General features: G+C 45.7%; 1 protein-coding gene across 2 annotated transcripts; it reads right to left on the minus strand.

Annotated features, from left to right (window-relative positions):
- Nucleotides 1–11162: 11162 nt before the first annotated feature.
- Nucleotides 11163–105192, minus strand: LOC144753097 (P2Y purinoceptor 2-like). 2 transcript variants are annotated; one of them, XM_078640883.1, is made up of 2 exons: nucleotides 105132–105192; nucleotides 11163–13179 (listed from the first exon to the last, which is right to left on the minus strand). In XM_078640883.1, the coding sequence occupies exon 2, from the start codon at nucleotides 13137–13139 to the stop codon at nucleotides 12045–12047; it is 1095 nt and encodes a 364-aa protein (XP_078497009.1). In that variant the 5' UTR covers nucleotides 13140–13179; nucleotides 105132–105192; the 3' UTR covers nucleotides 11163–12044. The 2 variants fall into 2 exon arrangements, with proteins under 2 accessions (XP_078497009.1, XP_078497010.1); XM_078640884.1 differs by lacking the exon at nucleotides 105132–105192 and adding an exon at nucleotides 104030–104080.
- Between the last annotated feature and the right edge of the window lie 38987 nt (nucleotides 105193–144179).

Below are 144179 nucleotides of genomic sequence, written 5' to 3' on the forward strand. Positions count from 1 at the left end.
TTACGTACATGTCACTTTGCATACACAACAGGCATTTGCTATGCAATACATTATGATTGATCTGAGCGCCGTGGTTCGGCGCTTAGCCAGAGAATGGGAGCCTGGTCATGTTCTCCACCCAGGAGAACAGCGGGAACAGATAGGGCCTTGAAACGCGTTAACCCATGCCCTTGGGGAAAAGAACAGTAGCAGGGATAGTGTCTGAGCAATATCTAGAATTGTAGCCACTCTTTCCTTGATAACATTCAAATCCAGCGACCCCAGGGCAATACACAATGGCAGGATACATCATATATTATAAAAGTGAACTATCCACCAAGTGTTAACATGTCAATGAATGTCTGGCCAAAAACAGACCAAGAGAGGCCACACACTTTTTTTTTTTAAACACATTTTATTGGGTTTTGTTTCACACAACATACATCATTGATTACATTTCCTGTGCCATCCATGCTGCTGAAAGTGGCCCTTCTTCCTATATTCTTAGGTGGTGGACCCAGATATGAACAGGATCGTATACAGGAAACCCCAGTAAAGGGTACTCCTAGTTTGTCTTGCCCAATTACTTAACAAACGCTATTAGTAACCCTCCTCCCTCCCCAGATCCCACCATCAGTGCGCGGAATAGGTTACAGTCGTGGCGGTCAGCATGCACAGGAGTTGTCAGACAATAGTGAGAGAGGCCACACACTTGATGTTGTTTATGTATACGAATATGTCAGTAGGTCAATATATGTTGTTTGGTAATGTATGTATATACAATTGTGGTTTAATGTATGTTTGTACTATGTGTTTTCACAATTAGGTGTTGCCCTTTAAGAAGACATGCCTTAATGTAAAAAACATTTTTCTGAAAAAGAAAAAGAAAAGTGAAATAAATCACCGGGGCAAATCAAATGAGAACATTGGTACCTTTATTCTTGAACAACTGATAAATAAGGCAACTAGATAATTGGTTAGTTTACACTTTTAGAAAGTGGGCATTTTCTTGTTTAACTATCTTGGGCCTCTGTCTGCCTGTGGAATCAACGTCTGGTTTAGAGTGACAGGGGCCTGTTTGTGCATTCACTCTAGACAGTCATACAAAGGGAGTTGAGGTGTGCCCTGCATATCCTGATTGCCCATCTCCAGGCTCATGGGCATTCCTGAACTTGTATGGTGGGAGGAGTTGTCACAGACACCTGAACAGGGCAATGCCTGGCCTCTCTTAATGCTGTGTCAACCCCCCTGGCGTGTGTCTGGACCCAAGACCAGGCAAGGCAAGAACTTGTGCACTACAAACAAACATTTGAAGAAGGCCTACTTCAAAGGCCAAAAACCCCAGACTTTTAGAACAGTTTTTGAACGAGGAGACTCACCATCGCAGCACCTGTTTTTCCGACACAGCACCGCAGTGCAGGAAAAGTATCCACTCACTGCCACCATGTGGCCAAAGAAATTGATGCAGGGCCTGCCTGCGGCCCGAGTTCAGTGCACTAGATCTCCGAAGTCTGAGACCCCTGCACTGACTCCTAAGCAGGCCCTGCTGTGCGGCTGAAAGAATGGACGCATCATGAGACCGCAACTCAATAAATTGAAGCAGCACCTGTTTGCCATGCCGCATCGACCTCCAGCGTGTCCGGATTTCCACGCTTTGTACCTGTGCACCCATTATTCCACTGCATCACCCGTTGAATAGAACTGTCTGGGATTTCAACACATCGCTCCCTCTTGTAGCCCAGATTCGATGCAACACTTTTCCTGCATGAAGCAGAACTGACACATCACCTCCCCAGGGACTCAGGAATCAAAGCATCGCTGTGTTTTCCGATGCTTCATTCCTCTGCAGCTGTTTTTCTTTGTGGATTTTGACTCATCTAAGGATCTTTGTGTAAAATCTCAGCATCCGTAAAGTACTCTGGACAGAATGGCTTAAAACCTTTAAAAAGTCATATTTTGAGTCCTGTATGTTGGATTTTTGTCGTGTTGGTCTTGTTTGGTTTTGATAAAGATTGCTTATTTTTCTAAACTGTTATGGTGTCCATTTGCAGTGTTTTCATTGTGTTGCTGTGTGTGTTATGTACAAAAACGTTATACATTGCCTCACAGATTAGCCTGACTGCTCATGCCAAACTACCAAGGGGATGAGCAGGGGTTATCTTGTGTGTGTAACTCTCTTACCCTGACTAGAAGGAAGAGTCCCTACTTAGACAGGGTGTATACTACTGCCAACTAGAGACCCCCATTTCTAACAGTCAGCATAAGGTGTTGTGCCAAGTGTGAGGGAAAAAAAGCACTGTGCAGGCAGTCAGTAGGGATGAGTGAGGTGGAAACACAGTGCAGCAGGTGTGTGAGGTGAGAGAGGAAGAAGCACATAGAGAGACAGACAGTAAAGATGAAGCACTGAAGGCAATGAGTGAAAGAGCTGCACTGAAGGCAATGAGTGAAAGAACAGCACTGTGAAGACCATAAATGAGTGAGCACGAGGAGAGAGACTCACAGTGCACACAGTAGAAGCCCTCTGCTGTCGGTGAGTAGGGATGTGCCAGAATAAAGCACTGTGCAGCAGGTGTGTTGGGTGAAAGGAGAAGAATCACACAGTGGATATTAAAGAGAAGCACTGTGAAAGCAGTGAGAGTGGGATCAGCACCGTGAAGACAATAAATGAGTGGGCGTGAGTGAGAGAGACTCAGTACAGACGATAGAAGGACTCTGATGGCTGTGAGTAGGGATGAGCGAGGATGCGGCCCTGTGCAGGAGGTCTGTCAGGAGACTGAGTACAAAGCATTCAGAATAGGGCAAAAGAAGCACTATGCAAGAAGTGAGTGAGGTGAGTGTTGTGAAAAGATTGTGGATAGTGAGTGAAAGAGAGGAACTCTACAGTCAGTGACTTCACTGAGGGTGTAGTAGAGTGCAGACAGAGAAAAGTGCAGTGAAGGCAAAGAGTGCGGGTGAGTGAATGCAAAGTACTGTTTGAATAGTAACTGAGGCAAATACATTTTTAGAGTGTGAGAGGTGGCGAACATGACAGAAGCACTACGCAGATATTGAATAGGAGTGAACGAAGGACTGGAATTGTGCAGACCGGGAGTGGAAGTAGGAGTGGAAACAAGGAGAACAGCCATGTACACACTGTCAGGCCTGGTAAGGGAGGGATTAACCCCAGGTAGACAGCAAGTGGAGAGAGTAAGAAGCAAATGACAGAGTAGGTGGAGTGATAGGGACAATCACTGTAGATAGCAGGTTCATAAAGAATGTTGTGAAGGTAGCGAGTTTTGATTAGGTTTTGGGTATTGTGTTTTTATACAGAGCCCACCCACGGGTTGCCTATGGTGCTTACTCTTGGGGACACCACATGCACCACCAACATGTGAACATACAGTGGTGTGCAGCATGTCTGGAGTGAAACCACTGCCAACTCTTAAAAAATGAAAAGAAAACTTTTCATTTTTGTTTTAGAAATGCATCCTTCATTCCTTTGAGGAAAACGGGCTGCATTTCGAAATGAAAATTGCTTTAGTTAAAAACAATCACAGACATGGTGGCCTTTTGACCCCAGCAGGCCACAATCCGTGTTTTTGCGATTCCTAGGGGGTAGCAAATTTTGACTTACCTCATTAATATTCATGAGGTAGCTAATTTGCAATCCCCTAGGAATCGCAATAAGTGTTCAACACACTTTCATGCATGCCATTTGCGATTTTGGATTGTTGGTTGAATGTTGGCGACCCCATTAAAGCAACAGCCACAATCCCTGTCAAGGTTAACCATAAAGTCACTAAATTAACCTGTGCCTAATCCTCTCGTTTATGACACAAAAGCAGTCAGGATTAACTTAGAGGCAGTGTGTAAAGTATTTTCTCAGCACACAAACAGTAACAAAGTGAAAAAACAACACAATTATTGGACACCAAAATGACAGAAATCCGATCAGTAGAATTGAAGTTAATCATTTTTTACGTTTTTAGCAAAACCTAGTGTCTAAAGACCAAAGGGCCAACAGTGGACTTCTAGTCGCACGAGACTGGGTCAAAGTAAAAGAATATGGACAACCGAAATGTAGCGCGTGTTTGGATAAAAGAAGTGGATTGGGCCCGGTCACCGCTTACCTTTGAACTTGGATGACATTTTGGAAAACTTGTTCTGAGAAGGTAAAGTTAAGCTGGTTAAGTCTGCAGCAGTGTCCAAGGAGGGAGCGTCACCTTCAGAGAGCAGCTTGACGAAGCTGTGGTGAAGAATTCTATGTTTGGACTTAGTCACTTTTTTGGAAGTCGAAAATCTCCAGCGGGACGAGGCAGGAGCCGATGAGAGTTCCAGGAGGCCAATATCCTTTAGTGACGGACAACTGAACAAGATTTGCTGCTACAGAAAGAACATAGTGGAGCTTCTGCATAGTTAGGCCAACCAGCAATGCACTTTGGGAAGGTAAATGAGTAGGTTGATACTGGTCTTTTCTTAGGCCTCACATCCCAAGTTTTGGATTTTGGCTATCTGGGCACATTTAGCACCAGAACCAAGGGACCAGGACTGGAGGACCACAACTTGGTGGAGGAGCGGTAGGACTCACTCAGGATAGGCCCAGAAGTGGGTTCAGGATGGTGAGATTCTTTTCTGTCTATGAGGCTCTGAACAGAAGGCGAGAAAATTAGCCCTTGGATTCACTGTGGTAGTCCTGCGTTCAGAAGCTGAAGCAGGGCTTAAGCAGCAGGACAGGCCTCTGAGAGTTCAAGTCAGGCTCCCGGCAGCAAATCAGTACTTTCCGGTGCAGCAAAGCAGTCTAGTGGAGTACACAGCAGGCCATAGCTGCAGCCAGTCCTCTAAGAGTCCTTCCATGGGTCCTGAGAGTGGGTCTGGGGCCCTATTTTTATACCTGGTGCATTATTTTAAGTGGAGCAGTTTTTAGAGGTGTCTCTTTAAAGTGCTTAAAATGTCCTGACTCTCCAGCCCTGGCTGGAAGATGGGCTATAAAGACAATGCAGTGGTGTCGAGCCCTTTGAGTGAAGGCAGAGAACTTATACATAGTGTCAAGTGGGGCTGTTCCCAGCTCCATGCCAGCAGATGGCCCAATGAGGCACACTCATTCCTTCTGTTGTGTGACTCTCTGTCAGGCGTTCACAAGGTCTAACTGCCAGCTTCACCCAGTCATGTGACCCAGGGTGCAGGCACCTACACCCAGTCATGTCACCCAGGGTGCACACACCAAATGGCAGAGGATAGGAAAATGCCAACTTGCTAAAAGTTGCATTTTCAAAATTGTAATATAAAATCAGACTTTACCAATAAAGAGGATGTTTTATTTCAATTTCATAAACACCAACTATGAAATGCTTATCTGTTTCCAATCAAAAGTTATCTATTATTAAATGTAATATTGTGACCCAATGGTTCCCTATGGGACAGGTAGGCTTCACAGTAGTGAAAAATGAGTTAAGAAGTTTTTCACTACTAGGACATGTTAAACTCAATAGTACATATACAATCTTTTAACTACAATGCACCCTGCTCTATGGGCTCCCTACACCCTACCTTAGGGATAACGTATATGTGATAAAAGTGGAGTTTTAGGCTTGACAAGGGAGTTTTATTGCCAAGTCAAATCATCATTTTAAAACTGCATTCAGGATGCAATGGCAATCCTGGGACATGTTTTAAGGGGCTACTTAAGTGGGTGGCACAATAAGTTATGCAGGCCCACTAGTAGCTTTTAATTTGCAGGCCCTGAGTATATGATATACTCTACAAGGGTCTTATAAGTAAATTAAATATGCCAGTTTAACCATAATTAGGGGAGTGAGCACAAGTACTTTAGCACTGGTTTGCATAGGTAAAGTACACAGAGTCCTAAGGCCAACAAAAACGAGTTCCAGCAAAAACGGAGGGGGACAGGGGCAAACGGTTTGGGAGAAAACACCTTAAGGCTGACAAGTCTAACACACATGTGCCTGGAAGAATGAACACTCAGGACTATTATCCTAAGTGAATAACAGGGAAACGGTTTAAGACCGCAGTTTTCTGTCTATTTTCCACTATTTTGACTAACAAAACTATCACAAACACTGTTTCTGCAACTTGCCACCTGGATGGACCACCAGTGGAAACACAGGCCTAAATCTGAGAGACAGACCAGTTCTAAAACATACTTCATAGGGTAAATAATTCTCTACAACAGTGGTTCCCAACCTGTGGTCCAGAGATCCCTGGGGGTCCGCCAAGCCTCCTCAGGGGGTCCGTGACTATGCAGGAAATTAAATAATATTAACAGATTAATAAAGTGTAGATAAATAAAGAAACTAAATGTACAATTGAAAATGTTTAAAAATACTTTAAATATGAGGAATTTGAAATGTGAGACTAAAAATTAAATTAGTATCCTTCGATTGATTTGTGGGAGCAGTACAGGTGTATTAAACAGAATATAGTATGGGCGATGAGTGCCATCTATTGAATTTAGAAAAGCTCTAACCTTTCTATTAAAATATTTATAGTTTTTATTTATACGTATTTACGAATTAAATAAAATGTTTCATCATTTGTGCATTTGTTTGATGAATGCTGTTTTCTGCATTTAGGGGCCGATTAGGATGGCGGTTTTTCCGCATCCTCCGGGCCGGCGGAAGTGTCCGCCGGCCTGGAGGATGCGGAAAAACCGTGGCGGAGACTCCAAAGACCCACCGCCAAATTAGGATGGCTGGTGGGTCTGGAATTCCGTCCGCCGCTTTTCCGCCGCGGTCGGCTTCCGACCGCGGCGGAAAAGCTATAACATGGCAGGCGGTGTCTATGAGACACCGTCCGCCATATTATGATGTTTGTGTAAATATGCTTTTCCACGGCGGCTTTTCCGCCATGGAAAAGCATACGGACATTCACTTTGGGGGCCCGTTGCGGGCCCCCTAGGTGAATGGGGGGTGGGGGGTGCACATGGGGGGTACCTATGGTACCCCCCTGCATTTGCGTACACAAAGCAGGAGGCACCGTGCGGTGCCTGCCGCTTTATGCATGTAAATGCAACACATGCATTTTTAACATTGCGGCGGGTGCAGCTTGAAGCTGCACCCGCCGCAATGTAAAAAATAGAGGATGTGACCGCCACCCTGGCGGTCACATCCTAATTGCCATGGAGGGACCGCCGCTGCCCATGCGGACGGTCCCTCCTACTCAGGGGTGGCGGACGGACGCAAGTCCGTCCGCCATCCTAATCGGCCCCATAATGTGTATTGTTTTGCAGTTCAAATCATTTGCAATGCTTAAGCCGGGATCCCCGGCTTCCAGTAATGACTTAGTGGGGGTCCCTGGATGCCAATAATGATTCAGTGGGGGTCCCCGGGTTCAAGTAATAAGTATGTGAGGTCCCCAGAAGTCAAAAGATTGAGAACCATTTCTCTACAGTATGTACAAAACATGCAATGGGGCTTGACCCAATAATGCTGAAACAGGGCATGGCCATGTAAATACTGCATACAAAAAGGAAAATGCTCTGCTCAATAATTTCAAAAACTATTTTTTCAGTAAAGGCTCAGAAATTCAGCCCTACCCTCTAAATAAACTACCCAATGACATTCAGTTTGACATTTATTTTGTCACTTAGTATTTTTTGTTTGGCAACCGTAGAACAGAACACAAAAGTGTACCATTGTTACACTATTTAGGAAAATGCCAGAAGGCAACAAAACAGTTTACATACGTGAAGAATAATACTGACTAATGCGGAACAAGATGTGCCCACATCAAACAAGCGACGCACAGTGTTGGTATCAAAGTAAATTGTCCTTACATGCTCCCCAACACTGATGGTGACAAAACACTCTAGTCATTAAAACACCCCAAGAGGACAATGGTGCAGATTATTTTATTCGTATACGGTGCAAAAACTTTTTAATATGAAATCCCACTCTCATAGTACACTGGGGCAAGGCCTTAAGACAAACACATGGGAGGGCTTGATCAGTCAGTTCCTTTGCTCTTCCATTAAATGCTTGAGAAAGAAGTAGCCCCCTTAAGTTGACCCCAATGTCGTCGACGTGTTTCATCCTCCAACTGTTTAGGACCTAAACTGGTTTAAATATCCTACAGAGTAATATGAAATATCTATTAGATTGTGAGAAAAAGGGGCACATATTTTGAATCATAACAGCGTGCTGTATTACTTACTCACTCGTATTGTAGCGGACCATATATCTTACACATGTTTATGACACTGTACATGATATGTAACAGGGAAAAAAGATTAGTATGGTATGGTATGGATAGTCCCAAATCTGCTAATATGCACTAGTGTATACCCATAGAATAGTCTCCTTATAGCACAGATAGATGACCTTGCTGAAAAGGAGGTTCAAATATTCAAACAGTAATATTAGTTTTTCAATGGTACAAAGAGGCTCAAAAGCAGCCTCAACACAGTGTCACATATCTTTTGATAATGTATTCAATGTTTATGTGAGATAACAAAAACTCTTCTTTAGGGGGCTCAATATACAAGAATAGTAAAGAACATAAAAGGAACTGACAGTTCAGTCTCACACATGCATTTGTTCCAAAGCATTGTCCCAGTGTACTTTGAGAATGGGATTACAAATGAAAAACATATGAACAAAATATTCTGGATTGTTGTCCTTCTAGGGTGTTTTATTTACAAGAGTGTTTTAGGAGAATATTGTAGTGGTAGTTTTTATAATTTCTGGTTATTTGTTTTTACAGTCACCATTGGTGTTGGGGCATGTAAGGAGTATTCACTTTGATACCAGCACAGTGCTTTGCTTGATTAATGGAAGGCACATCTTGTTCAATTGGTTTTTAGGTTTCGGCTAGACAGCGCTTGTGCTGTCTCTTTGAGACATGTTGTATATACTTTGTGGGCTTCAGCCCGCCCAGAGGCTTCCCATTTGCTGGCTCCATCGTCGCTCTTCTATTCTTTCTCCCCGTTTGTTCATGGCATGCATGCCTCTTCTTGTGCTTAGCCCTTCCCGAGAGCATGGACCAATTACTATGTCAATCCACTGGTTTCATTTTAGTATCTATTTTAGGAACTACTTTTTTCTTTGTTGAAAAGCATTTCAGATGATCATTCCTGTTTTCACTCTCTCTGAGCTCCGCCCCCTTTCTGTAAACAGGCTTGTAAATATTGTTCTTATCTCGTAACAGTTGTTGAGCATTCAAACACCAAGGTCAAATGTCAGATGTTGTTTCCAGAGGGCGCCGGTTCCTTGCCTCCACCCCTCCCTCGTCGCAGCTTGATTTTTAGGAAGGGCTGCATGGCTGCTTCCGGTGATGAGAGTTTACATAAAAACATTTACGTCCAAGTACTTAATCTGCCCACTGGCATTGGCATAGCGTGGGGGGGTCCCCAGTGGCAGTTGTCTTGGGCACAAAATTCTTAGTGCCTCAAACTTTTGTAAAGACAGTATTATTCCCCCTAACCCGTAGACTGTTAGCACTTACTATGCTAATGGTCTTCTTGTTAGGGGTGCAATGCTTTCTTTTAAAATGTTGCCCGAGGCACTGGCAACCCGCCCTTTGCCACTGCCACCTCCCTGTGGCATGTGGCTTTTAATAAATAAGGCTATGTGCTCTCTGTGAAATGGGGAAAACCTACATTTAAGGAGCTGTTTCCATTTTAGTGTGTTATTTTCATGGTACACATTTTAGTTTCATCTCAAGTTCAGATATTCCAAAATCAACTTTGGTAATTGGAAATTTGTTTCCTTTGCATGCTTCAATGTACTGTAAATCAGTTGAGTGAAATCGTTGGTTCCCCATATTAGCACACTTAAGATATCGCAGACCCCTCAAATGTTTTCCTTCAAGACTGCAGTCTTTTTTCCGGCATCTCTGCAAGCAGGTCAAGAGGAAGGAAGCACATAGAAAAAAACCACCATGCCACAGTGAGTAAATAAAAGCATTAGAAAAGGCAATAGGTTTCGCCCAAGTGAGATCTCTTGCTTTTTCAATGTTTTTTTACAGGTTGCACATATGCTGCTGTGCAACATAGCTTAAAGTAAACAAAAAAAGCAATATGACACAGTCAGCACAGGCTTGAGCTGCTGTGTCACATGTAAACAACATTGACAAAGCCAATAGATCACGCATAGGGTGAAATCTATTGGCTTTCCCAATGCTTGTTTCATGTATATTAACTGCTTCGTTTCTGTATGGCATTTTCCTAAACAGTGTAACAATGGTATACTTTGTATGCTTTGTGCAGCCCACATAGAAGTTGCAACTCATAATTTTTAAAAATGATTGTTTATGTGCAAGAAGGGATACCTTCCTGCACATAAACAATCATACATGGCGTTTTCCAGCACACATAAAAACAGCAAAAACGAGGAGGAATAATGCATTTCTCCTCATCGCGCCCTGTTAAGACCAGGTTTTCCCTGGTCTTAATGTTGGTGCTGCCTCATATTTATTCAACCCCTGTAAATATGGGGCAACGTCAAAATCAATGGGTGTTGCGGCAAAATGACCCCCGCAAACCATTGCCTACCCCTTTCACGCTAAGTATAGCGTGAAAGGAGGCCTTATTTACAAGGCCGTGTTAAGCCATGGTAAGTGGCTTAACGCTGCCTGTAAATAAGGAGAAGCCTGTATCGCCACCACAACATCAAAAAAAGTGACGCTATGGTGGCGATAGGGGCTTGTAAATATGCACCTTAATTTGGAATTTTCTCTGCCAAATAGTATGGAAACTATATAAATATCTTGAAAGTAATGTGTTATTGTCACATTTATTTTACACCATATGAAATACACCATTTACACCCACCCTTGTATTTTCGATCACTGATCTACCTTCACGTGTGCTGAGGCTGCTAACTGCGTTAGTGCCCAGATATGTTATGTAACTATTCTCACATATAAATGGAAATTTCTTTAAAGCCATTTTGTATGTGTTAAACTATAATAGTATCATATATGGTTTATACCACGATTTACAGCATTGAATCCTTTCAATCAAAAGTTAGCCATATATATGTATATTAGATGGTTTTGTAATGAACAGTGAAAGTGGCATCAACATGAATGTTGTGCTCACTAATGCCAAATTGGATAACTGCAAATGTCAGCTGTGATGAATGCAATTGGAGACAGAGGACAATCTTGTTTTGTTACCTTTTTAATCCAAACAATTGAGACCCCAAACAGTGATATTATCTGTTTCCATGTTGCTTGGTTATAGAGCTGAAAGCTTCTTGTAGAATGAATGTCTGAAGTTCATTCAATGTGTTACCTCAAACTTGGCAATCACCTATAACATGATCAAAAGCTTTGTCTTCACCAAGAGGTATATTATGTGCACTTAAAAGTGCTTATTCAAAAGCTTTCAAGACGTGATGCCACAATATGCTCACATAAGAAACAGTGATTCACTATATAGAAGATACATTAATAGGCTTTCAAATTGACTTGAGTTTATCATGCACTGTTCTTTTCTGGTTACTGCTGTTGGTCCTTCATTCCTGTGCTGCTTCTGTATTGTCCACTCCTGGAGCAAATTGTCTATTGAACTTGTTGGCCCTTGGCTTGCTACCAGAATGGTTATGAGTACCAGTTTCATGGAGGAGATTGACCGATGTATTTAAATGAGTACTCTATAAACTCAAAGGGTCTGATCTAGCTTCTTGTTGTATTACTGCTAATCATGGTTGAACGGGAACAAAAGAGGCCATTTGAGACTTAGGGGGTCAATAACGGTCCGGCGGGTCTAGGTAGTGGACCCCTCCTCTCCTCCAGCCCAGCTGCAGAAGCGAGCACCAAATTCTGTGCTGTGTTGGCAGAGCCTGTTTGTTTGAAGTGATTCCCCTGACAGGGCTTGAGCATGGTTGGTGAAAAAGGGGAAGTGTGCAGCTTAGGAAAGAGTCAAAAGGTCTTAGATTCAGGGAAGCTCTGGATACTTGTCTATTTCCTTCAATAGCTAGATACTACTGTCAGCACCAAGATATCCGAATATCAGTAACAGTTTGTGTATTATAAGTTACATAAACATGTTTTTATTTTTCCGAAACAACCCACAAAGAAGAGGGTTGTTTCCGAGAAAAAGGAAATTTCACTGCTTGCAGCTTTGCTTAGTTCATGGAAGGAAAGTTTGTCACAGCAGATGGTGGTGATGTAAGTTCTAAAGCATTCATCCCTCTTGTAATGGGGTTGAGGTGGCCTTCTCTTGAGGTCAATCCTGAACCTGTATCTTCTGACTGTGTGGGAACCTCTGGGCCATTGGAGCAGATTTTTCCATGACAAGAGAAGAATTTGAAAGAATCTCTAAAAAGGTAATAAAACTTTTCTGAAGCAAAGCAGTACAAAATGGGATCAAGACTGCAATTGGTCCCTGTTAACATCCAGGTGATGTAGTATATAATTTCAACGGTCTCTAATAATCTGCAATGCATTGGAAAAAACAACTTCACCGTGACCGCAATGGTTCTTGTAATATGCACCGGCACATAGCAAATAATAAATATAGCTAAAGACACACTTATGGTGTGGATAGATTTGGATTTCATAACTTTGCTTGTTGTATTCACTGGGTTCACTTTTAAGATAAATCGGCTTAGCAACGCGTAAGAAATGATGGTGATCCCAAAAGGAGCAAGCAACCCAGAAAAGAGGATCACTGTGTTCCACACAAAGTAGAGCAGGGCCATCTCAGTTTGATGAATATTTAAACACTTGGTGGTTCCTTGTATTTCAGAGGTCTTCAGTAGGAAGAAGAATGGAATTCCTTGGAGGACGAGGCAGCCCCATACTATCAGGCAAATCTTTTTTATGAACGAAATCTGTGTCAAAAGTATTCTTTTTGCATTGTAAACCACTGAGAAATATCTATGTAGGCTGATGAGGGTGAGGAAATATATACTTCCATACATATTAGTGCTCAGCAAGAAAACTGTGAGCTGGCAGAGGAATGTCCCATAGGTCCAGTCGTCGGTCACAGAATAAATCAGGATGAACGCTGCGGCTGGGGTTACGATAGCATCGGAGATAGCCAGGTTGAATTGGAGGAAGGTTGTTGAGTTCCACCGCTTTATACGAAACCAAAATATCCACAGACTGATGGCATTCAGTACAAAACCAAGTGCAAAAGATACACCCAATACACATGGGATGAAAATATGCATCTTCTGAGGCTGGCAACCGGTATTATTGTTTGAAGCGTTGAGCATCCTGCCGTATAGTGAATGAGCTCCCGATTCTGGGCGACACCTATTAAAAGGAAGAAATTACTATTTTTGAGAACTATTTTTCAAGAAATTAGCTTAAACAATTTTAATATAATAATTAACTAAATGTCATCTTTTTCTAGAAGTCATTCTGGATTACAAATTCTCATCCATGAATACTAAATAGCTGTGTTTGTGATTTTAGTTCTGAATTCTGCATCTGTTCCCCACCTTGAGTTTAGACAGAATACACTAAGAGGTCGTTAATAGATGCCCAAATGATACAACATTGACAGAACACATGAGGATCTTATATCCTTTGAATATAAATGGCGAAAAAGAATGTAACAAGCCACTGATGCTGAAAAGCAGTGGGCATAGGTCCATTCAGACACATTGTAACCTCCATTACAAGTGTACCGTAATTTCCAGGCTGATCAGAAACAGTGTCGCGGGACAATTCAGGAATTACAAGATATGGAGAAACTGCACTCATATCCCACCCCCCTTTCCACCCGCCCACCCCTCGCCAGACCGGGGAAATCTGTGGTTGGGGAAAGGACAGCGAAATAGGGAACTAAAGAAGGAATTGAGTATAGTAACTGATTCTTTCAGCAATTCCCCATTTCTTTGGGGACCCTTGGAGTAAATGTCAGCAGGATGGGAATGGATCTTGTTGGTTATGTGTTTTCAATTATTTGGTACTGTTTAGAGAAAGTCTCTGACTCTGCCTGGGGCTACCATATAACAACAGAGGTGAAGGACTCCTGGAGTAAAACACAAGATGCATGTAATAAAACGCTGCTATGTTCACACAGGGCATAAAAACTTACCAATAATATCAACAGTGTGTGAGAAATTTGGTTTGGAGGTACCAGGCCAATTGAAAGGTGTGATTCCTGAATACTGAATATAGAATATCGTGGGACATTAATATCTTAGACAAAATATCAAGGGAAAAAATATCATAAAAAGGTAAGTAGTATAGTTTGTTTTTTCTTTTCATATTTATATCGTCAAGTTACCTAGAAGAGGAATTAAGAATAGCAAATCTATTCTTCCCTATATGAACTTCTCTTCACTATTATGTCCCTGTGCAATGATATTCTTTTGCTCACTAATCCAGAATACAATACAATTCGAAGAAACTGGGCCCAACTGTGTCACCTGGAGTCTTTCAGCTCCTGGTGTCTCCATTCCACTCAAAATGGTGGCAAAGTACCCTTTTAACACTTGACTCTCAGGCAGTGTTGTGCTCTTCTGTCTTATCTGTGGTAGCCGCTTCTCTGCAAGGTACACACAGGACACGGTACTGGCAGAGGCTCTCCAGAAAAGGGTAAATGTGAAAGCTCACTTCAAACATGTTATTCTGGTGCTGCAATGCTTACACCAACACAGACTGTACCCCAAATTGGAAAAATGTATTTTTCATACTAACACTGTAGAATAGCTGGGTTATATCGTTACCCACAGAAAGTTCAAATGGAACCTTTAACATAATATCACACTTGCTCACTTGATGTTAACTACTGTGTAAAATTACATGTAAATGTAAAGGGGAACGGAGTTCATATTGTGCTTCCAGAACACAATTTGTGAATTGTTAGGAATAGCTGTTTATCTGTGCTTGGCTGACCACCCGCAAACAGATGGGCAAACAGAAAAAACAAATCAAAGTACAGTAAAGCTCATCATACATCCTCAGGATGTTTACCATTCTTTAGTCACATGAATTTCATCTCTGTATCATTCCTGATCTAGTTATTTCAACACAGCCGATATGGGTGGTGCAAGAATGGCTCTGTCAGATACAGTAAAATCAAAAAGAACGAAGATAGTTCTGCTTTCCTTTTGAATAGAAGCTGATGGTTTCTTCTCAATTCCTATCTGGCCTTTGGGTGAGATTGGAATGTTCTCACTTGGTCACACACTTATCTTTGCCCTGGTCTCATTTCACATTTGCCGTTGAACCAGTTCTCTCACCCGACTGCCTTCCTTGAAGCGAATCACCAATTCTCAATGATTTCATTTTTTTGTAAGCCATCACCATGTGTTCCCTGTTCCACCAGCACCCATAATTATTGGTGATGGTGTTCCTGGAGAAAACAGCTGTAAGTTTGAGCTCTTCTGTCTCCCAGCCAAACGCCTTCTGGATTGATAACTGATGCACCTGTTCTGCATCTAGCTGTTGACAGGTAGTTGAGGTACAGCAGCTGAAGGCTGATTCAAGGAGATGTGATAGGAGATAAACTCAGAAACCCACAAAATAAGACTCAATAACTCATTGCCAGTCAGTGTTGTTTTCTTTAAAAAAGGAAAGCACTTTAACCCACACAACTGAACACTACACATATAGTACACATATTTACAAAATAGTAAATGGCAATGCCAAGTGAAGTCCTTTCTAACTTATTGTGGAGCTAATCATATACACTAAAGAAAATGACTGTATGCAACTAATACCCCAAATCTAGATGGGACCCCAAAGTTCTGAGGGATCTTAAACCATTAGTGCACCAGTAGTCGTTGACCTATAAAAATATCAATACCCGCTGTATGTGCCTACAGATAAACATATACTGACTAGTATAGAGTCAGTCCTACTGGCTATGTCAGGGTGTTCACAATGCTGACATCAGGCCTACAGCCTTTGGAAATCAGTTTTATATTTAGTACAAACAATCTGCTGCCTTTAGCAAAAGTATTACGCATTTTCCATTCATAATTAATAAGCCAAACATATTGGAAGGAACATTGCTTTTCAACATAAAAAATCCCAGAATGCATATTTCAATTGTTTACTCTAGATTGCCCACAAACCACTCAAGACCAGGATCCACCACAGTTAGGGTCCTCTGCTCCCAGAGCGTTCACAAAAGCTCACGACCCAGCAGGGACTTGAACACGAGTTCAGCTTCCCGCTGCTCTATGGAACTCCCAGAACCAATTCAAAATACTTTGTGGGTGCCCTAATCCCTCCTATACACATACCGAAAAATATGCAAATGTTGGTGCCGCAAAGGTGTATTGGAGCCTCTTTCTTCTATGATCTCTTTGATGCAGCCTCTGTCAGCAGGTTAATTATTCCTTATCTTTTGTTTGTTTATGCAGTGGATGCCCTAGCTTCCCTTAGAGGACCAGCCACCTCTGTTGCAGAGACCAAGCAGTGGGACCAGTTGCTATATTGACCCGGTACCAGTTGCTATATTGGCTTTCCCACCGGCTCAGCGTGCCACTCTTGGAGCGATCTTCCCTGAGCGGTTTCCCAGATGCTGCTCTTCTTTGCATGGTGAGTGGGACCACCATTGGTGCTCAGGCTGGCTAGGGTGGGAGGCACTCATCATGAATTTTGGCTGGTTGTGGGCTGGTGTATCCAAAGAGAAGCTGACTCTAGGAGGGAAATTGCGGGTTCGGCTTGGAATCAGCTTGAATCTTGTTGAAACTGAGGTTGTTCCCTGCTTATAGGCACATGCTGCAGCAAAATAAATTACATGCATCTTTTTGAGAAATTTTGGACCTTGTTGAGACAATTGTATTGAGGGTTGTTGCATTTTGCTCCTGGTGGCGTACTTCCACAACTAGGGGCAATTTTCTGGTGCCTCCTGACCCACAGAACATTCAAGGATTCTTTCGTCTTCTACTGCCTCTTGCTTTGCTTTTTAATCCTCCTCATCACAAGCTCAGAGGGTCTGCGCACAGCCTCTAACCCCAGCTACTCTTATTTTAAAAGGAGGGAGCTGGAGTTTACAGCTCATACACTTTTAACTGTAATACTTATAGTGGGTGAGTCTTCATTAGGAGCTCCATTTTAGAAGGTACTGCAGAGATCCAACATCCTGGGGGTCAAATGCAAAAACCTGGTGATTTCACAGGTTTTAACCTGATTTCTTGTACAGTGACTGTCTGTTAGTTCTACAATTAAGCAATAGCATTTCATGACTATATTCAAATTTACAAAGATTAAATGTAAAATGCAGTTGAGTCTTAATTGATCACTTGCCTTAACACTGAACCTTACAAAAATGCGAGGGTGTTCAGGCATTTTAAAATACTAAGGGGCAAATTTACAATAACTGGCGCATCCCTGCATGTCAGCAGGGATGCACCAGTTATTGTGCGTCACAGCTCCGCCACCATGGATGCTCCCCATTTAAAATGCGGCGCACCATGGGGAAAAACTGACAAATGCGTGACGCATCTGTGCCGTAAAAGCGGCGCATTGCTGGAGTTGCGACGCAGCTCCAGCAAGGCACTTGGGTGCCCTATCTTCACAATGCTGCGTCAATCCTTATGCCTGCTTCAAGCAGGCGCAGGGTTTTGACGCAGCATGGGCTCAAAAGTGACTGAGTAAAATCTTGTAGATTTCACTCAGCCACTTTTGGGAGGCGTTCCTGTGCAGGAACGCCTACTTCTGGCGCAGGGCTTTAAAACGTGACGCATCTCCCAGATGCGTCATGTTGTAAATACCCCGCAGCATGGCGATGGTTTTGTGCTGCCGCTGCGTCACAAAAGTGACGCAATGGTGGCGTAAAAGAGGCGCAAGGGGCTTGTAAATCTGCCCCTAAATAAAAACGAATTGTCCTGCTTTCTTTGCTTCACTGAATGCCATTCACATACGGGGATGTGGCTCTATTAAAAACATTCTAGACGTGAGTACTTGCAAATTATCTGACATCAATAGGTTGTCTTGTATATGCCAGCTAGACCCCAATGAAGGCACCAAAGCCTACACTGGGTGTTAAAGGGTGCTGAAATATGTAGGTTGCTATGTAGACGAGTGAATGCAAACTTTCTGTTTTTATCTCGTGAATAGGAGTTCTGGATTTAAGTTTTATGCCCACGCTAGCACAATATTAACTGCCCTGATCAATAGTAACATTTTTCTAATCTTGGAACAATTGCAGCTTTGGTGAAATAAACAGGTTACGTCCAATTGCTAAGAAGCAACATCAGCAATTGTGAGGGTTCGAAAAGGAACCTATAGATTCGATGTCAAAGTTTCCTTTGGTCTCCACTAGGAGTCCATTGCTTCAAAAACATTTATTATTACAAAATGTCCCTCCCAGCATTAGAATTGACCCAAAAATGGCAATGATTGTATAAGGATACACTGGCTATTTTTCTCTCCTCATAGTGAGGATCATCGAAATGCAGTTATAATGATTGTCATCTTAAACATTAAAATGAGGTACAATAGGTGCAACTTGTTCGCCAAGTACTTATTTACCTGGAACATTGAATCGAATCAATCTTTATTCTGTCGAAGCCATAAAAGAAACACATATAAAAGGTAATGAAAGAAGAAATTACATCCGTTTAAAATTATCACAACAAACACAGAATTCATTTTAGACAATATATACAGCATGCCAATAGCATAAACATATACATACATAGCTTTTTCTGAAATTATGAAGTTTAACATAGCAATATGTATCTCTAATGAACCCAGGCGCTGAAAAAAAGCAAGCACCTCCTTGTTCTGTCTTAGATTGATGTTACGCAAAAAAGGGACCAAGAAAAAGAACCAGGTTGCTGAGTACAAAGTGCAAAAAAGGATAAGGCGACTTGTGTTTTGCTTGGCGGCGTTATCTCAGTGGCAAGGAAGTCAATTTTGCTGCCAATGACCTTGCAAAGGAAAAGCCAACTTAAAGTGCAATGTGCCTAGTCTGAAAGAGTAAGATAACAAGCATTTAAAATGCAAAAGGTCTCGCAATTACGAGATTTTGAGCTATTGGCATTGTAAATGGCAATGCCTTTTATAATATTAAAAGATATTGTCATGTACAATACCAATAGGTCAAACTTCAGCAAAAACGAGACCTATTGTATTGCAGAGTGCGGTGTCCGTGAAGCGGGCGCCGTGCTCACCATTTAAGTTAAAAAGAAAAAGTTAAAATTGAAACTGAGCGCGGTGTCCCTAAAGCGGGTGCCACGGTCAACATGCAAGTTTATTAAAAAAAAATAAAGCTGAAAGAAAACGCGGTGTCCCTGAAGCAGACGTCGTGTTCTTCTTAAAGGTAATTTGTTTTAGAAAAGCGTTGCTATTGTACTGTGAGTGCTGTGGGGGTAGGGAGCAGCCACTTTTAAAATTAGAGCGACATGGTACTCCGTGTTGTGAATCTAAAAATAACTATAGGAAATCACAGAGCAGTATTTTAAAGTATGGAGCACTTGGTTATACTAAAAGCAGGTATAGACCAAAGGTGGATATAATGGTCTAAATTGGCTCTAAATACAGGTGAAGGTCAACATGTTTCTTGACATTTATGTGTCAAAAATTATCACGGCAATTTGTCAGGACCGTGAAAGGTCCAAACTAAATTACTCAACGGTAGGTCAGTCAGCAGTACATACATATTTTTAAAGCCGTACTTTATCCCAGCTCATTAACAGTAAATAGCAGGCACGGCCCGTGCCGGGCGTTATACTGGGGCGGTGACGTCAGACAGGGGAGGGTCAGGGTGGTGGGTTGTAAAATGCGGGATATGGACCATTAAAGTTAAATACCGATAAAAATAAATAAAACGAATTTCGTTGCCCACGCTGCATCGCCAAATGTGATGCAGCGTGGGCAACGAAATTAGTTTTATTTATTTTTATCGGTACTTACCTCTAATGGTCCATATCCCGCATTTTACAACCCCCCACCCTGACCCTCCCCTGCCTGACGTCACCGCCCCAGTATAACGCCCGGCACAGGCCGTGCCTGGTAAATAGTCTACCTTCAGAGAATCGATATAAGAACTGACCTAGAGGGGACAAAAAGGGGGAAAAAATAGATAACATTAAGCGACAACTCTTAGTGAATTTTCCCGCTCCCCATGTTTCTTGCCTCTCAGCTGTCCAGCCCACCCGCACACTGCTTAATGTCGGCCACTGCGTGGTGAAGGTGCAATCCACTGATGGACTGGACTGCTCTCTTCCTTGTACAGCTCTGCTTGGTAGCTGCTGCCCCCAAGCTCCTTGCTGCTGACCGTCTGACCCTCTGGTCAGTGGTCCGAGGCCCTCCTCTACCCACAGGCTCCTGCCTGCGCCTCACCCCTTGTGGTCTAGTGGTAGACTGTCTCTGCTCTGTTGCTGGGCTTCCCTTTGTCTCTCCTTTCTGCCTTTCTCTGATTCTTTTCTGTCTTTTCACCTCTTTACTTTTTTTGCACTTTTTTCTATTTTACCCCTTTTTTGCTGCTTTTGCCCCTGTGATACCATGCAGCCCTGCCCCCCTCCAGTGCCACCTTCCCGCTCCCTGCGTTTCCTGCCTCCTATTTGTCCAGCCCCTGTCGCAGGGATTCTGCTCTTACACAGAACTGGGCATAGAGACTTGGAACCTCAGTGAATTAGGGTGTGCCAAAACTCACCTTAGTATCCAAAATCCCCTACCAGACTAGCAATCAGTGTCTCATTGGTTCTTCCCTACCCCCAATGATTAGACAACCCAGAACATGGACTTACAACACCTCAGGTAACGTGTAACACATGAACACTCTTTCGTTATACTATCATACCAGTCCAAAACGAGGAGTAAATGAAGACACGTGCAAACATATTATAAGCAACAAGGTTATCAGCATAGTTACTATTCCATAAAATACAAAGGGAGAAAGCATGTTAAAATGCTAAAGGGTACCTCAGTCTTACCCTCCCTTGCTAGTATATTATATTATATCTACAGAAGGTCTCTTTGGGTTTACAAGGGCGGCCCCACACCTCTGGTCCTAGTAGAAAGGGATCACATAATTTTCTACGCCAGGTCTATGCATGCAAATGTTCTCCAACTGTGTGTGCATGCTCTGCGCAGTGCATTATTAAACACACCAAAATCAGAGGTGGCTACATCTGCATATGTGTTATGTCTAGGAAGTGCGCTGATCAGACCGAACAACAACCACTGTGTTGAAATAACCTTGAAGGCCTCAGCACTCACTGTTCAGACATAGCTTACCAAGCAGGGCTGATACTATAGGAAAACATATTATTCTCGTGTGAAGCAAAATATTCTGCTAGACTCTAAACATTTATAATATTGTGCTGTGTGCAGAAGCAGCAGAGAGGAAAAATGGCATTTAAACTTCTAATAAGCTCATGCTAACTTAACACAGTGTAAAGTCAAAGCCCATCTCCATGACACCCCCCTGCACAATACTTGCTGCTGGCCCGCCAATGGCAAACCTGTCTGTGCCCGTCCGTTGCGGGACATTGCCAAGTGACACAGACCCTGGTTCTCAGACCATCCTCCGCTACGATGCCAGCACCCTCCACTCCCTCAACACTGGAAGCCATTCCGCATGCAGCCGGACATTGCCAATGGATACCCAAGGCCAGTTTTCCTGCCGGGACTGCAACTGCACCTTCGCTTGCTGCCACACAGCAGCCCAGCCCACCGCACGTCTGACATACTCTGGACCCGGCTGCCTCAACTGCATCTTGCTAAACACTCGCTCCCTCTACAAACACGCTATAAAGATCTGAGACCTGCTCGACTCCATCGACCTCAACATCGCCTTCCTCACGGAAACCTGGATGAACTCCACCTCCGCCACGGACATCACCACCACCATCCCAGACGGCTACAAGATCATCCACAATGACCACGTCAACCAACCGGGGAAGGCATTGCCATCATCAGTCAGTCAATAAATCTTTATTCGGCTCAAGCAGCCATGAAAGAATACACATAAAAAAACATTCAATACATTAAAAACATCACATAAGAGATCCATCGCCATCATACACAAAAGCCCCCTTCGCCTCACTACCCTTGTGGATGACCTATGGCCAAAATGGAGCACCTCCACTTCCGGGTCCAGACCAAACTGAGCACCACCCTTCGCGGCACCCTCATTGACAGACCACCCTGGATCCTGCCCGGATCCCGCCCACCCTTCGGCAATTCCATCATTGACTTGATCGCACCCCCCTCCCCAACCTCCTCGATGACCTCAACTTTCACCTGGACGACTCCAACAACAAAAACACCTCGCCCCTGCTTGAGAACCTCACCACTGTCGGACTCAAACAACTGGTCACCTGCCCAACCCACTTAGCAGAACACATGCTCAACCCCATCTTTTCCGCAAGCGACAACATCACAGTCAGCCACACCACCGTGCCCCAGTGGACTGACCACCGCTGCACCACTTTGCCTTCACCAAAGCCACCGTACAGTACCACACCCACTGCTACCCTCGCTGAAGCTGGAACAAGGCCATCAAAGAACAGCTCACCACCTCCCTCAGCAAAACCCCTCCACTGACATCCACAGACGCCAGCACAGCAGGACGCAATCTCCGACTGTGCCGACACCCTGCTCCCCTGAAGAAAGCCCCAAGCAAGCAAACACTCCAAGAAATCCAGCTGGTTCTCACCTGCCCTTTATGAGTCATGACACACCTGTAGACAGTTCTAGAAGAGATGGAGGAGCAGCAAGACCTCCGGAAAAAAACTCAGCCATCAAAACTACCATCACCACACACCACCGCCTGAGCAGAACAACAAAGAAAGTGGCAATACAAGAAAGGATTAACGCCAATGCACTCAACAGCAAGGACCTCTATGCCGTGGTCAAATAATTCACCAGACCCAGCACAGTGACAGCAAACATCCCCCCTCCCAAGACCTCTGCAACAACCCGGCACCTACTTCCATCGCAAGATCAAGGAGATATATGACAGCTTTGGCAGCCCCGATACCCTAGACCCTCCCACCCCACCCGCAACCACCACACCCTACGACACCAGACCCCAATAGACCCTATGCAGGTCACCCTCACCTCAAATGACACTCTTAAGATCATGAAGAGCATCCATTCAGGAGCACCAGTTGAACCCTGCCAGTACAATATCTTCAACAGAGCAGACACCACCATCGCCCCTGAACTGTGCTGCGCCTTTACTGCTCCATCAACTCTGCCACCGTCCTGGAAGACTTGAAACATGCAGAAATCAACCCCCAGCTGATGAAGCCCGCTGCAGACCTGATGGACCTCAAGAACTTCAGACCCATCCAACTCTGCTTCCCTTCCCAGCCAAGATCATCGAGAAGACCATCAACGGCCGCCCAACTCTCCATGTTCATGGCAGTGAACCACATCTTGGACCTCTCCCAACCAGGCTTCCGAAGCTACCACAGCGCCGAGACTGCCCTCCTCACCACCACAGACGACATCCACGCCCTCCTTGACTGAGGCGAAACTGCAGCCCTCATCCTTCTGGACCTCTCGGCCGCCTTCGATACCGTCTCTCACAGTACCCTATGCACAAGACTCCACAATGCTGGCATCCACAACAAAGCCCTGGAATGGATCAGCTCCTTCCACCCGCCGAACACAGAGAATCAGACTACCTCTGTTCCTCTTGGAACCCACCGAGATCAGCTACGGAGTGCCTCAGGGCTCCTCTCTGAGCCACACACTTTTTATCATTTACATGGCCCCACTCGTAGCCATTGTCAGAAACCACTTACTCAACATTGTCTCCTATGGTGACAACACCCAGCTGGTTCTCTCCCTCACCAACTAACCCAAAGTCGCCAAGAATAACTTTCACGACGGGATGAAGGCTGTCGCTGCCTGGATGTGGAACAGCTGCGTCATGCTCAACTCAAAGAAGACAGAGGTCCTCATCATGGACTCCACCCCCTCCACCTGGGACTACTCCTGGTGGCCCGCAGCACTTGGAACTTCCCCCACACCGACAGACCACGCTCGGAACCTCTGCATTATCCTGGACTCCACGCTCACAAGGAACCACCAGATCAATGCCGTCTCATCATCCTGCTTTCACACGCTATGCCTGCTCCGAAAGATCTTCAAATGGATCCCCACCAAGTCCATAAAGATGGTCACCTATGCACTTGTCACCAGCAGAATCGACAACGGCAACGCACTCTACTCTGGCAGAACTCAAACCATTCTCAATAAACTGCAGAACATCTAGAACACCTCCGCCAGACTCATCCTCAACATCCCCAACCGCAGCCACATCTCTAGCCACCCAAGAGACCTCCTCTGACTCCCAGTCTACAAATGAATCCCCTTCTAGCTCCTCACACACACCTACAAAGCCCTACATGACACAGGACCTGCATATCTCATTCACCGGCCCACATTCCACATGCCCACCAGTTTTATTTATTTATTTAAAAAGTTTTATATAGCGCTGGCTAGACCCGGAGGTATCAGAGCGCTTTACATGAGCATCAGATCATAGTTACAGGTTACATCGTTACAAAGGTTACACAGTTCTTAGAGCATGGCAACATAGTTACTTGTAAGGTCGAGATAAACAATAAGCACAAATATGTAAGGGGAAAAGAAGGCAAGGGGAGAGATTCAGGGGAGGGGGTTGGAGTAGGGGAAGTATATAGATAATGAAGGTGGAAAGAGGAGGGGAGGGTGAGAGACACAGCATGGGGAGAGGAGGGGAAAGGTGACGGGGACACAAACCGGTAGACGAGTCAAGGCAACGTCCAAAGTCCAGTAAGCTGTGATCCCAGGGCAAGTGGTATCCCTTACCTATATCTATTGCGAGAGGTTCCCTTTACGCAGTGGACTCTCTCAGAGGGGTCTCTGAGACTCCAAGGCCTATATACTGGGAGTGCTTTGGCAAGGGGCGCCATACCATACCTCAAGTGTGAGTGGCTCCCTTGGCGCAGTGGACTCCAGAGTATAAATGTTGGATCTTTCCCCAACAAGGGGAGAAGGAGTGCTTAGTCAAAGAGCACAAAGGATAGGGGGTAGGCAGAGTAGCAGGCAAGGGCAGAGATTCACGGGAGAGAGGATAGGAGCTAGGGAAGAGACAATAAGGAGAGACGAAAAGAAGTCTGTCTAAAGACCGACTGGGTAGGTGACGACCAAGGAGGGAATCCACGGCCCATCTCCCCTATAGCTAAACCAGGTAGCTCCATCGGGCATCAGACAAAATAGTTCAGTCTCAAAACAATTGAGAGAGGAGGGAGGGAGAGACATAAATAGAGGTAGGATGCAGTAGGAGATGACAGGAAGTGCAACAATGTGGTTAAACAATATACTAGATGAAGATCAACAAGTAAACATTAAATCAAAATCAGCAATACAATTGTAATGCACGCACCTGGTTGTCTCTGGAGTATTCTGGAGTCACGATGCTTACCACCCTGTCTCCCCCTCGTCACCCCCCAGGCGTCAGGAAGAGACACTAACGCCCAACAAGTGACCAAGGGGAACACAGGGGAACAAAACAAGGGTAAGAAAAGAATAGGGGAATAAAGACTCTCCACTCTCCTCGTCTGCTTCTGATGAGGGTCTTTCGGGCACTGACTCTGTAGTAATACAAACAAACAATTAATGCAGGCTATCCCCTCCCTTGTGGTCCCCGATGTAATATGGATGTAGGAAAGTGTTAGTACCTTGAGAGATGTGGAGAATGCCTGATAACTGGAATCTTTAGGGATAACCTTGGAATGCTGAAGGTATGCCTGTTGTACCAACATTCATTGTATCTGTAAGTTAAATAACCTCATAAATGGTGTACCTCATTAATATAATACTGAATATCAGTATGAATGCCACTCACCAGTTTACAAGGTAACCACGCTCAAACAAATAACTCCCGCACCTAATAAGGCTTAGATGTCGGGATCTTCAATGTGAATCACAGCGCTATGGGAATTCACAACAACACCAGCGCCAATTACTTCCTCCGATACTAACATTACCGTTACAGAATCACGGCAAGATATATACTTGGACGGAGGTTAGAAACCAAACTCCAGATACAACAGCTCTACCGTTTTATTCACGGTAAGCATTCAAATCTAGACGGAGGTTAGATATAACCACCCGACTACCGCTAAACAAAATAAACAAGTCGCTCGTAAAAACTTACGACTTCCAGAAGCGAGGAATCACAGCCTAACGGACATCGGACGCCAAGATCAACCTCTAACTCCTCGGACGCCACACAATAACCCGGAACGAGTAGGGGACTTCTCACTGGCTAAACGCGAAGCGTTTCCTGTGAGTTTAGGGCGGGCTTAAGACTACTCCACTTCTCTCTCGCGCATGCGCCTACTCCGAAGCCTGTATTTTCCTTGTTTTCGGCCCCTTTCAACCTCGTACATCCCCGCGGATTTTGCAAGCATGACAGAATACCCCTCCCACAACGCCCCCCACCGGTTTAGGTTTGCGAGGGTAACGCCTGTGAAACGCTCGCAATAGTCGGGGTGCATGTATGTGGCTGGCAGGTTCCCAAGACCTCTCCTCCACACCAAAGCCCTTCCAGTGTATCAGATACTGTAGTCTGCGACGAACACGCCTGGAATCAATTATGGCCCCCACCTCGTATTCATCACCATCTCCCACTACTGAAGGTATAGGGAGTGGTATGGACAACAACCGAGTATCAGGTAACACAGGTTTCAAGAAGGAAACATGAAATACAGGGTGGATTTTCATAGAGGGCGGCAATTGCAATTTCAAGGCAACCGGATTGATGACTTGGAGAACAGAAAAAGGACCAATATATTTAGGTTTAAATTTACATGCACCTTTCAATGCCAAATGTTTGGTAGACAACCATACCTTATCATTCCTTCGGTATTTGGGCTCTGTATGTCTGTGTGTATCCGCTGCCTTCTTATAATCCATCTTTGCTTTATCCAAATTGTCATGGATTGTGGAATGTACATATTGCAAGTGGGAAACTACATCCTGTACAGCAGGGATAGCACAGGGTCTCAAAGGAGAAAAGGGCAAAACCTTGGGATGGAAGCCATAAGATGCATAAAAAGGAGTAAACAGGGTAGAAAAGTGATGACTGTTATTGTAGGACATTTCAGCCAACCAAAGCAGCTCATCCCATTCCCTCTGATCCTGCATGAGTTGACACCTCAAGAACTGTTCCAGACATTGATTTACCCGCTCTGTCTGACCATCCGTCTGGGGATGATGACTAGATGAGAGACGAACTTCCATCTGCAAAGAGGAACACAATTGCCTCCAGAATTTGGATATGAACTGCGAGCCTCTATCTGTTATCAAAACAGAGGGCAAACCATGGAGTCTGACTATGTTCTGCATGAACACACCAGCAAGTACAGAAGAGGTGGGTAGACCTTTTAAAGGGATGAAATGAGCTGTCTTGGTGAACATGTCCACCACAACAAGAAGAGTGTTATTGCCTCTCTGTGTCTTAGGTAACTCCACTATAAAGTCCATCGAGACCGAGTGCCAGGGAGCTACAGGTGTGGGAAGTGGACGTAGTAACCCCACTAATCCTTCATGTGACGGCTTTCCTTGTGCACAGATAGGACAGGTTTGTACGAAATGTTGTACATCTTTAGCAATGTGTGGCCACCAGCAATATCGTCTTATCAATTCTAGGGTCCTTTTGTGTCCTGGATGTCCTGCCACCCCATGTGTATGACACCATTCCATGACCTGATTCTGAAGTGATGCTGTGGGAATGAACAACATTCCTTGTACATAATGGAGATTAGTCTTAACTACGGAATGGTGTTGCCGTAATATGGCTTGTGCTGCGGGTTCTTGTTGTGCCTTTTGCACCTGTCTCATGAAATCGTCTTCAGCAGTAAGTGTGCCTACAATCTTCTGAGGTGCAATGATAGCAGGAGGCTGGTCATCATGTGGTAATGGCTCAAACCCCAAGCGAGATAAAGCATCTGCGTTACCATTTTGTTTTCCTGCTCTGAAATGGATCGTAAAATCATATTCATTGAAGAACTGTGTCCATCTCATTTGTCTCATAGACAAGGCTCTAGCTGATTTTAAGTACTGCAAATTACGATGGTCTGTAAGAACAGTAACTGTATGATTCGTACCCAATAGATATTGTCTCCATTCCCCCAATACCTTCTTTATGGCTAGAAGCTCTTTTTCCCCCACAGCATAGTTTGCTTCAGCTGGAGTCAACTTATGTGAATAATAAGCTACAGGATGTAGGTCGCCCGTGTCTCTATCTGCCTGCGAAAGGATACCCCCTACAGCTACCTGCGAGGCGTCCACCTCCACCACATACGGACTAGCAGGATCAGGGTGCCTGAGTATAGGGGCTTGAGTGAAGGAATTCTTCAGAATGTTAAAGGCGTTGTCTGCTTCATCGGACCAACAAAAGGGGACCCCTTTCCTTAACAAGCGAGTAATAGGCGCTACGAGCTCTGAAAACTGATGTATGAAGCGTCTGTAGAAGTTAGAGAATCCTAGGAATTGCTGGATGTCTTTCACAGTTTTGGGAGGTGGCCAGTCTAACACAGCTTTCACCTTTTGAGGATCCATGCTCAGACCCGTGGCTGATACGATAAACCCCAAAAGGCGACCTTTTGGCGATGGAAGAAACATTTGTCCAGTTTGCAAAAGAGATCGTTAGATTGCAATTGCAGTAATACAGCTTTCACATGATCTATGTGTTCTTCCAGGGTCTTGGAGTAGATTAGAAGGTCATCGATATATGCAATGACAGTCCTGTCCAGATACTCCTTCAGCACTTGATTGATCAAATACTGAAATGCTGAAGGAGCATTGCAAAGCCCAAAGGGCATTACTATGTATTCGTAAAGGCCGAATTTGGTGCAGAAGGCCGTCTTCCACTCATCTCCGTCAGCTACTCGAACCAAGTGATAGGCCCCACGTAGGTCCAATTTCGTGAACCATTTGGCATCTTTAATCTGGTCGAGCAGTGAGGAGATGAGTGGTAAAGGATATTTATTTTTTATTGTGATACTGTTCAACGATCTATAATCAATACAGCATCTCAATCCCCCCTCCCTTTTAGGGATAAAAAACAAGGCTGAAGAAACGGGAGACCTAGAGGGTCTGATGAAACCAAGTTCCAGCATAGTATTGAGGTATTCCCTCAAATAAATTTTTTTTTCTTTCTCCGTAAGGGAGTAAACTCTACTGGTCGGTATACGAGCACCTGGCTGCAGCTCAATCCGACAGTCATATGCCCTATGAGGAGGTAAACAGGTGGCTCTTTCTTTATCAAACACTGTCTGGTACGCTTGATACATAGAGGGTAAAATAGACTCAGGTTGATTCCATTTGTCTGAATCCACAGAGGTAAGGGAAGCCACAGGCTCTCTATCCTGTGTGGATATAGAGCTAACCTGTGCTGGAGAACCGTGAAGGTAGGACTTTTCCTGGGATGAGTTAACATTGGCTCTCCCATCAAAGGTGAGACTGTTTTTCTTCCAATCAATAAGGGGGTTATGGATCCGTAACCACGGAAGACCCAACACTACCGGAAATTGCGGGGAGTCAATCATGTCAAAAGCAATTGTTTCCCAGTGTGTAGGTTCAATGTGTAAATTCAGGAGAATACTAGAATGTGTGATAGGCCCGGACTTCAAAGGACTCCCATCAATAGTGTATACCTCCTCGATAACTTTTTTCTGCATCTTCGGGATATTCTGAGCCATAGCCCAACTGATATCTATAAAATTACCGGAAGCACCAGAATCTATCATAACAGGTTGTGTGATAGCCTCAGAGAACCAGGACAATCTAGCTGTGACAACAAAAATTCCTTCATTCGTCATCAATGAGGAGACCATATGTGTTACAGGACCCGGCGGTAAGGTCTCAACTACCCTCGGGTCATCTAGTTTTCCGACTTTTTGAATTGTTTGGGTTTAATGGGACAGTCTCTTAAATAGTGTCCCGCCTTGCCACAGTACAAACATAATCTGTTCACTCTACGTCTTTGTTTTTCTGCCTCGGTTAAAGGCCCTTTTACACTGCCTATCTGCATAGGTTCAGGTTCATCTGTCTTAACTTCTGGTTCGTTTTTCTTTTCCTTCCCTACCATTTTTGAATATTCATACCTGTTTCTATCTTTTCTTCTTTCTCCCAACCTATGATCTAATTTGACCACTAGATCTATTAATTCAGGGCATGTATCAGGAGGGTCTACTATGTGGGCCAATGCGTCTTTTAATTCGTCACGTAATCCTCTATAAAAAAGGGCGCTGCGTTTATTGACGGGCCAATCTGCCTCCACCACCAGTCTATTGAAGGTGGATATATAAGTGATAAGATCTCTAGACCCCTGTTTCAAGTTTAAGAGCTCTGTATCTGCTGCATGAGTGAACGAATGTTTATCAAACATTTTACGTAACTCTCTACGAAATGCCTCATAGTCCAATAATAAAGGGTCATCCTTATCTATCAAGGGTATAGTCCAGTTGGCTGCAGACCCCCCTAAATAAGATAGAACAAAAGCCACTTTAGCCTGATCGTTTGGGAAACATGCAGCCTTACATAAAAAATGCAATTGACACTGGGTCAAAAAAGCTGCGCGTTTCGCAGGATCCCCATAGAATCTCTCAGGGGGGGCCAAAGGTATAGAATGGGGAGTAACCACTTGGACTACCTGCGACTGATTACTTGCACTAGCTCCTTCTCCTCTCTGTTGGCTTAAAGCCGTTAGTCTATCTGCGATGGCTTGGGTTTCTTGTTGGAGATTCCCTACCATGCTATCCACGTCCTGTAACGTGAGATCCATTATACTCAGGAGACAAATATATTAGGCTTCGCGTTCTGTAATGCACGCACCTGGTTGTCTCGGGAGTATTCTGGAGTCACGATGCTTACCACCCTGTCTCCCCCTCGTCACCCCCCAGGCGTCAGGAAGAGACACTAATGCCCAACAAGTGACCAAGGGGAACATAGGGGAACAAAACAAGGGTAAGAAAAGAATAGGGGAATAAAGACTCTCCACTCTCCTCGTCTGCTTCTGATGAGGGTCTTTCGGGCACTGACTCTGTAGTAATACAAACGAACAATTAATGCAGGCTATCTCCTCCCTTGTGGTCCCCGATGTAATATGGATGTAGGAAAGTGTTAGTACCTTGAGAGATGTGGAGAATGCCTGATAACTGAAATCTTTAGGGATAACCTTGGAATGCTGAAGGTATGCCTGTTGTACCAACATTCATTGTATCTGTAAGTTAAATAACCTCATAAATGGTGTACCTCATTTATATAATACTGAATATCAGTATGAATGCCACTCACCAGTTTACAAGGTAACCACGCTCAAACAAATAACTCCTGCACCTAATAAGGCTTAGATGTCGGGATCTTCAATGTGAATCACAGCGCTATGGGAATTCACAACAACACCAGCGCCAATTACTTCCTCCGATACTAACATTACCGTTACAGAATCACGGCAAGATATATACTTGGACGGAGGTTAGAAACCAAACTCCAGATACAACAGCTCTACCGTTTTATTCACGGTAAGCATTCAAATCTAGACGGAGGTTAGATATAACCACCCGACTACCGCTAAACAAAATAAACAAGCCGCTCGTAAAAACTTACGACTTCCAGAAGCGAGGAATCACAGCCTAACGGACATCGGACGCCAAGACGAACCTCTAACTCCTCGGACGCCACACAATAACCCGGAACGAGTAGGAGACTTCTCACTGGCTAAACGCGAAGCGTTTCCTGTGAGTTTAGGGCGGGCTTAAGACTACTCCACTTCTCTCTCGCGCATGCGCCTACTCCGAAGCCTGTATTTTCCTCCTTTTCGGCCCCTTTCAACCTCGTACAATCCCCGCGGATTTTGCAAGCATGACAACAATTAGGGGAGAAGAGAAAAAAGAGAGAAAGTAGTGGGGCGTAGGGGAGGAGGGAAAGTGAGGATAAGGGAAGAGAAAACCGTAGAGACGAAAGGAAGTCTGTCTAAAGACCGACTGGGTAGGTGACGACCAAGGAGGGAATCCACGGCCCATCTCCCCTATAGCTAAACCAGGTAGCTCCATCGGGCAACAGACAAAATAGTTCGGTCTCAATACATTAGGAGAGGAGGGATGGAGAGAAGTAAATAGAGGGAGGATGCGGGAGGAGACGACAGGAGAGACGGAAGGAAGTGCAACAATGTGGTTCAACAATATACTAGAAAAAGAACAACAAGTAAACATTAAATAAAACAGTCAGCAATACATTAGAGCAGGAGAGAAAAAAAGAGAGAAAGTAGTGGGAGGTAGGGGAGGAGAGGAGAAAGAGTGAGGATAAGGAAAGAGACAACCGTAGAGACGAAAGGAAGTCTGTCTAAAGACCGACTGGGTAGGTGACGACCAAGGAGGGAATCCACGGCCCATCTCCCCTATAGCTAAACCAGGTAGCTCCATCGGGCATCAGACAAAATAGATCAGTCTCAAGTGGCATATAGGCCAGAATAAATCTTTATGGTCATAGATCATGGTTGCCCAGTTTTGTAGCAATATCAACAATGCTTTTGTGGTTTATATAGTCGTAGGATGAAATCAGGTGCATGGTATGTTGAAAATAGCTGATAAATAAGCCACTCAAAGATTGCTGCTACCTTATCCAGCGATAGTATGGCTGAGGGGCGCTCAGGGGAGTAGTCCTATTACTCTTTCCATGAATCATACCTCTCGGAGTGTAGTCCTATGTCGCTGTAAATTGATGTAGGTTCCAGTGTTTTGTCTCAGGGGAGTAGTCCTATTGTTCTTTCCATGAGTCATACGACCCTGGGTATAGTCCTATGTCGCTGTCCATAGATGTAGATTGCAGTGGTTTGTCATTTGTATCTGTTTAGTGGCCTGTTGTGATACGAATCCTAGGTCTTGTCTCTGCAGTTGGTTTGGGGTAGGTAGTCCTTTCTCTAGTTAGTTAATTGTGCGGGCCATTTTGGAGATGTTGTGCAGTTTTCAGCAGGGACACAAACAGGGGCTTCGCACTGAACACCGGACAGTCAATGATGTCAATTGCACAAGCACCGAGTAGCGCAGTCAGCGAACAAAACACATTATACACGCTATAGGAGTAGGATGTAGAATGTCCCCTTAACTGCCCAGCAGAGAGTAGAGTCAAGGGGCTGGGGGCATCTTCATAAGGTCAGCAGTAATGGGGCTTCGTGGTGGCTAATGAGTGGGGGGGTCGTGAAAACAAAAACAGAAAGGCTTTGTGTTCCTCGATGGCAGCAGAGTGGGCAGAGCTGGCCGTCTAGAGCTCCCAAGGCGATCGAATTCTAGCTTGTCCGCCTCAGCATCGATTGGTTTGCCTGTCCAGCGCAGCCGCCATTTTGTGCCTGGCCAGTCGGGTTCAAATGATTGGAAGAATTTGGCAATACCCTCAGGCCCCAATTGCGCGGATTGTGCATCGCCCGGGCAGAGCCTCCCTTTAGCTCACCTCTCCATGCCGATCTGCACCGCAAGTATCCGAATTTAGGGTGAAGATTCTCGGCCCGAGTCGCGTCCAGCCGCCATTTTAGAGTCAGGCGGTAATCGTTGCTCGGCTCGCAAAAAATGCGAGAAAACCACTGCCACATACACCGGGTGCTCACTCCTGATGTTACGCTGGGGGCTCGTTCCAGGAGGGACAAGCTCCGACCAGTAGACCGCTCCGAGGAAAACAGAAGAGAGGAGCAGCGATGGAGTCCGATCTGTGTCGGGACTGGACTCAGGGCGTCCACATCGGTCGTTCCGTAGTGACCTCTGCTCCACCCAACCGGCCCTGGTTACCAGTCCACGTAGCAGCAAGACGACAGCCGGAAAAAAGATCCTTCTCCTACCTCGCATCAAAGATCCTTCTCCTACCTCGCATCAAAGACCTGGAATGCCCTGCCCCCTCCACCTCAGGGCAGGCAACTCTTCAACTGAACCACAGACTGAACCACAACGCCCTCGAAGGACCAGCACATCCCCCCAAGCTCCTCGAGACACTAACAGGTGAGTAGTCGTGCTATACATGCTATTGAATATTTGATAAGGCAGAGTAGCACTAACCAAGGTTTTATACATTGAGCTCATTCTAATAAAAAAACAACATTAATGATGCCATTAGATGTTTAAATGCTGTAATAAGTATTATAGTAGTACTAACATGTTATTCAAAAATACAGTAATCTTACAGGGGTACTATTGTCCAAAGTTGGGTTATTCATTTGGGTGGTGGTAACCCTTCAAACGCAATAAATAATTAAGGGCCAGACGTATAAAAGGGTTGCACGTATCAAACCTATTTTGCGAGTCTGTAATCTGTTATGACTTGCAAAATAGATTTTGCTAGACGCTATTAGAAAGGGCCATGCAAAGGGTTCTTCCTAATAGCAAGTCACAGGGGGATTTGAGATCGCAAAACAATCACATTTACCACAAATTTTAAATTGGTGGTTAGCAGGTCGCAATAGGGAAGGGGTCCCCAGGGCCCCCCCTTACTCTGTGTAATTGGCAGCGAAAATGTTTTTTAAGAGCAGGCCGTGGTCCCACAGACCTGCTCTTAAAAAATGAAACTGAAACTCATTTTTATTTTTAAATACATTCCATTGTCTTTAAGGAAAGCGGGCTGCATAAAAAAACTGATTTATCTTCATGGGTCAATCTTTACCTCTGTGTCTAAAGAAATCCTTTTCATCAACCAGCCAATATTATGAGTAGCCCTAGATTGTAACTGTAGGCCAATTTATACAATAGTTCTCCTCTGGCACTTTCCCTTGGCTAGAGAATGCATGCCATGACTCAGGAGGTGCCCACGTCGTCAAGTGAATGGCTGAATGTACTGTAGGATTCCTCCCTGTGGGCTAGTCAATGCCAGGATGAACAACTGTATATTTGCTGTTGGTCATTCATTGCCACAAAGTACTCATTCACTCCCTCTTAAGCAAGTGAATGGCATGCTTTAGATATCAAGCTGCATGCCTTTCAATGTCATAATGTGTTACAGGGCCACCCGTAGGAGAGTCAGTACAAATATGTGCACCAGCCATCCTTCCTGGGCCTGTTAGGTCCCTGGCAAAGTACAATAATCTCTGCTGTTCTGTGGGACTTACTTCTTTGCACAGGTCCAAACCCACTCTGGCCAAACCACTTATTCTGTGTATTGGCGATAAACGTTGCATTCATACATTCACACCTCTTCTTCCTGTCACATTGTCATTCCGTTGTTATATCATAATGTCACTTCAGTCTCCTCTATTTATTAGCCTTTCCATATCAAACTCTGATGATATTGTCTCCAATCTTTCTACAAATATGCCTACATTCATAAACACACCTTGTACCTTCTTCAATTTGATCATTGCTTTCAACCGCTCTATTGGGTAGCTCGGGAGCTACGGGTAGATCGCTAGTACACTGGAAGTACTACCCTAAAGTGCAGTCCAGCAGTGTGTTATTCACAGTGTCTATCCACATGGAAGAAGGCAGCCCTGCGCTTCTCCAGACCCTGAGAGTGCTTTCCAGCCAAACCAATAATATGACAATATGCTTACACACACACAAATACTGTAGCAGTATGTGAGATGTGTAACATGATCCCTTGTCTCCACTTCCAATTCAGCAAAATCACATGAAGATGTCTCACTTTTCAGGCCCCACTCTATCACTCAAACAGGGTGTGTGAAAAAAACATGATATTCTTGGAGTTTTGTTCTATCCAAAATAAAAAGGGAATATTTGATTAAAAAGTGTGTATTTTTTTGAGAATGTGATATAATGTTTGAAAACAAAATAATTGAAAACCCAAAACATATTTAAAACTGCTGTTTGAATAATAGTGTGTTTGGGAGATTTACAGCTATTAGTATTTCCTTGCTGTTGTGGTTGTTTTTTCATTAGTCATATGGATACATTTTATATTGATGAAGCTTTTCCGGCATTGGTGTTGGTGTCGGCTTCTCCATTTTTTTATCTTTCATAGATGCACATGTTTGGATCTTACCCGTCGTCAAGTTGGGAGTCCCACAGTAATAATAACAAGCAGTTCCATAGAGAAACATTGAGATCCATAGAGAACTTAAGTTGCATTGATAACTAATTCACAGTGTTTTATGAGAACCATAATTCAACCAATCAGAGCACAGCCCCTGAAGCCCTCTTCCTATGCAGATTTCTAACCACAAGTCGTGTTTGTGGGAGTCTCCCTGAGTTCTGCTCCGTCTACAGTGCGCCAGTCAACTTTTGGCCTTTTTTCTCTTGGACACTTGAGTGATTTGACCCTCCAAAAAATGTAGAGGTAATACCTGACATGTTGATTCCTGACTATCATCATGTCATCTAATAAAGGCTTTTCAGACCCCCCCATAAAGAATGTCTTCATTGCTTATATCCTCATCATAAGCCAAAAGTATGTAAGCATTGCAGAACCATTTCTGCTAAAACTCCACAAGACAGTGGAGCCAGGCTACTTCTATCCTACTTCTGAAGATAAGGGGCAGAGACAATCTTCACCAGTGAGTTCATATAAAAATGAGAGCTAGGCCTCATATGAAGGGGCATCAAAGAAAATAAAGTCTGATGGCAAAGAATCTGAGATGGAAAAGTCAGTGAGTACGGACGTTTTGTGATCAACTTCCTCTCATAAAATGACTTCCAAATCTACTTCAGTGCATGTAACTCCTTTTAAGGAATCATCATCTGTAAAAATTTGATTGTCGACAGATCTGGCATCAAGAACCCATTGTCTACGGGTGACATGTCAACGAGGAAATCATCGACGATATCGTCCACCACCACAGCAGTGACGGCTACAGTTTTGATGACACTGATAATGAGAATGACGACAACATCTTCATCAATGTTGGAAAAGCTGACAATGACGCCTTTGTACACAAAGCCATTGACTATGATTGTGTCAACAGGCACTTTGCTGTTGATGACGACAAAAGCAACATCACAGTCACTGGCAGTTCCAAAAAAACAATTATCTCGTCTTCGCCATCCTCGGCGAGCCGTCAAAGGCACATAAAGAGACAGTTTTAATTACTGCAGAAGGGTATCTAGTGACGCTATGCCCGTATCAGACATCTCCAAGTGAGGTGTCAGCAGTGCCTCCCGTACCTCTCCTGGAAGTGGAAGACTCTGGTGATGGAGTACCATTTGGGTCAGCTTATAGTCCTATGCAACGTCACTTCAAATGTCAGGGTACTATCCCTATATGCAGATGATTCCTTACTTTACATAACAGACCCCGAGAATAGCTTGGACAGAATAATGCAAATCCTCACTATCTTTGGCCGCTATTCGGGATACACCCGAATCAACTGGCAGAAATCCCAAGTATACAATCTGCCGGGCTGCCTGCCAAAACTACCCTGCCACTGTGCAGCGTAAATAGTCACTGAAGGATTCCACTATCTTGGACTCTATGTGACAACTGACCATGACTCATTCTTATGCAAATACTCGTGCTTCCCCTGGAGATGCTTAAGAGTGATGTTCGTTTTATCAAAGAGAACTAGCTCTAAAGTGGGTGCTTCTAGCGTATGTTTGTTTTGGGAAGAAAACACATTATGTTTATATTAAAGCCCTCACTTACCAACCTAGTTGGTGACCTGCTTCATCATCGGGCCCCACCCAAGGCACCGAGTGCACCTTGTGTGTGCTACAACGCCTGGATACAGCAGAGCTGGTATTGTGCCGTGAGAGTGCAGTGAGAAGGAATGAGTGAATGTTAAAAAAGCTGTCCTAAGGGTGCCTGGGATGAAAAAGACTATTTTAATCAATGGGCCCTTGGCAGTTAATAAAAACGAGAGGCGGATATTTAAGGAGATGTTAGGTAACTCCAATATCCTAGTCGGTCAACATGTTTCAGCCATGATCTCTTAGTGGTATGGCTTTCTTCAGGACCTATGTGTAGTGCAGAGTGAATGGCCTAAAAACGTATTATTGGAAGACCATAAATGTGACATACGCGCTAAGGTGTGGTATGTGGTAGAGGAGGATTTCCTCTAATGGCGCTTCCTCAGACAATATCCAGAAAATGCCCCATTGTATTGTATTGTATCTTAGATTTATATAGCGCATACTGTCACCCTATGGGTATCCTGGCGCTGCGACTTGCCTAGATGACATTGTATGTGAAGATGGCTTGTTTATCAATATGGGTTTCTCGAATATCCAGTTGTTGGGAAAGAGTCGTCTTCAGGTTCTTCCTAAATGAAAGCCGAGATTTAATTTGTCTGATGTTCAGGGGAAGATCATTCCAGAGTCGTGAGGCTGCTACCCCAAAGGCTGTGCCACCTGTCCTGGTCTTCTTAAATCTGGTGGTGGTTACCAGATTTGCGCTTGATGAGTGTAGATTTCTCCCTGGGGTGAATCTCCTGCATAGATATTGGACCTAGTCCATGTACTGCTCGGAACACCATACAGAGAGATTTAAAGTGAATTCTCTCATTTTTGGGCAACCAATGAAGTTCTTTCAGAGCTAAAGATGTTGAAGATCTACGCTGCCTATTTAGCACCAGTTTGGCCGCTATGGACTGGGTCTGGAGGTGGCGGGCAGGAGCGAGAGGATCTGGCGTAGTGCTCTTAGCAAGGAAAAGCAGGTACCAACTGTTTTGTTGACTTGTGACTCAAGTTGTAGATTGTCATCCATTAGGACCCCAAGGTTGCACACTGTTCTGACTGGAGTCAGTGGTTTCTCCATTGGGTTAAGTCTAAACTCGGCGGGGGCCCGACCTGTAGTCACACTTTTTAGGTCGAACTCTGCCAATGCGCTTGGGCATTGCAGATGGTCGATCTATAGTGGCCAAAACAGGAGCTGAACCAGGCGGCCGGATGTCGGCAAGTGCACGTGCTCATGCACGAGCTTGCCATTTGCTCCCCAGCCGCATTTCAAAGGAGCTCTCCCCCACCTCCCCTCCCCGCCCCCCCTCTGCGCAATGCCTTCAAAGGGATCACCTCCCCAGCCCCCTGTCGCCAGGATTCCCTCCCACTTGCTCACTCCCCTGCTCCTTTTGGCTCCCATGCAAAGACCAGCTCACTGAAAGTCTTTACTAAAAGAAATGCTGCTTGCGGAGTGCTCTTTTAAAAGAGTTTTTTACAAAAGATGGCAACATTTGGAAAGGTCAAGCTCCAAAATCACACAAACTTTGGCATGGTGACAGTCAGCATTTGAGTATGAACACACATTTAAGATAATGTTACACTGTCACAGTTTTCAGGAAATATGTTTTGTCTTTGAATTGCAATATAATTCCTTTCTTAGGACATCTCCTTAACAGTCCTTCCAACGCAAGTTGCGCCTTTTTACATGAGTGAAAGGATGGTGAAGGGATACAGCCCTGATAGGGAAACATCCTTTACAACGCAACGTTTACCACGCAGTGCTTTTACATCGCAACTTTTACAACACAAACCATTACAACGCATTGCGCTGGGGGGCGCTCTAGGATAGGGAATAGATTTAATTTACTATCCAACACCTTCCCTAGTGTCCACGGGGACTGGAGTTGGAATAGTAAATTAAACTATTCACTATCCAGCACCCCAAAGCGCTATGCGTTGCAATGGTATGCGTTGTAAAAACTGCGATGTAAAAGCATGCGTGGTAAAAGCATGCGTTGTAATGTCATACATCCGCTCTGATAACCTTTATCGTTCAATGCACGGCATTCCCTGTATGCTATGCTTTTGTCGGGGTGAGTGTGTTTATTGAAACTGCAGACTGCAGTTCACTTGGAGACACCTAGGCGAGGGGCTGGAAGTGACTCGGCTGGAGCTGGGAGTGTCAAGGTCTAGGCCCGTTTTCATGCAGAATTGCCTGGGCAATCGCCAATTCACACCTGTTCCTCGTAGACCTGCAAGACAAAAGAAGCCCTGCCTTGCATATCTGCGGGAGGGGGCCACGGAGGATGGGGCACCTTCTGAAAAGTGCTCAGGTTTGCAGCCACGGGGAAAGGGGGCTTCGACTCTCAGACGAAATAAAAGCATTTCAGCACACTACATGCTCATTCTAAAAATAGACACTATTATTTTGTTGGAAATAATACCGAGCCCATCCATAGAAAAAATGCAAAATGTAACATTTGAAATCTGTGAAAGGTAAATAATACCATCTCTGCACCTGCATTAGCCACTGGGTATTTATGAAAAAGTTGATATTTAAGCTTTCAGCATGTGCTTTACATTTATTTACTTACAATACTTTTTTTTAAAATTTGAAACGTATGCGCCCAAACTCGTTTCTACTTTTTTATGTAAACATGCTCACATTCTCATTCACATTTTACAAATCACTTTATAGACAAACATCACTCTAGGGCAACACTCATGGCCAACACCGCATTACTTAGGAACACCCTAACCTCACTCATGGACACCGGCACACTACTTACGGACACCCCCACGCATCAATAAGGGACATCACCGCATCACTCAGGGACACCACCACATCACTAAGGGACACCACCACATCACTAAGGGACACCACCACATCACCCATGGACACCAACACATCACTCAGGGACACCACCACTCATCACTCGGGGACACCACCACTCATCACTCGGGGACACCACCACATCACTCAGGGTCACCACCACAATACACTGAACATAACATTCACAAAAGTTTTTTAGTAAAGTTTAAGATATTGCCATTATAAATTAAAATTACTTTTATTTAAGTATTAAATATTATTTTAGAAAAAACAATTGTTATTTGTTATATAAATACATCTAAGTCATGTTAATACTAAACATGTTGCATTACAAATGCGATAACAATCTACCCTCTCAACACTCTTCCCCTCTACACTATCACTACTCTCTCCATTCACTACTCTCCCCTTTCACCACTCTCCCCTTTCACCACTCTCCCCTCTCACCACTCTCCCCTCTCACCACTCTCCCCTCTCACCACTCTCCCCTCTCACCACCCTCCCCTCGCCCCTCTCACCCCTCGCCCCTCTCACCCCTCGCGATGCCTTTTAATATTATAAAAGGAATTGCCATTAACAATGCCAATAGCTCAAAATCTCGCTATTGGGAGACCTATTGCATTGTAAATGCTTGTTGTGATTTGTCAAGGTCTAGGACCCTCCTCGACACCTGCTTCAGCCGCCATGGAGCTCTGTGGTAGAGTGATGTTCAACAATGGAGATCTTTCCCACTGTCGCTCTTGGGCAGAGCGGCTATGTTTAAAATGACGTCCTTGCCCCATTTGCTTTATGTCATACAAATTCCCCATACCCAATCCATACTTCGTAATATAAGAAAATCAAGAGCGAGATCAGTGATTCTCTCTAGGGTGGAGGCCCTGCGTGAAGTACGCAACACAAATTAATGAGGGGATGGTATGATGGGGGATTGGTATTACCAGACATCCAGAAGTATTATTGGGCAGCGCACCTGACCACCATTAATGGGTGGGTTTTTCGCTCTGCAGAAGAACCAGCCTTCTGGATGGATAGGCTGGTAATAAAATCTGCTAGACACCTTAGGGATCTCTATGGTTTGCCTCAACATCCCAAACGTCATGGCCCCACTGCAACAGTGGTGAACCTTTGGCACACAGCCTCTCGGGTCCTGGGCTGGAAGAGGAAGATCACAAAGGCAACCCCCCTATGGGACACCGCAGCACTGGGTACACTAGGATGTTTGCCAGGCTTTGATAAATGGGATATGATTGAACTCCTCTGGGTGGGCTACTTGTGGATTCAGAGTGGTGTTCTAACCCTTGCCGAACCTACAATGTGATTACCAACTAGCAAAACCCAAAACAAACAGCTAAATACAGGTCAACAATGCATCGGACGCACTCACACTGCTGAGGGAGCATTGGTCTGCAGACTTGGGTGACTTAGATGATGATGATTGGGCGGAGGTCCTGGCATCCCCTAGGGAGTGGCCATACAGTCAGGGTTTGGATTAGTCCAATTGATGATCCTCCACCGAACCTACTACGCTCAAACCACGCTAGTTCAAATGGGCAGGGCACTGACTGCTGAGTGCTGAAAAGGCTGTTGCCATACCAGTACCTTCTTTCATATGATTTGGGGCTGCCCAATGTTACAGGGCTTCTGGGTTAGCAAGGTGTGTGGGCCCCCACTCAAAGCCTTGGCAAAATGGTGTCTCTTGAATGTCTGGCAGGAAAAAGACTTGCTCCGTATGGAGTGGATATGCATTACTCTGGGGCTGGCGGTGCCAAAGAGAATTGTGGCTAGGATGTGGGGTACGGTCAGCTACCGCAGTTGGGGAAGTGGAAGCGTGACATGGACTAGTATATGCAAGCTGAGGGAGTGGTGTATGAAGGCTGAGGATGCTCCCACAAATGGGAATACAGAAGCACCATCTGTGAAGGAACAGCTCCCAACTCCCAGGGGGATCAGTAGTCTAAAGCAATTTCTTTGGGCCACGATGCAGGTGCTGGGGAGGGGTCGGGCCGGGACCCGGAAACGGGGTGGTCTGAAGTGTCACAGTGTAGAACAGATAAATGAAACAACTCAGTTAATTGCTTAGATGTAAACCTTCAATATACAAGACAGTGTTAAAACACCCCAATCAGCCCTAAAGTCCCCCTATTCTCATCTCAAAACACTTAACTAAATCCAATCGTCCCTCCTTTTTCCCCTTATACTAAATTCAAATCTATGACCCACTCCTTCCTCAAACCCCCTCACCCCAACATTCTTTTACTAAATAACAGACACCGAAACATAAAAATGCACCAATCACTCCTCCCCAAACAAGTCCTCCCTAATTCACAATGATTCTAAATGATACTAAAACTAGTGCCAACTCATAAGTACTCCCCACTTTTTCCGTTCCCCTTGCAATCTCCCTGCACTGAATTACCTTGAAAAACCGCAACCGACTGCTTGACCTCCTCATGTTGTTTCCCATGTTCGTACAACCGGTAGTTCAACCTGGTATTAAACGAAGTTCACCCTCACACGTGAATTCTCGTAATTAACAACTCACCCCGTGACCTATTCAACCAATGATTATGCTGCATTTATCAAAAACGTAATCTCCCACAATGCACTGACCAGTACTTAAGCTAAAACTACCAAACAACCAAAATCATTCTCTCACTTACCACCCACCAACAAAAAAAACATATATCATTGACAAAAAACGACGTTATCTCTGAAAATAAACTGACATAGAATTTTTAAACAGAATCCATGCTAATGAAAAGAACCAAAACAGAGTACAACTGTCTCGTAAATCAACTGTTGTCCTTCACGCTGTATGATTGCTCGATTATGATTTCATGAAATCTGCTCCACTGTTTCACTTTCTCCAAAGTGATGAAATTAGAAAATTGGCATTTTCTTACTTTAACTATTCTGTGCCTCTGCTTGTCCCTAGAATACACGTCTGGGTGAGATGACGGCAGGGCTTTGTGCATTTCCTCTAGACAGTAATACACAGGGAGCTGAGGTGTGCCCTGCATATCATGATGGCCCATCACCAGGCTAATGGGTCTTCCTGGGCTAGAGTGAGAGCGAGGAGCTGACACTTGAATCGTGCTGTGCTTGGTCCCACACAAAGAGTTGCATACTCCCCTGTAGTGTGTCTGGAGCCAGGCAGGAAAGGGCAGGGTCTTGCGCACTACAAAGACCCGTTCTTTGAAGTCTCCCTTCTTCAAAGGCTGAAATGGATATAAGTACTAGACCTCTGACACCATATACTCAGAACACTTCTGGACTGAGGAAATTCTGCCTGGAAGAAGAGCTTTTGTGCTGCCAGGAGGGGCTGCCACTTTGCTGCTTGCTTTGCTGTGTTGGCCTCCTACCTGCTGCAACTTACCTGGGAGGGGGAGGACTGAGATTTACTCACTACATCTTGCATCTAAAGGTTCTCCAAGGGCTTGTTTGGGATGTCCTCCTGTTTCTGAAGTTTTAGGGATATCAGAGACTTCACCTGCATCTTGCTACTAGCACCTGGGCTCCTCTGCAGTGAGTCCTGCTCTGCCAAGTGGTGCCAAATTCAGTCCTGAGCGTTTAGTGCTGCAACCCAAGAAACCAATGTATCAACCCCAAAGCGGTGTTCGGTATCAGCGCATTCCCTGCGAAACGGAGTCATTGCCACTGCCTGCACCGAATCCGTGAACACCACTCGCTGAGTGCAGGAACGCAATGACCTTAACTTACAATACAGCTCTGACTTTACCAACACAGCGCCTCTGAATCACCGCTGCTGCCTGAGTCTCAGACAACCCATCTCTGACGTCTGCGACGCCCTGTACCCAACTCCGACGCATCCCCAGCCTGGCATGGCTTCTAACCTAAGCATCGCCTTCAGCCCAGCCGTTCGACATTGACACCTCAGAATAGACGTACAGCGTTCTTGGCATCAATGTATCAATGACTTTGCCCAACTTCGGAACCGACGCATCGCCTACGACAGCGACGCATCACCTCCGGATTTCAATGCTTCATCCCCAAGCATCGACGTATCCAAGGTTCTGTATCTAGCCCATGCTCCATCGCGGATGGACTGAACTTTCGGATTTGCCCCGGTCAAGTGTGACCAGATGGCTCCAGTTGGAGCTATTGACTTCTAAGCACTGCATTTTGATTTAACCTTGCAAAATTCATATCTTGACTTGTGTATGTTGTATTTTTGTCGTTTTGGTCTTGTTTTACTCAGATAAATATTGGCTATTTTTCTAAACTGGTGAGGAGTACTTTTTTGGTGTTTTCATTGTGTTACTGTGTGTGTTGAAAAATACTTTAAACATTGCCTCTTTAGTTTAGCCTGACTGCTCCGTGCCAAGCTACCAGAGGGTGGGCACAGGTAATACTTTAGTGTGTGTTATACTTATCCTGACTAGGGTTATGGTACCTGCTTGGACAGGGTGCATACCTCTGCCAACCAGAAACCCAAATTCTAACACTATCCATATGATTAACCATATGAGGAACAACATGACTTGCAAGAGGATACAGTTCCTGTGCCCATTACACTGGTAACGGATTTGCAACATATGTTAAACAACTATTACAGGAAGGGGAACCATTGCACACCTTAATCAGTGAGAAGGATGAAGCAGGATGGGGTGTCCCTCTATTTGCTAACTTTGATTTTAGGGGGACTAAGGTCGGTAAGCAAATTATTTTCACACAGGCTTAGCGAATTGAATGGCCACGCTACCTCTGACATCCCGTCCAATCCCACCTTTAAAAGAAGACCTTACACAAGCAACATAAATTATATATTTTTTTATATTAAGCTTTGGCCTTTTGCGGTGCAGGTGGAGTTGGTGCCAACAATGGACAGTGATCATGAAGCCCTCAGCGCACAGATTAAATATACACCTTTTGGAAACACACACCCAAAACAAAACATCTCCACAAACCCTATAATCACTACTAATAACCGCAGGAATGTTGAATGGGTCACACTTCTAAAAAAGACATAACCTTGAGTCGTATCTATCAAACTTTTGTGGAATTACTGGGTCCATACGAACTAATTGATAAAAACGTGATCAATTTTGTCTGCCTTCACGGCGAATTATCGGACTTACTAAAACAATATTTCATCAAGGAGGGGGACGGGGTGGAGTCATTTGCCTGGTAGTCACTCTAGTTAGTTCACCACAAATGTAGAAAAGCCTAAGAAGCATTATTGAAAGCACTCAAGGAGGGAGACCGAAGGGAGATAACTGAGGCAAGAAAATTCTACAAGTTAACCTTGTCTACTTGTAGAATATAATGGGAAGAAGCTCAGTGGGATGATCCTACACAAACCATCCAAAACGAAAATATGAAAGCATTTTGGAAAATCGTAGCCAAGGGGAGCCGGTCTATAGATATCAACCTTATTTGGTTATTCAGCCTGAAAGGAGGGTATCACATTTCTCCGAGCTATACGGGGAGTGTGGTGTTATTGCTTGTCCATGGTGAGGCCAAAGGCGAAACAGATAGATCCTCAAATTGATAAAAATGAAGAGAAACTTATAAGCACTAGGCCGAGACTGCATCCCGCAGGACTGGTATTTGTCTGAACCCGGAATCTGGGTCCCATGTGTACATACTTTTAGTAGTGCCATCATAAGAGACGAAGATATTTCCCACTCTTGGTGAAGAGCAACCATCGTCCCCATCTTTCAGAAGGGTAGGTGGGATGTCCCTGCCAGTTACAGACCAATCAGCTTGATCGCTAATAGACAGACCAATCAGCTTGATTAATAAAAGTCAAACAAATTTCTATAGACAGGTTCTCTCAAGACTTCTGGTATGGATCCCAGACAACCACATCCTTTCAGACTTTCAAGCGCTGCTTAGAGGCAAGGTCAGCACAATGGATCAGGTGTTCCGCTTCAAGACAATATGCATTGACTTGAGGCAGCACCACTTATTCGTGGCCTTCATGGACATGAGCGCCACCTTTGACCTTGTCCCCAGGTCTCCCTCTCTAGAGGGTCCTAAGGATCTATGGCATTTCATGTGACTTACTTAGAATTGTATTAACCCTACAGAAGCGTATGCACAAGTTAGGGGGCATATGGATGGAGACCTTACCCCTAGAATCCTTATTTTAGCGTGGTGTAAGACAGGGGTGTGTTATTGGCGCCCAACACTGTTCACCTTATAAGTTAATGGTGTGGTGGAATAGCTGGATAATTGTAATCATGATGCCCTGAAATCCGTGGGCATCAGTACTCCGGTACTCATGTTTACTGATGACATGCTGCTGTTCTTTTCTGGGACCGTTTGCTATCCAGGCTATGGAATGATCAAAAAGAGAAGGGTCTCACTGCAAAATTTCCACATCACAAGTGCCTAGCTTTGAGCCCTACCTGAATAGGATCAGGCCAAGTTATGCTAAAAATGTATACATTAGAGTCAGGCTTGACAATTTACCCCTCAAAACATTTACAGTAATCTGAGCTAAGGACAGTATCTCATCTGCTCATTGTCCTTTTTGTCTGCTGATACAAGCGTCAGAAGAACGTTTTTTTATTTTTTTGCCCAAGTTATCTGAATCCATGAAAGAGGTGGATTGCCTTTATTTGTAGACTGTTAGGCACTTCCCACTTTTGGGAGGCTGGCATACTCATTAGATTTGACATAATGGAGCAAATTGTCCTTGTTACCTCCAGGTACTTATACTTGTTTGTAGAATTAGATCTGGGAAACTCAATAAGATGCTTGATAATTCCAAATAGAGATCTACGCTGAATTGAACATTTCCTTCTTGTTAAATAAATTAATTGTTTTCTTAGATGGCTGCATGTGCACTTTAAGATCTCAACTGTATGCAACTTACACCAACATGAGTATTTATGATGTTTTTTTTTACTTTGAATCTTTCTGGTTTTAGCATTGTTAATGCAGATAGATGTTTTTACTGCACATTTTGATATATTCAACTGTGTTTTACTTTTATGGTTTTTGATAACCAAAATAAAGTAATTATTGATTGATTAACTATTATAAGAGGTTCCCTGAGCGTAATGCACCAGCACAACATACTCCGGTGCATTCTGATACACCCGGTGTTTCATCACTTTCTAAAAGCCCATTGGGCTTTCAAGCACAATAGGAGGGAAGAGTTTGGCCTCTGATTACTATTTGCGATGATTATATTGAAAGTGATGCAGATGACCAGTCAGAAGATGAAGAGATACCTCAGGATCAACCAGGTTTCAGCCAGGAGTGAGATGATTATGTCGTGCTTCTGTCTGTGTCTCCCACAATGCCTACAACTAACTCTCTTCCAGAGGAGAGAGTAGGCTTTGATGAACTCTTAGAATGGGCTTCCGTGCATTTTGACTTGCTTTGCCAGTGAAGCAAACAGAGGGTTTTCTGTATGACTTCAAGGATTCGGCTAGAAAATCTGTTAGATCAATTCCCATAATTGATCACATATAGGAGGAAGGATTAAAACTTATGAAAAATCCTGCTTCTGTCGCAGCAGTCATTCCTCGGCTGGATAACAAATATAAAACAGCAGAATATTTGCCTACATGTTTGATAGGCCAACCATGTCCATATTCAGTAGTGATGCAGGTGGCCCAAAGAAGGTACAGAAATCCTTCTACCCTGTGTTTGGTGCCGCTGTACAAAGAAAGCCGGTACAAAAAGGGGGTGGTGATGGACAGTTTGGGCTGGACTGTTCCCATGAGGCACTGGGTCAGACTAATTTGCATATAGCCATGTCTGAACTGGGGTGGCAGAGTGGGCTAAAGAACGGTGATGGATTAAACCCAGATCTTTTGACTGGGTGTGAGTGTTTGATTGATTCAGATGCTCCGTCCATCACCACCCCCTTTTGTACCGCTTTTGGCCGCCATAGGTGTGGCAGGGTATGCTCAGACGTGAGTCCCTTGCTCACTTTGCCACTGGATTCAAGCAAGCCGGGCTGAAGACGGCTGGAATGCCAGAAACCGGTCCTCGGAAGCTTGTTTCCGGTCCAGGGAAGGCATGGCTTGGCAGTTCGGGCTGGACTGTTCCCATGAGGAACAGGGTCAGACTGATTTGCATATAGCCATGTCTGAACTGGGGTGGCAGAGTGGGCTAAAGAACGGTGATGGATCAAACCCAGATCTTTTGACTGGGTGTGAGTGTTTGTTTGGTTCAGATGCTCCGTCCATCACCACCCCCTTTTGTACCGGTACAAAGAAAGCCGGCATCTGGATAATGTTGGTAAGCAGTTTTCTTCAATGGCAGCGACATTCCTCAGAGCATCTAGCATGTTGGCTATTTTCCGGAAGGTATGATAGGCAAATGTGGTCAGACATGGCAGCTGTAGGAAAGTGCCCATGGTCACCCACCCTTTTTGCCTGGTATTTGATGTGATTTTACTGGAAGTGCACTGTGTTCCTGCTAACCAGGTCCCCAGTGCCAGATCTCTTTCCCAAAAACTGTTCAATTGTTTCCACATTTGGCAATACCTTTGGTACTCCCTGTAAGTCCCTAGTAAGTGGTACCTGGGTACCTAGAGCAAGGAGGCTAAAAAGAGTCCTTAATGGCTGCTGCATGAATTGTGTCACCCAAACAGACCCCTCACCAAACACTTACAGTCTGCCACTGCAGGCTGCGTGTCTTGGTGCAAACAAAAATAAAAACACAACACGTTTCTGACCCCTAAGGGTGAGGGCCTTTGCTCTCAGGAGGCCAGAAACCAAGACTGCTCAGGCAGCAGGAGCTTACACCCCCACCCACAGGATGATCTGCAGATTAGCTTTCCAAGGCAGGGCATCTTCAAAGAGCCCACCGCCTTTGGTATGTGAATTTGGATTCTCTCACAGGAGAGGAAGCCAACCCCCTTTGTCCATAGCCAGTGGTGGCTGGTGACATTTGAAAGTGGTGAGGCGTAAAATGATAATCATACTGCACCGTAGCGAGCGAGCGAGCCATCCCGAACCCCCTAAGGAGAAAGAGTGGACAAATGGTGCATTTTCATGCAAATTTGAAAAAGCAGGAAGGTTAATAAAGCAATTGTGAAAGTGCAGTTATTACATTAATAAAGTGGTGTCATATAACATAGGTAGCTGCTTATTCAGCATAACCACAGAGCTTCATAACAGACTTTGAAACACAATGCATTGCTGAGTACCTCACAGATGTATTTTAATAACAAACAAATAAAGAGGACGCAAACTAGCAGCATTTAAATAGAGTGTTCACTTTTTGTAATTAAAATCAGCACGTCTGTTTTTAATGGAAGCAAACTTCTCAATGACTTGAACATTGAAGTCTGAGTGTGTCCTTAAGAAACCGTCTACAGCATGCAATGTTCCAACCAAAAAACAAATTGGCTTTAGATAAAAATGGAAGCAGCAGGATGACACCAGGGGTAAATATTAAAAAAACACATGAGCTTGAAAAACTAGTTTTCACTTACATCTGTTAACTAAACATGGGTTTAGTTACAAATTACAAGCGGTATACTTACGAACACCTTAGTGAGACATTTAACCCATGCTAAGGTTGCTGACTTTGTCCCATCATAATTCCTGAAGCATAATACACCACAGTGAACAGCCAGGTGGCCTATAATTGCTTACACTTTTTTATGAGACTAACTACAGATATGACATGTACCTCGGAGACCTCAACAATAAATGTAAAAATCTATGATTTGAGAGTTGCTTGTGCCTCACTTGGCAAATCTGCTGTCCCATAAGTGCCAACCGTGATGTCACCTTGACTCTGGCTGGGACATCAGGGAATAAATGCCACGATGGTTCAAGAAGCAAAATGCTCTTTCAAGGCAGCAGAATGTCAATGTTTGACTACAGGCAGAGCACACTCTACCTTTCATACCCCGTAGGTTGGTAAAATGAATATAAAAAAGTGTGTGTTCGTAACGTTTTAATTATAGTGCTTAGATACAGTAGAAGAGACGGATCAAGCACTGTACAATATCAAGTCATTATTCTTATTGTTAATATAGGTCTTAGGCATAGGTTTCATACACCAGACCCAAACAAATTCCTACATACAGGCCTCGTGAGGACCATGTATGCTATGGTCAGTTTCTGTAACCATGCACACATGCTGGTCTCAGCCTTCACTTGATATGGGGCCGCAATAGTGGTAAAAACGGAATTCATCTTGTGCTGTGTTCAAGCCAAAACACCAGTCGACATTGCCAAGTATAAAAATAATGTCTCTAAATATTTATCTTAACTGTTCGCGGTCTTAGATGTACTGAATTATAGTACAGAGTCATTTTCATCTACGCTGCAACAGCACATGGATATTATATTTTCCATGCTCGTACGGTGTACTTTTGTCTGATCTGCAAACACTTTTGTTTAAATTAATAATCACTTTACTTCAAATCATGCATGAAATCGAAAGCAATCAGTAATAAATATCCCGACAGTGAACGATGGAGAGAGACACCCATCAATCAAAATCCCCAAATGTAATTTGGACCCTGGTATACCCGCAGCTTTGTAATTACATTAACTATTGTGCATCTCAGAATGCTCGATGGGCCTACGTGCCTAGAATACCAGTCTGTTCCTCGGATGCCCACTCAAGGCGCCTCAGTAAGCGAGGTTTGAGTAACATGTTCAACTGCCCATTATGGGATGAGTGTGTTATTATTGTGTTCTCTTGTTGTGGGATACTGTCTAATACACACATCAGAACAGTGCTAGTTATTCAGGGTTTCTTAGACTCTGCCTTGTCGTGTACCGTGTGCATGATCCGCCTTGGAATGAGGCCCACAAGTGAAGCGGCGTGCAGCCTTGAAGAGACATTCTCACGTTGGCTCTTCTTTTAACAGTGCAGAGGGCGGGATGTGAAGCTGGCCGCAGGGTGTACAGTTCCCCTCATCCTGAGTATCGCAACCAAAAATCACGGGGCCCTTGCAGAATGTGACGACGGGCCCTCGGCCTTTACAAACGGATCGGTTACAGGCCGAGGGACGCCTTTATATTGAGTCTGTCCGGAGTCTCCTAACTCTCACAGATATTCACTGGCATTGGGCATAACGGGAGCCCCATGATGACGGATTACCTCCATGTCACGCCCAGCCCACCCGCGGAAAGGCAGGTAGCGCTCAATTCGCTCGAAGGTTTGCCTGCAACTAAACAGACTCAATATAAAGGCGTCCCTCGGCCTGTAACCGATCCGTTTGTAAAGGCGAACAACAATAACCGGCACGTCCGTTTTCATTTTCGTTGTGTCTGTCACTGTACCACCACCCACACCAACACTATAGATCTGACTAAAAAGCACCTGCTTTACTAAGAGAAATGCAGTTGTGCTACGTCATATTTCGCATTTTTTTGGGACTCCTGAGTTTTGGCTTATTTAACACAGATAACGTGGGTACAGATGTTTGAATATTGCGCATTTCAATAATCATTGCCACTCGGACACAAGTTTCCAATTTTAAGTGACTATAATAAGAAGAAAGAAGTCCTGGCGCCGCACTGTAGCAAATATCACGCGGAGCTAGGCCCAGACAGCGAACGTATGTCAACGGGGGATTTATTATTGAAATAATTTATATATATGCACACACCTTGCGTCGCTCGTAGAGGTCAGTAGTCAGTGTGTGTCACACACAGTCACTCACTGTCTGTCACAGTCTCGATGATTCTCGAACCACGATCTCACTTGAGTCGACTCCTCGGACTGCACGTGCTCTCCTGCAGAGAGGAGGATTGAATGTCCAGTCCATTCAATCACTGAATGGCTTAACACACACTAAGCCTACAGTCGTCACAGTGATTGGGCATTGACGCTCGCTCCCACCCCCAGGGTGCAAGACTAGACTGGCAACCGCACACCACTACATGCTGCAGCACTGCAGCAGCCAATCCTGACGCTGCTCTCTTCAGAGGAGAGCTGCTCTCTGAAGAGAGCAGCGTCAGGATTGGAGTGAGCAAGAAAAAAACGACGCTCATTTTCGAACCACTGGGGTCTGTGGCTTCGGACATACCCCTTACTCAGACATGCTTGCTTTTGGAAGGCCATAGGGTTAGTAGCTACAGGAAAGGCAGCCGGTCAAACCCCACATGCGCAGTGCGCACTCACTGTGCCAGGCCAGCCCCGCGCAGCCCATAGTAACGACGGTGAGAGTGAGTCATTGCAAGCCAAGCTGATTGTCACGTCACGTGATGTGATGACGTGGCGATCGAGCACAGCTTTTTTAAATTAATGAACAGGATTACTTGTATTTTAATTTGCAGCGGCGCGCTCAATTAATTGCCCAATTTTATTAGTGGGGCAACGCCTCACCTCCCAAATGGTGAAACCGCCACTGTCCATAGCCCTTTGGTACAAGGACGGACAGCATAATTAGCTAGTCAGATAGGCGTGTTCACCCTCAGACAGTACCACCCCTAAGTGGGCTACCTGAAGTGGAAGCGACTTTTCAGAGTTAGCCATTTTGGTGATGACAAACCTAGGATCCCATGGAGGGAGTTATGTCCACTCCCCACAGGAAGTGGCCATACAGGGGACATAGTGACTCCAGGGGCAGGTAGCCCATGGGCTACTACCGTGCACTCAGTGTGTGAGTGGCTGTATGCGTGTATGAGTGGATATGTCAGTGGCTGTATTAGTGAGTGAGTGGGTGTATGAGTGGCTATATTGTTGAGTAACTGGATATGTGTTTAGGTCTATGAATCAGTGAGTGGGTATGTAAATTCTGGTATGGATCTGTGAATGGGTTTGTGAATGGTTGTTTGGGAATTGGTGTATGGAAGGTTCTATGGGGGTTTGAGTGGATGCGTCAGTGATTCTGTGGATGATGTCATTGGTGATGTCATCAGTAATGTTATTTGAGATGTTTTCTTCAGTGAATGTGTATGTTTTTTGTATTAGTAGTCACGTTTGCAGTGTGGAGGAGAAAGGCGGCAGGCCTCTGACCAGCTCTCATCAAACCCGCTGTCTGGGACTTACTCGAGGTATTAGAAGAGGTTCCAGCCCCCCCCAAGGGCCTCTGCATCCAAGGGGACTTGACCCCCAACAAGCAGTGCGCCAGGAGGTGCGTTTGCAGAGTGGTGAGGAAAGGGGGCCTCCGACAATCTCTCAGCAATCTCGCTTTTTGGGACTTACTGGAGGTAGCAGGAGGTAAGTAAGTTAGGTAAGTAACTTTTTATTGTTTAGGTTAATTAAAACCATTACAAAAAATACATTAAAACAATCTCCACAAGTAGAATTAAAAGAGAAAATGTAAAAACAAGAAATTTTAGTTCAAAAGTAACATTACTAAAATCAATAAACGTGAGTGGCAAATTGTTCATAGCAGCTGGTCACAGCCCAAAATTTCCTCTATAGCCGACTGCCTGGCATGGTAGTTTCCGTTCTGCTAGTATCAGAAATTTCACCAGCTTCCCATTTAGCGGTGGAAGACCAGGATCAAAACAAGCAAGGACTGCTTGTCTGCGAGAGCAGATACTTAGTTAGTTAAAGGCTGTTTTTAACAGAGCTGCTCTCTCCTCGTTCAGCCTCGAGCAAGTGCATAGTAAATGTTCTAAGTCTTCGACTCCTATTCCGCACAGCCGGCATCTAGTCCCATAGTTCGTTCTCAGCCACGGTGGTAGATATGGAATGGCAAGTAGGATCCCCAACCTATGTTTTAAAAAGGCTTCTTTTGTTTTCCAGCCATATCCCAGACCAAAATATCTTGGAGCCCCGGTGTTTTGTATGTCCACAGAGTCATCCAGGCATGACGCCTGTGAGAAAAGGTGGCTTTGTCCTCCACATGAGAATGTCTTTTAAGCTCTTGTTCACTGCGTGCTTAAATTGTGCATGCGATAGAGGAATCTCCCATAGCTCCTTTAGACCTGTAATACTCAGAGACTCCTCTAAGTACTTTTTCGCCGGTGTTCCAGAGGAGTTGGTCAGGTATTGCCAGAGCTGTTGATTCAAGGAGTTTTCCGGTGAATTCTTTATTTTGTGCCAACACTTTATATATGACCCCCTACGTGCAAGCATTTGGCTTGTCAGACCAAATTCTAAACAAATCTGAGCTTGTGAGGTTTAGGATGGCAAATGGAAGAGAAGTCTGTAGGCCTTTGATATAGTTATATCTAGAAGTTTTGCATCAGTACCTCTTAGGGCCTCACTGCCATACGTGATTGATGACTCTATTTTAGTTTTCGCCACTCGAAGCAATGGCAATAGAGTCTCACCACTCAAGTTGGACTTTAGCTGTTTCAGTGTCATGGTTATTAACATCCCTTTCCTCTTAACGGCTACTAATTGATTTTGGTAGCGGCCACCTTTATCAACTATGATCCCAAGGTATTTATATTCTGAGCAGTTAGAAATTACTTTTGTGCCAAGGGACCAAGTGTGCAACGTTTTGTTCCTGGTTATGGACAACACTTTGGTTTTGTTGATGTTGACTTCTAATAGATTGTCGTAGGCGTACCCATGGAGCGTGTTAATCAGATTTTGAAGGCCCACTTTTGTGTGGCTGACCAGGACCACGTCATCAGCATAAGATATGCTGCACAATGCTTTTCTCCCTAACCGGGGGGCGTGGGAATTGCAAGCCTCTAGTGCGGGTGGCAGGTCAGCTGTAAATAGATTGAAGAGGGTAGGAGCTATCACACACCCCTGCTTTAGGCCTTTTGTAGTTGGAATACGCCTAGAGAGGTGCGAGCCATTTTCAAGCTTTACCTGGACCCACGTGTTCGTGTGCAATTCAATCAGGAGACTTAATAATGACGAGGGAATCCCCCAGGAGGCCAATTTTCGCCAAAGGATTCCTCTGTTAACATTATCGAAGGCCGCCTTAAAGTCCACAAAGCAGAGATGGAGAGCCTGTTTGGTCGCTCTTGCCTTATTGATGAGTAATGAAATGGCCACCAAATTTGTTGTTGTTCCGGTGTCTCTGCAGAATCTCGTTTGGCTAGATGGTATTAGGCTATGGGTTGTTGCCCATTCTCGCAGCTGGGTCAATAGAAGGCCAGCAAAATATTTAGCCTCAATGTCTTGAAGTGCAATCAGGCGGTAGTTTTTTGGGAGTATTCTATCCCCTGCCTTGTAAATCGGTGAAATGATTGAGCCCCTCCATGAGGCAGGCAAGCGCCCCGAATTATTGACAGACATAAAGAGGGGGGTCAGCGTGTCAGTCCAATATCCCGGTTCGAGTTTAAAGAGGGCCGGCGGAATTCCATTAGGCCCGGCTGCGCCGTCTTTCCTGCCTTTGGAGATTAATTTCCTGATTAGGACCGCAGAAGGTTCAGGTTTGACATCTTCACATGGTGAGACTGTTTGAAGTGGTCGGCTCTCTAGCTGAACCTGGGGCTTGCTTGTTTTTGCGACCTGTAGATTGAAATGTTCATCAAGAAACGATTCCCAAGACGATTTAGTTATATAAGATGTTATACCATTACTTCTCGGATTTAACATTTTGTTTATAGTAGACCAAAATTGGGCGATGTTATTATCCTTGGAAGCATAATGGAGTTTTGCCCAGAAATCTTCATCATTGGTTCTTTTGATTACCCATTTCAGCTTTTTGAGCTCAGCGCGATGCTTACGAAGCTGCGCTAGAAGTATTCCGTCACCCGGGCTTTTCTTCAACAGTCTTAAAGATTTGTTAATCATTTTTTTGTGGGATTTCATGGCCAGTTTCTGGGTGCCTGAGATCTTCCTTGCAATACCAGATGCAGATGGTGGAAAGTGCCGTACAGTTGTTGAATAATTGTTTGCAAACTCAGTCGTGAATTTTTCCCAACCTGCTACTGTATTGCCCGAAGGGTAGTTTGAGTTGTTCAATTGCCTTTTTGCAGCTTGAAGTACCTCCACAGTATTTGCTACCGAAGTTTTGATTCGTTTATGATTTATGGTGTGACTGTCCTGCAGTCCTGTTGGGTTTGAGAGTATGGCCTCAGGAAGGGCTCCTAGGATGACTTCTTGAGGGCGATGATCGCTATCACCCTTGTCCCCTAAGTTGAAGCCCAATATATGATGGAACAATGAAAGGGAGACTAAAGTGTAGTCAATAGTAGAGGTTGTTTTGCCTGATGTGAATGAGGCCACAGATGGTGAATCATCAGGAAATCTACCATTTAGAGCCCTTAGGCCCATATGTTTCAGATCTTCCAATAGTGATTTTCAAGCTTTGATGTTTTACATTGGCTACTAAATGATTGAGTTGGTATATTCCAATGGTACGACTGGGCTTGAATATCACTGTTTGCGGAAGACCCTAAGATGCATTGATTAAGGTCTCCAGACAGAATTAGGTTTGTTGATGTTTGAGTAGTGATAACGTGATGTAAGTGGTCCATTAGAAGTTTCCCCTCATGACTCTTATTTTTTGGGTTAATATAAGTGTTGGTCAGCTGGATATATTTCTTTATGCCCCCAAGGTTAAGTGATATCTCTACTGTATTTATGGCCGAGGAATTATTGCTTAAAGCCCGTGCGCTACCAATGGTTGATATTTTGAGGTAGGTTGCTAGGCCTCCTGACAACCGACCAAACTTGCTTTTCCTTGTTGCTGCAGAATGGTAACAGGTATAACCCTCTAGTTGAACCGGCTCTTCCAGCCATGTTTCCTGGTAGCAGGAGGGGTAGTTGGCCTCCAAGGACCCTCAGCAGCCAAGTGGACTTCATCCCCAACCAGCAGTGCACCAGAGGCGGGTTTGCAGAGTGATGGGAAAAGAGGGTGTGGCCACAGAAAACCTCTCCGCAATCCCATAGTGTGGGACTTACTGGAGGTAACAGGAGGGGTTTCTGGACCCTAGGGACCCTCAGCAGGCAAGGAGACTTCATCCCCCAACAAGTAGTGCACCAGAAGCCATATTTCAGAAAGTATCCCAGGGGTGTAACAGGCATTTGTGCTTGCTATGCCCACCCCGGGGCACTTTGGTATTACAGAAGAGGCTGCATATGCTTGAGCGGCCCCTCTGTAATATCAATAATGCTGGCGCACATAAAGCATCAGCGCTATCTTCAGGGCGCGTTCCCTCATTTGCATGGGGGCATGCCCCATGTAAATGAGGGAATCCCTTTGTCTCTGCACCGTATTACAGAGACGGCCGAGGACGCAAAGAAGCTCTCAGGAGGCGCACTGACAGTGCGCCACCTAGAAGATGACGTACTGTTAGTGTGCCCCCTGAGAGCAGCCGTCTGGAAGGTAGAAACAGGGGTCCTATGGACCCCCCAGACATTCCTTGCAGGCGGGTGCAGTCACTGACTGCACCCGCCTGCTAGCGGATCCCTAATCCCCTTTAAAAGTGAGGCGGGTTGCCGTCTGCACTGTGAAAACACGGAGCAGCTTTAAGCAGCGGCTCAGTTTTTCACCTGAATGCGCTGCCCTGGGGTCAGCGTGACTTCGTTGCTGCCCTGGGGGCAGCGCATTCATCATAATATTGCACATTTTCTTTGTTTGTGCTGGGCTCACCTTTTAAAAGGTGCGCCCCATGCAAACAATGCAAATGCACTATATCAGTAATGCAGCCCATAGAGGCGCATTTGCAGAGTGGTGGAGAAAGGGGGCGTAGCATATCCTTCAAAGACCTCTCAGCAATCCCACTGTGTGAGACTTACTAGACGTAACAGGAGGTCTTGTTGGCCCCAAGGACTCTCAGCAGCCAAGGGAATTTCATCCCCCTACCAGCAGTGCACCCGGAGGCATGTTTGCATAGTAGTGGAGAAAGGGAGTGGGGCCTCTGGCTACATGCCATCCCACAGGTTTTAAAAAAATGTGTTGTTTTACGAGAAGACGGTGGCGTGGCCCCACCTTCCCTCAGCTGATTTTGGCCCCCGGGGACCCCAACCCAATAGGGCACGGCTTTGTTTAATAGAGGCAGCAAGGCCCCTCTCACCAGGCCGATTTCTGTCCCGGGGACCCCATCACCCCGGGTTCGGCCTGTAGTGTGGGTGCCCTGGTCCCACTGAGGGCAACCACTTTCTACCGTTGGGGACTGCAGGGGAGGCTCATGTTCCCCGCAGTCCCTGCCGGCTCCCTGCATCCTGCGCGAATCGGCGTTGCTTTTGGACTGAGGGAGCTGCCCAACATGCATGCAGCTCCCTCTGTCCAAAACAATTCTGCTACACTTTTTTTTTGTTTCAGATCTATTTTATTTTTCAGGCGTAAACACATAATACAGGTCCGGTTATACACAGCGTTAAGCCCACAACCCTATGTAGGGCCGGCCGCGTAAGTGGATGTTTCACTGGTGACATAAGGATCCACCACAAGAAGCAAGTTTGAACACAGAATCGTGCTCGTGGCCTCAGGCAGAGGGAACCCCAATACCCCTTTAATGTGACTAAGGACCTCTTTCCAGAACAGGGTCAATGATGAACACGCCCACCAAACATGAATGAAGTCCCCAGATGCAGTCAGACACCTCCAACACAGGGGAGAAGACGCAGGAAACATCTTATGCAAACGCAGGGGCGTATAATACCATTGAGTCATAATTTTATATGCATTCTCCCGCTGCTGGATACTGCGATAGATTTTGGGAATATCCTGCCATAACCGGCTCCACTGCGAGGGCGCAATTTCCACATTGGACGTCGACTGCTATTGCCAATGGTACGGGTGGGAGGTCGTTGCAGGTGGGTGCTGCAGAATCTTATAGATCGGAGATATCAGCCCCTTGGATTTATGAAAAGAACGAGCCAGCCGCTCGAAGGGGGTGAAGGAGCGAGTAAACGCCCTACACTTTTTTTAACCTTTTCGCTGCGGCATGAATTCGGCTGTGGCGTGGGTGGGGCTAGGGAGTGGGCGTGACGCTCCGTTACTCATGATAGCTCCACGCCGTCATGAGTCACGGGCAGCATGTGCTCATGACGGCATGGAGCCATCATGACCCCGCCCACTCACTAATTCACCCGCACAGGCGGGGAATTAGTGCCGCGTAGGCGGAGCGCGGGCGAGCAGCAGTTGCATGACGGCTCCACGCTGCCATGAGCACACGCCGCCCGTGGCTCATGACGGTGTGGAGCCATCGTGATCATGGAAAGGGATAACGCTCTTGCTTGCTGAAAGTGGAGCAGCGTTTGCTGTGGGTTGGCGGGAGCAGTAAGGCTCCCACCAATCCATATCAAACTGCAATGTCCCCGGGGTGGGCACCCCGGGAAATTGCAGGAGCCGGTCGGTGGCGGTAGATGCCCTCAGGGCCATTATTGGCTCTAGGAGGGCGTTGCACGGCCCCCTCTTTTTTTGTCATTTGCCCCGGGAAGTTGATGGTCCTTGGAGCTGCGGGGTTTGGCTGCGCGGGCCCCCTGCATTTATATAACTTATTAGCCTGGGGAGGTAGCGGTCCCCGGTTCTGTGGGGTGGAGGGCATGCGGGCCCTTTCACATTTCTATAACTTCATTGCCCTGAGGAGGTAGTGGTCCCCGGGGCTGTGGGGTTGCACAGGCCCTCTCCCATTTCAATAACTTAATTGCCTTGTGGAGGTGGCGGTCTCTGGGGCTGCAGGGGGCCACGTTGGTCCCCCATGCATTTCTATAACTTAATTGCCCCAGGGAGGTGGCGGTCTCTGGGGTAGCAGGGAAGACTGTACAGGCCTTGCCCGCATATTTTAGAAAGAAGCCCTGGGAAGGTGGTTGTCCCCGGGTGTTAATAAGCCCCAGGAGGGGGGCCCCTTCCTATATTTGCATAATGCCCCCAGAACCTGGCCCACCTGGAGGCAGATATTGAATGAAGCACGGGAGCCTGCGTATCGTTTTTTTAAAAACAATGCAGCCAGATCCAAGCATCCCACAGATTTATTTATTTTTAAATGCTTTTTTTGGCCCTGCGGGCTCCCCGAGGGACTCCCCCAAGGGGGTCAGGGTGTTTCTACCATTTCCCTTTTCTTTTTTTAACATTTCAAGCCAAGTTCCAATATGACTGACAACACTACCTGGTTGAAGTGTTGGTAGCCAATCAAATTGAAGTAGGATTTCAGTAGGACTTTGGTCTCCCAGATATCTTTATTTTTAAAACAAATATCTCAGAAATTACTGAAGGGATTTACACCAAATCACAAAAAGCATTCTTTCTAGACCAACATCTAGCCTTCTGCCACATTTGGTGTCATTCTGTTCAACTGTTTGGGCTGTAGTCGTGTTCAAAAATGAAAATTCCTCATAGACATAACATGGAAAAAACTTGTTTTGGGACCCCCCTTTTTCTTGGCTCCCGCTTGACAGCTCACCCCAAAACGTTCAACACAGCAGTTGAACCAAAAAGGGGAGGTTTTGTAAAAATTCCATGAAAATTCGTCAAGCGGCACCAAAGTTGTTGGCAAAACCAAAACCGCTTTTCCTATGGAAACTTTGGACCTAACTATTGCTACCTACCTGCTATCGCCAGTACAGGGGCTTAGCTAGACCTACTGTCACCTGGGGCAGACATATTGCTTGTTCTAAATTGGTGGATGATGCAAAGTTTTGTGGAAATTCATTGAGGGGTGCAAAGAAAAAAAGGGGGGTCCCAAAACATGTTTTTCCACCAATGCATTTTCCTTAGACTTTGTGCTCGGCCGTCGCGAGAAATCAGGCAGTTGGATGAAAATGAAATTTAGCAGGTATAAAGTTTATGGTGTGTGGATGACCCTTTGGTCAGGCATATTTGACTGAAGTGACTAGAACCTCCCACCGTTTTGTATTGACACGCCTAAGGTTAGGGATCGTTCACCATCTCGTGGCTTTCCCGACTATGAAAAAATTTTCTACCTCTGCATGCCCATATGATAATATATCCAACCAAAGTTGTTGTCACTTTTTAATGTTTTGTAAATTTTATTCTTTTCTAAGGAAGTTTTTATTTGAAACCTATCTTTTTAAAACATAATGTAAGATCAACTAAAAATGCTATGAAGTTATTGTTTTCTTTGGAAGGTCCTGACATATGTTTTTATGTCGCATCTTATATTTTAAAATGTATAGCTGCTAGGAAATCTATTACCTTTTGAGTATGCATAGTTATATGTTACGATTTAAACAACCAAGAAAGCACGCAAGCACTTTATGGAATTTTTTTGAAGACAGGTTTAGAACACGCGATTTATATACAATATTTTATGTGATTAATTTGGTTTTTTATGTACTGATAGTAATACTTGTTTTAGTATCAGTGGCACATTGCACTTTTTGCAAAATTTGCACGAAATCTAAAATGATCGTACATGGTATTTTATTGCGATATTTGCACAAAATGTAAAACTGACTGCACTTGTCACTTTTTTTGCGATTTTGCACGAAAAACAAAAATGCACATGTTGTCTCTAAGTTACCTATGCTGCTAAGCAAAATTTGAGAGCCTAAAGTTGGCTGCTAATGATAGTTTCTGTATTTTAACAAGATGCTTATATGGTTGTTATTGACAAACCGAATAAAGCTTTTGAAACTGAAACTGACCCTTTGTGGTAGTAGAGGTAAGAAGGGTAAGTATTTTTATAAGGCTCTGAAACGTATTGATAGCTCAGGTCCCTGTATACCACTGTAATTTTGTGGTAGTTGACGATGACAAGGCATGATTGGCTAAAGGCCACCTTTACAAAAGTAAAAGGCAGCCATGTAGTTTTTAACAAACTGTGCCTGTGGTCTGGGTTTGGGTTTGGGCCTCAAATAAAGGTAAAGATTAGGTTTTATATTTTAACCCTACCTATTAAAATGTTAATCGGTAGGAACAATTAAATTCAAAAGAAATTTAAAAATGAAATATGTAAAAAAAAATGCACTGTACTACACTTTACTTTCACAAATACTGTGTATTTAATTTTTTTATAAATTTACTTTTTTTTTAAATCCAAGTACAGCAGTACTTCCTAGAAAGTACAGCACTACTTACAAGTTTTAAAAAAATGAATTTGTAAAAAAAACAATTACACTGTATTACGGTAAATTTCACATGTACTACAGTGCACTATTTATTTTTTACATGTTTATTTTTTTTGTTATTCCTGTAACTACCACTGTACTCTGTAGGTACTAGTGCGGTACACCGTAAACTTTAAAAAAAAAATATTAAAAATAATTTCATTTCCCTACCTATTACCACTTTTAAAAAATGGAAATATGTAGGCAAACAATGATAAAACCTACTACTTTCCTACAGCGAACCCAGACAAAGCTTAGTGAAAACTACATTGCTGTATTTTACTTTTGTAAAGCAATCTATTAGCTAATTATATGATTAGCCAATGATATACAATGATATGTGATCGGCATGTACCACGGTATACCTTGAAGTTACTGCGGTATACTGCAGCCAATATATAACTAAGTGTTTTGTCACTTATAACTTCAACACTACTTCACAAATTTAGAGCTAATACTAAAAATTACCCTTTCCATGCCATAATCTATATTGCTGCCAAATTTCATCTACATTTGTTCAGCCACTCTCATGCTAAGTCTGGTTAAACTAGACTCTACTAAACCACACACCACTCCACTCTACGCCACTCCATTCTATGCCACTTGCCTCTACGCTAGTTCACTCTGCAACCCGACACTATGCCACTCCATCCCCTTCTATGCTATTCTACTCTACGCTATTCCACTCTACGCCCCTCCACTCAATGTCCCTCCACTCCACTCTATGCCATTTGGCTGTATGCCACTCCACTCTATGCATTCCACTGAGTGCCACTCCACACCACTCTACACTACATTATTCCACTCTACGCCACTCCATTGTATACCACAACGCTGCACGCTATTCCACTCTTCACTACTCTACTCTAAGCTATTCTAGTGTACACCACTCAACTATATGGCACTCCACTCTACAACCCTCTACTGTATGACACTTGACTCTACACCATTACACTCTATGCAAATCCACTCTATGCAGCGCCACACTAAGCTATTTTGCTCTATGCCACTCCACTCTGCACCAGCCTACTGTACACCACTGCACTCTTCACCACTCCACTGTACGCCATTCCACGCTTTTCTATTACACTCTTTGCCATGATACTGTACACTACTACACTGTACTCTATGCCACTCCACTCTACGCCACTTCAGTCTATGCCACTCTACTCTACTCTATGCCACTCTACACCACTCCACTCTACGTTTTTCCACTGTAAGCCACTCTACTGTACAGCACTACGCTCTGCACTGTTTCACTACGCGCCACTTAATGCCCCCCTGGGGTCACCGCCCACAGGGCACCTAGAGGGCATTCATTTTTTGCAAGTTTTTGGCCCACCACTCATGGGGTACACAGCGGGCCCAGGAGGTCATATTTGTTACATAAATCAAGGGCCTGCGGTGGACCCAGGGGGGGCATTTATTTTATGCTGTTTTGGGCTGTGAGACCCTCCTTCTATTGGCCCAGTGGCGAGAGGGACACAGCGGTTTCCTTGCCGCCACCAGCGTGGGCTGGAAGACCTGTGTTTGCTCTCACCAGGGGGCATATGTACAACGAAGTGGCGGAGTGAGGCATTAGCCGTCATGGCTTAATGCCTCATTCCACCACTTCAGAAACGCAAGGATGCACTATATTTACAAGGACATGGTGCAGCCTTGTGTTTCCCCCTGCGCTGGCACTACACTTAGCAGTGTAGCGCCAATGCAGGCACCCTTACACCACAATGCAAGGGTCTCTGCATGCAAAGGAGGATTGTTTATGTGTAGGAAAGTGTCCCTTCCTGCACATAAACAATCCTGAAATGCCATTTTGTCACTTCTATGTGTGCTGCTTAATGCAGCACACTTGGAAGTTACAATTTGTCATTTTTTTAGAAAGATTGTTTATGTGCAGGAAGGGTCACTTTCCTACACATAAACAATCCAAGGCTTTCTTCTTTTTCCATGTGTGCCGCATAAGCCAGTAGACATGGAAAAAGCAAAAATGAGGAGAAATAAAGCATTTCTCATTTCAACAACTTAAGACCAGGTTATTCCTGGTCTTAATGTTGGCGCTGCCTCCTATTTACGCTGCCCTTGTAAATAGGGGGCAGCGTAAAAAACAATGGGTGTTGCGGTGGAACGCCCACCACAACACCCACTGCCCACCCCTTTCATAGCGTGAAAGCAGGCCTTATTTACAAGGCAGCGTTGAGCCATGTTAAGTGACGTTGTGATGGCGATAGGGGCTTGTACATATGCCCCCAAGTCTGCTCCCAACAGGTTCGAGCTTCAAAAATGCTCCCGACTGCTGGTACCGGACTTTTGATCTTATTCTTGCCCGCATTGATGAAGGCAGGGAAACTGATCTAAGTATTGCTACTGCATTATTAGCTGCTGACTGTGGGTGGGAGCAATGCCAGCTGGGCCACAGGTGCCTTGAGACTCCCCCTACAGCCCCCAACAAGGATATGGCGGGTGCCAGGGCACCCACCTTTTGTATGGTGCTGGGCGGCGGTGGATGGGGTCCCCAGATGTGAAACTTGTCCTGGGACGGGGGCCTTGTGCCTCCTCCCCCTTGTATATAATGCTGGGCACCTGGGATGTGGTCCCTTGGGCCAAAATCAGCCTGAGGAGGGGGGCTGCATGCCCCTCTCCCCTTTATCATACTGCTGGGTCCAGGGGTTTTGCTATCCCGGGGCTGTAATTGGCACTGGGGAGGGGTCCGCGTGCCTACCTCCTCATTTAATATAGTGCCCGGTCCCGAGCGATGGAGTCTCCAGGGCCAAAATCAGCCACTTTATCGGAGATCTTTTTTTATGGAAGCTTCCATAAAAAAAGATCTCCGATAAAGTGCCCCGGAAACGGTGAGCCCGTCGAGCATTGCAGCGCGGCCCGACGAGGAACAAGGCCCAATGATGAAGCATGACACCTCTCGGGGTGTGTGAGGGCAACAAGACAAAAGAATTGTCTTTCCCATCCCTACCTTAGGAACTGCTCTCCCTTGTTGTACATGTCCTTCTTGGAGTCATGAGTGCAGGACCTGTTTAAACATTGGCTCCTGGTACCACCCTCTCTTCCTTTCAGTCCTCTTAGCCAGGCCATATGACCAACCCCACACTGCGCACGGCTGAAGGGAGTAAGCAGTGTAGTGCCCAAATCGTCCGGGTTCCATTTAAGTATTGTAGTAATTACTTTTCGTTAAAAAACCCTAGAGATTCACTGAAAAAAAACAAAGGTTAAACAAAGGGCCTGGTCGCCCCCACGCTCCTCACCTCTCCTGCTGCCTCCTGAGCCTCCTGCTGCCTGTCTCCTCTGCCGCATAGCGCCGACGCCGACGCCGATCCACGCCCCAGCCGCCGCAGGGCCGCCCGCCCAGCCTGCCTGCTCCCGCTTTCCCGCCGCTGCCTGCCTGCGGCCCCGCCCCCACGCCCGCCGATTGGTCAGCTAGCTCCCGCCTCTCAGCGGACCCTCCCTCCCGGCTCCCTTCTTAAGGGGACCTAGCCTGACACTCGGGTGCGACCACTGCGCCCTCGGCCTGGTCGCCCCCACGCTCCTCACCTCTCCTGCTGCCTCCTGAGCCTCTTGCTGCCTGTCTCCTCTGCCGCATAGCGCCGACGCCGATCCGCGCCCCAGCCGCCGCAGGGCCGCCCGCCCAGCCTGCCTGCTCCCGCTTTCCCGCCGCTGCCTGCCTGCGGCCCCGCCCCCACGCCCGCCGATTGGTCAGCTAGCTCCCGCCTCCCAGTGGACCCTCCCTCCCGGCTCCCTTCTTAAGGGGACCTAGCCTGACACTCGGGAGCGACCACTGCGCCCTCGGCCTGGTCGCCCCCACGCTCCTCACCTCTCCTGCTGCCTCCTGAGCCTCCTGCTGCCTGTCTCCTCTGCCGCATAGCGCCGACGCCGATCCGCGCCCCAGCCGCCGGAGGGCCGCCCGCCCAGCCTGCCTGCTCCCGCTTTCCCGCCGCTGCCTGCCTGCGGCCCGCCCCCACGCCCGCCGATTGGTCAGCTAGCTCCCGCCTCCCAGCGGACCCTCCCTCCCGGCTCCCTTCTTATGACGCCCCCAGAGCGACCGCGCAGCGGATGCGCGCAGCGGGAGCACCGACTGAGCGCCAAAGGTGCGCCAAAGGTAAGCCCGTCTACGCCCGTCCGCGCCTGGACCGCGCCCAGCGCCAGGACCCCTGGCCCCCGCAGAAACCAGCCCACCCGCAGGACCTACGACGCCACCGAACTCTACGCACTCAACTCCGGGAGATCCCCGGCCTGCTACCGAGCCACCCCGAGACGCACCCACGGACCCTTCGACTGCCACTCCTGCAAGTTCACCTGCATCCGGACCTGCACCTCTCCAGCACCGACCAAGACCAAGACGAGCAACAGCAGCAGCCACCTGAAATGCTTCCTGCTCAACACCCGCTCCGTCCACAGACACGCCGTCGAGCTCTGGAACCTGCTCGACACAACTTCACCAGACGTCGCCTTCCTCACGGAAACCTGGATGAACGCCTCTTCAGCGCCCGACATCGCCATCGCCATCCCAGAGGGCTACAAGATCATCCGTAGGGACCGTATCAACCAGACCGGAGGAGGCATCGCCATCATCCACAAGAACACGATTCGCATCACGACCGACACCGACGACTCCCTCGCACCCGCCGAACACCTGCACTTCCAGGTCCACATCAACCCCAAGACCACCCTCAGAGGCACCCTCATCTACAGACCCCCGGGACCACGCACACAGTTCAGCGAGGACATCGCCGACTTCGTCAGCCCTCACGCCCTCCTCTCCGCTGACTACATCTTCCTCGGGGACCTCAACTTCCACCTGGAGAACAACAACGACCGCAACACCGCCACCCTGCTGGACAACCTCGCTAACCTCGGACTCAAGCAACTGGTGACCACCCCCACCCACTACGCCGGACACACACTCGACCCCGTCTTCTCATCCAGCAAGGACATCACCTTCAGCCACGCCACCGGACTCCACTGGACAGACCACAGCTGCGTGCACTTCAGCTTCAAAAGGACCACGATCCACCACCACCAACAACAGGTCCCACGCAGAAGCTGGAACAAGATCACAGCCGACCAGCTCACGTCTTCCCTGAGCAAGAACCGACCCACCAGCGCAACGAACCCCAGCCAAGCGGCCACCAACCTCACCAAGTGGATCAGCGACTGCGCAGACGACCTCGTCCCCCTGAGGACCCCGCCCAGCAGACCCGGCAGCAAGAAAGCCCCATGGTTCACCGACGAACTCAAGAGCTCCAAGAAGAACTGCCGAGAGCTCGAGAGAACCTGGCGCAGAGACCCGACACCGGACAACATGACTGCCCTCAAGCTCGCCATCCGAAAACACCACCAACTCATCCGTGCCACCAAGAAAACTGCCTTCAAGGAACGACTGGACTACAACGCACACAACAGCAAGGAACTCTTCTACATCGTTAAAGAGCTCTCCAACCCCAACGCCGGAAACAACGACATCACCCCTTCGCAAGACCTCTGCAACTCCCTCGCCACCTACTTCCACAACAAGATCGCGGACATACACAACAGCTTCAGCACTCAACCAACGCACGCCATGACCGAACCACCGCACCCCACCACCACCCTCCGCGCCTGGACCCCGATCAGCACCGAAGACACCGTCCGCACGATGAACTCCATCCACTCCGGATCTCCGACCGACCCCTGCCCCCACCACGTCTTCAACAAGGCCGACACTGTCATCGCACCCCACCTGCGGGACATCATCAACACCTCCTTCGACACCGCTACCTTCCCGGAGAGCTGGAAGCACGCCGAACTCAGCGCTCTTCTCAAGAAGCCATCAGCCGACCCCACCGACCTCAAAAACTACCACCCCATCTCGCTGCTCCCGTTCCCTGCAAAAGTCATCGAGAAGACCGTCAACAAGCAGCTGGCCGCCTTCCTCGAGACGAACGGATCCCTCGACCTCTCGCAGTCTGGCTTCCGGGCCAACCACAGCACCGAGACCGCCCTGATCGCAGCCACCGATGACATCCGAGCACTGCTCGACAACGGAGAAACTGCAGCCCTCATCCTCCTAGACCTCTCCGCGGCCTTCGACACTGTCTGCCACCGTACACTAGTACAGCGTCTCAGCAACGTCGGAATCCAGGAGAAGGCACTGGAGTGGATCACCTCCTTCCTCGCCGGAAGGACACAGAGAGTCCGCCTCCCACCGTTCAGATCTGAAGCCACCGAAGTCATCTGCGGTGTTCCCCAAGGCTCCTCGCTCAGCCCTACCCTCTTCAACGTCTACATGAGCCCCCTCGCAGCCATCGCACGCCAGCCCAACCTCAACATCATCTCCTACGCCAATGACACCCAGCTGATCCTCTCCCTCACCAATGACCCCGCCACCGCCAGAGCCAACCTTCACGAAGGGATGAAAGAGGTAGCCGAATGGATGAAAAACAGTCGCCTGAAACTGAACTCGGACAAGACGGAAGTCCTCATCCTTGGATCCTCACCCTCCGCCTGGGATGACTCCTGGTGGCCCCCCGCCCTGGGCAGCGCACCCAAACCAACAGACCACGCACGCAACCTGGGATTCATCCTGGACTCCTCCCTCTCCATGACCAGACAAGTCAACGCCGTCTCCTCGTCGTGCTTCAACACCCTGCGCATGCTACGTAAGATCTTCCGGTGGATCCCCACCGAGACCAGGAAGACGGTCACCCAGGCCCTCGTCACCAGCCGCCTGGACTACGGCAACTCCCTCTACGCCGGAACCACCGCCAAACTCCAGAAGAGACTCCAGCGGATCCAGAACGCCTCAGCACGACTCATCCTGGACATCCCCCGTCGCAGCCACATCTCCGGACACCTGAGAGACCTGCACTGGCTTCCGGTCAACAAGAGAATCACCTTCCGTCTCCTCACCCACGCACACAAAGCCCTACACAACCAAGGCCCAGGTTACCTCAACAGTCGCCTCAACTTCTACGCTCCCAAACGCCTGCTCCGATCGACCGGCCACGCCCTCGCTGCCGTCCCCCGCATCCGAAGAGCCACCACAGGGGGACGGTCCTTCTCTTACCTCGCCGCCAAGACATGGAACTCCCTCCCGACCCACCTCCGCCTGACCCAGGACCACCTCACCTTCAGGAAGCAACTCAAAACCTGGCTGTTCGAGCAGTAGCGGACCCCCCTGCCCCAGCGCCTTGAGATCCTCTGGGTGAGTAGTGCCCCATATAAATGCTTTTGATTGATTGATTGATTGAATCTTATAGTTAGGTGTGATAAAATGATCTGTTTTTTTTCATAAACCTCTGAAATTCACTGAAGGAACAAAGGTTAAAGTAAAGTTATAGTTAGGTGAATCTGTCAGTGTGAACATTAATGTTTTGAACTAAAAAATAGTTAACAATGCTAACTATAACTTGCACCCTCCCCATGCACTGCTTTTGATCTCACATATGATATCACACATGACATGTTCTATGAAATCATTTATGACATCACTGATGACAGCTCAAATTACATCATTGATATTACTGATGACATCATCCAAACTTCACTTTCATACATTGCTCTATAAATAATGTATGAAATTAGAGGCCTGACAGTAAGTACAAAATAGCCTTATATGCAAGATTGAGACTATAGAATCCACTTTACAGGTAGCATAGATCAAATGAGCAATCAGCCACGGATATATGGGGAACACTCATTGACTGTGTGTTCAATATCTATGCAATTGTAGAGAGAAAGCCAAAATAGTGAATGGCAGTTCCAAATAAAATAGCCTACCACATACACCTTTGACCTGTATCAAACCCATGACACTATATTGAGAAGGAAAGTTATTATGAGTAGAGAAGTGGGTACTGTAAACAGTATTCACTCTATGGAAAGAGTTTACTCTGTACCACACTGTTTGCAGACAGTGGAACTCATGATAAATACATCACAGAGTATTAAAACAAATCTAGAATAACAGTGTACACTCATTGCAACAGTTGTATAAAACAATCACTATTTGTTCAAAATAACCATAATCTGGAGGTGCAAAAGAACATACTGCCTGCACTCTTCATACTGTGATGGAAACTTTATAGATAGCTCATCTATCTTTTCTAGTAAAACTAGCCATGTACATAGCTTATGACTTGGTGCACGCAGTTTCTATGTTAAGTAGAGGTTGTCATGCTGAGATGATTCTGTATAATAATTCAAAGCTTCTTACAAAAGTTAACATTTACTAAATAGAATCTTTCTCTTATTAAAAACATTTTCTGCAGAATCAAAAAAGTGTGGGACATGCTCAACACAAGTCATCTGTCACTTGCACACAGAATTATTCTTGAAGTCAAAGAATTATAACATGTTCATTAAGTAATGAAGTAGTTACCCACCACAATGTAAACTAGAAAAAAACTAGCAAACTCATTGGATGATGTCATCAATGATGTAATTTGAGAGGTCATCAGTGAAAAAAAAATATATATACATACATATACATATATATATATATATATATATATGTATTGTTCCTATGTACTGTGTTATATACCTATGTGGCCCCTTTACCAAATTTTAGAGATGAGTGTATTGGTAATGAATTTAGCAAGATTTATTTTAGGGCACTTGCCCTTTATTATTGCTGCCTTTATTATTCTTGGATTTACTTACCATGCCCCCCTTTGTTAAATACACAAATCGGAGCTTGATGTTTTCTCTCACGGTGGAGAATAGGTTAATAAACTTAATAAGAATAATATAGTTGAAACTGTATATTATGTGTACTGTTTCTTTTGCTATGGATTATGTAAATATTGTCTGACTGTTTCACTTATCTCTAATACTGTGTAAAGATATACGTAGTATGTTCTTTATGTCTATGGCGTAAAGAAGGTGGGGCTAGTAGGGATGTTCACAGTATTTAAACCATAGTCTCTCTGGGCATGTCATGTGATCAAGTCCGGGTTTCCCGGACGAAACGTGTCATGCTGCTGCCCATTTTTGGAATAAAAGCACTCTAAATTGCACCATCCTCCGTTTGTGGTTTGTACCTGTTTTCGCATGTGCTTCTGTGCTCTCGTGCCTCAGGACTGTGGAGTTCGATATATATATAGCTCGGATGCCGAATGTGCGGCTGCACAGGAGGCATGTAGATTACGCTTCCTGGACAGGGGTTATTCCTCGGAAAATATTATGAAAGCGATCAGGCGCTCTAACTCAGTAAGCAGGCAAGAGGCATTAATCTCCAAATCCAAGAAAACCAACTTGGTGATTCCAACAACAGGGGATGGACAAATGAGTTCTCCACGACTCATTTTGACATTCAATCGTCAACATGGGGCCTTACGCAAAATCGTAAATAAAAATTGGAATTTGGTCCGCAGTGACCCAGTAATTGGTCACAAGATAGGTACCAAACCCATTTTGACCTTTAGGAAGTCCCCTTCCATGCCCAAAACCTTGGTCAGTAACACTCTAGAACCCAAGATTTCTGCAACCTGGGGAGCATTGAAGAAGGGCTTTAAGACGTGCCCACAATGCAAAGCCTGTCGACATGGTTCCAGCAGAACCCACTTCCAAAGCCTCTTTCAACAACATCCCACTGCCATTTCTAAATGGCTAAACTGTAAAACTGAGTATGTCATCTATGTGTTGGAGTGTCCATGTGGACTCCAATACGTGGGCAGCACCAAGCTGCCCGCCCACAAGCGAATACTCCAACACATACGGGCAATAACTGGACATGATCATAACTATCCGGTTGCCAGGCATTTTCAGGAGAAACATCTAGGTATCCCAGATAAACTCCAATTATTTTTGATTGATTGTGTTGAGCCATCAAGGAGGGGAGATGACCGTGAGGCCAAACTCCGTCTCCTTGAGACGAGATACATCTTGGAGCTCAACACCAAGAATCCTAATGGCCTCAATGACAGGGAGGATCTTTATACCTGCCTTTAGGATCTAGGAGTTTTTGCTTATAAGACCTGTCCGGATGCAGTGATATTCGTTGTTCTTGTTTCATGGTTTTTCCTTATTCTGTAACTGTATATATTGATGAAATGATTTCCTTACAACTAGTGATACTGTGGTACGAATTTTAACATTTGAGAACTTTTTAATCTAAAATGCACTTTATTGATATATTTGCACTATTTCCTCATGCACTTTTTCTTGGCTATTTAGTCTTCTACTGTGACTTGCCCACTTGGGCTTTATTCTGAGATCTAGTATCATATGGCTTTGGACTTACGCTGCTAAACTCATATACTGAGCTGTTTTTTCGTGGGGCATAACATGATTATGAGAAAAATACCCTTAGTGTACATAGATAATATTAATTGTCATGTATATACTTTTGTTGGCTTTTCAGCATGTCTCTTTTGCCTTGTAAATAAGCTCCTTTTTTTTCTATGAAATCCGTTTTACATGATTTCATGGATTGTGCTATTTTCACTGAAATAATTGCTTTATTTTAGGCATTCTTTGACTATTTGCACACAGCAGCGTTTCACTTTATAGTATTTCATCCATGCCTATGATTTAATTGATTACATTGTCACTTTAAATAGCTTTGCAAAGCATGTGTAGTTTGTCATGTGATCAAGCCTCCCTGGAGGCGAAACGCGTCATGGCGGCAGCGCTGGCTTTACGAAAATAAATATCACCTTGCACCAGCACCTCTGGGTTGACTCTTTGTTGTGGGACACTATTGGTGTACGTTCGTTCACCAAAGCAACAACTTGCAGAATATATATATATATATATATATATATATATATATATATATATATATATATATATATATATATATATATATATACACACATACATACATACATATATAAATATGTCTTCAAGGTATGTAGAAATGAAGGAAAGAATTGTAAATGTATACATATCTATGTATAAGTACCTTCATGATATCATGTATTTAGTATTCTATTTAGTATTCTAAATTTTGTCACTCGATATTATGATATAGTTCTGAGAGGTCAGTACCATAATGCTGCAAGGTATGGTCATTACTGTGATTGAATCTGTTGTGGTGAAGCCTACAACAAGTATGAGAGCCAATAGTAGCGCTCAGGTCTATTTTCACTGATATTCTCCTGATTATATATATATATATATATATATATATATATTTATATATTTATGTATAAACATGTGTGTTGCAAATTATGCTTATGAATGCACAACTCGTGCAACGTGCATACAAACCATAACTCGAACACTAAATGAAATGCTGAAATTAATATCATTAATTGGGTTGATTATGTGTTATTAGTTAATTGCATTTCGGTATTAGTACTGTTATTTATTGGTAAAAATATTTTGAGGTCGTATGGCTGGTGCATGAGTTATGGATTGTGCTCCTAATCATAACTTACACATTTCTAAGGTTTTTCGGTTTTAATTCCTAACCAGAACAGCACTTTAATTGTGTTTTGTAGGTGAATTTCTAAGATTTCTTTTCAACATACCTTGAGGTGTCATAATCACATCTAACTGTAGCTTGAATGTTGTCATTTTTCACTGATTTGTTTTATTTCATCAATCCCTGCATGCTCAGAGGGTTTGGCCAAAGGGCCCAGCCTCTGGATTTGCCCTGTGGATAACATGTGCACTGTCAATCAACCTGAGATGCACACAGCCTTCAGCCCTGAGTAGCAGGGTGTTGGCCACATGGCGGGGCCTCTGACTAGGCCTTGCCCCCAACCCTTCCTGCGCAGCTATCCCCAGCTTTGCATGGCGTTCAGCTGTACGCATTGAGTTGGGGATAGCCGTGGTTTCAACCCTCCGCCATCAGCCGAATGTTAGCAACAGAGTCCATCCTCTACCCAGGCCCTCCACCCAACTCTGGGGGGGGGGTGGCCAAACCCCCAGCGGGGATTAACCAAAAGGCCTGGTCCCTCCACTCAGGCCCTGGGCTCAACCCACTGTGGGTGTTTGATATATATATATAGATTCACATAGATGTCACAGAGAGGGTCATTTTGGTCCTTGTCTCGCTCAATAAATGCTAACAAATAGCATGTATAGCATATTTCGCAATGTGTGTGTGTGTATATATATATATATATATATATATATATATATATATATATACACAAAAAAAACAAAGGGTCTAGGGATGTTAAAGTTAGGTTGACGTTTTACCCATACAAAACTATAGTTATACTTATAGTATTACTTATGTTAAGTAACTATAAGGGGCATATTAACAAGGCCAGGCGATAATTATCGCTAAACGCACTTAGCGCTAGCATAATTATCACCAGACAACTCTGAATTTTATCGCGGAGATAGCGTGCTATCAGTAAGCATGGGCGTAAAATCCGTTCCGTTCGCGGATTTTGCGGATTTTCGGCAAATTCGCAATCCGCAAACTCTCGCGAATTTGCCGAAAATCCGTGAATTCGCCCGCGGCGGATTTTTTGCTTGGTGATACAATATTGGGGCGCGCGGCGTGGTGCACGGCGTTCACTTTCCGTCATTCAGCGTTTGCCGAGTTGTTTTTCTCGATCATATTTTGCGAGTGCTGCGCCATTTTGGATCTTGCTGCGGGATCCCGCGGGAGTTTGGCGCCCGCGAATACGTAATCGCGGCTTGCCACCTTGCAGAGCACGCCTCGCGAGAGTTCGCAATTGCGAACACGTAGTTGCGGCGGACAGGAACAATCTCGCACTCGCGAAATAGAGATTTTGCAATTCTGCACAAGAAATCCACCAGCAAACAGCATAAACCTTCAGAAAATGATGATTTTTATCAGAATCACTCCTCAGGTTGACATTTGCATGCCCTTTTTTTTTGCAAGGAGTCCATTTTTGGGGGGGGGGGGGAGGAAGGAAGTGCCCCACAGTCTCCAACTTCCTGTTCCTGTCCAGCAGGCTCCTCCCAGTGCTTTCTTCATGTGCTGGTCACTTTCATTTGGACCTTGACCTGGAAGGATTACTTTTTGTGGGTGCTGCTGGATATTTGGATTTGAGGCCTTTTTGACTTTCTTTGGATCACTTTTGGATTAGAAATCAACTTTCACAAGTAAGTTTGTTTGGGGCATTACAGTTGCTGCAACTACAATTTTGGAACTTTTTCAGAACATTTAATAAAATATATTGTGGGTAGCCACAGTATCCAGTAGGACCAGGGTTGGTTATGGGTGCATGATACAACTGTTTTGTTGAATTTAAACATCATTGAGGCCATGGATGGGCTGGGATTGTGCTGAATTGTGTGGTTTTTGTCGTTTTGTGGGGGCTGCTGGTGGGGCCCTTTGCCCAGGGGTGGTGGTGCATGGACTGAGTCTGCCTGTGGGGTCTCACTCTCTTTAATGTAAACATCCTGGATGGCATTGGATTGTGGTGATTTTTGTGTGTTTTTCGTTTTATTTTGGAGTGTACTGTTGATGTGGACTGGCCATGTGGTTGGTGGTGGTGGCCATCTTGAGTGCTGCTGGTACAGGCAACATGTGCTTGGGGTGCAAGGGGCCATTTTGAAGAGAGGCAGTGTCTGAGGCCTGCACTTATTTTGCCTACTTTTCATCCATTATGCCCAGGGGTGGTGAGTGTTGCATGGGCCTAGTCTTTCTGTGGGGTGTCTTCTTGAATTTAAACACCATTGAGGCCATGGATGGGCTGGGATTGTGCTGATTTTTGTGCTTTTTGTCGTTTTTGGGGGCTGCTGGTGGGGCCCTTTGCCCAGGGGTGGTGGTGCATGGACTGAGTCTGCCTGTGGGGTCTCACTCTCTTTAATGTAAACATCCTGGATGGCATTGGATTGTGGTGAATTTTGTGTGTTTTTCGTTTTATTTTGGGGTGTACTGTTGATGTGGCTTGGCCATGTGGTTGGTGGTGGTGGCCATCTTGAGTGCTGCTGGTACAGGCAACATGTGCTTGGGGTGCAAGGGGCCATTTTGAAGAGAGGCAGTGTCTGAGGCCTGCACTTATTTTGCCTACTTTTCATCCATTATGCCCAGGGGTGGTGAGTGTTGCATGGGCCTAGTCTTTCTGTGGGGTGTCTTCTTGAATTTAAACACCATTGAGGCCATGGATGGGCTGGGATTGTGCTGAATTTTGTGTTTTTTGTCGTTTTTTTGGGGCTGCTGGTGGGGCCCTTTGCCCAGCGGTGGTGAGTGTTGCATGGGCCTAGTCTTTCTGTGGGGTGTCTTCTTGAATTTAAACACCATTGAGGCCATGGATGGGCTGGGATTGTGCTGATTTTTGTGCTTTTTGTCGTTTTTTTGGGGCTGCTGGTGGGGCCCTTTGCCCAGGGGTGGTGGTGCATGGACTGAGTCTGCCTGTGGGGTCTCACTCTCTTTAATGTAAACATCCTGGATGGCATTGGATTGTGGTGATTTTTGTGTGTTTTTCGTTTTATTTTGGGGTGTACTGTTGATGTGGCTTGGCCATGTGGTTGGTGGTGGTGGCCATCTTGAGTGCTGCTGGTACAGGCAACATGTGCTTGGGGTGCAAGGGGCCATTTTGAAGAGAGGCAGTGTCTGAGGCCTGCACTTATTTTGCCTACTTTTCATCCATTATGCCCAGGGGTGGTGAGTGTTGCATGGGCCTAGTCTTTCTGTGGGGTGTCTTCTTGAATTTAAACACCATTGAGGCCATGGATGGGCTGGGATTGTGCTGATTTTTGTGCTTTTTGTCGTTTGTGGGGGCTGCTGGTGGGGCCCTTTGCCCAGGGGTGTTGGTGCATGGACTGAGTCTGCCTGTGGGGTCTCACTCTCTTTAATGTAAACATCCTGGATGGCATTGGATTGTGGTGAATTTTGTGTGTTTTTCGTTTTATTTTGGGGTGTACTGTTGATGTGGCTTGGCCATGTGGTTGGTGGTGGTGGCCATCTTGAGTGCTGCTGGTACAGGCAACATGTGCTTGGGGTGCAAGGGGCCATTTTGAAGAGAGGCAGTGTCTGAGGCCTGCACTTATTTTGCCTACTTTTCATCCATTATGCCCAGGGGTGGTGAGTGTTGCATGGGCCTAGTCTTTCTGTGGGGTGTCTTCTTGAATTTAAACACCATTGAGGCCATGGATGGGCTGGGATTGTGCTGAATTTTGTGTTTTTTGTCGTTTTTTGGGGCTGCTGGTGGGGCCCTTTGCCCAGGGGTGGTGAGTGTTGCATGGGCCTAGTCTTTCTGTGGGGTGTCTTCTTGAATTTAAACACCATTGAGGCCATGGATGGGCTGGGATTGTGCTGATTTTTGTGATTTTTGTAGTTTTTTTGGGGCTGCTGGTGGGGCCCTTTGCCCAGGGGTGGTGGTGCATGGACTGAGTCTGCCTGTGGGGTCTCACTCTCTTTAATGTAAACATCCTGGATGGCATTGGATTGTGGTGATTTTTGTGTGTTTTTCGTTTTATTTTTGGGGTGTACTGTTGATGTGGACTGGCCATGTGGTTGGTGGTGGTGGCCATCCTGAGTGCTGCTGGTACAGGCAACATGTGCTTGGGGTGCAAGGGGCCATTTTGAAGAGAGGCAGTGTCTGAGGCCTGCACTTATTTTGCCTACTTTTCATCCATTATGCCCAGGGGTGGTGAGTGTTGCATGGGCCTAGTCTTTCTGTGGGGTGTCTTCTTGAATTTAAACACCATTGAGGCCATGGATGGGCTGGGATTGTGCTGATTTTTGTGCTTTTTGTCGTTTGTTTGGGGCTGCTGGTGGGGCCCTTTGCCCAGGGGTGGTGAGTGTTGCATGGGCCTAGTCTTTCTGAGGGGAGTGAGTGTTGCATGGGCCTAGTCTTTCTGAGGGGTGTCTTCTTGAATTTAAACACCATTGAGGCCATGGATGGGCTGGGATTGTGCTGATTTTATTGTTTTTTGTCGTTTTTTTGGGGCTGCTGGTGGGGCCCTTTGCCCAGGGGTGGTGAGTGTTGCATGGGCCTAGTCTTTCTGTGGGGTGTCTTGAGTGTAAACATCATGGAGGGCATGGATGGCTTGGGATTGTGCTGATTTTTCTGTGATTTTCGTTTTTTTGGGGTGTTCATGGGGACAGGCCATGTGGGTGGGGGCCATCTTGAGTGCTGCTACAGGCAGGCCCTGGCCATGTGCTTGGAGGCAGGGGGCCATTTTGAATGCAGGCAGTGTTCTTAAGTCTGCAACCATTTTGCCTAGCTTTCAACCTTTATGCCCAGGGGTAGTGAGTGTTGCATGGGCCTAGTCTTTCTGTGGGGTGTCTTGAATGTAAACATCATGGATGGCATGGGATTGTGCTGATTTTTCTGTGTTTTTCGATTTATTGGGGTGTATAACTGAACTGATGTTCCTCTGTCTTCCATTGCTTTTAGGTGCACAAGACTCAAGAGAACCACCAGTGCCAGGAAGAAGTCCTGCAGCGGTGTGTGTGTGCAGCATAACGTCACGCGACGTCACGTCTGGACACAGACAACTCTGCAACTCGTGCAACTGCGGCCTGCTGTTCTGACCCGCTCTGAAGAAGATGGCCCCAAAAATAGTTCCCCGTAGCTCCTCTAGCAAGAAAGTTGCCAGTAAGGAGCAGAAGAAGCAAGTTACCAAGGAGACTGGTGTGCCGGCCGCCTCTTTTTTTGGGAGGAAAAAAAAAGTACGCCTGCAGCAGCAGCGGAATCTGCTGGGGACCAAGCTGGGAGCAGCACCCCCGCTCCATTGGGCTCAGTGCCACCACCACCACCACGCCAACTTAAGTCCAAGCCCTTGACTGCTGCAGAGGCACTTAGTCTAGTTGTTCAATCACCATCGACCAGTGATGTTGGCTCATCGCAAGAAAGTAGCAGCAATGTCCCTCAATCAACACAGGTTGTTGTAACTCATCTGACGAGTGTTGAGCAACCACAGCCGCAACAAAAACCACATGTGCAAGTACAAGCCCAAGTACATGTGGAAGGAGAGGCAGCGCAAGGAGATGCGCAAGCAGAGGTGCATGGAGGGTCACAAGTGCCCACAATAGTTGTTCCTCCCAAAGTAGGGGCACATCAGGAAATCGACAATCAAGGCGAGGTATCATTTGAGGAAGCCACTCCTCCTGATGATCATTCATTGTCTTCCACACCCCTAGCAAGCAAGAGATCAAGGGTGGTGTCTACATCTTCTTCAAGCACACCTCCTTCTGATGATACGGATCAAAATTGGGAACCAGCACCACTGCCGTCTGAGAGTGAGGCACACCATGATCTGACAAAGGTAGTTAAGCGTAAAAGGAAGCTCGTCCAAAGTCTCAGAGTTATGGAGTGTGATGAGGCTCAACAAGAAGTGGCGGATACTGCTGCTGATGAAGACTCTGACAACGACGACCCAGTCATCATAAAGGTCACTGCAGCCCCATCGGGCATGCAGCAAACAGACATTTTGACCCTAGCCCGAAAAGCTGCTGAGCGTGATGATGATGATGTTGTCGACGAGGAGGCAGTGGAAACACCACAATCATTGGAGTTAACTAGTACACCAACTCGTACAGCTTCCATATTTCTTCCTCGCCAGAAGGGACCTCCATCCACCTCAACCTCAATTAGTGGTGGTGAAAGTGCACAACGTACTAAAGTTCGGCAATCCACATCCTCCACTTCATCTGGCATTAGCAGCATGACCACCACCACCAGTATCGCCGCCTCCTCCGGCCCCCACAGACAATTCAAGTCCCCAGTTTGGGACTTCTTTAGTGTTTGCCCAAAAAGGGATAAGTACGCCATTTGTAGCATTTGTAAGCTTGCAGTTAGTCGTGGTAAGTTTGGTACCAACTATGGTACCGGAGGCCAGAGAGGTCATCTTAGGAGACAGCACGCTGTCCAATGGTATGCGCACCTAAAGGAGATCAAGGAAGCCCGAATTGGAAGTCAAGAAAACGTTGATGTTTCATCTGATGATGACGAGGAGGAAGAAGACGTGTCAAACACTTCACTTACACCCAGTACCCCTGTCAGCAGCACACCCCATGTGAGGCACACTAAGAGTGTGGGAGCGAGTGAGACACCAATGCGAAAAAGTTCATCAGCGAGCATAACTGGGTCAAAGAAGTCATTATCATCCCGTAAATGCTTGGTCCAGGGCAAAATTAGAACCATGTTTTGTTCAGAAGCGCCATATGAACGCAACCACCCACTGACGCGTCTGTATAACACTAAGCTGGCTAAAATGCTAGCTCTGGACCTTCTCCCTTTTTCTTTTGTAGAAGAGGTAGGTTTTCTAGAATTAGTGGCAGCGCTCTGCCCTAAATGGAAGGTTCCTAGCCGATTCTATTTTGCCAGAGTTGCGGTTCCAGCACTACATGAAGATGTGCTGGAGGTGATTGGGGCAGCTTTGCAGAAGAGTGCTGTTCACACTATACATCTGACAACAGACATGTGGACCAGTGGCGCAGGTGCTGATTACATGTGCATCACTGCACACTGGGTCTCTTTTTCAGGGATTAAAGCTAAGCTAAACGCAGGCGTTGACCCGGACCAAGTTTTTAAAGCTGCTCGGAAACATGCAACACTAGCCATGTTTGGCTTGGAGAAACGTCACACAGCACAAAACATTTTGGATGAGTTTAACACAAAGGTCTTTCACTGGCTGTCCCCCAAAAAACGCCAGATTGGTTATGTTTCCACGGATAATGGCGCCAATGTAGTTAAGGCCATGGAGCTGGGTGACTATTTCAGAGTGCCGTGTTTGCCGCACTGTATAAACCTGGTTGTTAAAAAATTCTTGAGTGATGAAGACAGTCCAGCGTGCGAGGTAATGGCCACCTGCCGAAAAATGTGCAACCATTTCAGCCATTCTTTTAAGGCCCGGAAGCATCTGAGGAGCCTGCTACATGAACGTCGAATGCCAGTGAAAGCACTCATCCAGGAGGTGGCAACACGTTGGAACTCAACCTTCTACATGCTTGAGCGTCTGTATGAGCAGTATACGGTACTCGATCACTATTTCTTAAAACAGGGTACAGCTCAGAAGGACCTGAGGATGGATGCGGCGCAATGGGACCTAGTTAAAAGCCTGACAGACATGCTTCGTCCTTTTGAGGTCTTCATGCGTGCAGTCAGCAAGGAGGACTGTAATTTGGGAAAAGCTATCCCATTGTTGTGCATGCTGGAGCACCAACTGAAGGCGGTGTCTTCTGTGTTTGAAAAAGATGAGAAAAACAAAGAGCCTTTGGTTTTGGCGGAGAAATTATTAGAGCGCCTACGTGGTGATGAACGTCTTAAAATGATCCACTCAGAACAGCATTACATTTGTGCTACTATTCTGGATCCACGCTACAAAAAGGCGCTGGCAGACCAAGCATTCTTTCCTTTTGCTGATGAAGATGTTACAAAGTACAAACGTTGGCTAGCCTGGTCAGCCAAGAGGTTTGAAAAAGAACGGCAGGATATTGAAGGAAAAGGCAGTACATCAGCATCAGCATCAGCAGGCCAACCCCAGTCAAAACAATCCACTTCTGCACCTGTGGCTGTGGCACAAGTGACCTCTCAGCCGTTAAAGACACTGGCAACCGGATCATCTGCACCAGACACAACAGTAACATTGGCTGCTGAAGAGGATTGGCTAACTTGGCTTGGGTTTGGTTCTCAAAAAGTCACAGCAAAAAGTAAGCAAAGTGGAGGAACCGTTGAGGACCTTGAGTCGATGATGCAGGACTATCTGAATGACTCAACAGAGGTCTATCTTAATGCTGAGCCATTGGCGTATTGGCATGGGAAAAAAGATTTGTGGCCACAGCTTTCCAACCTCGCTATAAACTACTTGTCTTGCCCACTCGCAAGCGTGTCTTCTGAACGTGTTTTCAGTGCTGCTGGTGGCATTGTAACTCCCAAACGGAGCCGCCTCTCGCCGAAAAATGTGGAGAGGTTAACAATGATCAAGATGAATCAGCACCTCATACTACCAGATTACAAAGTACGAGAAAGCACGCCGCATGAAGACGAGGAGGACAGCAACGTAGATGAGGGGATTTGTTCTCTGTTCGGTGACACTGACCTCACCCTGCCTGAATTCGCAGAGTATGATGACGAACTCTTATTCTTATTCCCTGACACCGAGCCCTGAAAATGAGACAATGAATCAATAACTTTCTTTTTCGTCCTTATTCACTTTTATTCCTGTGTGTCTGTCTTTCTTTGTTTTGCACAGTTAATTTAATTCAAACTTTAATCACCTAATCACAAAAACAAGCCCATCAGCAGAACTATCTTCACTTGTTTGCTTATTGATTTGAAGGTGCCGCAGTCTGCATTCCTCAGGTTCACAAGTTCAGAAGAACATGCTCCTCTATCCTCCTCCTCCAGACTCCTATTTCCCTCAAAGCAGAGGGCTGGATTACGCCCAATGAAGAAAGACTCAGCACTTGTGGGGGTGTTCTACTTCTTTGCGGGTGAGTTGACGGCTCTGGGGCCATTGCTGTGAAGCTCTAATAACGGATAAACGTGGTTTGGACCAAATCGGAGGCAGAAATTTTTTGCCGTTTTTGCTGACTTGCTTGCCTTTGAGGTGCTCTTTGGTGGGGTTCTGGGTGTTTGTGGGTGAGTTTTGGGGTCTGGGAGCACTGCTGCGACAGTCTAATCTTGATTGCATTTGCTATTCAGGAAATCCGTGGTGGAAAACGGGAGTTATGACCTAGCTGCACAGCGCGTTTGGACCGAAGGCCGAGAAATATTGTAAGTATGAGATTTTCCTTTTTGGCTGTTTGGGGGTGTTGTTTTTTTTGCGGGTGGGTTGGCGGGTCTTTTTGGCATTCCTGGGAAGGTCTAATACCGGATAGAAGTGGTTTGGACTAAATCCATGCAGAATTTGTTTTTGCTATTTCTGACATTTTGCTCAATGTAGCGTTTTCGGGGGCCTGTTTGGGGGGCTTCCTGGTGTTTGTGGGTGGGTTTCGGGGTCTGGGAGCACTGCTGGCTATGGATACTTTAGTTTGCAAGAGGTTTGAAGCAAATCCATGGTGGCAGAGGGGAGTTAGGGCCTAGCTGCAGAGCGCGCGCGGAGTGATTTTGGAAATTGGCAAGAAAATGACTAAGTGACCATTTTTGTACTTTTGCTTTTTGGCTGTTTGGGGGCCTTTTTACTAGTTTTCTCCTGGGTTGACAGCTCTGGGGCCATTGCTGTGAAGCTCTAATACCGGATAAAAGTGGTTTGGACCAAATCGGAGGCGGAAAATTTTTGCCGTTTTTGCTGACTTGCTTGCCTTTGAGGTGCTCTTTGGCGGGGTTCCGGGTGTTTGTGGGTGAGTTTTGGGGTCTGGGAGCACTGCTGCGACAGTCTAATCTTGATTGCATTTGCTTTTCAAGAAATCCGTGGTGGAAAACGGGAGTTATGACCTAGCTGCACAGCGCGTTTGGACCGAAGGCCGAGAAATATTGTAAGTATGAGATTTTCCTTTTTGGCTGTTTGGGGGTGTTGTGTTTTTTGCGGGTGGGTTGGCGGGTCTTGGGGCATTCCTGGGAAAGTCTAATACCGGATAGAAGTGGTTTGGACTAAATCCATAAGGAAAAGCCTTTTGGCACTTTTTGTAACTTAGGGTTCGTTAGGGTTAGCCCTAGCAGCAGGATTGCATGTGTTTCGGGGTGTTCTAGATTTTTGCAACTGAGTTCTGGGGTCTTAGAGCACTCGTGAGAATGTGTAATTTTGGTTGCAAGTCATTTGAAGAAAATCCATGGTGGGAAAGGGGGGATTTGGCATAGTTAAAGAAAGCCTTTGCCACTATTCTTAACTTAGGGCTCGTTAGGGTTAGCACTTAGCAGTATTTCTATTGCATGTGTTTGGGTGGGGGGGTTTTCGAGTCTTGGAGCGATGCTGGCTATGGATACTTTTGCTTGCTTGCAAGTGGTTTGAATACAATCCACGGTGGGTAAGGGGGTATTTGGGCCTACTTTTACTTTCAAAGTACGTTTTGTCACCAGTTTTCTGCTAGGCCTCGTTTTTTGAGATCTGATTGGGGGTCTTCTACATTTTTGCGACTGGCTTTAGTAAGGGTCTGGGTGGGAGCACTGCTGGGAAGGTCTAATTTTGTTCTAAAACACAGTTTACACTACACCTAGCTTGAGGGGAAAGATCCGCTAAATTAATTTGGCCATACTTATTTATCCTTCAAAAGGTGACTCAGAGTACGCACTTTCAAAAATATTGTACTGTCTATTAGGAAAATCAAAGTGTGACTTTTTGCACCACACAGCGTTCAATAATTACAGGCCGGGTTTCAGTCTGTGCAATGGGGAAAAAAGATGGAGTCAGGCTTCACATTAACGAGCCGCAATTCAACATCCGCCAGGCAGGCAGTGGACAGGGTGTCTTCTGGTCACCAACATTGATGGACGAAGCGTCAGCTGGAATGGAGGAGTGCCGCTAATAAGAGGAATTGTTTGCTGCATGCAACTTACTTACCAAATTCAACAGGACAACTACAACAACATACAGATACAGTATCCATTGTTTTCTTCTATGAGTGTGACTGCATTTCTTGGATCTCTCTCTGCTTCTAAATTGATCCCTACAGCCATTCTATAGGTTTTACTTCGGCTAATTTTTAAACCTAATTTAATGTAAGAAGTGATTCTCTGAGTGCAGAGATAGGCAAGTGAAAACGATGCAGCCCTGTACTGTCGCATTCTAGTACTACTTACTTTTCAGTAACAATGCATGCAGTAGGGCATGCACTTCCTTTATGTCACTTAAAAGATTTGTGGTTAGCTTTGTACCCAAAGATTTCTTTATCTTCAATTATTGTTTGTCCATGCTGTGCTTTTTAGGTCTCGTCCTTTACCATTCCGAAGGAATGGGAAATGGCCGAGAATTCAAGTGCTCGAACTGATTGTCAAACCACCGCTTTTTTTCGTGGCGTTTTCTTCGAGTGCACGTACAGGCACGCGCTTTTGGCCCATACACTTTCATGGCCATCTGTTCCTGTTCCTCAATGTCCCTCCCACCCTTCGTTTGATCTTGCCACGAGTTCAGGCTAATGGCCCTCCCCCAGCACAGAGCGCGCATCGCGGCCGCACAGCACATCAAAGGGCTTCTCCCAGCGTGTGCTGTGCAGCTTCTCCTCCCCTAATTATGTGGCCGGCCGTACTTGTGTTTCCTGGCCGCTTCCCGGCCGCTCTTGTATTTAATTAGCAGCAGCAGCATTTCTCCTGCGCCAGGCCACATCAAAGGCTCTGTGCCACTTTCACCCACACAGCAACACTTACAGACACGCAACGCCACTCACACCCACGCAAGCCCACTATCATCCACGCAACACCACACTCACCCACGCCACGCCTCTCACCCAAGCAACACCACTCACACACGCAACCCCACTCATCCACGCAACCCCACTCATCCACGCAACACCACTCATCTAAGCAACCCCACTAATCCATGCAACGCCACTCATCCACGCAACGCCACTCATCCACGCAACGCCACTCACCCATGTAACGCCACTCACCCACGCAACACCACTCACCCACGCAACACCACTCACCCACGCAACACCACTCACCCACGCAACCCCACTCATCCACGCAACGCCACTCATCCACGCAACGCCACTCACACACGCAACGCCACTCACACGCGCAACGCCACTCACACATGCAACACCACTCACACGCGCAACGCCACTCACACACGCAACGCCACTCACACGCGCAACGCCACACACGCGCAACACCACTCACACGCGCAACGCCACTCACACGCGCAACGCCACTCACACATGCAACGCCACTCACACACGCAACGCCACTCACACAAGCAACGCCACTCACGCACGCAACGCCACTCACGCACGCAACGCCACTCACGCACGCAACGCCACTCACGCACGCAACGCCTCTCACACACCCAACGCGACTCACACGCGCAACGCCACTCACACGCGCAACGCCACTCACACGCGCAACGCCACTCACACGCGCAACGCCACTCACACGCGCAACGCCACTCACACGCGCAACGCCACTCACACACGCAACGCCACTCACGCATGCAACGCCACTCACGCACGCAACGCCACTCACGCACGCAACGCCACTCACACACGCAATGCCACTCACACGCGCAACGCCACTCACACACGCAACGCCACTCACGCATGCAACGCCACTCACGCACGCAACGCCACTCACGCACGCAACGCCACTCACGCACGCAACGCCACTCACACGCGCAATGCCACTCACACGCGCAACGCCACTCACACGCGCAACGCCACTCACGCGCGCAACGCCACTCACGCACGCAACGCCACTCACCCACGCAACGCCACTCACCCACGCAACGCCACTCACACACGCAACGCCACTCACACGTGCAACGCCACTCACACGCGCAACGCCACTCACACGCACAACACCACTCACACGCGCAACGCCACTCACACGCGCAACGCCACTCACACGCGCAATGCCACTCACACGCGCAACGCCACTCACACGCGCAACGCCACTCACACGCGCACGCCACTCACACACGCAATGCCACTCACGCACGCAACGCCACTCACGCGCGCAACGCCACTCACGCGCGCAACGCCACTCACGCGCGCAACGCCACTCACGCACGCAACGCCACTCACGCACGCAACGCCTCTCACACATCCAACGCGACTCACACGCGCAACGGGACTCACACGCGCAACGCCACTCACGCGCGCAACGCCACTCACGCACGCAACGCCACTCACGCACGCAACGCCACTCACGCACGCAACGCCACTCACGCACGCAACGCCACTCACACGCGCAACGCCACTCACACGCGCAACGCCACTCACACGCGCAATGCCACTCACGCGCGCAACGCCACTCACGCGCGCAACGCCACTCACGCGCGCAACGCCACTCACGCACGCAATGCCACTCACGCACGCAACGCCACTCACGCGCGCAACGCCACTCACGCACGCAATGCCACTCACGCACGCAACGCCACTCACGCACGCAACGCCACTCACGCACACAACGCCACGCGCAACGCCACTCACACGCGCAATGCCACTCACACGCGCAACGCCACTCACGCACGCAACGCCACTCACACGCGCAACGCCACTCACGCGGGCAACGCCACTCACGCGGGCAACGCCACTCACGCGGGCAACGCCACTCACGCGGGCAACGCCACTCACGCGGGCAACGCCACTCACACGCGCAACGCCACTCACACGCACAATGCCACTCACACATGCAACGCCACTCACACACGCAACGCCACTCACACGCGCAACGCCACTCACACGCGCAACGCCACTGACACACGCAACGCCACTCACACGCAACGCCACTCACACGTGCAACTCCACTCACACGCGCAACGCCACTCACACGCGCAACGCCACTCACACGCGCAACGCCACCCCCACGCGCAACGCCACTCACACGCGCAACGCCACTCACACGCGCAATGCCACTCACACGCGCAAAACCACTCACACGCGCAACGCCACTCACACGCGCAACGCCACTCACACACGCAACGCCACTCGCACACGCAACGCCTCTCACGCACGCAACGCCACTCACACGTGCAAAGCCACTCACACGTGCAAAGCCACTCACACGCGCAACGCCACTCACACGCGCAACGCCACTCACACGCGCAACACCACTCACACGTGCAACGCCACTCACAACGCCACTCACACGCGCAACGCCACTCACACGCGCAACGCCACTCACACGCGCAACGCCACTCACGCACGCAACGCCACTCACACGAGCAACGCCACTCACACGCGCAACGCCACTCACGCGGGCAACACCACTCACGCGGGCAATGCCACTCACACGCGCAACGCCACTCACACGCGCAACGCCACTCACACGCGCAATGCCACTCACACACGCAACGCCACTCACACACGCAACGCCACTCACACGCGCAACGCCACTCACACGCGCAACGCCACTGACACGCGCAACGCCACTCACACGCGCAACGCCACTCGCGCACGCAACGCCTCTCACGCACGCAACGCCACTCACACGTGCAACGCCACTCACAGGCGCAACGCCACTCACACGCGCAACGCCACTCACACGCGCAATGCCACTCACACGCGCAACGCCACTCACACGCGCAACGCCACTCACACGCGCAACGCCACTCACATGCGCAACGCCACTCACACGCGCAATGCCACTCACACGCGCAACGCCACTCACACGCGCAATGCCACTCACACGCGCAAAACCACTCACACGCGCAAAGCCACTCACACGCGCAACGCCACTCACACACGCAACGCCACTCGCACACGCAACGCCTCTCACGCACGCAACGCCACTCACACGTGCAACGCCACTCACAGGCGCAACGCCACTCACACGCGCAACGCCACTCACACGCGCAATGCCACTCACACGCGCAACGCCACTCACACGCGCAACGCCACTCACACGCGCAACGCCACTCGCACGCGCAACGCCACTCGCACGCGCAACGCCACTCGCACACGCAACGGCACACACACACGCAACGGCACTCACACACGCAACGCCACTCGCACACGCAACGCCACTCGCACACGCAACGCCACTCACACGCGCAACGCCACTCACACGCGCAACGCCACTCACACGGGCAACGCCACTCAAACGCGCAACGCCACTCACATGCGCAACGCCACTCACACGCGCAACGCCACTCACACTCGCAACGCCACTCACACGCGCAACGCCACTCACACGCGCAACGCCACTCACACGCGCAACGCCACTCACACGCGCAACGCCACTCACACGCGCAACGCCACTCACGCACGCAACGCCACTCACACATGCAATGCCACTCACACGCGCAACACCACTCACACGCGCAACGCCACTCACACTCGCAACGCCACTCACACGCGCAACGCCACTCACACGCGCAACGCCACTCACACGCGCAACGCCACTCACACGCGCAACGCCACTCACACGCGCAACGCCACTCACGCACGCAACGCCACTCACACATGCAATGCCACTCACACGCGCAACACCACTCACACGCGCAACGCCACTCACACGCGCAACGCCACTCACACGCGCAACGCCACTCACACGCGCAACGCCACTCACACGCGCAACGCCACTCACACGCGCAACGCCAATCACACGCGCAACGCCACTCACACGCGCAACGCCACTCACACGCGCAACGCCACTCACACACGGAACGCCACTCACACACGGAACGCCACTCACACGCGCAACGCCACTCACACGCGCAACGCCACTCACACGCGCAACGCCACTCACACGCGCAACGCCACTCACACGCGCAACGCCACTCACACGCGCAACGCCACTCACACGCGCAACGCCACTCGCACGTGCAACTCCACTCACACGCGCAACGCCACTCACACGCGCAACGCCACTCACACGCGCAACGCCACTCACACGCGCAACGCCACTCACACGTGCAATGCCACTCACACGTGCAATGCCACTGACACGCGCAACGCCACTGACATGCGCAACGCCACTCACACGTGCAACGCCACTCACACGCGCAACGCCACTCACACGCGCAACGCCACTCACATGCGCAACGCCACTCGCACGCGCAACGCCACTCGCACACGCAACGCCACACACACACGCAACGCCACTCACACAGGCAACGCCACTCGCACACGCAATGCCACTCGCACACGCAACGCCACTCGCGCACGCAACGCCACTCGCGCGCGCAACGCCACTCACGCGCGCAACGCCACTCACGCGCGCAACGCCACTCACACGCGCAACGCCACTCACACGTGCAACGCCACTCACACGCGCAACGCCACTCACACGCGCAACGCCACTCACACGCGCAACGCCACTCACACGCGCAACGCCACTCGCACGCGCAACGCTACGTGCACATGCAACGCCACACACGCACGCAACGCCACTCACACATGCAACGCCAATCGCACACGCAACGCCACTCGCACACGCAACGCCACTCGCGCACGCAACGCCACTCGCGCACGCACGCCACTCACGCACGCAACGCCACTCACACGTGCAACGCCACTCACACGCGCAATGCCACTCACACACGCAACGCCACTCACACACGCAACACCACTCACACGCGCAACGCCACTCACACGCACAACGCCACTCACACGCGCAACGCCACTGACACGCGCAACGCCACTCACACGCAACGCCACTCACACGTGCAACTCCACTCACACGTGCAACTCCACTCACACGCGCAACTCCACTCACACGCGCAACGCCACTCACACGCGCAACGCCACTGACATGCAACGCCACTCAAACGCGCAACGCCACTCACACGTGCAACGCCACTCACACGCGCAACGCCACTCACACACTCAACGCCACTCACACACTCAACGCCACTCACACGCGCAACGCCACTGACACGCGCAACGCCACAGACACGCGTAACGCCACTGACACGCGCAACGCCACTCACACGCGCAACGCCACTCGCACGCGCAACGCCACTCGCACACGCAACGCGACTCGCACGCCCAACGCCACTCGCACACGCAACGCCACTCGCACACGCAACGCCACACACACACGCAATGCCACTCACACACGCAACGCCACTCGCACACGCAACGCCACTCGCACACGCAACGCCACTCGCACACGCAACGCCACTCGCACACGCAACGCCACTCACACACGCAACGCCACTCACACAGGCAACGCCACTCACACGCGCAACGCCACTCACACGCGCAACGCCACTCACACACGCAATGCCACTCACACATTGTGGGTGCAGATTGTGGGTGCAGATTGTGGGTGCAGATTGTGGGTGCAGATTCAGAGAAAACTCAGCAGCACCACCACCATTGCAATGCAATAGGTCTCGTTTTAACGCAAATTTAAGCTATAGGCCTTGTAAATGGCAAAGCCTTTTATTTATGTTCCAAAAACCAGAACGCAAAAATAAAGGGCATAATCATTTACAATGCTAATAGTTCAGACTCGCGTTATTGCAAGACCTATTGCATTTTCAATGCTTGTTATTTCTTCTCTCAACAAAACCTACCCAAAAAGAAACCCCCATTCCCATCCATTTTCCAAACCCTAACCCTCTTCCCCCGGGCTGTGTGGTTTTGCTTGATGTGTGACTAAATGACATCAATAATTCCACACACTTGCTGGGCAGGATAAGGTCATAGCAACAGGCTGGTGAAGGAATCCGAGGATATATTCTAGACTTACTCAGCTTCAGTACTATTTCTTGTAGTAGTTGCCAATGTCAAAGAAATTCAACGCAAGTACTAGTTATACTTGCAATACTTTACCATTTGTTAGGCTACATTGTGGCACTGTTCTAGTGTACTGTCACCTGCTATATTCTCTATCGTACCGTTGTAATGCTACAGTAAGGACAAACCAGGTTTCATTTTCTTTTTTTCCATAGGCATGCAACTGCCACTGTGTCACACCACTAGTACCACCGCAATGAGGACATTTCATCCGCCCAGGATTGCCAACCTTAATCCCCATTTCCCGTGGAGCCAGCCCTGGGCCTAGCCCTACGTTCAAACACAAATTACAGGTAAGATAAGCGTTTGGTGGGAGGTAGTATAATGGACTATTAGGACTAGACGAGAGATTGACGGTAGTACTACTAAAGTCCTAGGACTCTTCAGGAAAACAAACTTACTGTTAAACCCCCACCCACCAGACTCAAAAGCAGTAAAAAACAGGTATGGTCAGATAAAGTTTCAAAAAGTATATTTATGTAGCCCTAACAAAATAATCTCCCTCAAGACCCTCCCTAACCCCAACGATTGTCTTTCAAAAGTCCCCAAAAGAACCCAACTCCCAAATCCCACCCCCCAAAAGTCTCTAAAAAAGGGGCAAGGGACACTACACTACGGGAGGGTGCTGTTGACTTTAGCGGCCAGGGCATCATACTCCTTGCGGAGGGTGGCATGGTCGAAGCGGAGGCCCTCCACCAAGTTCTTATAGCTAAGGACCTCCTGCTCCAGATAGGACACTCTGAGTCATAAGCGGCGCTGGCGTGCCTTGCAACACCTGTGGGGGGCAGCTGGTGTCTTTGCTGCTCGGCGGTGGCGGTTGGCTTTGGTAGCCCGGCTCTGTACCGCTGGACCACTGCGCTGGCTGGCAGCCCGTGGGGGCACGGAGGAGGATGCAGCTGTGCCAGTGGATGTTGTTGTTGTTGTACTGGTTGACTGCGCGTCCTCCTCCTCCAGGGCCACCAGCCGCCGATATTCGGCGACAGTGTCATCCAGCCTCCGTTGCCGGGCCATTCGAGCCTGCTCCCTCCGTAATGGTCTATTTGATTTGGAAGGAGCAACGATATGAAGAAAGAAAGACATAGTCTGTAACCAATGCTCCTTAAGATTAATAACACAAAGTGATTGAGCAGAAAGTTGTGTCACAGTACAAGTAGCAAATTGAAAGCACAGTACATAACTATTGAGGACAGTATCTATCTAACCTCCCACTTCTTCATCCTTGCTCTAACATTAGTGGGAGTTTAAGGAACAAATTCTACGAGCACTATGGACTTCCATTACAGTCGACTATGACAGTACACCAGTCTTATTCTTCTTCTTCTCTCTTGTTTAGGAAAATTGGTACGTTATCTTATGCAAGCCGGCATAATGCCAGCGCAGTGAACTTGCACCCGAGAAAAACAGACGCACACCATGATGAGTGAGACAGACTTGCGTTACTGTACCGGTCCAGTACATGCAGGTGGTGAAGCTCTTCCTTTTCTATTACGGGTGGCACTGAGAATACTCTGTTACAGGGGCTACTGCTTAATTAATTTAGCTTTCACCCTGCAGTGCAAATGAGTACTAGAAAAGGAAAATGAAGAAGCTAAATAATTTGATTATCTATCACTTCACATGGGATGTATTTGATGACATATGGGATGACTTTAGGTGCTTTGCTTATTATTGAGTGAACAGTGATACACCCACACATGAATGACGTACTACTACTAAACTAAAGTTATTAAGAGAGGTAGGGAGGGAGTGTCCACCGTAAGAACCGGATATATGCTGTGCTTGCAGTTGCAATACAAACTACTGCTACTATTCATGGTAGTATTTGGACAAAATTACAACTTCTTTTCCTTGCCTTTCCTACACTGGAACGGACGTGCGGGTGCGGTGTTACATGCTCTTCAAGGTAACACTTAGTTCATCCAGTGACCGTCTACTCTCTCTAGATACACATATGCTATCTAAGAGTCAGATAATACCATGATCCAGGCATCCATCCATTCAAAGTATATGCACACATACAGTTTCTGTTTCACCCACCCAGGCTGTTCTCCTTCCACCCCTCCTTGCTTCATCATTCACCCAGCCATGCACCATACCATTTTCTTTCCTTCCCAGCCACCTCGGGGACCAAGCAAACACATATCATTGTTCTTTGCCAGCCATCATTAAATTTCTCGTCCTTCCACACTTACTTACACCCTTCTTTCGCTTTTCGTTCATCCCATCCATCAAGTTCATCTCAGATCTTATTGGGATTCTTCTCGCCAAAAACTTCACAGCTAAGTCGAAGTACATTTAGAGGAGGCTACTACCTGGTTGATTTATAATACACCTGTGCAGAAAGCACACTATGCAGTCTTCAATCTCAATAAGTAAGGAATATATAGCTTACCTCTTCCCGCCACCACCGTGTGAACCCTCACAGGAACGTCCGGCACTTGCACCGCCTCCTCCCCAGAGTCCTGGTCCAACACCACCACCTCCGCGCTGGCCCCGCCACCAGGTGTTCCACCTACAAAGTGCATTTAAGAATGTTAGAATACACCACTCACTACTATATAATATTTGGTCTAGGAGGAATAAAGAAATGTGAAAAAAACGAAATACAATGTAATCATTTATTGCATTATTTCGTGTCCATAGTTCTGTTTGTGCAGATTTGTCCCTGCAACAGTAGTAGAATGGATTGTCCTAGTATCCAAAACAAAAGTAAAGTAGTATTGTATTCTTTCTTGGTGGTCATTCACCTTTTTATTGTTGGCAATTGTCAAAGCATAAACATTTCGAAGACTTGAAAAGACATTATGGACAATCCCAGAGGACTGCACTCAGTGCATAGAGCTATTGCTGACTAGAATGGGAGTCCAATGGAATTGCCAAATGTGCAATCTTAGTTAGCTACACAGACAGACTAATAAGAATAATCTAGTAATACCACAGGGAGTCATAGTCGAGGCAGGATAAGAATTTAGATCCAGTCTACAAGAAGATCAAAGACGATTTAGAAAAAATCGAATGAGGAACGCTAGGAAAAAATAGGTACTCTATATTAAAATTAAAACTTACTGGGGCCAGCAAAGGAGCCCTCGCCTGCCCGATCCTGGCCCGCATCCTGAACAGCACCCTCCTCCTCCTCCTGTGTCCTCCTCTTGCCCCTGGGGGAAGCTGATGTACAACATGAAAGAAAGAAAGACCAGAAAACATGGATGATATTTGTCAACCAAATCAAACATTTCAAAATAACAATACAAAATATTTTGGCGAAATAGCAAATAGATAGACAACTATTCCAAGGGATATATTGACCGATCTCATGTGGTATACTACGTTATTAGTATTGCTTGATTTGCTGACCGTTGACTTTGAAAGTTCCTATGTAACTCACTAAACAGACTACTAAAAAGGTTTACCTTGGCCTGGCAGGCAGCACTCCGCAGCACGCGAAGTGACAGACAAAGTCCATCGTGCTTGCAGATCAGTGAATACTCAAACTATAAATCCACCGACCACACCCACTATTATAGCCATGTGTCTAAAGGAAGGACTGGACTTGAGTCTGTAGGGGCTGATTTTGAAGCCCCTTGCGGCTCTTTTGCTCCATTGTTGCGTGACTTTTGTGACGCAGCGGCAGAACAAAAGAGGCACCATGGTGCGGCGTATATTAACAAAGTGACGCATATGGGAGATGCATCACGTTGTAAAGCCCTGCGCCATCAGGGGGCATTCCGGCGCAAGGGAGGGCGTTCCTGCGCAGGAACGAATCCTAAAAGTGGCTGAGGGAAATCTACAAGATGTCAATCAGTCACTTTTAGGACAATGATGCGTGACTCAAACCCTGCGCCTGCTTGAAGCCGATGTACGGCTTGATGCAGCATTGGGGAGATAGGGCACCCCAGAGCATTGCTGGAGCTGCGCCATCATTGGCACGCAACTCCAGCAATGCGCCGCCTTTACGGCACAGATGCGTAAGGCTTCTGTGACGTTTTGGGCCCATGGGTGGTGGTGGCATGGCGCACAATTACTGGCGCATCCCTGCTACTTTGCAGGGATGCGCCGGTAATTGAAAATATGACCCTTAGTGTCTAGCATTACGCAGTTCTTTACACTACACTCATACATAATTTCTCAGGCCAATGAAATGAACACAAAATACAAAACAAATAAGCATAGTAGCAAGGCTACTGAGAAGGAGAGCAGTGCACCTGAAATGCATAGAAGATTTTGAAATATAATTTACCTACAATGTAATCGGCAGCATTATTGCTCTTGGTAAAAAACAAACATTTGCAAATAACAGAGCCGGATAAAACAGAGTAGTGATGAAATAGCTAGAAATAGCTACTACTACTCACCAAGCCCGGGGATCTCTACGCCAAGCACGTCCAGCAAGTCGCGTTCCCGGTCCATGACATCCGTCCAGCGGTGGGTGGCCTGGTTATAAGTGCGCCGGACCCCAGAGAGTTTAAACATGGCCCGGCACATCTTCTCCCACCGCTTCCGGCGCTCCCGGATGCCGTAGCCGGTTGCGATCTTGCCGCCTCACATGGTGGTCTTGGGGAGGCGGCGCTGGACGTGAAATATTAGTGCGGCCACCTCCTCCGCACTAAAAATCTCCCGAGCTGTCACTGTCTCCCCCCTCAAACGCCCGCACGGGAGCCGGGCACAGGGTGCGGGACCCTTCCCCTTTGCAGGCTTCTTCCCGGCTCCCTTTACCATGGTCTGGGCAGAAAGGAAGCAAAATAAGAAAGAAGAAATAGAACAGGGAAGAAGAAAATAAAAGCGTTTAAAAAAGTAGTTCAAAATTAACAAAAAGTAGCAGAAAACACAAAAATATAGAGCTAGAAAAATAGAGGGATAGATAATAAGTAAAATAGATTAAAAAAAACTTCAAAAAAGCAAAGGATGGCAGAGATTAAGAAAGGATACAGAGAGCATGCCCAGAACCATAGCAATGAATGAGAAACAAGATGGCCACGCCCGTTCACGACCGCGTGGGTAAGTTCGCGCGAGATTTTCCTCGCGATCACGTGCGAAATTGTACTAGCGAGCCGCACACTTTGCGAGATTACACATAGCGGCCGGAAACGGAATTACGTCACGCAAACAAGATGGCCGCGCCCATGTACGACCGCTAGGGTAACTTCGCAAACGTAGCGCTACAAGCGCCTAGCGAACACGCACAAACTCACGCGAACATACACGCCGCAAAAAAAAAAATCGTGTATTCGCATGAATTCGCGGCTTCCGAAATCGATCTCGCACGGATTCGCGCCCCACAAATCGCGCGAAATTGCAGAAAAACGATTTTTGCTGAACTGAAAGCAATCTGCAGGTGCAAAAGTTCAATCTTAACATTAGTAACCATTCACTCTAGTGCTTCCTGAGGGGCCCCTCCAGAGTTCAGTTGCCTATTTGCAACTATTCTATGACCCTGCTCTGACCCAAACAGCAGGCTCATAGAATAGCTACAAGTAGGCCATAAAGGTCCTGTGAAAAAAAAATTGCACTGCAACAGAAAGCAAATTACAGATAAGGAAGGAAGCAGGTGCCAGCCAGACTGGAAGTTTTCAAATCACTGACACATTAATCAACCCCAAATTAATTCATGGCAGTTGAAGCAGGGCAGGTGTGCTTGCTTTTTTTCACCCCCATAATTTACAGTGATAAACCAACCAGAGGGTGGCAGTGAGGGTGTACCAGAGGGTGGCATGGGTGTACCAGAGGGTGGCATGGGTGTACCAGAGGGTGGCAGTGGTGAAACAGAGGGTGCTGTGAACCTGTGATGATGAACCAGACGTAGAAACAACATAGTCGCGGCCGTTGCGAGCCGACAATTAAGTTCGCAATTGCGAACTGGTACACAAATCCTCGCGAACCCTTGCGAACACAAAAAACACAAAAATCCGCAAATTCGCGAGAGTTCGCGGATCTTGCGGATTGCGAATCCGTAAATACGCAAGTTCGCGTACGCCAGATTCGCTAAATCCGCCCATGCTTAGCTATCAGCAACGCTTATCTCCAAAGCGATAAAATTCAGAGCTCAAGCTGCCAATTGTGAGATTATCGCTGGAAATACAGCGATAATGCCACAAGGTTTGGCGATAGCTTGCTGATAGGGATAGACATGCTTAGCCATGATATCCACCTTACATAGGATATCATGGCTAAGTGAGAAAAATACCAGACGTAAAAAAGCAGCGTTAACAGCAGTTAGCGCTGCTTTTTTTTATCGCTAACAGGGTTAGCGATATCCTTGATAATAGGAGAAATGTCACTTAGTAACATTTCTCCTATTATTTTACTCTGGAACGCCCCCTTTGCATCTCATTAGAGATGCAAGGGAAAGCACAGAGTAAAAGGGTGCTAACATGCTCATTTGCGTGTTAGCACCCTGTTGCTGATAGGGCACTAGTTTTATCTCTACTTTCTTTTCTGGCTTTTAAAGCCAAAAACGTAGAGATAAAGCCCTTGTTAATATGCCCCTAAGTTGTTGCCTAAAGTTACTTAATGGTACAAGTTATACTTTCTTCGGGTAAGTATAAGTATAAATATACCTGCTGAATTCCTATGGTTTTATATGGGTAAAATGTCAACCTAACTATAACGTTCCTGTAACCTTTGGCTTTTTGTGAGTTTAACAGGGGGGGGGGCCATGAGGAGTGCTGCGCTGGACCCGAAGATTGGCCCAAAAAATAATAACTGGGGCAATTTTCAATCAAGCAATCAATCAATCAGGGGGCTTTTAAAGCGTGCTACTCACACGTCAGGGTCTCAAGGTGCTGGGGGCGAGGGGGGGTGTGTGTGCCGCTGTGTCAGCCACAAAGCCACATCTTGAGGATCTTCCTGAAAGTGTGCAGGGTAGGGGTGTGTCTGATGTTGACTGGGAGCTCGTTCCAAGCCTTTGCTGCGATGTAGGAGAAGGCTCTGCCACCTGCTCTGGTTCTGCAGATGCACTGGGTTTCTGCTAGGATGGGGTTGGCGGAGCGGAGGTTTCTTTTGGGTACGTGGAAAGAGACTCTTTCATTGAGGCATTTGGGTCCGATGTTGTGGAGGGATTTGTAGGCATGGGTGAGTATCTTGAAGGTTACTCTCATTTTGACGAGGAGCCAGTGGAGGTCTCGCAGGTGTTGAGTCATGTGCTCATGTCGTGGAGTGCCGGGGACGAGTCTGGCGCGGTGTTTTGGATGGTCTGGAGTTTGTGTAGCAGGGATTTGTTGATACCGGCATAGAGGGCATTTCCGTAGTCCAGTCCGCTCTTATGAGTGTGGGTGGCAGTCTTTCTGGATTTGGGGGGATCCCCTTGCAGGTCTTGCAGAGGATGAGGAAGGAGTTGAAGCATATGGAGGTGACGCCGTTGATCTGATGGGTCATCGTGAAGGAGGAGTCTAGAATGATGCTGAGGTTCCGATTGTGGTCGGCCGGTTTAGGAGGGTTTCTGCGGGCACAGAGCCACCAGGTGTTGTCCCAAGCGGTGGGGGATGGTCCCAGGGCAAGGCGCTCTGTCTTCTCTGAGTTGAGGTTTAGGCAGCTGCTGCTCATCCAGGCTGTGATGTCTTGCATTCCCTCCTGGAAGCTGAGTCTGGTGTCTTCAGGGTTCTTCGTGAGGTAGAGGATGAGCCGGGTGTCATCGGCGTAGGGTGCTATGCTGAGCCCATGCTATCTGACGATGGCGGCGAGGAGGGCCATGTAGATGTTTGATGTTTGCACAGGAACCCCTCCATCTCTCCTATGGGGTCATACCTGGCACCTTATGTTAGTTTTTCATTGTGTTTTCCTCTCCCAGCCTGAAGCGAGAAAGAAAATGACAGCTGCAACTTTCCTCTCAGGTTGCAGTCAGCCAATCAGAGCCTTGGTTTTTCCCCAGATCCGCGGATCAATTTTGCATCCATGAAGGATCCGCGTCCCTAGATATCTATATTTCTTTTTTTCTTAAATAACTCCAAAACTACAGAAGGGATTTATACCACATTATAAAAAGGGTTCTTTCTTGATCAAGAACTATCTTTGTGCCCAATTGGTGTAATTCCATTTAGCGGTTCAGGCTGTAGTTGTGTCTAAAATCCCTACGGGAAATTGCATGGGGAAAATGCATTTTGGGACCCCCACCTTTTCCTCAGCCCCTCTTGATAATTCACCCTGAAATTGTCCATATAGAATCTGGAGTGGCAAACTAGTTTTGAATATTCCATATTATTCCCAACTGACACATCTTGACAACCTTCGAGTTGTAACGGTTCATCAACTTGAGCAGTGCACACACATATTTTGATCCTCCTTTCACTCAATAATGAGAATAAATAGCATATTGCACTTTTCGTGACAGCATATTATGGCTTACACATTGTTTTTTTCATATGTATCTACTTGAAAAATGTATTCAACAAAAAAGAGCAGGTAAGGAGCTAGATTCATGCAGTGAGAACATTATGTTCAAGAAGGCCTCAGGACTATTACCCCTTATGCTGGGTTTTTAATTTTAGAAATAAGGCGTAACTTGTAGAATCAGTATTCAGCTGACTCTACAAATTCTGTATGTCATGCCTCTTTTCTGAGCCTTTCCAAGAGAGCAGTTGCAGTACTGAGTTTATGAGAGCGAGTAAACGACCTCCCAAAAGTATGACTAAAAGTATATAATGTAAGAATAAGCACGCTTTAATAGATCTTCGAGTGCATGAGCACTTCAGATCCTGGATTGGGGTTTGGCACCTTTGGCAGATGAAGTTTGAATGGGCATCGAACAAGGTAGTTATGGGTTACTATAGTCAAGCAGTCACATAAAACAATTTGTTTATGCTGACAATCTATTTCCAGTGATTCTGATGTCATCATAAACCATGAAGCAGGAGAGCTGAGCAGTTTGGAAATTGCATCAGAACCCCATAACTTCAAAATATGGCAATATGACTCATGATACAAAGGGTATGATACTTTTATATTATATTTTTAGTTTGGGTAGTCAGCTACAATGTGGTGTTTGTTTTTTCAAATTTGAAACATGTTTGAAGTGTTTAAACTAGATTATACCGTAGCTATGATTGTTTTGTTTTAGAAAAAAACACATATGTGGCCAATGCCAGTGTTTTTCGATTTTGTTTCTTTGTCATAAAGTAAATGTGACTTTTTTTCAAAGCATTCCTGAGGAAATTATATCATATCTTACCCTTAACAATTTTTCATTCCTTCAAGCTATTCCTTTGTATTTGCCTCTATCGCCTTTTTTTCTTTTATATTCTAGACATTTCTCTATACATCCAGCGGCGATTCCTCCCCTTCTCCTCACATGGCCAACCCACTTGGCTGCAGTGAGATAAAAGGGTACATCACCCTCCATCGTGATAGCTCATGTTGTCACCAGTACTGCAAGGTAAGAGCTGGATTAGATAGATCTAAAGTAGGCTTGGTCCCACCTCTAGAGATCTATCACTGTTTCTATTGGCACAGGCCCTTCCCGGGTAATAACTACTGGCACTTCCATATTCTGATAGGGAAGAGAGAGTTGAAGAACAACACGCCCCACACCTGATAAAACCTGACTCCTCCCATCGCCTAGGTGAGAGTTTGGTTTCTTAAGACAAAGGAAAGCCTGGCACTGGTAGCGTGAACTATGCGGTACTGGGATCTTCCATTGAATCAAGCATACAAGATATGTAAGAGGAGGGAGCCTTTCCTCCTTAGCCGTCTTTGCCACAAGACTTGCTATGGGAACTGGCTTGTTGAGAGACGGGCTCGCAATGTACTCGCTGCTCTCTCTCAGTGGTGGGGTGTTGGTTCGTGATGAACACAATGGTGCCCATTTGACCAGATGGGGCTTCAACCACCTCCCTCCCGATACTGGCACTGGTCAGTCCACGGGAGTCAGTTTGGAAGACCAGCGATGTGGACAGGCCAAGTATGCTCCCATGTGCATGCTTTTGGCAGTGGAGATATGGACTGTATTCCAGACTCAGGTAATGCTCTACTGAGTATAGTTGTGACCTCACTAATGACCTGAAATAAGCAAAATCACGTAGTTCCTCAAATATAATAAGTTATAACAGTTGAGTTGTGACATCACCACTGCTTCTGTCAATTTCAGGTCAGGTCAAGGACCAGAAATACAAGTACTGTTGAATAAATTAATAGGCTAGTTGAATTACATTTTCTCTTTTTTTGACTGTTTCCCTGAAGTATGGCAGCATATTTAGTTTTTGTGCAGTTAAAGGTTATTACAGCAAATCAGGAATTTGTCTGCATATTACCACACATTATTATGAAATATAGCTTTTTTGTAAGCTGACCTACATTAAGGCACACCTAATATTTTTTGTAACAAATTACTAGCTGTATATTGGTTTGCCCATCTTTAAGCGCCCCTGGAGGAAGCTGAGACTGGCCGACTTCCATCAGCTGCTGTCATCACATCCATTATCCCCCCCTAAAGACGTCTCGTCGGGCTACGACCAATTCTGTGAGTGGCTGACCCAAGCCCTGGATATCTTAATCCCTGCAGGATGGAGTAAAGCTCGACGTGGTCCCCCTAGCCCGTGGTATGATGACTCCCTCAGGCTTCTTAAAACGGCATGTAAAAGGGCTGAAAGAGCCTGGCGTAAGACTTACGAGCCTGATCTTAAGCAGATTTACTTGGCCAGTATTAAACTATATCACCGAGCCATTTGTAATGCCCGAGCCACTTTTTACTCCGCGGAGTTCAAGAACAGTCCTAACCCGATAAAACTCATTTTTAAGATCTGCAAAGATCTTACTAGCAAGAAATCTGCGGTAATCGAAAAATGCTCCCTGACTCATTGTGAAGAATTAGCGGCCTTCTTTGTGGAGAAAGTCGAGGCGATATATCGTACTTTTCCCCCGCAAATGGCGCCCACCAATGAGTCAGGTTGCATCCTTTTGACCTCTAGGTCCCTACCATTAATACCTAAACCATCTCAGGAGGAGTTTGAATTTCTTGCCACAAAGGTCAAATCGGGCTCGCCGGCCGATCCATTAAGACCTGCACAATTTAGAGAATCCGCCGAGGTCTGTTTCCCCTTGGTGCACGACCTTATCGGACTATCCTTTGAATCCGGGACTGTTCCCAGTAAATGGAAGCAGGCTACGGTTATTCCAATTTTAAAAAAACCTACCATGGATCCATCGAAACCTGAACATTACCGGCCCATCTCTCTCCTCCCATGGGTCTCCAAACTTGCGGAGGCACATGCCAATAAAATTCTGTCTTGCCATCTTCAAGCCTCTGACATTCTAGATCTTTCTCAGAATGGCTTCCGTGCAGGCCACAGCACGGAGACGGCCTTGTTGGCAATGGTGGAGCACCTGCGGAGGATGATGGACTTAGGACAGACGGCGGCACTGATCCTTCTGGATCTCAGTGCCGCTTTCGACACTGTCTCCCACTCCATCCTTCTCCAACGGCTACGTGAGGCCGGTGTGGAGAATTTGGCATTGGAATGGTTCCGTTCTTTTTTATCAGAACGCACCTTCAAAGTTTCCACCCCTCCATTTGAATCTGCCCCACGTAACATTTCCCAAGGGGTCCCGCAAGGTTCGGCACTTAGCCCGACCCTTTTTAACCTGTACGTGCAACCGCTGGCTGCTGTCGCTAAGAGATGGGGTCTAACTATGGTGTCGTACGCGGACGACACCAGCTAGCGGTTGCACTAAATGGGGACCCTGCGGTTGAGGCCCCTAAATTTCAGACGGCCCTCAAGGAGGTGGCTAGTTGGATGACGGGGAATTGCCTCCAACTTAACACAGCAAAGACAGAGGTCCTAGTCCTGGGTAAACAGGTTCATCTTTGGGGTGACCACTGGTGGCCCCCGGAGCTGGGTCAAGCCCCTATTCCAGTGACTGAAGCTAAAAACCTTGGGGTCTGGCTCGATTCCAACTTGACCTTCATCCCTCACACTAAGAAAGTTGCCGGCACCTGCTTTGGGGTTCTTCAGAGCCTCAGACCAATTTTTAAATTCTTCGATGCCCCTACAAGGCAACTCATTGTCCAAGCCACGGTGCTCTCCCGATTGGACTACGCCAGCTCGCTTCTCCTGGGCGCTAACCAGGCTGAACTTACTCGCCTTCAGCGCGTGCAAAACGCAGCGGCCAGAATGCTGGTTGGCTTGCCCAAATTCTGCTCTGCTAGACGTACCATCCATGACCTACACTGGCTGCCCATTGGACAGAGGATAAAGTTCAAAGCTCTGTGCCTGGTTTTTAAGATTTTGAAGGTCTCCTCCACCCCTATCCTTGCACAGGCAATCTCCTACTACACCCCTTCCAGAACTCTACGTTCAACGGGTCAATTCCTGGCATGTGTCTCTCGCTTCAGGAAAGCCAGAATTGGTGGTCGCTCTTTTGGCGTACTGGCAGCGAGTCTTTGGAACACTTTACCCTTAGACATCCGTGCCCTACCAGATCTCCTATCCTTTAGAAGAGCCATCAAGACCTTTCTGTTCCCACCTCTCTAAATCTACTTCATGTTTCTTCTGGTTTTTCTTCTGGTTGTGTTATCTTTCATTATAGCGCCGGGACGCCACTTTGCTGTGGCAGCTGAGCGCTCTATAAATTTATAACATAACATAACATTGTTTAATTTTTCACTACAGCCACTGCATTTATTCAGTTTATTTGCAGCCATATTTATTCATGTGAAGGAGCAAGTAACCAAAAACTTAAATATTTTGGAGGAGAATTATGGTGAGACCATGTATTATGAGGAATAACATACCCTATACCTTAAATTAAAAGGATATAATGCATCAAAACGTGCAATCCAGGTATACAAACCTGTATGTAATTTTCTTATTAAAGTCACATTGGGATGCCTCAAGTTACCTGTAAAAATAAAATTAGATATCTGTTCAAATGTAAAAACATATTACAGTTGAATTGTGATCTTAAACTACCTCCAGCAAGAGTCAGTGGAAAGGTGAAAGGAAGGTCACGGAATACCATTGCACCAGCAGTTTAAACGATTTTAGTCCTTAACATCACATGTCTATTTTTTTCATATAGTTCATTAGAGGGCGGTCAGAATATCTGTGATATTACTTCTCATTCTGAGATACAGCATTTTCAAATCTAATTTACAGTACATTATTCCTAATATGTTTTTGCAACCAATTGGAAAATAATTTTCGGTGTATTTAGTTTTTCTTCTGTCCGACATGTCTGCATGTGTATTAACCTCTTTTACATGAAGTACCAAACCCAAGGAATTGAGAGGTGGGGAGAATGATGGTTGTGACCATGTGTGAAAATAGAAAGAGAATGCAAGTAACCTTTGCAGTTCCCTGTCCTTATAAAAGAAACCAGCATTCGATCTCAGCCTCTATATGGTCACAAACTCTTTGTGAATTGTACCCTTAGCATGTGCAGAGGGGTTACTTTACCCAATATGCTCTAAGTCACCTTGGAGTTCGATGGTCTTATTATTCAATGAAGTCAAATTTCCTCTGTATGGGGATGAAACTGATCATTTTCTTGCACTGTCCATTTAATCTACGACAGAGGGTACTTCACCGCATTATTAGATATAAACATAAATGTAATCTTTCCATTAGTCGAAATCCAAACTTTGCACACAGTCGGTGCTTCATTAATAGCAACACTTTCTCAACAAGAGCCTGCGTTGACTAGTTTTCATTTAGAAATCTTTACATAAATGAAAAGTCTGGAATAATTGTTCACTTTTTCTAGCAGTCTTAATCTAATGCAGAAACAAGTTCAAACACAAACCTCCTGGGTTTACAAATAGACAACAATCTTGATTAGCAGCGTTGCTAGTAAGTCTTATACATTTTCATTCTTCCTAAGGACTATGTTCTGTATGCGCTGTGCACAGGTATATAAATAACAACTTTCCTAACGCCAACACAAATACAGTTACCTGTAACGTTGAAAATCACCAAGAAGTACAGCTTGGAGGTAACGGCAGGTCTGAAAAGAGACGCTTTTGTTGCTGCAAATGTCACAGGAGGAAATAGTCAAATACTGGTAGCGTTTTCACAAGACACATCCTCTTTTGTTCTACGTGTGGCGATATGTACAGCAGATAATGTCTGCCATGTCATGCCACTCTTCCTTCCTTCATACTGGAGACCTCAAGTTTCACTTAGAGCCCTGCACAAAATAGGAAGGTGCTACCTCCTCCTGACTTCCCTTTCGCGCTTAACAAATGAGGAATAACGTTTGCCACCAATTTTACTGCAAGTTCTGCCTACCTGAGGTGTGGTGGTGGACAAGGAGCATTGGGCTCGGGGTGTATCATGATGGGCTTTGCCTCTACAAAGCAGGGCGGATTACCTGTTTGTTATGCGCCTGCACTGTGCGAATTGAATTCAATTAACACGATCTTTCTTTGAGATAGTGCTTTATTTTTAGATACTACCTCGGATATAGTGAGCATCGTTTGGATTATTCTGTTTTGTGAGCTACGGGTTCTAAAACGATGCAGTAACTTAGAGAAATATCTGATTGAATGAATTCACTTTATTTATTAACCCTCGTTTTTCTCAGCAATTTTGAATCCGCTTCCTTTGTGACTCTGCAGCCATTACTTCTGTGCAGGGTGACACTGTGACTACATGGAGGAATTGTGTTGTAATTGGAGAGCAGATTCTTTACACAAGAGTCTGGAGTCACTTAGGTGGGCAGTAAAGTGTGTGCTACTGAATTTGAAATATAGAAACATCGAGATATAAGAATATAATTGACAAAATATTGAAGACCAAAACATTGAGAGGTAAGTGCATATAGATGAAGTAAAGATTTAATATTCCTAACTCGACATCTATATACCTTGACACTATATATATATATATATATATATATATATATATATATATATATATATATATATATATATATATATATATATATATATATATATATATATATATATATATATATATATTGCATACAATGTGATCCTTCAGACCTTGTTTGCGCTCGACTACTGGTGCTCAGCGCAGGGGCCGGACCATGGCCCAAAACAACAATTTTACTCCAATGATGCGGCACTTCAGACTAGACTTGGGTGATTTCAGCTTGGTTTATTCAGCAAAAACTCAAACCTAAAAAGAAAAAAAAAAAAAAAATATATATATATATATATATATATATATATATATATATATATATATATATATATATTCACTGAAAAAACCAGAGGTTTCACAATCGTTATAGTTAGGAAATAGCATTTAAAAAACCTTTGAAATTCACTGAAAAAACCATAGGTTTCACATTTGTTATAGTTAGGAATTAGCATTTAAAAAACCTTTGAAATTCACTGAAAAAACCATAGGTTTCACACCAGTTATAGTTAGCTGAACATTTTACTCATACAAAACCATTGAAATTCCCACGTTATAGTTAGTTGGACTCACTATAACTCGCGCGCCCGCAATCCACTGCTGATGATGTCACATATTACATCATTCATGACATGGTCAGTGACATCACTGATGACATCACTGATGACATCTCAAATGACATCACTGATGACATCACTGATGACTTCTCAAATGACATCACTGATGACGATTGTGAAACCTCTAGTTTTTTCAGTGAATTTCAAAGGTTTTTTAAAAGCTTATTCCTTTGTATATCGAGTTTGTAACCTACGATTTTTAGTGGTTTTTTTTATTAGCTGTTTTGTATAAGTATTAATTATTCATTTATTGAAAAAAATTATTTTTTCAATGTATTTTTCTTTTTTAAATCATTTTTTCCTGGTGCGCTCAGGGTGCGCGCACCGGTAAGCTTACCCGTATCATTTTGACTTGGAGCGCTCAGGGTGCGCGCACCGGTAAGCTCTCCCGTATCATTTTGACTTGGAGCGCTCAGGGTGCGCGCGCCGGTAAGCTCTCCCGAGAGCACAGCGAGAGCGCTATTTCTGCGTGCGTAAAAAAAATATGTATGAAAACTAAATAATAATGCAAGACATTCAGTACCATGCTTATAAAAGTAGTATTTTTGATTTTCCGAATGAAAATGATTTTGCATTTCCGTAAAGCTACCAAAACGTCACTCAGGCGCGCCACGTAAACGCCCCCGGAAGCGCATACGTTCGCGCCGCGTAAGCGCCCCCGGAAGCGCTCCGGTGCGCGCAGCGTAAGCGCGTCAAGTCATATGACCTTAAAATAACTCTTTTCATTGGTTGTTAACAGTTTTTTTTACAACTAATGAAAACCCCACCCTTTTCCTTCACTTCTTCTTTCACTTTTGTGACTGCAAGACCTGTCTTTTTCCTGCTCAACCTTTTTTGGATTATAATGGCTGCTAGACCCACCATAGAAGAAGAGGCTCCTCAGCCCAGGGTAAAAGAGCACTTCATTTGGAAGTTTTTCTCAATACCAGCAGATAAAAAAAAAGTGAATGCTCCAAAGGTGGAGTGCAAAATTTGCAATACTGTACTTTCCCGAGGAGACCCCACAAGGAAGTACAGTTTTGGAAATTCAACAATGATTCGCCACGTTCAACGCAGGCATCCTCAGAACTATGCCCGGGAGAGTGTCAGGGCTCTGGCACGAGAGGCTCCAAGGGATGGTGCTTCTACTTCAACTGGAGGACCAACTGCATCATCGGTGAGGGGGCCACCAGAACAGCTGATTCCAAATATTCAGCCTGTTTTTGATGGCATCACAATCAAATGCAAAGATTGTGATGAACTACTTTGTTATGGTGAACAAAGTATTATGAACATTGGAGGCAGGCGACCCCGGTGGCAGAGGGTTCGCGCCTGCAGCCAGGAACGAGACTGTGTTTGGCGGAATTTGATCGCTACGCCCTGCTGAACGAGAGCTGTGGCGCTGGACTGCATTATTGCTTTTAAAATATCTCCGAGTCAACAGGAGACCAACTTTTAACTTTACCTTGTCAGGGCTCGGTGGAGTGTGGGCGCCATCTTCCTTTGGGCTCGTCAGGCGACCCAGCTCGGCGCCACACCCACCGCGCTCCGCCCCTATTTAGGAGTGCCTTCCCTCATCACTCGCTATTGGAGGCAGGCGACCCCGGTGGCAGAGGGTTCGCGCCTGCAGCCAGGAACGAGACTGTGTTTGGCGGAATTTGATCGCTACGCCCTGCTGAACGAGAGCTGTGGCGCTGGACTGCATTATTGCTTTTAAAATATCTCCGAGTCAACAGGAGACCAACTTTTAACTTTACCTTGTCAGGGCTCGGTGGAGTGTGGGCGCCATCTTCCTTTGGGCTCGTCAGGCGACCCAGCTCGGCGCCACACCCACCGTGCTCCGCCCCTATTTAGGAGTGCCTTCCCTCATCACTCGCTATTGGAGGCAGGCGACCCCGGTGGCAGAGGGTTCGCGCCTGCAGCCAGGAACGAGACTGTGTTTGGCGGAATTTGATCGCTACGCCCTGCTGAACGAGAGCTGTGGCGCTGGACTGCATTATTGCTTTTAAAATATCTCCGAGTCAACAGGAGACCAACTTTTAACTTTACCTTGTCAGGGTTCGGTGGAGTGTGGGCGCCATCTTCCTTTGGGCTCATCAGGCGACCCAGCTCGGCGCCACACCCACAGCGCTCCGCCCCTATTTAAACGTACCCAATGAGGAAGCGCAGCGGACGAGCGCAGCGGGCGCGACGAAGGCGCGCCGAAGTGGCGCCTAAGTCAAGCCCGTCTGCGCCCGTCCGCGGCCGACTGGGGCTTGGGGCGCGTCCTAATGTTCTTTTTTATTCATCTGAGGAACTACGTTCTATTCAGGGTGATTGGCCTCTGTCTGTGCCTATTATTCGGCACATCTCTGCTCTCGGCCTTAATTCTACCCCTTATCACATCATCCCTTCCCACTTGACTCCTCTATTGTCTTGTGCTCCCGACCCTGGTTCCTTATCCCTTTCCCCTGCCCTGTCTGTTATTTTACTCAACACCAGGTCGGCTGTCAAGCACCACCAGGAGTTATTTGTGCTGCTTGATACCCACCAGCCTGACATGTTACTTTTAACAGAAACATGGTTCTGTGAGTCCTCCCTGCCCTCCCTTTTGGCCGCTCTTCCTCCGTCTTATGTGGCCCTCCGTGCTGATCGGTCAGCGGGTAAGGCAGGGGGTGGCGTGGCCCTTATAGCCCGATCTGAGCACAATTTTCAACTCCTCTCCTCCTGTCCCATTACTCCCACCGAGCACCTTGTGGCTCGCTCCCTTGCTTTTTCTCCCCCGCTTACCTGCTTATTAATGTATCGCCCTCCCCAGCCATCCCACTTGTTTTTACCAGCATTTCAGGACTTATTGGCCACTTTAGCGATTAATCACGCTTCAGTTTTAGTATTAGGAGATTTTAATTATTGGCCCTTGGACCCTCACGAATGTGCTGCTTCTAAGCAATTTTCTGATTCACTTGTATCCCTGAACTTTGTCCCTCACTTGCAGACTCCTACACATATTCACGGCCATGTACTAGACCAGGTCTGGTCTCTGAATATCTCGGTCTCTTCCATGTCCGTGTCCCCATGCCCCTGGTCAGATCATGCTCTAATCTCCTTCTCCCTCCGCCTTAAGCCGGCAGCAAAGACTCCGCTTGCCAAAAACACCTGGGCGCGGAACTGGAATAGGGTAGACCTCCCTGCATTGTCATCTTCCCTCTTGAACTCTGCACCTAACCTAGAGGGTTTATCTTCTGCCTCTCAAGCCGTTGCCATCGATACTTGGCTTGCTGGAGGCTGCGACACGATAGCCCCACTACGTCGGATTTCAATCCGAAGACCTAAGGAGTCAAATCGGTGGTTCGGCGATGACTTGAAGATAAAAAAGCTGACCCTCAGGCGGGCCGAGAGGCAATGGAGAAAGGATTACTGCCCCTTATTAAAAACTCACTACATGACTCTGCTGAGTGACTATAAAAGGGCCATATTAGGCGCTAAAACTGCATACTTTTCAGCCAAAATTCTGGTGGCGGAGAATAAACCTAGGGAGATTTTTTCCATCGTTCATGACTTGGCCTATTCCGACAGGGCCACACTTAAACCTCCCCCTACCCAGTCCCTCTGTGATTCTTTGAATTCCTATTTTCTGGAAAAAATTAGTAACATTAAAGCCAATATTCCACTTCCTTCCCCTACTTTTGTTGAGCCCCACCCCCCGGTTGCTCATGGTTTTCTCTCTTCCATCCCCCCGCTTACCGAAGAAGTGTTCCTTGCAATACTTCCAAAAGTCAAGTCTGGATCCCCGGCAGACATCTGCCCAGCTCACATCCTGCAACGAATTTATTCTATTTGCCCTAAACCGCCAATTTCCTTTCTCAATAGCTCGCTGGCTCAGGGTGTGGTAATCCCAGCTCTTAAATCTGCCACCATAGTGCCCATCCTGAAGAAGCCTGGCGCGGATCCTTCTGCGCCAGCTAATTATCGTCCCATCTCCCTTTTGCCCTATTTGGGCAAGGTACTGGAGCGGCATGTAACATCGGTCCTCAGTGCCCATGTAGAAGCCAATGGGGGCCTAGCGTCCCGCCAGGCAGGCTTCCGACCTAGGCACTCCACCGAGTCCGTTGTGGTGTCGGTCCTGAACAATCTCAGGCAGGGTATGAACCAAAACATCCACCAGGCTCTGGTACTCCTCGATCTCTCCGCCGCCTTCGACACAGTGGATCATTCCATCTTACTTTCCCGTGTCGGAGCGGCGGGGGTCGGGGGCTCAGCCCTGGTTTGGCTATCATCCTTCCTGAAGGACCGCACCCAGGCGGTTCGGTTGGGGGATTTTTCAGCCACCCAACTCAAGGTCACATGTGGTGTCCACCAGGGTTCTTCTTTATCCCCTCTTTTGTTCAATCTCTACATTTATCCTCTGATCCTTGCACTTCAACAACTGGAGGTCACCGTTTATAATTATGCGGATGACCTCCAGCTTATCTTTTCTCTCTCCCCTTCTTCTCACTCCATCTCTAACTTTCAGACTATTATGATTTTCATCAGGGACTGGATGAACCATAACCATCTGAAGTTGAACCCAGATAAAACAGAACTGGTCCTTACGGGTGGTTCCTCCAGTCCCTGGAACTCTCTATCCTGGCCTTCTTCTCTAGGACCCCCCCCCCACCTCTTCTCCCTCAGTTAAAACCTTAGGCATTAAAATCAATAACCAACTTAATCTTCACTCACAAATTAACTCGGTTGTCTCTTCTTGCTTTCTTGCTCTTCGAACTATCTGTTCTGTCTCTCGTTTCTTTTCTCCCCTTGCACTTAAACTAATCATGTCCGCTCTGGTGATCTCCCGGCTGGATTACGCCAACGCTCTATACAACGGTATTCCGGCGTATAGTTTGCGGAAGCTCCAGCTGGTTCAAAACCAGGCGGCCAGATTGGTGTATGGTCTCTCCCGCTCTCATCACTCCACTCCCTTACTGAAGGCATTACACTGGCTACCTGTTAGGGAGCAATCCCTTTTTAAAACCGGCTGCATGGTTTTCCAGGCGCGCCAGGGTACGGCTCCTGCCTTCATTTCTTCCTTGCTAAATGAGTATACCCCTGCCCGTGAGCTTCGTTCATCCACCCAATCTCTTCTTCAGGTACCCCGTTACAGACGTAAGAAATGGGGCGGAGCCAATTTCTCATTCTTGGCACCATCCTTCTGGAACTCCCTCCCCGATCACCTACGTCTGGCCAGACATTATTCCCCTTTCCGAAAAGATCTCAAGACTTTTTTGTTCACTCAGGCTTTCCCTAATGTAATCTGATCTTATTTTTCCCCTCACTGGTTTCCTTGTTCCTACTGCTAATATTAGTCTCCACAAGCGCCAAGAAACCGTATGGTGAATGTAGCGCTATATAAATATTTTAAATTCAAATTCAAATTCAAATTAAATTCAAATTAAAAATTAATTCAAATTCAACATTGTCCGAACAAGAGAGAACCACCGCAGCCGTCCCCATCCCTAATTTTGATTCTTTTTTTTGCTCCTGTTGAGCAGTTTGACATTCCCTGTTTTTGTTTTTGTTGAGAAAAAAACGAAAGAAGAAAAAAAAGTTCTTTTTAGAACTACCTACAATTCTCAAAAAAGAGCTGTATTCTTAAAAAAATCAAAAAGAGTAACTGAAGTGGAGTGCAGTGAGAGAGGAGAGGAAAATGAGTGAGAAAGCAAAGAAAGGGACGAGAGGGGAAGGGAAGTGAAGTAGGGGGACTGAAAGAAGGTGAGTGTGGGAGGTGAGTGAGGAGGAGAGTGAACATGGGGAATGAGGATAAGTGAAGAAAATGTAGTAAAGGAACGGGAGTGTGGAAGGGTAAGAAAAGAGCAGTGATGTTGAGGAAAGAGTGGAGATACAGACTGGATAAAGGCAAGTGAGTGTGAGACAAGGTGAGTAAGGAAGTGAAGAGACAGAGAAAGTGAAAGAAAAAGTGAGAGTAGAGGACTGAGTGAGGGAGGAAAGAAACATAAGTGAGGGAGTGTGGCTGTGTTATAGGGAGTGAGCGTGATAGAAGAGGAGTGATAGACTTAGGGGTCAGAGAGAATGAGGCTAACAGAGAGAGAAAGAGGGAAGGGGAGTGTAGAAGTAAGAGGACAGAGGGAGTAAGAGAAGGAGTTAGTGAAGTGGAGTAAGGAGAGTAAGGGAAGAGAAAAGAGTGAAGGAGCAAAAAAAGGAAGAGACAGGAAGGAAAGTAAAGGTTAAGGTCTGAAAGAAGGTGAGTGTGGGAGTATGGCTGAATTATAGGGAGTGAGCATGACAGAAGAGGAGTGAGAGACTAAAGGGACGGAGAGAATGAGGCTAACAGAGAGAGAATGAGGGAAGGGGAGTGTAGAAGTAAGAGGACAGAGGCAGTAAGAGAAGGAATTAGTGAAGTGGAGTAAGGAGAGTAAGGGAAGGGAAAAGAGTGAAGGAGTAAAGGAAGAGAAGTGAGAGGAAGGAAAGTAAAGGAGAAGGTCTGAAAGAAGGTGAGTGTGGGAGTATGGCTCAGTTATAGGGAGTGAGCGTGATAGAAAAGGAGTGAGAGACTAAGAGGACGGAGAGAATGTGGGTAACAGAGAAAGAGTGAGAAAAGGGGAATGAGTAAGTTAGAGGACAGAGGGATTGAGAGAAGGAGTTACTGAAGTGGAGTAAGAGGAGTAAGGGAATGGAAAAGAGTGAAGGAGCAAAGGATGGGAAGAGAGAGGAAGGGAAGTAAAGGTTAAGGTCTGAAAGAAGGTGAGTGTGGGAGTATGGCTGAGTTATAGGGAGTGAGCGTGACAGAAGAGGAGTGAGAGACTAAAGGGACGGAGAGAATGAGGCTAACAGAGAGAGAATGAGGTAAGGGGAGTGTAGAAGTAAGAGGACAGAGGGAGTAAGAGAAGAAATTAGTGAAGTGGAGTAAGGAGAGTAAGGGAAGGGAAAACAGTGAAGGAGTGAAGGAAGGGAAGAGAGAGGAAGGAAAGTAAAGGAGAAGGTCTGAAAGAAGGTGTGTTTGGGAGTATGGATCAGTTATAGGGAGTGAACGTGATAGAAGAGGAGTGAGAGACTAAGAGGACGGAGAGAATGGGGGTAACAGAGAGAGTGAGAGAAGGGGAGTGAGTTAGTTAGAGGACAGAGGGATTGACAGAAGGAGTTACTGAAGTGGAGTAAGGGGAGTAAGGGAAGGGAAAAGAGTGAAAGAGCGAAGGATGGGAAGAGAGAGGAAGGGAAGTAAAGGTTAAGGTCTGAAAGAAGGTGAGTGTGGGAGTATGGCTGAGTTATAGGGAGTGAGCGTAACAGAAGAGGAGTGAGAGACAAAAGGGACGGAGAGAATGAGCCTAACGGAGAGAGAATGAGGTAAGGGGAGTGTAGAAGTAAGAGGACAGAGGGAGTAAGAGAAGGAATTAGTGAAGTGGAGTAAGGAGAGTAAGGGAAGGGAAAACAGTGAATGAGTGAAGGAAGGGAAGAGAGAGGAAGGAAAGTAAAGGAGAAGGGCTGAAAGAAGGTGAGTGTGGGAGTATGGCTCAATTATAGGGAGTGAGCATGATAGAAGAGGAGTGAGTGACTAAGAGGACAGAGAGAATGGGGTAACAGAGAGAGAGTGAGAGAAGGGGAATGAGTAAGTTAGAGGACAGAGGGATTGACAGAAGGAGTTACTGAAGTGGAGTAAGGGGAGTAAGGGAAGGGAAAAGAGTGAAGGAGCGAAGGATGGGAAGAGAGAGGAAGGAAAGTAAAGGAGAAGGTCTGAAATAACGTGAGTGTAGGAGTATGGCTGAGTTATAGGGAGTGTGCGTGACAGAAAAGGAGTGAGAGACTAAGGGGACGGAGAAAATGAGGGTAACAGAGAGAGAATGAGAGAAGGGGAGTGTAGAACTAAGAGGACAGAGCGAGTAAGAGAAGGAGTTAGTAAAGTGGAATAAGAAAGTGAGGGAAGAGAAAAGAGTGAAGGAGCAAAGGAAGGAAAGAGAGAGGAAGGAAAGTAAAGGAGAAGGTCTGAAAGAAGGTGAGTGTGGGAGTATGGCTGAGTTATAGGCAGTGAGCGTGACAGAAGAGGAGTGAGAGACTAAGGGGATGGAGAGAATGAGGCTACCAGAAAGAGATTGAGGGAACGGGAGTGTAGAAGTAAGAGGACAGAAGAAGAAAGAGAAGGAGTAAGTGAAGTGGAGTAAGGAGAGTAGGGGAAGGGAAAAGAGTAAAACAATGAAGTAAGAGAAGAGAGAGGAAAGAAAGTAAAGGAGAAGGTCTGAAAGAAGGTGAGTGTAAGAGAGGAGTGTGAAAAAAGGGGAGTAAACGTGGGGATTCAGAATAAGTGAGGCAAGCGCAATAAGGGAACAGAGGTGTGGGAGCATCAAAGAAGAGTAGTGAGGTTAAGGAAAAGAGTATAGGGAAAATACATTTTGTACATCAAACTTAACTTATAAGTAATGGAAACTTAATTTCATATTTCCATTAAAATTTATATCTGTGAAAGACAAAAAAAAGTTAGAATATTTATAATATATATTTTACAATACAAGAGACAAAGTAGGACATTAAAAGTCATAAAAGGTTAGTAAGAGATAAAGTAGAAGTGAAATAGTCAGAACGAAAAACAAAGGAATGGTGAAGGCAAGAGAGAGTTAAAAAGAAATAGAGCGAGAGCAAATTGCTAAAAGGATAATGACATAGATACATTCAGTGACAGTGAACAAGAGCAGGAGAGAGAAATAAACTGAAGGTGAGTAAGATCCTAAAGGAATATGCATTACGAAAACTAAAGGCAGAAAGGGGAGTAAAGTAAGGGGAGTGAGTGACAAAGAAGCAGGAGTGAATAACAGTGGATTAACGACAATGAGGCATGGAATTTGAATGAGGGTGAATGTAGGCTTGTAAGACAGTGAGGACACAATGGGAGTGAAGGTAAGAGAGAGGGAGTGAGGGAAGACAAGTGAGAATATGTGAGAATAGAGGGAGTAAGACAAACAGTGAGTAAAGGACAGTAAGGTGAGTAAGGGAAGGAGAATAACTGACAGAGCAAAGGAAGGGAAGAAAGGGAAGAAAACTGAAGCAAAGGGACTGGGAAAAGGTGAGTATGTGACGAAAGAAGAAGGGTAGTTAAAGATGATGATTGAGGATAACTGAAGGAACTGAAGTAAGGGAACAAGGGTGAGGGAGGGTGAGTGCAGGAGAGTGAGGTTGATAAAAAAAGGAAAATAAAAAGAGGATAAAAGCAAATGAGCTTGAGACAAAGGAAGTGAAAGAGTGAGAACATAGAGGTAGTGAAGGAAAGACTGGCAGAAAGAAACTGAGTAAGAGAGCAAAGAAAGATAAGTAAGAGAGTGTGGGTGAGTTTTAGAGAGTAAGGATGACGGAAGAGGAGTGAAAGAGTAAGAGGATCGAGAGACTGAAGCTAAGAGACGGAGTGAGGGAAAGGGAGTGAGGATGTGAGAGGACAGAGGAAGTGAGAGAAGGAGTGAGTGAAGTGTAATAAGGTGAGTGAGAGAAGGGGAATTATTGAGGGAACAAAGAAAGAAAACAAGGGGAAAGGGAGTGAAGTAGAGTGACTGACAGCTGGAAAGTAGTGGATGGGAGAGAGGGAAAGGGCAGTGAAGGAGTGGTTAATGAGAATAAGTGAGGAAAGTGGAATAAGGGAAGGGAGGTGAGAGAGAGTGAAAAAAGGCCAGTGAGGGTGAGTTAAGAGGAGTGATAGAGGGTAGAAATAGGTAAGTGAGCATAAGAGAATGGGAAAATAATATATATTTAATAATAGAAAATACAAAATAATTTCAACAACATGTTATATGGTTTATTTTTGCTGTTCTCAGAATATATTGGATTTCACTTAAAACAGTGACTTCAATAGTACTCATCATATAACAGCGGGCAAAAAAACACAATCAAAATGATTGTGTTTAAAAAAAACATAGAATTTTTTCTTAAATAATGTAAAATTTTGAAAAAACCTATCTAAACTCACTTTTGATCCATCCACTTTTCCACGAGGCCAAATAGTATATGGAAAGTCGTTTTCTTAGGAAATTAGTCCAGAGTATTCTTAATTTCTCATTTACCCGACTTTCTGAAAGAAAAGCTCCAACATCTTTTACATTATGAAACAAGAGTTTTATTTCCACCTCTAGCTTACTTTTTATAAATAATTTCTATAATACTCACAGCACGCACTATTTGATATACATATACTATCTTTATGACAACTACATGTTTTTTATTATCTTCATCACTCTCATTTAGAAAGTAATTTTGAACAAGTTATATTAACTGCTGCAATCTTCATAGGCCAATTACCTTCCCTAAAATTTCAGTTGTAAGAACACTAGGTAAGAATTTAGTAAGTCAGAAGGCAAACGTTGTTTGAAAGTCAATTGAGTATCATTACAGTGTTTCCAGCCTTTTTGACATTTTAAATAACATGTGTAATGTCCTGATATTGTTGAAGGACCTTCATGGTAAATAATTGCTGCAGTTGTAAAGGTTCTTCCTGAAATTGATAATTGAGAAGCCACAAAATTTGTAATTAATGTTGTCAATTTAGTTCCATCAGGTCTACATCGTTGGAACATTAAAATAACATACTGTCCATATCTTCGTAAAAATAAAGTTGATAGCATTGCAGATTTACATTGAGTACAGACCATGTTTTGATTTGCTTCTCTAAATTAGATTATTAAAAGACACTGATTTGCAGTCTGGTAAAGTCAAATATATAACTCTTTCAGTGTCTACTGTAGTACTACTTGAAAAGGAGCAATTGTCGCAGTCATGTTGCCATTTATAAGAAAGGCCAAAAAGATTTTCTACATCTACACCTTCATCTTGCAATACAACAAGCATATACATTAGAAATTCCTGACAATCTTGCTGAATATTCTGGGAAAATTGATTTAGACCAGAACATATGGTTAAAAACCTTTCGAATTTCAGAAACACTTTGTATTTTGTTCTATCACTGCTACATTTCTCTAATACAGAATGTAATAAACAACATAATGTTTGATCACGATTTTCAGCAATCTGTTCTTGTACAGTTTGGAGAAAGAAAACAACATTAACCACTACATTAGCATAGCAGTTGACACCAGAACTATTTTCAAACTGAAATCCAACAACATCTTTAACTGAATCCATTTCGTTTCTGCTTACAATTACTGGTTCATCTACCTTTTTTCTTTTTGCTACAACTTCACTACAATTTTTCTCATTTCTTCTTTCGGCCTACCACACTCTTTTCAAATAGAGGATATTGAGGTAAATTTGGAGTATACTCTCTTCTTAACCTATTATATTCTTTTACACAATTTAGATCTGCATTAATCTTTGTCTCATCAAAATCAATCAAGTACAATCCTGATAAAGTTCTGACTCGAGATAAAGCAACATATGCCATACCCTCCTTGAACACAAAATTTCCAATGTTCACCAAAGCACTATCAACACTTAAACCTTGAGATTTATGAATAGTTACTGCATATGCCAAAGAAACAGGAAACTGTTTTCTGCGGACATATAAATCTTTCACTAGCAAAAAACGGGCAGAACAACGACTGATTTGTTGTACTTCTTCAATACCATCAAATTTAATTTTTATAATTTCAATTCCATTTCTATTTCGGTAATTCACAAAATCCACAACATGACCCATTGCTCCATTTACTAAACCTCTTTCCACATGTAAATTATGTCGTAAAATGATACGACAATTTAAAGATACATACAGAGTCTTTTCCATACCAGCAGTTTTAGATATTGTCTTCTCTAAAGAATCCAATTTTGATTTCAACTTTTCTGACAAAATAATAGTTGTTCCTTCATGCTCTATTTTATCAATAGCTTCCAGTTTCACAATCTCTTGATTTTCTAACTTTAACATTTTGTTGTTGAAGATTGAACATTCTTGCAGAGTTGGCATCAAGCTTATGACAGATTTGTTTTCAGGAATTTTCTTAAAAATATTCTCTGGGAGAATATTTTCATTTGGAAACAAATTTGAAATTAATCGTCCATGTAAAGCTTCTTTGCCATGCTCAGTTAGTTTTCCAATTCTTACATCTTGTAGAATATTTTTATAATCTTCATCCTTTGCCTGTCGCATATTTTGAAGCAGTTCTGCATATTTAAAATATAATCAGATATTCACATTTCCAATGCTTCCTAAGCACTTCCTGGTATCTTCATGCATAAGCATTTTAAACACTGGCTGTCCTTTCACTGGAGTTAGTTGCAGTAAATCTCCAAAAACAATGATGTGTTTGCCTCGAAATAACACATCATACTCTGTTTTAAAAATTTCTTGCATTCTTAAATGCACAAAAGCAAGCATTACATTTGATACCATGCTTACTTCATCAATGATAAGAAGTTTCATTTTCTTTAGGACTCTTGAAACTTCACAACAAGCTTCTCCAGAGAGCTTGTGGTATTGTAATTTGTTATCATGCTCCATTGGCAGCATCAATAAGCGATGTAAAGTAATCCCTTTAATGTTGTGTGCTGCCAACCCAGTTGGAGCAGTAACAACACAAGAGAGCGATGACTCCGTTGTTTCCTGCAAATATGTTGCAATCGCTTTAATCAGGAAACTTTTCCCAGTTCCTGCTTCTCCACCCACATATAGTCGGACAGGTACAAATGATGTACATGAACACTCTTTTTTCTCATGAGATAAACCATGCTCAATGTGTTCTGTGACTTCGTCATATATTTGTCTCTGCTCAACGTTTAGTTCTTTTTCCAAATCTTCTAAGTCAACTCCATCCTCCTGAGCTTGTTCCATGGCTCTTTCAACTTCATCCATGGCAGTAGCAGCTTCATTTTGTATAATTGGTCCTCCTAGTGGATCCTGACTCAATGAAGCAGAACTCTGACTATCTTGAGAACTGTCTCTAGCAATCTCTGCTGCAATTGTAGCTTCTTGCTGTATTTCCTCGTTCAACATTTGGAGATAATTTGAAAAAACAGGACATTCTATTGTATCCTTGGTTGCATTGAAGGAATCTTCATAAGTAAGAAAATCTCCAAGTAGTTCCTCTTCTGTACGCCAAGGCTTAAAGAGTTGCAAAAGAGCTAAGTAATAAAATTCCCTTTTGTCTGGAGAATCACAACTCAATTTTCAATGATTAATCAAATGGCTTTTTCTTTGTTTCACTAGACAGCCTTCACAACCAATTACAGCATATACACCTTTATTGATGTCTTCTATGACGTTCTTTTTAAAAATATAGGTTTACAGAACTTCATAGAGACAAACATTCTCAAGGTGAGTACTTCTATTTGGATAGTATGTATCCAACATGTTTGTCTTCAAAATATCTGTACTGCCTGGTTCTTTCTCCGCCAAATTCTCAATTTCTTGTACAGATTTCAAAACTCGGTTTCGTGTTGCAGCAAGACCTAGACTCACCCAAATGATGGTTCTAGATTTGGCATATAGACTTGCTGATGACAACCGATCAGAACATTCATATGCTCCAATTTCTCGATGCGACAACATCTTCAGACTGTAACTGTATAATATCTTGCTTAGACTCTTTTCATGTGAAATTTCCTCCCACATTTCCTTCAGTTCCGTCTTTTCTGATTTTGTGATGTAAGATGTCACATATCGAGCCACAGCAATAGAGTTGTCAGCCACATATTGAATATCCATGTTAGCATTCCACATGGACAAAATAACTGGGTTGTAGTCATTTATGAATTTGGATTCCTCATTTCTTCTTAGGTTGTATGTATTTTTGGGTGATTTTCTTGTCACAGTATGTCGCAGAGAAGACATAACATTGTTGACTCTCCCTTTCGATGTTACTGGACGTGGAAATGCAAAACGACATTTCGTGTAGAACTTGTCCTTGGATTTGTATTTTCGATGACAGTATTTCCCACAACGATGGCTTTGAAAGCGTAAAACTTGATGTCTTAAATTGTTTTCTTCTGTACTTTTCGGAACAGCACAAGTAGAATACTGCTCAATGAAACTCATCACTTTCTCATCTGAATCTGTTCCAAATTTTGGTGCATCTTTTATCCATAGCAGCATATGTATATGAGGAGCACCTCTTGCTTGATACTCCTTTCTCTAAAAGAAATCCAACACCTCTCCAAGCGGAGGATTTTTTTTGTTTGTAATAAAAGACATCATAGCTTCAAACCTATGATTGAAATACCTGCATACATTAACTGGATCCAAAGAGCACAGTTCTCCAGGTGTCTTGTATTCAATATTTTCAATGTTTTTATTTGCCTCTCGTAGAAATTCAAGTAAGTCTTCCCAAGCATACTCAGCACAGCTAAGAGTGAGGAACCATGTAGGAGTTCCTAAGTTTCTTAGCATACATTTCAATTCTCCATGACGACGGTACCAATACCCGTTAGTACCACGCTGACATGCCATGAGATTAATTTGCTGAGATTCCAAAACACTGTCTTGCAGTTTCACTTTATCCATAAAATCCCTTGCCGAAACATTTTGTAGATGTGTTCCACTTTTCAGTATATGGTTTACTGCATAGGAAAGTCCAGACAAGTCACTCTCAAACAGTAGATGGAACAAATATGGAATGCATTGACGAAACCTTGGATCTTCTGCATATAATCTTGAAGTCCGGTATTCAGATGCAGGAATTTGAACAGGTCGGTCGTCATATCGTCCACCTTCACCTGTTGGAAATAACTGTGGAAAACAACGAGCTTCCAAACTTTCTTCCCATACACTACTGGGACTTCCTTCGGCTTTTTTCATCTGAAACAAGTCAATAGCATTCCCCATTACTTCTTTGGAATGCAATGGATGAACACTATAATGTTCATAAATTTCTTCACTTCTAGAGACATCAACTTTTTCTATTTGCCCAGTAGAGACATCAGTGTCCTCTTCTACAGTTGTTTCTTCTTCTCCCACATACACATTTCTATAGTACTGATTATTTTTTACCAAATACAACGTTGCCTTTTTGACTTTCCTAACATCCACTAATTCTTGCCAGATTTTCTTACTTTTTGTCGGAACACCATTAACTAGAATAACCAGAGGTTCCTCTTCTACTTTTTCGACACCAATTGTATCAATATTTTTCTTAAAATCTAGAGGCAAATGAACAACTCTTCCCTTTAATCCTCTCTGTAAATCTGAAGGAGGCAATTTCCCTGTTTTAGGCTCCATGCGAACAATAGCCTGAAAAGGATGTACACATTGAATCAGAATAGACTCATAGGTATTTAAATCCATCAATTCAGAAGGAATGTCTACCAACTCCAGATTATTATGAACAGCTCTAGCAGGCATTCTGTTTTCATTTAATTTATTATAGCAATATTTACAAATACGTTGATCAGAGCCCAAATCAAAACAATTTTCAACCAACAAATAAGTTGCAAAATCCTTCCACTCATTATTATTTATCTTTTCGCTTTTTACATATAAATCAACTAATCTAGTCTGATGCTTATAATGAGTTCGTCGACAACAAACACAAGAAAAATTAGTCCTTTCACTTGAATTGACCTTAAACTTTGTAATTTCATTTTCAAATTTTTCTGTACTTTAAATCTCTACATTCTCTTCTACATTACCTTCTATTCCTGTATCAATTTCTGCACTGACCTCTTTTTCACCAAAGTAACAAAACTCAATTTCATCACAACTGTTTTTGACATCTAATTCAGTTCCATGCAAAAGAGCACTGTTTAACTGTTTTAGTTTAAGTGCTGGACTTTTTGCATAATACAACCTTCTCACTAATTTCCTCACTTTATTATGATGCACTGCTAACATCTTAAAATGGTGAAAAACACTCTGACATACTTTTCTTGAAAGACAAGCAAGTGAATGCCCTTGCAAACCTGTTTTTCTCTCACTCTACAAGGATCTAACTCTTGTAAAATTCTCATTTTTTGTTTCACACTTTTCTTAGTATATGTCCGTAAGAAAGTGCGAAACAAATCAATTGATTCCTGTCGGACACTACAAATACTACTACAATTCCATGTATACACTGGAGCCTTAGGACATCTCCCTAAAACTTCATCAGCTAACACCTCTTCTGTATTTCTAGGCACAATCTCTTCTTTTTCAACCGGACAACCGTCCTTCACCTCATATGCTCGACCACTGGTGTCAACTGCATGCACCAAATCATTATCCTGAAAGTAACTTTCTTCATTAAAAAATGGCTCACAACTTGAACTATGCTTCCATTCTCCAGAAAAAACATCACAGAAATTAGTCCGATTAATTACTCTCCTCCACTTACATTTTGATTTGAACACATTGATTACCTCATCAAGTGTACGAATTCTATTCATTACTAAACTAAACAATTTATTTTTCACTTTAAATGCTTCATCCACAATCTTAACTATGTTTTTTTTTCTTGTAAAAAGCGGTCTTTTTTTGATACCTCTTTAAACTTTTTAATACATTTTATACTATTCTGTTGTAAAACATTCGACTACGAATTTCAGTAAATTGGTAGCTCCTTCTTTTGTTATACAACATATCATCTCCTTGTACAGGTCTAACATTTTTAGAAGGACATCCTGTCTTCTTTCTAATTACAGGTGTTTCATTCTTGTTTGCAAAGAAACTGTTTTTTTCTTGACATTTCAATAAGTTCCTGAGAAAATTTTTTGTTTGCTTACCAGGAGCATTTTTTTTTCTTTGAAGATTTTATTTTGGTTGGTTCTTGATTTTCTTTTTCCTTAGACCTTAATTTTCTTTTATAAACTTTTTCACGTCTTTCTTTCGAAGGCATTTTTTTCTTTGTTTGTATAGATGATTATAATCTGTGGTAAACAAAAAATAACATATTATAGACCACTACAAACATATTACATAGCAATTACAATAAGTAAACAATATACACACTAGTATACAACAAAAGGCTGATTTACATTACATCTGCTTTGCTTTGTGTCAAAAACGATTTACTAATTAATGTTATGTCTTGCTTATATATAGGAGGCCTGTTTTTGGCCTGTAGATACAGTGAAATAATATGAGCAGAGACACATATACTGCTTGCAGACCCAGAAATGGTAGATTAAATGTAATATTGTGGACATGTGCCCAAGATCACACTGATGGGTGAATCAAGCTTCAGCCACAGTGTGATCTTAGGCACATGATCAGAATGTTAGATATAATTACCATGTCTGTGTCTGCCAACAGTATGTGTGACTCAGCCTAAGAGCACAGTGATGGGTGAATCAAGCTTCAGTCACAGTGTGATCTTAGGCACATGATCAGAATGTTAGATATAATGTACCATGTCTGTCTCTGCCAACAGTATGTGTGACTCTGCCTAAGATCAGAGTGAAGGGTGAATCAAGCTTCAGTCACAGTGTGATCTTAGGCACATGATCAGAATGTTACATATAATGTACCATGTCTGTCTCTGCCAACAGTATGTGTGACTCTGCCTAAGATCAGAGTGAAGGGTGAATCAAGCTCCAGTCACAGTGTGATCTTAGGCACATGATCAGAATGTTACATATAATGTACCATGTCTGTCTCTGCCAACAGTATGTGTGACTCTGCCTAAGATCACAGTGATGGGTTGTTGGAAATGGGGGTTGCCCAAGTCTCAAAGGGGGTAGCATGGCATCAAGCGGGCAGGCCAAACTTCGAGGACATGTGAAGCACTCACGCAGTACCCTCAGTCAACACACCAGGCACACCACAAAAGAGGCAGGACACCAATTTGAGTTGGAAAATTAAGCAGTTTAGTATCTCCAACCTGCAAGGCAAAAATGCATCAACAGTGTCATCATAACACGGCGCCAACTAGCACCAGAGCCAAGTACTTCATAGGGGGATTATTTACATGGGATAAAAAGGGTTGAGTCCAAAGTCCATGCTGTAAGGGAAAAAGGATGGGTTAAAATTGTCATTAGATCTGGAGCCCAATCTGGCGGGGCCAACTCAGACTCTCATCCTACAGGGAAGGCTGTAAATGCAAAATACCACATTAGCATAGATATATATATCATGCACAATCACGCCAACCCAACCCCTGTAAAAGAAAACATCAGGGCATCATAGTACCTCATAAATAGGAGCACCTGTAATAAAAGGCACAATCACCTGCACGGTGGCACAAAAGCATGCAATTAACCATTAGATAGGAAAGTGGCCTCACCATAAACGTATAAACAGTAACCTAAGAGCCAGGCCTAACCTCAGGGACCATCTGGCAACAGGTAACTATGGCATTTCATTAGGCATGTCACCTGGCTAGGTGTATCAAACATCAGGCGGAACATACATCGCCTAGCATTAACATCAGGTAGGGGCCCTCCTTAAAGCTCAGGAGACACCTGTAAGGGAATAGCTAGGCTCCCTCTACCAACAACCTCGGGGTATGATCCTTAGGCCTACGAACCTCAACATAGGGTAAACCCTCCTCGGGGCATAACATATAGATTGAATGTTAAGCCTAACCTCTAGGGGCCGGGGCACCTGTACATGAGCTTCACGACCTGTCTGGGACCCTATGCACCACAGGTGACAGGCAACCACTAGGCATCATTGTCAATTCACTCTTCAGATGACTGCCCACTCCAGGGTCCACATATACTATCCAAACTGAACGCACCTACCACCTTGGGCCCTATCACAAGGTGGCTTCAATGTACAAGTCATGGGTGGGGGCGAGCACCGACCCTGTGCCCCGCTGCCCTCTCCACCCTCTTCATAGGCCCCACTCACCGGTTACTCCTGGTTTCTGACTCCGGGCTCCATCCACACTGCTGACCCCTTTATCCAGGGGGGGGGGGGGGGCGATCCGGAGGCTCCACGCGGCCTTTTCATAGGCCCCTCTTATCTGGTGGGGACCCAGGCTGCAAGGCGAAGAGGCCAGGCACCGACAACGTGCCTCGAGGCCCCCTGGCGTAGCGCACGCAAAGGGAACTTTTCTCCCCTCACCACGGTCAGCTGGCGGCCGGCATGGGGAACAGGCGGGGCTCTTCCTCTGCTTCCCCGGGTCCCTCCTCTCTCACGAGGACCCGGGACTTCAAAGCGGCCTTCGTGAGACTGCCGGCTCCTTCGGGTGCGGGGGCCTAGTGCAAGGGAGGCTCCCGCCCAGCTCCTTCCCAATAGCGGGGCTTCCCTGTCCAACCGGGGCCCTCTTGCAGGCAGCTGTCACCCTTCGCGCAGGGCTCCTCTCTTCACGAGAGCCCCGCCGACACCGGCGCTCTTCCTCCTTCCTCCCGGGCCCCTCCCTCCGGCCCGGGGCACTCACCGGCGGGGTGGCCTCTTCTCTGGCTGCCGACTCAATCGGGACTCCCTCTTCACCACGGGAGCCCCGAAACACCTCCGTTGGCTTCGTCCGGGTTCCCTCGGCCTCACGGGAACCCGGAGCTTCTCGGCAGCTTCCGCGGGCTTCTTCCTGCTGCCTGACTAGGCAGCCAATCCATGCGCGGCAAGGACGAGGGCGCGGCCAATGACGCGCCCGGGCGCCCCCGTCATGTGACGCGGGCCCGGACAGCTTCAGGGCCCAGCGCGGCCCTCACTTCACATCGGCGGCCCTCTCCTGGCACCGGGGGCCGCCGCGACGATGCCAAACACGGCAGGAGTTCCTCAAGGGCAGCGCCGGGCTGCGGCGGTAACTTCCGGCGATAACAAGGGGTAGGCTCCCTTTCAATTACTTAATTATATGGCGGACAGCGCGCCTCCACAGATGGCGCTATTCACAGGCTGTCACTCTCCTCAGGAAAACAGTGAAAACGGCGCTATTTACAGCGCACCACTCCTTCCTCGGCCCATACCACTTCCAGGGCCAATAACACTCCGGGGGCCACACTAGCCCCAGCGCTTCTCTCCCCACAGCGCTTGATAGGCAGTCCAGGGGCAGTCTAATAGACACAGTTCCTCGAGGGCACACTCCTCCCTGGGCATCAACCTCCCCAGAATAGCGCTTGCCGGGCAGTACCTCACAAGGGGCAACAGTTCCTTCAGGCAGCTCCTCATGACCCAGTACTTCCACAGGGTCACAGCTTCAGCAGGGGGAGTGGACAATCCTATTTCTCACCTCCTGGGCGCTTCTTCATCGCAGCGCTGGCGTAACTCCCGGTTCCCACAGTGTCAGGGACCTGGGTAGGGGCCCTCCCTTGTCAGGGGCCCATGGGGACAGCAGAGGGGGGGTTTATAGGGGTGCAGGGCCCAGCTCACAGGCCCATGTGGCGGTAGCACCTCACAGCAGGTCTCCTCTCTTCCTTGTCCCAGCGCTGACTGACCCTCTGGTGACACTTCACCCTATTTATACCCTCCTCCCAGGCAGTGCCAGGACCTTCTAGAATGTTGGCACATCTAGCCTAAACTGGTTCTAGGGGAGGGGGTGAGCACCCTGGGTGCCAGGCTTTCCCTCCAAAAGCTAGGGGTAGCTGGGTAATATTATCTAGACCGCTGACCTATGGCAGTCCAGTGGCAAAACCCAAGGCCATGGCATCCATTTTAAAAACACTACATTTCAGTCAGGTGCAGTTTTAAAATGGGGGATTTTACAAGTGCTCACATTATTTCATGTAATTACATTTTTCACAAGGGGTCTCACACCACTCATGGCCTATACAGGTTTAATCCCATGGGGGAGACAATCAAATTAGGGGGGCAAAAAGCGAAAAATGTGGGGGGAAAAGGCCAAGTCCAACAGTCACAGTGTGATCTGAAGCTTGATTCACCCATCACTGTGATCTTAGGCAGAGTCACACATACTGTTGGCAGAGACAGACATGGTACATTATATGTAACATTCTGATCATGTGCCTAAGATCACACTGTGAGTGAAGCTTGATTCACCCATCACTCTGATCTTAGGCAGAGTCACACATACTGTTGGCAGAGACAGACATGGTACATTATATCTAACATTCTGATCATGTGCCTACGATCACACTGTGACTGAAGCTTGATTCACCCATCAGTGTGATCTTAGGCAGAGTCACACATACTGTTGGCAGAGACAGACATGGTACATAATATCTAACATTCTGGTCATGTGCCTAAGATCACACTGTGACTGAAGTTTGATTCACCCATCACTGTGATCTTAGGAAGAGTCACACATACTGTTGGCAGAGACAGACATGGTACATTATATCTAACATTCTGATCATGTGCCTAAGATCACACTGTGACTGAAGCTTGATTCACCCATCAGTGTGATCGAAGGCAGAGTCACACATACTGTTGGCAGAGACAGACATGGTACATTATATCTAACATTCTGATCATTTGCCTAAGATCACACTGTGACTGAAGCTTGATTCACCCATCACTGTGATCTTAGGCAGAGCCACACATACTGTTGGCAGAGACAAACATAGTACATTATATCTAACATTCTGATGATGTGCCTAAGATCACACTGTGACTGAAGCTTTATTCACCCATCACTGTGATCTTAGGCAGAGTCACACATACTGTTGGCAGAGACAGACATGGTACATTATATCTAACATTCTGATTATGTGCCTAAGATCACACTGTGACTGAAGCTTTATTCACCCATCAATGTGATCTTAGGCAGAGTCACACATACTGTTGGCAGAGACAGACATGGTACATTATATATAACATTCTGATCATGTGCCTAAGATCACACTGTGACTGAAGCTTGATTCACCCATCACTGTGATCTTAGGCAGAGTTACACATACTGTTGGCAGAGACAGACATGGTACATTATATGTAACATTCTGATCATGTGCCTAAGATCACACTGTGACTGAAGCTTGATTCACCCATCACTCTGATCTTAAGCAGAGTCACACATACTGTTGGCAGAGACAGACATGGTACACTATATGTAACATTCTGATCATGTGCCTAAGATCACGCTGTGACTGAAGCTTGATTCACCCATCACTGTGATCTTAGGCAGAGTCACACATACTGTTGAACATTGGGCAAGGGGCTTGTAAATATGCCAATGAAACCATTACACTATCTCTATACCAGCATTAATGTCAAACATTGCGCAAGGGGCTTGTAAATATGCCAATGAAACCATTACACTATCTCTATACCAGCATTAATGTAAAACATTGCGCAAGGGGCTTGTTAATATGCCAATGAAACCATTACACTATCTCTATACCAGCATTAATGTCATACATTGCGCAAGGGGCTTGTAAATATGCCAATAAAACCATTACACTATCTCTATACCAGCATTAATGTCAAACATTGCGCAAGGGGCTTGTAAATATTCCAATGAAACCATGAATCAGAATGTTAGATATAATGTATCATGTCTGTCACTGTGATCTTAGGCAGAGTCACACATACTGTTGGCAGAGACAGACATGGTACATTATATCTAACATTCTGATTATGTGCCTAAGATCACGCTGTGTCTGAAGCTTGATTCACCCATCAGTGTGATCTTAGGCAGAGACACACATACTATTAGCTGAGACAGACATGGTACATTATATGTAACATTCTGATCATGTGCCTAAGATCACACTGTGACTAAAGCTTGATTCACCCATCACTCTGATCTTAGGCAGAGTCACACATACTGTTGGCAGAGACAGACACGGCACATTATATCTAACATTCTGATCATGTGCTTAAGATCACACTGTGACTGAAGCTTGATTCACCCATCACTGTGATCTTAGGCTGAGTCACACATACTGTTGGCAGAGACAGACATGGTACATTATATCTAACATTCCGATCATGTGCCTAAGATCACACTGTGACTGAAGCTTGATTCACCCATCAGTGTGATCTTAGGCAGAGTCACACATACTGTTGGCAGAGACAGACATGGTACATTATATCTAACATTCTGATCATGTGCCTAAGATCACACTGTGACTGAAGCTTGATTCACCCATCACTGTGATCTTAGGCAGAGTCACACATACTGTTGGCAGAGACAGACATGGTACATTATATCTAACATTCTGATCATGTGCCTAAGATCACACTGTGACTGAAGCTCGATTCAACCATCACTGTGATCTTAGGCTGAGTCACACATACTGTTGGCAGAGACAGACATGGTACATTATATGTAACATTCTGATCATGTGCCTAAGATCACACTGTGACTGAAGCTTGATTCACCCATCACTCTGATCTTAGGCAGAGTCACACATACTGTTGGCAGAGACAGACATGGTACATTATATCTAACATTCTGATCATGTGCCTAAGATCACACTGTGACTGAAGCTTGATTCACCCATCAGTGTGATCTTAGGCAGAGTCACACATACTGTTGGCAGAGACAGACATGGTACATTATATCTAACATTCTGATCATGTGCCTAAGATCACACTGTGACTGAAGCTTGATTCACCCATCACTGTGATCTTAGGCAGAGTCACACATACTGTTGGCAGAGACAGACATGGTACATTATATGTAACATTCTGATCATGTGCCTAAGATCACACTGTGACTGAAGCTTGATTCACCCACCACTCTGATCTTAAGCAGAGACACACATACTGTTGGCAGAGACAGATATGGTAGATTATATGTAACATTCTGATCATGTGCCTAAGATCACACTGTGACTGAAGCTTGATTCACCCATCACTGTGATCTTAGGCAGAGTCACACATACTGTTGGCAGAGACAGACATGTTACATTATATGTAACATTCTGATCATGTGCCTAAGATCACACTGTGACTGAAGCTTGATTCACTGTAATTATTGGGTTTATGAGGAGCACTCTGTTGTATTCAAAGTTATCAATGTTACTCAATCGGTGCTGTGATTAATAAGGATAGTCACTCCTTTGTGAAAAATGTGAATTATGGTGGGTATGCTAGCCCATCTAATCACGCACTGTGCACTTGGTGCTCCGCACCTTAATCTCTCATATAACTATGTACTGTAGTCATCAGTCTTTCTTGTTGATATCATGAAATATTTTAATTCACCTTATATTATTTTTGTGCCATCGTTTTGATACATTCACTATTAGAACAATTTATATTTGTTTGCAACTGTTACATATCTGATGCAATCATTATTATACTGATGTACATTCCAACAATACATTATTGTATGAACATAAAAACATTTTCAATAAACAACCGAATGCATTTCGGCACCTTGGTGTTGCCTTCATCAGGGGTCAATCTGTAAAAAATAAAAATGTTCGAAATGTAAATGATCATGTGTGATTGCCCATGGGAGTTTACATTAATGTATTGTCATGTAATTCATCCCTGTATGAAACTACCTTCCGAAAAGAGATGTGAACACGTCAATGTCAAAATGACCGCTATTTTTTCTGTCAATAAAGAAAACAATGTGGTGAATCAAGCTTCAGTCACAGTGTGATCTTAAGCTTGATTCACCCATCATTGTGATCTTAGGCAGAGTCACACATACTGTTGGCAGAGACTGACATGGTACATTATATGTAACATTCTGATCATGTGCCTAAGATCACACTGTGACTGAAGCTTGATTCGCCCATCACTCTGATCTTAGGCAGAGTCACACATACTGTTGAACATTGCGCAAGGGGCTTGTAAATATGCCAATGAAACCATTACACTATCTCTATACCAGCATTATTGTCAAACATTGCGCAAGGCGCTTGAAAATATGCCAATAAAACCATTACACTATCTCTATACCAGCATAAATGTCAAACATTGCGCAAGGGGCTTGTAAATATGCCAATGAAACCATGAATCAGAATGTTAGATATAATGTACCATGTCTGTCACTGTGATCTTAGGCAGAGTCACACATACTGTTGGCAGAGACAGACATGGTACATTATATCTAACATTCTGATCATGTGCCTAAGATCACACTGTGACTGAAGCTTGATTCACCCATCACTGTGATGTTAGGCTGTGTCACACATACTGTTGGCAGAGACATGCATGGTACATTATATCTAACATTCTGATCATGTGCCTAAGATCACACTGTGACTGAAGCTTGATTCACCCATCAGTGTGATCTTAGGCAGAGTCACACATACTGTTGGCAGAGACAGACATGGTACATTATATCTAACATTCTGATCATGTGCCTAAGATCACACTGTGACTGAAGCTTGATTCACCCATCACTGTGATCTTAGGCAGAGTCACACATACTGTTGGCAGAGACAGACATGGTACATTATATGTAACATTCTGATCATGTGCCTAAGATCACACTGTGACTGAAGCTTGATTCACCCACCACTCTGATCTTAAGCAGAGACACACATACTGTTGGCAGAGACAGATATGGTAGATTATATGTAACATTCTGATCATGTGCCTAAGATCACACTGTGACTGAAGCTTGATTCGCCCATCACTCTGATCTTAGGCAGAGTCACACATACTGTTGAACATTGGGCAAGGGGCTTGTAAATATGCCAATGAAACCATTACACTATCTCTATACCAGCATTAATGTCAAACATTGGGCAAGAGGCTTGTAAATATGCCAATGAAACCATTACACTATCTCTATATCAGCATTAATGTCAAACATTGCGCAAGGGGCTTGTAAATATGCCAATGAAACCATTACACTATCTCTATACCAGTATTATTGTCAAACATTGAGCAAGGCGCTTGTAAATATGCCAATAAAACCATTACACTATCTCTATACCAGCATTAATGTCAAACATTGCGCAAGGGGCTTGTAAATATGCCAATGAAACCATGAATCAGAATGTTAGATATAATGTACCATGTCTGTCACCGTGATCTTAGGCAGAGTCACATATACGGTTGGCAGAGACAGACATGGTACATTATATGTAACATTCTGATCATGTGCCTAAGATCACACTGTGACTGAAGCTTGATTCACCCATCAGTGTGATCTTAGGCAGAGTCACGCATACTGTTGGCAGAGACAGATATGGTACATTATATCTAACATTCTGATCATGTGCCTAAGATCACACTGTGACTGAAGCTTGATTCACCCATCAGTGTAATCTTAGGCAGAGTCACACATACTGTTGGCAGAGACAGACATGGTACATTATATGTAACATTCTGATCATATGCCTAAGATCACACTGTGACTGAAGCTTGATTCACCCATCAGTGTGATCTTAGGCAGAGACACACATACTATTAGCAGAGACAGACATGGTACATTATATGTAACATTCTGATCATGTGCCTAAGATCACACTGTGACTGAAGCTTGATTCACCCATCAGTGTGATCTTAGGCAGAGTCACACATACTGTTGGCAGAGACAGACATGGTACATAATATCTAACATTCTGGTCATGTGCCTAAGATCACACTGTGACTGAAGCTTGATTCACCCATCACTGTGATCTTAGGAAGAGTCACACATACTGTTGGCAGAGACAGACATGGTACATTATATCTAACATTCTGATCATGTGCCTAAGATCACACTGTGACTGAAGCTTGATTCACCCATCAGTGTGATCGAAGGCAGAGTCACACATACTGTTGGCAGAGACAGACATGGTACATTATATCTAACATTCTGATCATTTGCCTAAGATCACACTGTGACTGAAGCTTGATTCACCCATCACTGTGATCTTAGGCAGAGCCACACATACTGTTGGCAGAGACAAACATGGTATATTATATCTAACATTCTGATGATGTGCCTAAGATCACACTGTGACTGAAGCTTTATTCACCCATCACTGTGATCTTAGGCAGAGTCACACATACTGTTGGCAGAGACAGACATGGTACATTATATCTAACATTCTGATTATGTGCCTAAGATCACACTGTGACTGAAGCTTTATTCACCCATCAGTGTGATCTTAGGCAGAGTCACACATACTGTTGGCAGAGACAGACATGGTACATTATATATAACATTCTGATCATGTGCCTAAGATCACACTGTGACTGAAGCTTGATTCACCCATCACTGTGATCTTAGGCAGAGTTACACATACTGTTGGCAGAGACAGACATGGTACATTATATGTAACATTCTGATCATGTGCCTAAGATCACACTGTGACTGAAGCTTGATTCACCCATCACTCTGATCTTAAGCAGAGTCACACATACTGTTGGCAGAGACAGACATGGTACACTATATGTAACATTCTGATCATGTGCCTAAGATCACACTGTGACTGAAGCTTGATTCACCCATCACTGTGATCTTAGGCAGAGTCACACATACTGTTGAACATTGGGCAAGGGGCTTGTAAATATGCCAATGAAACCATTACACTATCTCTATACCAGCATTAATGTCAAACATTGCGCAAGGGGCTTGTAAATATGCCAATGAAACCATTACACTATCTCTATACCAGCATTAATGTAAAACATTGCGCAAGGGGCTTGTTAATATGCCAATGAAACCATTACACTATCTCTATACCAGCATTAATGTCATACATTGCGCAAGGGGCTTGTAAATATGCCAATAAAACCATTACACTATCTCTATACCAGCATTAATGTCAAACATTGCGCAAGGGGCTTGTAAATATTCCAATGAAACCATGAATCAGAATGTTAGATATAATGTATCATGTCTGTCACTGTGATCTTAGGCAGAGTCACACATACTGTTGGCAGAGACAGACATGGTACATTATATCTAACATTCTGATTATGTGCCTAAGATCACGCTGTGTCTGAAGCTTGATTCACCCATCAGTGTGATCTTAGGCAGAGACACACATACTATTAGCTGAGACAGACATGGTACATTATATGTAACATTCTGATCATGTGCCTAAGATCACACTGTGACTAAAGCTTGATTCACCCATCACTCTGATCTTAGGCAGAGTCACACATACTGTTGGCAGAGACAGACACGGCACATTATATCTAACATTCTGATCATGTGCTTAAGATCACACTGTGACTGAAGCTTGATTCACCCATCACTGTGATCTTAGGCTGAGTCACACATACTGTTGGCAGAGACAGACATGGTACATTATATCTAACATTCCGATCATGTGCCTAAGATCACACTGTGACTGAAGCTTGATTCACCCATCAGTGTGATCTTAGGCAGAGTCACACATACTGTTGGCAGAGACAGACATGGTACATTATATCTAACATTCTGATCATGTGCCTAAGATCACACTGTGACTGAAGCTTGATTCAACCATCACTGTGATCTTAGGCTGAGTCACACATACTGTTGGCAGAGACAGACATGGTACATTATATGTAACATTCTGATCATGTGCCTAAGATCACACTGTGACTAAAGCTTGATTCACCCATCACTCTGATCTTAGGCAGAGTCACACATACTGTTGGCAGAGACAGACATGGTACATTATATCTAACATTCTGATCATGTGCCTAAGATCACACTGTGACTGAAGCTTGATTCACCCATCAGTGTGATCTTAGGCAGAGTCACACATACTGTTGGCAGAGACAGACATGGTACATTATATCTAACATTCTGATCATGTGCCTAAGATCACACTGTGACTGAAGCTTGATTCACCCATCACTGTGATCTTAGGCAGAGTCACACATACTGTTGGCAGAGACAGACATGGTACATTATATGTAACATTCTGATCATGTGCCTAAGATCACACTGTGACTGAAGCTTGATTCACCCACCACTCTGATCTTAAGCAGAGTCACACATACTGTTGGCAGAGACAGACATGGTACATTATATCTAACATTCTGATCATGTGCCTAAGATCACACTGTGACTGAAGCTTGATTCACCCATCACTGTGATCTTAGGCAGAGTCACACATACTGTTGGCAGAGACAGACATGGTACATTATATGTAACATTCTGATCATGTGCCTAAGATCACACTGTGACTGAAGCTTGATTCACTGTAATTATTGGGTTTATGAGGAGCACTCTGTTGTATTCAAAGTTATCAATGTTACTCAATCGGTGCTGTGATTAATAAGGATAGTCACTCCTTTGTGAAAAATGTGAATTATGGTGGGTATGCTAGCCCATCTAATCACGCACTGTGCACTTGGTGCTCCGCACCTTAATCTCTCATATAACTATGTACTGTAGTCATCAGTCTTTCTTGTTGATATCATGAAATATTTTAATTCACCTTATATTATTTTTGTGCCATCGTTTTGATACATTCACTATTAGAACAATTTATATTTGTTTGCAACTGTTACATATCTGATGCAATCATTATTATACTGATGTACATTCCAACAATACATTATTGTATGAACATAAAAACATTTTCAATAAACAACCGAATGCATTTCGGCACCTTGGTGGTGCCTTCATCAGGGGTCAATCTGTAAAAAATAAAAATGTTCGAAATGTAAATGATCATGTGTGATTGCCCATGGGAGTTTACATTAATGTATTGTCATGTAATTCATCCCTGTATGAAACTACCTTCCGAAAAGAGATGTGAACACGTCAATGTCAAAATGACCGCTATTTTTTCTGTCAATAAAGAAAACAATGTGGTGAATCAAGCTTCAGTCACAGTGTGATCTTAAGCTTGATTCACCCATCATTGTGATCTTAGGCAGAGTCACACATACTGTTGGCAGAGACAGACATGGTACATTATATGTAACATTCTGATCATGTGCCTAAGATCACACTGTGACTGAAGCTTGATTCGCCCATCACTCTGATCTTAGGCAGAGTCACACATACTGTTGAACATTGGGCAAGGGGCTTGTAAATATGCCAATGAAACCATAACACTATCTCTATACCAGCATTAATGTCAAACATTGGGCAAGGGGCTTGTAAATATGCCAATGAAACCATTACACTATCTCTATATCAGCATTAATGTCAAACATTGCGCAAGGGGCTTGTAAATATGCCAATGAAACCATTACACTATCTCTATACCAGCATTATTGTCAAACATTGCGCAAGGCGCTTGAAAATATGCCAATAAAACCATTACACTATCTCTATACCAGCATAAATGTCAAACATTGCGCAAGGGGCTTGTAAATATGCCAATGAAACCATGAATCAGAATGTTAGATATAATGTACCATGTCTGTCACTGTGATCTTAGGCAGAGTTACACATACTGTTGGCAGAGACAGACATGGTACATTATATCTAACATTCTGATCATGTGCCTAAGATCACACTGTGACTGAAGCTTGATTCACCCATCACTGTGATGTTAGGCTGTGTCACACATACTGTTGGCAGAGACATGCATGGTACATTATATCTAACATTCTGATCATGTGCCTAAGATCACACTGTGACTGAAGCTTGATTCACCCATCAGTGTGATCTTAGGCAGAGTCACACATACTGTTGGCAGAGACAGACATGGTACATTATATCTAACATTCTGATCATGTGCCTAAGATCACACTGTGACTGAAGCTTGATTCACCCATCACTGTGATCTTAGGCAGAGTCACACATACTGTTGGCAGAGACAGACATGGTACATTATATGTAACATTCTGATCATGTGCCTAAGATCACACTGTGACTGAAGCTTGATTCACCCACCACTCTGATCTTAAGCAGAGACACACATACTGTTGGCAGAGACAGATATGGTAGATTATATGTAACATTCTGATCATGTGCCTAAGATCACACTGTGACTGAAGCTTGATTCGCCCATCACTCTGATCTTAGGCAGAGTCACACATACTGTTGAACATTGGGCAAGGGGCTTGTAAATATGCCAATGAAACCATTACACTATCTCTATACCAGCATTAATGTCAAACATTGGGCAAGAGGCTTGTAAATATGCCAATGAAACCATTACACTATCTCTATATCAGCATTAATGTCAAACATTGCGCAAGGGGCTTGTAAATATGCCAATGAAACCATTACACTATCTCTATACCAGTATTATTGTCAAACATTGAGCAAGGCGCTTGTAAATATGCCAATAAAACCATTACACTATCTCTATACCAGCATTAATGTCAAACATTGCGCAAGGGGCTTGTAAATATGCCAATGAAACCATGAATCAGAATGTTAGATATAATGTACCATGTCTGTCACCGTGATCTTAGGCAGAGTCACACATACTGTTGGCAGAGACAGACATGGTACATTATATGTAACATTCTGATCATGTGCCTAAGATCACACTGTGACTGAAGCTTGATTCACCCATCAGTGTGATCTTAGGCAGAGTCACGCATACTGTTGGCAGAGACAGATATGGTACATTATATCTAACATTCTGATCATGTGCCTAAGATCACACTGTGACTAAAGCTTGATTCACCCATCAGTGTAATCTTAGGCAGAGTCACACATACTGTTGGCAGAGACAGACATGGTACATTATATGTAACATTCTGATCATATGCCTAAGATCACACTGTGACTGAAGCTTGATTCACCCATCAGTGTGATCTTAGGCAGAGACACACATACTATTAGCAGAGACAGACATGGTACATTATATGTAACATTCTGATCATGTGCCTAAGATCACACTGTGACTGAAGCTTGATTCACCCATCAGTGTGATCTTAGGCAGAGTCACACATAATGTTGGCAGACACAGACATTGTACATTATATCTAACATTCTGATCATGTGCCTAAGATCACACTGTGACTGAAGCGTGATTCACCCATCACTCTGATCTTAGGCAGAGTGACACATACTGTTGGCAGAGACAGACCTGGTACATTATATCTAACATTCTGATTATGTGCCTAAGATCACACTGTGACTGAAGCTTTATTCACCCATCAGTGTGAACTTAGGCAGAGTCACACATACTGTTGGCAGAGACAGACATGGTACATTATATATAACATTCTGATCATGTGCCTAAGATCACACTGTGACTGAAGCTTGATTCACCCATCAGTGTGATCTTAGGCAGAGTCACACATACTGTTGGCAGAGACAGACATGGTACATTATATCTAACATTCTGATCATGTGCCTAAGATCACACTGTGACTGAAGCTTGATTCACCCATCACTGTGATCTTAGGCAGAGTCACACATACTGTTGGCAGAGACAGACATGGTACATTATATCTAACATTCTGATCATGTGCCTAAGATCACACTGTGACTGAAGCTTGATCCACCCATCACTCTGATCTTAGGCAGAGTCACACATACTGTTGGCAGAGACAGACATGGTACATTATATCTAACATTCTGATCATGTGCCTAAGATCACACTGTGACTGAAGCTTGATTCACCCATCACTGTGATCTTAGGCAGAGTCACACATACTGTTGGCAGAGACAGACATGGTACATTATATCTAACATTCTGATAATGTGCCTAAGATCACACTGTGACTGAAGCTTGATTCACCCATCAGTGTGATCTTAGGCAGAGTCACACATACTGTTGGCAGAGACAGACATGGTACATTATATCTAACATTCTGATCATGTGCCTAAGATCACACTGTGACTGAAGCTTGATTCACCCATCAGTGTGATCTTAGGCAGAGTCACACATACTGTTGGCAGAGACAGACATGGTACATTATATCTAACATTCTGATCATGTGCCTAAGATCACACTGTGACTGAAGCTTGATTCACCCATCACTGTGATCTTAGGCAGAGTCACACATACTGTTGGCAGAGACAGACATGGTACATTATATCTAACATTCTGATAATGTGCCTAAGATCACACTGTGACTGAAGCTTGATTCACCCATCAGTGTGATCTTAGGCAGAGTCACACATACTGTTGGCAGAGACAGACATGGTACATTATATCTAACATTCTGATCATGTGCCTAAGATCACACTGTGACTGAAGCTTGATTCACCCATCAGTGTGATCTTAGGCAGAGTCACACATACTGTTGGCAGAGACAGACATGGTACATTATATCTAACATTCTGATCATGTGCCTAAGATCACACTGTGACTGAAGCTTGATTCACCCATCAGTGTGATCTTAGGCAGAGTCACACATACTGTTGGCAGAGACAGACATGGTACATTATATGTAACATTCTGATCATGTGCCTAAGATCACACTGTGACTGAAGCTTGATTCACCCACCACTCTGATCTTAAGCAGAGTCACACATACTGTTGGCAGAGACAGACATGGTACATTATATGTAACATTCTGATCATGTGCCTAAGATCACGCTGTGACTGAAGCTTGATTCACCCATCACTGTGATCTTAGGCAGAGTCACACATACTGTTGGCAGAGACAGACATGGTACATTATATGTAACATTCTGAACATCGCCATCGCCATCCCGGACGGCTACAAGATCATCCGGAGAGACCGCGTCAACCAGACAGGAGGAGGCATCGCCATCATTCACAGGAACACCATCCGCATCACGACCAACACCGACGACACCATCGCACCCGCCGAACACCTGCACTTCCAGATCCACGTCAACTCCAAGACCACCCTCAGAGGCACCCTCATCTACAGACCCCCGGGACCACGCACACAATTCAGCGAGGACATCGCCGACTTCATCAGCCCGCTCGCCCTCCCCTCAGCCGACTACATCCTCCTCGGGGATCTCAACTTCCACCTGGAGAACAACGACGACCGCAACACCACCACCCTGCTGGAAAACCTCGCAAACCTGGGACTCAAGCAGCTGGTGACCACCCCCACCCACCTCGCCGGACACACACTCGATGCCGTCTTCTCATCCAGCAAAGACATCGCCTTCAGCCACGCCACAGGACTCCACTGGACGGACCACAGCTGCGTCCACATCACCTTCAGAAGAACGACGATCCACCACCACCAGCAACAGGTTGCCCGAAGAAGCTGGAACAAGATCACAGCCGACCAGCTCGCCGCTTTCCTGAGTCAGCACCCTCCCGCCAGCTCAGCGAACCCCAGCCAGGCCGCCGACAACCTCACGAAGTGGATCAGCAACTGCGCGGACGAACTCGCCCCTCTGAGGACCCCGCCCAGCAGACCCGGCAGCAAGAAAGCCCCATGGTTCACCGACGAACTCAAGAGCTCCAAGAAGAACTGCCGAGCCCTCGAGAAAGTCTGGAGAAGGGAACCAACACCGGACAACTGGACCACCCTCAAGCTTGCCACCCGGAAGCACCACCAACTGATCCGCGCCACCAAGAAAACTGCATTCAAGGACCGGCTGGACAACAACGCACACAACTGCAAGGAACTCTTCAACATCGTGAAAGAGCTCTCCAACCCCAACGCCGGAAACAACGACATCACCCCATCGCAAGACCTCTGCAACTCCCTCGCCTCCTACTTCCACAACAAGATCGCGGACATACACAACAGCTTCAGCATTCAACCATCGCACACAACGACCGCAGCAACGCCGCCCACCACCACCCTCCGCGCCTGGACTCCGATCAGCACCGATGACACCATCCGCATGATGAACTCCATCCACTCCGGATCTCCAACCGACCCCTGCCCTCACCACGTCTTCAACAAGGCCGACACCGTCATCGCACCCCACCTGCGGGACATCATCAACACCTCCTTCGACACCGCCACCTTCCCGGAGAGCTGGAAGCACGCCGAACTCAGCGCTCTACTAAAGAAACCAACAGCGGACCCCACCGAACTCAAGAATTACCGCCCCATCTCGCTCCTCCCGTTTCCAGCCAAAGTCATCGAGAAGACCGTCAACAAGCAGCTGGCCGCCTTCCTCGAGACGAATGGATCCCTCGACCCCTCACAGTCTGGCTTCCGAGCCAACCACAGCACCGAGACCGCCCTCATCGCTGCCACCGATGACATCCGAGCCATGATGGACAACGGAGAAACAGCGGCCCTCATCCTCCTAGACCTCTCCGCGGCATTCGACACTGTCTGCCACCGCACCCTAGTGCAGCGCCTCAGCAACGTCGGAATTCAGGGGAAGGCACTGGAATGGATCGTCTCCTTCCTCGACGGAAGAACACAGAGAGTCCGTCTACCACCGTACAAGTCAGAGGCCACCGAAGTCATCTGCGGCGTCCCTCAAGGATCCTCGCTGAGCCCCACCCTCTTCAACGTCTACATGAGCCCCCTCGCGCCCATCGCACGCCAACACAACCTGAACATCATCTCCTACGCCGATGACACCCAGCTGATCCTCTCCCTGACCAACGACCCCGCCGCTGCCAGAGCCAACCTTCACGAAGGGATGAAAGATGTAGCCGAGTGGATGACGACCAGCCGACTGAAACTGAACTCAGACAAGACGGAAGTCCTCATCCTGGGCTCCTCGCCCTCCGCCTGGGACGACTCCTGGTGGCCCCCCGCCCTGGGCACCGCACCCACACCGACAGACCACGCACGCAACCTGGGCTTCATCCTGGACTCCTCCCTCTCCATGACCAGACAAGTCAACGCCGTCTCCTCGTCATGCTTCAACATCCTGCGCATGCTACGGAAGATCTTCCGGTGGATCCCCATCGAGACCAGGAAGACGGTCACCCAGGCCCTCGTCACCAGCCGACTGGACTACGGCAACGCCCTCTACGCCGGAACCACCGCCAAGCTCCAGAAGAGACTCCAGCGGATCCAGAACGCCTCAGCCAGACTCATCCTCGACATCCCCCGACGCAGCCACATCTCCGGACATCTGAGAGACCTGCACTGGCTCCCCGTCAACAAAAGGATCACCTTCCGTCTCCTCACCCATGCACGCAAAGCCCTACACGATCAAGGCCCGAGCTACCTCAACAACCGCATCAACTTCTACGCTCCCAAACGCCACCTCCGATCAGCCAGTCACGCCCTCGCCGCCGTCCCCCGCATCCGAAGAACGACAACAGGAGGAAGGTCCTTCTCCCACCTGGCCGCCAAGACCTGGAACTCCCTCCCTCCCGACCTGCGCCTGACCCAAGACCACCTCTCCTTCAGGAAGAAGCTCAAGACCTGGCTGTTCGAGCAGTAGCAGCACCCCCCCCCCCCCCCCCCAAGCGCCTTGAGACCCTCCGGGTAGGTAGTGCGCTCTATAAATGTCCTTGATTGATTGATTGATTGATTGATCATGTGCCTAAGATCACACTGTGACTGAAGCTTGATTCACCCATCACTGTGATCTTAGGCAGAGTCACACATACTGTTGGCAGAGACAGACATGGTATATTATATGTAACATTCTGATCATGTGCCTAAGATCACACTGTGACTGAAGCTTGATTCACCCATCACTCTGATCTTAGGCAGAGTCACACATACTTTTGGCAGAGACAGACATGGTACATTATATCTAACATTCTGATCATGTGCCTAAGATCACACTGTGACTAAAGCTTGATTCACCCATCAGTGTGATCTTAGGCAGAGTCACACATACTGTTGGCAGAGACAGACATGGTACATTATATCTAACATTCTGATCATGTGCCTAAGATCACACTGTGACTGAAGCTTGATTCACCCATCACTGTGATCTTAGGCAGAGTCACACATACTATTGGCAGAGACAGACATGGTACATTATATCTAACATTCTGATCATGTGCCTAAGATCACACTGTGACTGAAGCTTGATTCACCCATCAGTGTGATCTTAGGCAGAGTCACACATACTGTTGGCAGAGACAGACATGGTACATTACATCTAACATTCTGATCATGTGCCTAAGATCACACTGTGACTGAAGCTTGATTCACCCATCACTGTGATCTTAGGCTGAGTCACACGTACTGTTGGCAGAGACAGACATGGTACATTATATCTAACATTCTGATCAATTATCTAAGATCACACTGTGACTGAAGCTTGATTCACTCATCAGTGTGATCTTAGGCAGAGTCACACATACTGTTGGCAGAGACAGACATGGTACATTATATCTAACATTCTGATCATGTGCCTAAGATCACACTGTGACTGAAGCTTGATTCACCCATCACTGTGATCTTAGGCAGAGTCACACATACTGTTGAACATTGGGCAAGGGGCTTGTAAATATGCCAATGAAACCATTACACTATCTCTATACCAGCATTGATGTCAAACATTTCGCAAGGGGCTTGTAAATATGCCAATGAAACCATTACACTATCTCTATACCAGCATTAATGTCAAACATTGCGCAAGGGGCGTTTAAATATGCCAATTAAACTATTACACTATCTCTATACCAGCATTAATGTCAAACATTGCGCAAGGGGCTTGTAAATATGCTAATGAAACCATTACACTATCTCTATACCAGCATTAATGTCAAACATTGCGCAAGGGGCTTGTAAATATGCCAAGGAAACCATTACACTATCTCTATACCAGCATTAATGTCAAACATTGCGCAAGGGGCTTGTAAATATGCCAATGAAACCATTACACTATCTCTATACCAGCATTAATGTCAAACATTGCGCAAGGGGCTTGTAAATATGCCAATGAAACCATTACACTATCTCTATACCAGCATTAATGTCAAACATTGCGCAAAGGGGCTTGTAAATATGCCAATGAAACCATTACACTATCTCTATACCAGCATTAATGTCAAACATTGCACAAGGGGCTTGTAAATATGCCAATGAAACCATTACACTAGCTCTATACCAGCATTAATGTCAAACGTTGCGCAAGGAGCTTGTAAATATGCCAATGAAACCATTACACTATCTCTATACCAGCATTAATGTCAAACATTGCGCAAGGAGCTTGTAAATATGCCAATGAAACCATTACACTATCT

The sequence above is a fragment of the Lissotriton helveticus genome, chromosome 5_1 (assembly GCF_964261635.1).
Source record: "Lissotriton helveticus chromosome 5_1, aLisHel1.1, whole genome shotgun sequence".
In the NCBI taxonomy this organism is placed as follows: Eukaryota; Metazoa; Chordata; class Amphibia; order Caudata; family Salamandridae; genus Lissotriton; species Lissotriton helveticus.

Coding starts and splice junctions, on each gene's coding strand:
- LOC144753097 (XM_078640883.1), bottom strand. CDS start 13,139: ATGCTCAACGCTTCAAACAATAATACCGGTTGCCAGCCTCAGAAGATG.